This window comes from Myxocyprinus asiaticus, chromosome 44 (assembly GCF_019703515.2).
Source record: "Myxocyprinus asiaticus isolate MX2 ecotype Aquarium Trade chromosome 44, UBuf_Myxa_2, whole genome shotgun sequence".
NCBI lineage: Eukaryota > Metazoa > Chordata > Actinopteri > Cypriniformes > Catostomidae > Myxocyprinus > Myxocyprinus asiaticus.
This window is the reverse complement of record NC_059387.1, coordinates 24679475-24797652: the sequence shown is the minus strand read 5'-3', so window position 1 is coordinate 24797652 and position 118178 is coordinate 24679475. Positions and strand designations below refer to the sequence as shown.

Here is a 118178-nt window from a genome sequence, read left to right as displayed (position 1 = left end):
AAATTATTCTTCTGTTGTTTTTGTCACAGGAGCCTTCCAACCATTATGTTTTGGGTGGAGACGCAAAAGCCAGGCGTGAATGGTGTCAAAACCATCACTTTAGATTTTGTAGATCTTGTGGACTTTGCAAACACTGTTATTAGACTAAATAGCCTCCTTAAAGATCGGTCAGGCACATGACCTTTGCAGTGACCTCCAACACACCAGTTCTAACGGATTACTGAAGAGTGAAGGCCAGGAATCACATGGAATCATGTGATTATCAAGACAAATACCTGTGACATATCAGGTGAAAGATATCATTGGCCAAATGAGCTCTGAACATGCTGGTTGTTGAATCAGTCATGTTTCACTCAAGCTTTAAGTGCCATCTGTCTGAAACCAATGTGCTGCTAATATCACTGGAAATCTAAAGACAACAACAGAACAGGTGTCATCTATTTTTTTAAATCCGTTGGAGGAACAGTCACCGTAGTCTGCAGTTATGTGAGTGGAATTATTTATAGCTATTTATTATGTTTTAGTACATAGTGCCTGAAGAGGAGGTGTGCCGTGTCTTCCAGAAACAAAAGACAAGCAAAGCACAGGGCCCAGATGGTGTTTCACCCACTTGTCTAAAATCCTGTGCTGACCAGCTGGTCCCCATCTTCACACAGATCTTCAACAGATCACCGGAGCTGTGTGAAGTTCCCTGCTGCTACAAACAATCCACCATCATTCCTGTCCCAAAGAAACCCAAAATCACTGGACTAAATGACTACAGACCCGTCGCTCTGACATCTGTGGTCATGAAATCTGATGGACATCACTGGACCCTTTCTAGATTCCTTTCAATTTGCTTATCGGGCAAACATGTCTGTGGATGATGCAGTCAACATGGGATTGCATCATATTCTGCAACATCTGGACAGACCAGGGACATATGCAAGGATCCTTTTGGTGGACTTCAGTTTGGCTTTCAACACCATCATACCAGCTATTCTCTGGACTAACTTACACCAACTCTCTGTTCCCACGTCTATCGAAATGAACTTCCAGCACATGTACGATCAGGGATGTGTGTGCTCTCCCCACTACTCTTCTCCCTGTATACCAATGACTGCACTGCCAAGGACCCCTCTGTCATCGGCCTCATCCAAGATGATGATGAGTCTGTATATAGAAGGGAGGTTGAATGGCTGGCTCACTGGTGCAGTCAAAACAACCTAGAGGAGGAACACCCCAACATTGACCCCGCTCACCATTCTAAACAGCACTGTGGCAGCAGTGGTGTCATTCAGGTTCCTGGGCATTACTATCTCGCAGAACATGAAGTGGGCGACCCACATTGACTACATTGTGAAAAAGGCCCAGCAGAGGTTGTACTTCCTTCACCAGCTGAGGAACTTCAACTTGCCACAGGCACTGCTGATACAGTTCTACTAGGCAGTCATTGAGTCTGTCCTCTGCACTTCAATAACTGTCTGGTTTGGTTCAGCTACAAAATCGGACATCAAATGACCACAAAGGACAGTTCGGACTGCTGAGAGGATTATTGGTTGTCCACTGCCCTCCCTTCAAGAACCGTACACTTCTAGAGTGATGAAAAGGGCTGGAAAAATCACTCTGGACCCCACTCACCCAGCCCACTACCTTTTTGAACTGTTGCCTTCTGGCAGGTGCTACAGAGCACTGAGCACCAGAACCATCAGGCACAGGAACAGTTTTTTCCCTCAGGCTATCCATCTCATGAATAGTTAAAACTGCCCCATTGAGCAATAAATATGTGCAGTACACAGCTTAGTCTATTTATATTTATACAACATACCCTACCTCTTCTGCCATACATTCCCTTGCATCTGTATGTAACATATTTGTGTTTGTACATACATACAAATATATTATATATGCATGTATATTTCTATATATACTTTCTATTCACTTCTTATTTTTATTCTATTTTTTTTTTTTTATCTCTGTCTTGTTGAATTCCTTGTACGTGTAAGCATACTTGTAAATAAAGCTCATTCTGATTCTGATTGTGATTCTGATATTTTAATAAACATTCAAAGTGTTTTTTTATAAAATAGATTGTGATATTGTGATAATCATATAACCATGTTCTCAGCCCGAGAACAAACAGGATCACCAAGTGTTATTTTGCAGAGTTTCCATGGTTATAGAAAACATGGAAAATGTCAGGAAATTTTACAAATATTTTTTGAAGGCCTGTACGAGTCATGGAAAATAATCAAATATTAAATAATAGAGAAGTCATGGAAATAATTTCTATAATGAAATTCTAGTCTAGCTAGATTTTGCCCATGTGTACAGTAAAAACAAATATATCTTGCAGGCCAAAGTGATGTTCGATTTGTGAGTAAAAATATATTTTGAGTTGGTTCTTTTTGATTGATTGTTGAAATCAGTTTGCATATCAGTCTGAATGATTCATTAGTAAATTGGTCTAAAGATTGATGTTTAAAAATCATATTCCAGATCATGGAAAAGTCATGAAATTGTATTGGTAAGAAAGTGTGGGAACCCTTGTTGTGTCAATTGCCCTTTACTTTGGATGATCTCTGCACTTTGAGTTCTTTAACAATGGCTCATGTGACTACCTCATGTGACCCACAGTTTCTGGTCTTTCTTTGTGTTTTCCTCAGTGGAAGATGTGGGCCACAGTGATTGAGCCTCTTTTTTTTGACAGCCGGCACAATAAAACAATAAACAATTCCTCTGTTTTGTGTTGCCTCTATTTCCTACAAATTTTGGCTTGTATGACATGCCTTTGCTACTATGTACATTTTGAAAAGACAGAAATTGTCTGAATGATGGAATTGTTTATGCAGACCTCACTGTCTTTTAAAATAGAATATTGGAATAATATAACAATAGTATATTTTATTATCAGCTCATTTTATAGCTCAGTTCTGGAAAAAAATGGCCTTATCACTATTTACTTGTAGCGTACACAAAAAAATGTGGCAGTCAAGGGTCCTGCATAGTGCAAAAGGGTTTATTCACACCTGCAATTCCCAGTGACCATGTCCACATTCCAGTGACTGTTTTCTGTGGTCTCTGGGATGGGAAAGCCATCAGATAATGGTCAAAACCATGTGAAAGAATTTACACGGAGCATTTGAATCAAATGAAGGAATAACTGTGCACAAAGAATGGGGTATGTTGGAAGAGAAAAAGAAAGCACATTTAATCAGCACAGCTGCTCACCCTCTCAGTAAATCTCAGTGTTGTTGCCTCCACAGTTATCAAAAAAAGTTTTTCATGGTTTTATCTTCATAATGAGTTTCAAATCAGAAATGCAGTTCATCTCAGAATTAGTCAAGATTTGTCAAACAAAGATGTGACCTATAGAGTGAGACCTATAGCCCTAAATATAGTCTGCCAAAAAGGAGCTAAAAGGAGTCTTGTGACCAAACTTTATGATGCATGTTTGGTTAGAAGATGCAATGAGAACCAATGAGTTAAGATGTTATTGACGTAGTCGCCATATTTCAGAGTTAAAGGAATAGATCACCCAAAAATGAAAATTCTCTCATCATTTACTCACCCTTATGCCGTCTCAGATGTGTATGACTTTTAATCATCTGCTGAACTCAAATGAAGATTCTTAGAATAATATCTTAGCTCTTTTGGTCCATATAATGCAAGTGAATGGGTGCCAACATTTTGAAGCTCAAAATATCACATAAGTAAGCATAAACGTAATCCATAATACTCCAGTGGTTAAATCAATGTCTTCAGAAGCCTTTTTGGATGATATGTGTTGGTGAGAAACAAGTAACTTACACATTCTTCTTCATGTGTTTTTGGTGATTCACATTCGTCATGCATATCGCCCCCTACTGGGCAGGGAGAAGAATTTCTAGCAAAAAAATTACTTAAATATTGATCTGTTTCTCATCCACACCTATCATATCACTTCTGAAGATATGGATTTAACTTCTGGAGTCTTACGGATTACTTTTATGCTGCCTTAATGTGTATTTTGGAGATTAAAAATGTTGGAACCCATTCACTTGCATTGTATGGACATACAGAGCTGAAATATTCTTCTATAAATCATACTTTGTGTTCTGCAGAAGAAAGTCACTGGTTTTGAGTGACATATTGAGTGACATGAATAAATAATGACAGGATTAACATATCCTTTAAGGCATTTCGACAGTCAAATGGCCTTGCTTTTAAATTATACTGTTCTTTGTTCTTTCCATGAAAGTGGACAGCTAAGTTCACCAGTGGTTTTTTAAGGCCTTAGCAACAAAATTCCTTCTCTCCATCTTCTGTTTCACAGCCCTCATCTCTCCCTTTTTAACTCCCACTCTTTTATTCATTGTGCGTGCAGCCAACGGGATCCAGATCATGAAGGAAATTCAGGGGTTGTTTTTTCATGTCAGTAGCAATGCTGCAACTTAACAAAAGGGACACTAACTGCAGTGTAATTACACAACACCGTGGCCTTTTGGGCACAGGATGCTACAGTGGACATACGCCAATGTTTTCTCTTTCTCATTTAACACACTGAGCTTCTTCCTCTGTTTGAGGATCCTGCAGGGTTCTCCTGGACTCCAAGGAGAGCACAGGCTGTGTGGGTGGCACTGGCCTTATGTGAGTTGGCCAAAGGTCATCCAGCTCCCCATTCCCTCTGTTTGTCCAGCTCATCTGGGCTCAGTAAAGGATAATGATGCATTTCTGATGGAGTTCTTAGGCAAACAGTGACACTGTATAACGCTGGTGATCCCAGACTGCTAGGCAGTGTGCTAATCATGTATGTGTGATCCAAGTGGACTAGAATTGGCTTTAATCATGGTTCTTTTGTGTTAATATTAGAAAAATATCAGCATATTTCAAGATGCTGTTAGTTATTAATTGAAAAAGACAGCTGTCACATGTATAGTTCTAATTTTGAGGACCTTTGAAAATTTTGCCATTATTTACCCACCCTCATGTTCCAAACTGTAACGTTACAGAGCAGGCAGGACAGGCTGAACATAGGAATGGACGAGGATGATGATGGGAGAACCAAAGTGCAGTTTTATTTACAAAGTGCTGGTATCCAAACACATGAATTCAAAGAAAACAAAACAGAATATAAAAGACTTGATTCAATGTTACACCAAAAAAACAAAAGATACAAAACAAGAGACAAGACTTGACTATGACTATAAGAAAACAAAGAACAAGAATCAAGGACAACATTGTGTAATCCAGTAATCACAATACTCGACCAAGACAAAAGGCAAACATGAGGACTATAAATACTCTGACCTGCGTAACAAGTTAACAAGACCACCAATGAAAATACAAGACTGATAAAAAGATAAGACAATGAACCACATAAGAACAAAACACATGAAACATGGCAGGAACAGGAAATCACATGAGAGGAACAGGAAACATGGTAACTAAACTTTCAAAATAAAAGACATGAAATCAAAACATGACATATCCCCCCTCCCCCCACAAGGGGTGGCTCCCGATGCCCAAACATAAACAAAACTAACAATAAGGTTCAATAGGGAGCTGGGGGGGGGGTGTCCTTGAGACATGGCCTGGTGAGACAGTGTGTGGAGCAGGAGACCAGGGCGGAGCCGGTGGTGGGTTTGGTGACAGCTCCAGGAAGGGAGCGGGGTTTGGGGGGTGACCACAGGGCAGGGACAGGAGGCCTGGGAGGCAGCCATGGGGCAGAGGAGACAGAGTTCTGGGCTGCAGCCACTGGCCAGGGTTCAGGAAGGAGCAGCTTGGGGACAGAGCCATGGAAGTCTCAGGGATTGGCCGTGATAGGGGAACAGTCTTCTTGCCTGTGCTCACAGCCACTGGCAAGGTAACAGTCTCCTTGTTCGTGAGCACTGGCATTGATGGGGGAACAGCCTTTGTGGCTGTGAGAACAGGAAGGGACAGGGGAACGATCTCTGTGGTCATGGAAACAAGTAGTGACTGGGGAATGACCTCCATGGTCGTGAGCATGAGCAGTGACTGGGGAACAACCTCCGTGGTTGTGAAAAGGCTGTGGAAGGCTCAGGGGTCATGGAAACTTGGCATGATGGGATAGGCATGCTGACTTGACAAGGCAGGGCCGCTTGACTAAACATGGCAGGCGTGGCAACATGGCATGACGAGGCAGACATGGTGGCTGAAGCTTCAGGTGCTGGCCCTGGGGCAGACGAGGCTTCAAGAACTGGCTCGTTGACACAGATATGGCAGCCTTTTGTGGGAGTGCTGAGTCCCTCATCAGCCACAGTGAAAGACTAACCACTCAGCATCAGGGCATAGTCCATGAACTGAGCCAGAGTCCATTGAATTTTGCCTCCAGGCATCATGGAGCAGACTGGCTCATTTAAGCCCACACAAAAAAGGTCCTTGTGGGCAATATCATTAAAGTCCACAAAACTCAGCCACGTAGTCCTCAAGGGGACGATTCCCCTGGCATAACTGCAGAAGTGCAACTGCTGGGTTCATGTTGAGGTAGAGTATTCTATAACATTACAGAGCAGGCAGGACAGGCTGAACACAGGAACAGACAAGGACAATGATGTGAGAACCAAAGTGCAGTTTTATTTACAAAGTGCTGATATCCAAAGAAAACAAAACAGAATATAGAGACTTGACTCAACATCACACCAACAAAACAGAAGATACAAAACAAGAGGCAAGACTTGACAATAAGAACACAAAGAACAAGAATCAAGGACAACATTACAGAATTACACAATCACAATACTCAACCAAAACAAAGGCAAACATGAGGGCTATAAATACTCTGACCTGGGTAACAAGTTAACAAGACCACCAATGAAAATACAAGACTGATAACAAGATAACAAGACAATGAAACATGAACCAATAACAAGACTAATAAACAAAGGAACCAATAAGAACAAAACACATGAAACATGGCGGGAACCGGAAATCACATGAGAGAAACAGGAAACATGGCAACTAAACTTTCAAAATAAAAGACATGAAATCAAAACATGAAAAAAAAAAAAAAATGTAAACATGACACAAACAAATATACTTTATTTTGTGAACACTGTATTAGGCAGAATGTTAGGGACTGATTGCTTCAATTCATTTCATTGTATGGAGAAATATGCAATAAAAATAAATGGTGTCTGAGACTAAATATTCTGCCCAACATCTCCTTTTGTGTTCCACAGAAGAAAGTCATATAGGTCTGGAACAACATGAGGGTGTGTAAATTATGGCAGAAATTTCATATTTTGGTGAACTAAACCTTTAATTTTACATGGAGAGTTATTGAGGGGTTTGTTCCTGTTTACCAAAATAATTCAACTGCACAGGCCCTCTAATCAAGAACTGGATGCAGGGTGTGAACGGTGGGAATTATTCATCATTTCTATCTAGCAGTGAAGAGGATAAGCACATGGGAAAAATATTTTTTTGCCTGCCAAATTTTTTCTTATACATTTGAGGTTCGTAAACTGTTTTGCCAAAGCAGATTTATTCTAGGACAATTACATATCATGCATATTAGTGCATATCCAGTGTAGGCTATAAATACACATGATTTAACTAGCACCATATTAGCTCTTAAGTACTAAGCTATTTTTTTCTGAAAAAGGTCACTGTGGGGCAAATGTGCCGAATAGTCTTGGGAAATTTGAGCCAGTGGTTTTACTGAAACAAATTTGTTATAATAACTTACTGTTCTGTTTATAATGTTTGCAATTAAAAGAGGGCGTGAAGGTTTGATTTTTTTCCTGCCAATGATTTTAGTCCTACTGTAAGTTTGTGTCAAAACTTTTATTTTATACTGAAACTCATTTGTTCTAATATCTGTTCTCTTTGTCATTTTGGGAGTAAACAAGCACTTAAAATAGTGATTTTGTTTCCCCTTGCAAAGACTTTATGTAGTTATTATAGGCTGCTCTCAAAAATGTTAAGGTTTACACATTTCAATTTCACAACAAAATTCCATTAAAAAGGAACTGAGTAATCTTAAATATATATATATATATATATATATATATATATATATATATATATATATATATATATATATATATATATATATTACGTTTTATTCATTTAATCTGGTTAAACATTACACATTCCAATTGTTAAAGCAAATAAGGGGAAGGTGGGAGATCATAATAAATAAATTGATTAGAAATGATAGATACAACAAAATAAAATAATAATTTGTGGGAATTTATTCAGTTTCATTGAGAAAATTCAATTGGTCAGCGTACCCCCAACGGGCTCATCTTACTCACTGACCACGAGCAATTTACCCCCAACCTTGGGCAAGTTGAACCAACAAATCATATAGCCTATTTTAAAAGACCGTTTGTAGCTTTTTGCCCCAGTTTCATTTTATAATATCAAGTGATAGCAGACACCTCGAAATAAAGGTAGCTCTATTCATTTGACCTCCGTCTGATTTCTTCTTGTACACATTATATATAGCCTAAAATAAACAATTAGGTAGGCCTTTGTAGAACAATTTCAAAGTGTTTGGGGGGGTCTTTGAACAGATAACGATATTATTTATAGAAATGTCTAAAAATGTCTTTCATGATCATGGAGTGTTTGTGAGTCCTTTTAACGTCAGCTCATACTTTTAATGTAACTGGCTGCACTCCACGCGCCGCCGGCTCCAGTGCGCAGTCGTACAGTTCCAGTTGTTGTGCATTCCACAGCACAGCGCAGTCACCGCTGGCCAAGAGCGACAGGACAGCGCCTTTAATCACCAAAAGAGCCACGGGAGTTGTTTAATTTATTTTCATTTTCAGTAACTTTTTCGTTTGTTTTCATTTGCATCATTAACATTGGAAAGCGCACTGGATATTTGAAGAAGAGCGTTTAGCACCTTTAGTAGCCTAAGTGTTCTTGGAGCTTCGATTGAGGATGACAGACATCGTTTAGGCAATGGTGAGACTTTTCTAATATTTTACACCATTAAGCCTCAAAAAAGCATTAGTATTTAATGTAATATTTAATTTAATAAACGTTTATTTATAGATGTTTATAGACTTATTGCATATAAATGCACAGTGCCTATTCCTATTTGCCAATACCTGTTTGCTTATGCTTCACGACTAAACAAACTGGTAATAGGCTAAATTTTTTGATAATATGCATTAAAAAACACTCTTTTGGTCGCACTAATGTTACTTTTGGTTGAGTCTTGGCGCAAGTCTTGGCATGACACTGTATTGTGATTGTTAAATTAGTCATGCGCAGTTTTGTGCACTGAATCATGACTCTGATGATCTGGACTGTGAGATCTGTGCATCATAGAGTGGACATCAAGATAGCCCACCTTTGGAAATATCAGAAGTAAAACAGGTGAGAAATTTGAGAAAGGATTAAATCAACACACCATGTAGACACACACACACACACACAGAGAGAGAGAGAGAGAGAGCGAGAGAGAGAGAGAGAGAGAGACTAGATGCTAGAGAAAGAGAGATACTAGATGCTATATAAGTGAACCAGATGTCGGGGTTTGGTAAGGTGCAGATGTTCCCTGGTAGACAGCAAACACATGCTTAGTGATGTTTCTGTCAATCAGTGTAACTCCTACGGCAGGAAAACATCTGCATATGGTCTGTTTGCATTCAAAAACACCCCTAGAGTGAAGCAAATAGATAAAGTCATTTTTAAAAATCAGGATACAAAAAATGGCTTTGAATGTAAAAGCTTCACATTTGAATGGTAATTGTCCCTCCAAAAAAATCTGCGATTGAGAGATGAATACTGTCAAAATAATATTACGTAAGGTTTTACTGCTTAATTTGGATTTCCTTATGGTTCTTATTCCTGCAACCAAACACAGCTGTGATAACATTCACCATTTTTATTTGTTGCCTCTGGAATTTGGGGCTAATGCCATGAAAACGGGATATATTGAAAACGTACACCTTTTTTAAATAGCTAATAGGCTTTAGTGCATCACTACCATAACCATAATTTGATACTTGCAATTGGCCCTTCAGAGGCAGGTGATATTAAAGGGATAGTCAGTGGCCAGAGTCAGTGAAAGTCTAGAAGGGGAAGAAAATGAGAACAGAGTGTGGTTTGTCTTCCAAAAGATCTCGCATCATTGAGTGTGTCTAGGGGAAGCAAGGGGCTGCTTCAAACCCTCGTAAATGAGCTGCATCATCCAAGCACAATGAGATCATTGTCACATGTGACAGACTGGACTAAATAAGCAGCGCTGCTTCACCACCTTTGAGAGATCAGATGAGCTTTCAATGTTGATATTTTTTAAGAGGAGAGTGAGAGAACTTTATTCAAAAGATGTCCCTTCCAAGCAAGGTAAGCATGTCATGGCATAGCATCTCTTTAGCATGACACTATACAGTACTAATGAAGATGAATTCAAACCCTGCTCAAAGCCTGCATTCATGACGTTCCTTGTATCTAAGGCAATGTTCTCACAGACAGATCTCACTGTGAAATCGGCAATAATAAGTCGAAAGTTCTGCTGGTGAAATCGATCTGTGCTTACCGAAATTCGAAGCACAGCCCCCAGTGGTCGAAGTATTTTGTTGAATGTATGGGCATGTGGAGGGGAGCTCCATTTTCCTAGTGAAATTTCCACTTTGTAAACCATGCGACCTAACCCAAGCCCCAACCCTAAACATAACTGTCAGTAGATGAAAAATGTATCTTAGAGGAAAAATGCAACCTCTGTATCATGCTCATCACTGAATATGTTTCAAGGCTGCTCTTGCAACGAGGTATTAGTCACACCACAGGAAAAGACAACACGTTTGAATAGATGCAAAAATGTCTAATAGGTGATGACGATTGTCAGTGACTCGGCAGGTCGATTTCAGGGTACCAGAAAATTTGGTGGTAGCATGTCGATTTCCTGTGTGATCATACTATTCTTACTATTCCTGTATGTTTATTGTTAGTATTCATACAGTAAACAATATGTACACAGTATGCAAATGTTCTGCATAGAATACCTTTTCAAAATGGTTATCATGGAATAAAGCAGATTGGTCCACTTGTTATTTTTGAAGAAAAGTAGTACATACTCAGGGTTGGGAAGGTTACTTTTGAAATGTATTCCACTACAGATTACAGAATACATTATGTCAAATGTAATTTGTAATGTATTCCGTTAGATTACTCAAGATCAGTAAAGTATTCTAAATACTTTGGATTACTTCTTCAGCACTGGTAGGTTTTTTCACTTGTTTTGACAATAAAAACTCTGCCTTTTTAAGTCAAAATTTAAGACAAAATACACGTTAAAAATACATTCTCTGAAAAACCTAAATATCTTATGCAGTGTTGTTTCTAAAACAAGATAAATCAAATTGATCTTGTTTGAAGGATTTTGAGATATTTTTACAGGAAAACAATACAAAATGTATTATCAAGAATACAATTTTTGCTCTAATATCAAAGGTCTTACAAGAAAAAAAGAAATTATGAACCAACGTGAATTTTCTTGATAACAAAATATGATCATGTAACGTGCATGTAAAATGGCTAGAAATAGCATTTTAGCTTAGCGTAAAGCTGACCGTTTACACGAGGTTTATTTCTATTTCTTCTGCTTCAAACTTACTTCAGACTTACTTCTCTGTCTGCTTGTATGAATGTAACATCATAAGAAAGTGTTTCACTGCTGTTCAAATGCACTTTGGATCGCATCATTTGTATGACTATACATTCAATTAAACAAATGACAATAAATGCAAAGTAATCTCTTCAGTAATCAAAATACTTTTTGAATGTAACTGTATTCTAATTACCAAAGTTTTTAGTAAAAAGTAAGCTAGTATTCTATTCCAAACATAGCCCACAAGTAGGGTAGAAAGATTAACCCAGCCAAGATCACAACCAAAATCAGGCTACGTAAAACGCATTTGGAAATGACCTAGAAAAGGAGTGTGTTTGGGCCAGTGATTGTGTTGTACCTGATGAGGGAAAGGAATGAAAACAGGGTGAGGCTGACAGACAGTTTCCCTTTTGAAAGTCCCCCACCCGACCTCCAAAACACTAATCTTGTGTGGGGCTGTCATCACCCATCATGCAGCTCTGGGTGAGACTGTGTGATGTGTGATCTAAATGTGGTGACTCCATATACAACACTTTGATCGTCCCATCTGTATTACAGCTGAGCTGATGGAGTCTTCAGGAATGCCCTCCCACATCAAGTCTTGTGAAAAAGCCAAGGACTCAAAAAGCCCTTTGTCAAATTCTGGCCTTGCATACTCCTTCTGCTGCTTCATCTGAGACCTGACATCTCAATGTTCTCTTAAAGACCCCATGAAATGGCTTAATGAGCACAACCTTTTTTACTGTGTTGTATTCCATATTAAAACAGGAAGTTGGGGTGGGATATATTGAAAACGTACACCTTTTTTAAATAGCTAATAGGCTTTAGTGCATCACTACCATAACCATAATTTGATACTTGCAATTGGCACTTCAGAGGCAGGTGATATTAAAGGGATAGTTCACCCAAAAATGAAAAATGTCTCATCATATACTGATTTTTAAAAGAATATTTCAGCTCTGTTGGTCCTGACAATGCAAGTGAGTGGTGACCAAAACTTTGAAGGTCCAAAAGGCAGTATAAAACTAATCTATAAGACTCCAGTGGCTAAATCCATATCTTCCAAAGAAATACGATAGGTGTGGGTGAGAAACAGATCAAAATTTAAGTTGTTTTTAACTGTAAATCTACACTTTCACTTCCTCATTCTAGTGTGGAAGTGACTTTCACTTTCACATTCAGCCACCTACTGGTTGGGGCTGGTCAAATGTGGAGATTTAAAATTTTTTTTTAATGTATTAAGTCTTTAACTCTCCAAAAAAAAAAAAAAAAAAAAAACTCTCTCTCCCTCCCTTGTTTCATTGTTCCCTCTATCTCCTAATTTTCTTCCTTTCATCCTTTCTCACTGGCCAATAAAACAAATGCTGTTTACAAATTAACACCCTCTCCGTCTCCTTCCCCTACCACCAACTACTCAATCACTTGATTTCTCTCCTTCATGTAAATAACTCACAGCAGTCTTTATCAAAGATCTTCCCTCTTTGTTTGCTGTAGACATCTGAGCATGCCTGAACATTGCAGCTTTCACCTATATCGAGGTCTTGATGATAAAAGCCATAGTCAGGGTCATCTAACAAAGATCCACCAATGTGTAAACAGCAAACCTGTCCTTATCACCATATAGTTACCCACATCTATAATCCTGAGGGCTGATTGGATAGAGAGGTGCTGCTGAGGAGTGTAGCTGGTATTTTCATCCTGGGGTGACATAATTCTCAAAAGCATAACACTGGGACATTAGAAACACGCATGTCTACCTGAAAGGTCAAAGAAAGTGGAGGAAGGGATTTGTGGTTCATGTGCCGCGTTACTGAGCTATAAAGTAGGTCATCATTATAATGTCAAGTGCCCCCTTGAGAAGTGGCCAACCATGAACTTAAGGCCTTAAAGTTCTTAAAGGACTTAAATAAATTAAAGGTGACCCTTAAAATGAATTAACCTAAAGTTAAACCTCAATTTAAATTACTGAATTCACTACTGTTTGTTTTTCTTTTCACCTTAACCCAACTGAGTTTACAGTTTATATACCTTATCTGTTATTTATACTAGTGAAGTAAACTGTTTTATATCATAGTTAAGGTGCAATGGCTATGAATGCGCTCTGATTGTTACTGGGCGTGTGGATTGGTTATGAGGGTGTTTGAACAGCAGTGACCTCATTCAGGAAGTGAGTTTTGTATCTGTGGAAAAGGCACCACCTTGAGCCGATAATGATCAAATCTTCCTCTTAGGCTGAGCGGGAATGGCACATCAAGCTGAAAATGTGGAAAATGTACTGTAATGTCTGTTTTCCTACAGCTATTTTATATTATATATTAGTGTAACAAGTCCATACTTATTGTGATGAAGTACACCTGTGGTTACTCTATTAGGACACCTGTGTGAACTTGAGGGTCACTGACTTCATATTTCCACCAAAAATTACCTTGGCCGAGTTGGTTAAAAGTAATTGTAATAAGGTGGCCTGGGTAGCTCAGCAAGTAACAACGCTGACTACCACACCTGGAGTCACAATTTGAAATCCAGGGCATTCTGAGTGACTCCAGTCAGGCTTCCTAAGCAACCAATTGGCCCGGTTGCTAGGGTGGGTAGAGTCACATTGGGTTAACCTCCTCGTGGTCGCTATAATGTGGTTCTCACTCTCGGTGGGGCACGTGGTGAGTTGTGCATGGATGCTGCGGAGAACAGCGTGAAGCCTCCACATGCGCTAGGTCTCCGTGGTAACACGCTCAACAAGCCACGTGATTAGATGCACGGATTGACGTCTCAGACGCGGAGGCAACTGAGATTCATCCTCTCCCACCCGGATTGAGGCGAGTCATTACGCCACCACAAGGACTTAGAGCACATTGGGAACTGGGCATTCCAAATTGGGGAGAAAAGGGGAGGAAAAAAAAAGTCATTGTAATAATGGTTAAGAAAACATAGAGAAAAGGTCTAGCAGAATTTGTTTGCAGATGCCACTTGGTTTGATATTTTGTTTCTAATTATATAATTCTGTGATGATGTGGGCATGGCCAAGCAACGTCTGTGGAGAGCAAGGCCAGGATAGGAAGAACAGTAAGGATTGACACCTGTGGGAAATTATCTTTAACAGCTGTTCTGTGTAACAGTGAGAGCTGAAGAGGGATAAAAATGAGATCCAGACTGCCGGAGGGGAGAGAGAGAGCGACACACAAGAGGACTGTGTGCATGATCGTTTGAGCTGAAAATCCAGTAGTGTGTGTTACACTGAAAAGTGTGGGAAACAAAGACCCACATTAACTTGTTTATCCGGCTCCTGCTTCCTCCTTCAATGTCGCTCATGTCAAATCATTGACATTTCCGCTCGCTGGTGTTTAGCGAGCTTGGCCGCCGTTCGCATTCACCCAACAGTTCCATGACGTCTGTCAGAGGTGGCTGCTGGCAGAGGATTGCAACGCTGGAGCTGTCATAGACCTTGTGATACTGGAGCAGTTCATCGGCCACTTACCGAAACGGACAGCTGAGTGGGTCCAGTGCCACCACTCGGCATCGCTGACTGAGGCAATCCAGCTGACTGAGGACCATTGGGCCAGCGAGCCCTTTTCTCTCTCTCTCTCTCTCTCTCTCTCTCTCTCTCTCTCTCTCTCTCTCTCTCTCTCTCTCTCTCCTCCCTCCCCCTCTCCTTGTTCCTATTCCCTGCAAAACGGGGAATTCCAACCCCAAAACAGGTTCACCGGTCCTGTGGGCCATTCAACCCATCAGTTTTCCCTAACCCTCTCCGCTCCCACCACAGGTTGGTGAATCCGCTGCCACAGGTGTGGGTGTGAAGTCTGGGTTCATCTGCTGGAGCTGCGGGGAACCTGGGCATTTCCAGGACCAATGCCCTGCAATGGAGGTGGAGACATTGTTCCGGATGCCTGACATGCCACAGGCCGCTCCTGATTGAGTAGGATACCTGTGAGTATTAAGGGGGTTACATACCAAGACTTGGTGGATTCAGGTTGTAATCAAACCTCCATTCACCAAAGTTTGGTTCAATCCTAGGCTTTGGATATGAATGGGCGGTGAAGGAAAGGTTGTGACGGCGGGTCACTTAGGTCAGGAAAAGACACTGAACCATCTAATGGCCCGTTTATATTGGGGTGTGTGGCATGCCGTGAATTCCAGCTGGTGAATCCGCCGGCCACCCCAAGAGCACCATTGCGCCCCCTTCCATTAATCAAGGTCCTCTTCGAAAGAATTGGTGTGGACCTCGTTGGGCTATTAGAGCAGACAGCATGTGGACATCACTTTGTGTTGATTCTGGTGGACTCTGCAACGCAATATCCGGAAGCAGTCCCTCTGCGCAACATTCAGCACAAAGTATTGCGGAGGCACTCTTCAGAATAATCTCCTGATTTCCAAATGAAATCCTCACTGATCAGGGCACTACGTTCATGTCACGTACACTTCGCAAACTGTACGAATTATTGGATTAAAACGATTTGTACCAGCGTTTATCACCCCCAAATCGGACGGCTTGGTCGAACGATTTAATCAGACCCTAAAGAATGTGATTCATAAGTTTGTGCATGAAGACATTCAAAATTAGGACAAGTGGCTCGAGCCCCTATTATTTTCAGTACGAGAGGTCCCACAAGTCTCCATGGGGTTCTCCCCATTTGAATTATTGTACGAGCTTCGACGATGTGGCATGCTCAACATCCTGCGGGAAAATTGAGAGTAGGGACCTTCAAACAGCAAAAAACTAAATTCAATACATTTTTGATCTGAGAGCAAAACTACACACACTGGGGCAATTAACGCAGGAGAATTTGCTCCAGGCTCAAGAACGTCAAAGCTGACCGTATAATAGGGGTACTCTGCTATGGGAATTTACACCGGGAGATAAAGTCCTTGCATTGCTTCCCACATCAAGCTCTAAATTACTCGCCAAGTGGCAAGAAACCTTTGAGTTCACATGGCAAGTTGGGGAAATCAATTATGAGGTGAAACGAATGGATAGAGGTGGAGCACGTCAGATTTACCACCTCAACCTCCTAAAACCGTGGGAGTAACTTTGCCGATGGTGGTTCCGGAGAGGGAAGAGCTCGGACTGGAGGTGAACTTAAAAGTCACCGATCGAGTCACACTTGTGGAGACCACCTCTCACCATCCCAAATCATGGAGGTTGCCAGGTTGCAAGGAAAATTCTCCGACATGTTCTCGCCTGTTCCCGGTCATACAAATCTCATTGAGTACCATATCGAGATGACCCCAGGGGTAGTGGTCATCCCTACTGATTGCCCGAGTACAAAAAAAGTGGTTTGGGAAGAATTAAAGGCCATGCTGGATATGGGGGTGATAGAAGAATCCCACAGTGACTGGGCCAGCCTGATGGTTTCAGTTCCGAGGAGCGACGGTGCAGTCTGGTTCTGTGTGGATTATAGAAAAGTCAATGCGGTGTCTAAATTTGATGCATACCCGTTGCCTCAGATTGATGAGGTGCTCAATCAGTTAGGTGTGGCTCGCTTTTATTCGACACTGGATTTAATGAAGGGATATTGGCAGATCCCCTTAACTCCCATGTCCCGTGAAAAATGCAATTTTTCACTCCTTTCGGATTACACCAATTCGTGATGCTTCCATTTGGTTTGTTTGAGGCCCTGGCTACGTTTCAGCGGCTCATGGACCCAATCCTCAGACCTAAGACCAAAAAGGAGGTGAGACATTTCCTGGGGCTGGCTGGCTATTATCGCAGGTTTGTGCCTAATTATTCGACCATCACCAGCCCGCTGAGTGATCTGACTAAAAAGGGGGCACCAGATACGGTCCAGTGGACGGAGCCATGTCAGCAGGCATTCATGCCGGTGAAAGCTGCACTTTGCGGCAGGCCGTTATTGCACTCTCCTATTCTCCCATTTATCTTGCAGACAGACGCATCGGACAGAGGGTTGGAAGCGGTACTGTCCCAGATGGTGGAGTGGGTGGAGCGCCCCGTGCTGTACATTAGTCGCAAATTCTCACTGGGAGACTAAGTACAGCATGATAGAGAAGGAGTGTTTGGCCATCAAGTGGGCAGTACTCACCCTCCGGTACTATCTGTTGGGGCGTGCTTTCACCCTCTGTTTGGACCATGCCCTGCTCCAGTGGCTCCATCGCATGAAGGATGCCAACGCGCGGATCTCCCGTTGGTAACAAGCTCTCCAGCCTTTTAAGTTCGAGGTGGTCCACAAGCTGGGCATGCAGATGGTTGTGGCAGATTTCCTCTCTAGAAATGGGGTGAGGAGTAAGTCATAGGCCGGATGGCTCCCCGGCCTGAGTCGGGCGATGGGGGTATGTGGGCATGGCAGAGCGACGTCTGTGGAGAGCGAGGCCGGGAGAGGAAGAACGGTAAGGATTGACACCTGTGGGAAATTATCTCTAACAGCTGTTCTGTGTTACAGTGAGAGCTGGAGAGGGATAAAAAGGGAATCCAGACCACCAGAGGGGACTGTGTGCGTGATCATTTGGGCTGAAAAGCCAGTAGTGTGTGTTTCACAATGAAAAGTGTGGGAAATAAAGACTCACTTTAAATTGTTTATCTGGCTCCCGCTTCCTCTTTCAATGAGAGAACCTGTAACAAATCAATTTTATGCATGGCTTAAGTGTGGTTCAAGTGTACCTTACTTTTTCGTGCCACAGTATACTATATATAAGTGTATCTGGGCCCTCTCTATTAACTACAACTCTGGGGTGGGATGACTGGACCAAATCAAGGGCCATTTTTCACTACATCTCCACTGGCATGGTATGCCAAAACACTCCCAGTGACTCATGGGAAATAGTAGGCATGGAAAATTCCTGCCTTTTCCTCTTACTACTAGTTAAAAGTGGCCCAATGATGTCCAAGCTCCAAAAATGACAAAAAAGCACCATTGAAGTATTATAAAAGTCTTCTTTACGACTCATGTACTATATTCCAAATATCCTGAAACCATACCATAGCTTTGAGAGAGGAACAGCTTGAAATTTAAGTTATTATCCACTGAAAATTGTCCGAGCCACTGCAGTTCTCAAATCTCATCCACAATCGCCATATTCAAATATGGCACATGAAGACATGTCGCACCTGGTTTGATGCAGAGACAGAATAGGATGAGACGGATCACTGCGGTATACTTTTGAACAGGAGAAATTGTAACACTGAATATGGCGGCTATAGGAATGGAAGACCTACTTTACAGTTTAAAGAGCCCATCACCTTTTTGACAGAAACATTATCTATCCGTTTACTTCTTAACACTATAGCAGCCTGAAAAAAAGTGTGTTTTGTGTAATTCAAGATAAAGAAGCACAATGTATGACACCATTGTTCTGAGATTTTATTGCTGAGTTAGAATATATTATTTGATCGTAATCTCAACCATTTGTTTTGGAGATTTTTGTCTTTAACCATTTAAGTAAATAGGAGCTGTACTGTATCCCGCTTATATCCAATAGAAAGACAGAAAATAGCTGCCTGGAAGTGTTTTGGGATTTTTGGGTTTGATGTCAGTGAGGCCAAGTGCTGTTAGTTGTGCCATTGATTTATACTGAGTATGGACTTTTTATAGTACTTTTTTTGTCATTTTTAAAGTTTGGACAACCCCCGTCCCTATTCACTTTCCAGCATGAGCATTCTACTGAACTTCTTCTTAATTTTTTAAGTATGTCATAGTTCCTGTGGGGGTAATTAGTTCATAAAGGCATGTGATTATTACATTCAACATTGTACAAAACTTATGTGTATGTTAAAATATGTTTACACATGTGTTTTTTTAAATATGTTCGCTTTGCACTCCTTTGTGTGATTCAGGACACTGAGCCAAACTACCCTGCGAGTGCCCTTGAACCGGAGTCAGATCAGAGCCTTGATTCTCCAAAGGTTAGTGGACCACTTGTTTAGCTTTCCTTTGAGTTTTAGAAACTGTTAATCATCTTTAATGCTAAGAACCATCTGCTGTTTTAGAGCCCGCCCCTGGACTTGATTGACACAGGAAAAGTACTGAAAGTTCAAACAGCCTCCCCTCACCTGGTCAGCCTGGGCAGCGGAAGACTTAGTGTGGCCATAACTCTACTACCTCTGAAAGAAGGTCTCTCTCTCTCTATCTCTCTCTGTTTTACTTTATTTATCTTTTGATCTCCCTCCCTCACACACAAACTCAAATAATCATGAATAACGCCCTGCACAAAGAATAGAGCTGTAAATAAGACACTCTATCTTTGTAGCTCTATCTGTGTGTGCCTTCATGAAACAGTGTATGCATGTGGCTTCTATTGTTAGTGCTGACTGGGGCCACATGCCTGCTGGGGTTAAATACAGCACTGAGGTTATCATAGAGGAAGAGGGCAGAAGGATGAGGATTTTCTGTAAATATTCCCAAAATGGATTCCAGTGTGTCTTATTTAATCTTATTTCTTAAAGCAGGGGTCAGGAACCTATAGCTCGCGAGCTATAGCTGGCTCTTTGTTAAAAATCAAGCGGCTCACCAGGTGTCTCACCATTCACCAACACATGATCATTTAAAACTTTCTAGATATAATTTTCCTGAAGAAAGTGTGGGTGTGATTGCAAAGCTTGAAGTCATAGACACTGTTTTGATTTCCTTTCTCCCGAATTTGTCATACAGCCTACTCCTGGTGAACAAGGTTTGAAATTAACACCTGCCAAATGCAGATTTTTCATGCACAGTGGCAGGTAATTTTGCTGATGTACCAGCCACTGTGGAGGGTGACCTGTAAGACTTCTCGGAGTGATATACTGTATGACAAGGAATTAGACACAAAGACGTGCGTTTGACGAAATGTGTGAATATATTTTGAAGAACAAACAAGAGAAAAGCCGCCTATGTGCGTCTGATTTGATATGTGTGCGCAGTGAGCTCCGCTATTCACGAATGCATTGAAAGCGCTTCTCCAAGACACGCACATGCATAGAGTTCTGGGCTTCTTTTCCCAATAACTATTGATCTTAGCAGTTAAGAGGATTTTCCACGAGCGATTTTACGAACGTTCGCTATTTTTTTATGTGCGCCCAGGGTGTGAAATAGCACCCGCCACCCGCCAAATGCGACGAGGCTCAATCCAGTTCGCAAGCTCCTTGTCCAAATGCAGGTATTTCATGCGCAAGTAATTTTGCTCATCTACCCGCAACAGGCAGGTGACCTGTAAGATATCTCAGAGTGACACATGACAAGAAATGTTGTTAGTCACAAAGACACACGCTTGAAGAAACTTTATTATATTTTTATTATATAAAAACAGACAAAAGAAAAGCCGTCATTGCTCATGTCTGATTTGCTGTTTGTTCTGAGGAGTGCAGAACTCATAGAACACAAAAGAGTTATCACTCCTTTTTCTCTGTTTCTCTGTTTTTCTGAAAACTTTTTGTAAGAATAAAGTCCTTTATGAGAATGCTGCAAATGATCTCCGATCATCTCAGAAGCTGCTGTGAGTTTCGCTTTATTTCCACGGAGCAGTTCACTCTTAAGCATTGTGAATGCAAATCTGTTATATATAATATATAAATATATATATATATATATATATATATATATATATATATATATATATATATATATATATATATATATATATATTGTATTAAAGAAACAAAGACGGTAGTGATTAAATCATCAAATAATATATTACACCTTGAACCTAAAACTGAGTTCTATTTTCTTTTCTTTAGGCAGCATAAACTGTACTACCAAAACGCAATACAAAATACATTCGATAATAATACACATTTGGCAGCATTTTTTTGGGAACACACAGGAATTTATTAGGCTTATTTATTATGATTATTATTGTTATTATCTTTACATTTATAATTGTCTTTAGTTCTTAATTTGTAGGCTATTAGTAATTTTTCACCTGTTGTCCCTGACTGATACTTGCGTGATGGCAAATGGGGCCGTTGGAGATGGTAAATATTTGGATTTGGGGAGGTGGTTATATATATGATTTTTTTGATCACTTCATTATTTTAATTGCTTTTTCAATTCATTTAAAGTGCAATTTGAATTTAGAAATGTATTTTGTTTAAGTTTTTCATGTTTCAATAAATTAATTGAATTTTTAAAGCAAAATCAATACCCCTGGCAGGGGTGTTGACGATGTAATCGGATATCGCAATATTTTTTAAGGCAATTATCTTTCAAATATATATTTTTTTTACATATCTCCTTGCCCAAAAGGGAAGTGAACTTTTTCATGAACAGTTGTAAAATGAAGTCATTTTATGGAGACCTGCACAAACACTTGTACTCAATTCCATATTACATGTTACCTATTAATTGTTGCATATTTGTTTTCTTTTTGTGTTTTTGAATAGTCTATGGGCAATATAAACATTTTATTTGATTGAAAAATTTTGTTTTTTGAAAATAGTAAATTATTAGTTTGTGCTATGGCTCTTTCAAAAAAATGCATCAAGCAAAGATTTAAAAATTGGCTCCTCAGTAAAAAAAGGTTCCCGACCCCTGCCTTAAAGGAAAGATTCACCCACAGTTTACTCTCCCTCAAGTTATTCCAAATCCATTTTTTTCTTCTTCTCCGTGGAACACAAAAGGCACAAAACACTTCAGCTTTTCATACAATGACAGTTCATAGTGACCGTGTCTCTCAAGCTCCAAAATGGACAAAAAACACAAAAACAATTACCATTACATTTGTTCTAACAGCCCGTGCTGTTAAGTCTTCTGAAGTCATACAATAGCTTTGTGCAACGAACAGACACAAATGTATAGTAATGCTTTATTTATGTTATGTTTATTGTTTTAATCAATATTGTTCATCAATTTAAAAAAATTATATTAATTTCATTCTGTGTAAAATTTTAGCAATTAGCATAAAAATCACTGCAATGAGAACCAATTAATTTTATGTCAGTGAGCACATTCATATGCACACCAATATGCAGATAACAAAAATCAGCTAATTCAAAAAATCCAACAACAGAAGAAAACACATGAAAAAGTGTGGATTTACATGAGATTTGTAATCATCAGGTTATTCTCTGCTTTTCACATAAAAACGTAAAAAGGCATTCACACAGGATTGTGCATGTAAACATGCTCATTGACGTCCAACTCGCTCCATATTTAATTTAAGTGCTACGGTCGAGGGGAGGATTTTTAGTGAATAAAGGATAACATTTCAGTTTATTTTCATTTTTTGGTGAACTATTACTTTAACGATATGAAGGGTTCACCTGTCTCCGATTACACACAGGTGTCAGGCTAGTTCTAATGACACCACATCTGCACACACACACACTCCCCACACCCTTCCCTAGCCCTCTTATCACAGTCGTCATAGTAAACATTGGAATGCAAAGAAAGGTGCAGGAAATGAAGTGTGCAACCTATCAGAATAGAGACAGGATGAGGAGTCAAGCTGACTTCCTCCCAGTGGGACTTAGCAATAAAGTCACACAAGTATAACAGTTCGTCCACAGCGTTGGACACACACAGAAAACAATTTAAACCTGCCTTTTCAGGGGAGCCTAATTATGTTTTTATATAAAAAGAGCAAATATTTGACACTTACTAATAGACTGTGAGGTGTTACGCAGTGTAATGAGGCGATTTGCATCACTGGTCGAGTGTGTGAGCCTGCAGAGGTCAGAGCAGAGTGGAAATATAAAACAGAAGTGTTTAACCACACACATGATTCCTTGACACAGCATGTCTCCGTGTCAAGTGTTTCTCTTAACATTGCCTGTAAAACTCTGATGACTCAAATCCATGCTCAAAGTCCATGCTTTCATCAAAATTCATTTAAAAAAGCCTTCAGGTGGTAAAGCAAAGACGTAAAGCCCCACGGTTTGACAGGTCTCGTTGGCACTGAATGAACATGTCAACTGAACTAACAACTACACAATATATAGGTCTTACAGATAAACTGATTTAAACATAGATAAACACACTGCAGGCATATGTACAGTATTTACAGTCTCACATGGTAATTAAAATCAAACTTGAATCTACTGACAGACACATCAAAAACTTGCCATCAAAGTCTTGGCATCCAAAAAGCATACCTCATATTTAAAGGGGAAGTACAAGCAGTAACTTCAAGAAGTTAAAATACAGTCAATCTTTTCTTTTAAAAAAGTAGTTAACTGCACTACCAGCCACTAACAAAAAGTTGCTAAATACATTGAAGAAAATATTTTTAGAAATTTAACAATCGGATGATGCGCAAACGCACCCACAAAATCACTGCTGAACGCAATTTGCATGCGCAATTCTGATCTTGAGGTTATATTCTGAGCGCTATATAGTGGAGGATGCCGCAGACCACCACATTTGACACAACCTGCCAGGACTCTATAGCATCACTTTGATCCAGTCACATGGATCATCTCTTAAACATGCAGAACGTGTGCTTGATGACACCGCGCATCTGGATATATGCCAGGTTATAATGCTCTTCTCCATCATTTGATGAATATTTGATTAATTACTGCTGATATGATCGGTTGAAAATGTTCACAATCATCTTTTTTTAAATAAAATACATTTTACCACCTACTTTCATTTGGCAGTAATAGCTTGAATGAAGCGCAATCTACAATGAGCCTAATTTGCATAATGTAAAAAGGAGGTGTATTCACGCGGAATAACAATACTTAATTTAAATACTCAAGACGCAGCGCAATTTCAGTGCCGATTGTGACTGCTAAAGTAGATTGCGGGTGGTTAGTGAATAAGTGGCAAGTTTTTGCGCTGAATTACCATGTGCAAAAGTGGCGCAACTGTTTAGTGAATCTGCCCCTAAATATTTTGCTTAAAAAAAGAAGGCAAAGTCCCTTTAAGGCTGAACATGGCTCAAATGAATTAGTGAATCATTTTAGTGAACTGGTTCATTAACATGAACCATCTGCAAAATCCGACTCAACTCAAATGAATCAGAGTTCCCAATGCTAAATATAAGTAAATCGTTTATTTTTAGCAGTTCATTACATGAACTGTCCGAAAGAACCGATTCACTTAAATGGTTTTCCCAGCGCTAAGGTCGATGTAAGTGCATTTGGTTAATCCCTCGTCTCCACTGCTGCGTTAACAATAAAATAGCATTTTATGATGATACACTTAGTAAACTACTCTCCAACACTGCTCTTGCCATTGGTTATGCCAGTGTTGATGTGTTTGGCTGGTCAGGATTCTCAAACAAACAGAGCAATGTTTTGAAAATGCCATAGAGCCACAGAATTTACACTTTTCAGGGAAATGACCTCCAAATGTCTTTCTTATAATTGACAATGAATATTAAGCTGAAATAGGGGAAACTATTTGAAACATTAAAACAAGTTATGTGACCTTTAAAAACTTTTTATTGAAGGAGTGACATGCATAGGCCGTGATGATGCCCCTGTACCTCAGGACATAATTATCGAGGGACCCGGCATTGAAGCAGAACACTGCAAAATCAAGAACAGACGAGGGGTCATCACTCTGGACCCCTGCGGAAACCTGTGTTCACTCGATGGGGTCCCTGTCACCAGGCCCACACAACTCACACAAGGTAACCACAACACAATTTGATTGGTGTGTATCTTGGTTTTACTGATGTGTACTAGATTGGAACAGTCTGTGCATTCAGACCCCATGCTGTGTTTGTAGTGCTTGAGAGAAAAAGCATTTACGGTATAGGACTGCCATGCAGTTAAAGCTACAGTGTATAATTTAAGTGCCATTTGTGGCACCAAATGGGATTGCAAAAATTATTTAGAAATGATTTTCAAACAGGTTTTTTAAACACTACTGCCATTGCTCGGACAATCTAACACCTTTGGTTGAGACTGCTAAGCCACAACATTCATGCATTCTAAAAGAAATCAACCTATGAATGGCTTACTGATAGTTTTAATTGATTTTAACATTAAAAAAAAATACACGCACCAGCTTTAAATAAAAACACTGATGATTTGTTGAGCATGAGTGTTTTGATTTGTTTGCTTTGGAAAACAGTGTGCCGATCTAAGTAAGTAAAGGGGAAGAGGTTTATGACCTGAGAATGAGATGCGTTATGTATTGGAAATACATAATGTGTCTTTTCCAGCAGGGTCTTGAATTTAGACGTTACGCAGAGTGTAATTGCTCTGGTTTTGGATCGTTTTTTTATGCAACGCTGTGACTCAGAGCTTCCAGAGGCAATTATTACAGAGCTTAGATTAAGCTTGACTGATTTTCTTCCCCAAGGTTACATTTTCCCATAATTCCTGCATGCTTCAGCCTCACCTATTTCCTCAACAAACCATCCATCATTTGCTTTGCTTATTTTCAAGCTTTCTCCTTCTCAGTGAGAGCCATTTGGATAAACGTTCACCAGGCATATTTATTCCGGCACTCTTCAGTTGTGAAGTACAAATATTGACTGGATTTGTGTCTTAAACCTCTGTCTTTGTTTCTTTGGGTGGGACTTGCAGGATTAACAAAAGGCAATGCAAATGAAGACAACTCCCTTTCAGGTTTTGAATCTTTGTGAAATCCATTTTATTCAATGATTCAGAATTACAGAGAGACTGATTATGAAAGATCTCATATATCTGTACTGCGTAAAGAAGCCACATGCGAGCGAAGGGATGCAAACTGTGAAAGTGAAATGGAGACATTTTTGAGGCTATTCTTTCCAGACTCTTAATGCTTTGGGTCGAATAGCTTAAAGCTGAGAGCACAATCAATGTAGGGCTGGTAGTAATCAGGAGAACTGAGAAGTCTGTTCCAACTCCCCCTTTCTACTTGCTGTGATGCAACAAGACAGTTGCAAAACTTTACTGGCAAACTACTTGATTTATTTCAGACTCAATATCTATTATTAGACTGTTCCAGAGTATATGAGTCTGTTGGATAGTTATCTAATTCTGACTAAGGTGTCTGGTATGTAAACAGCAGAATACCTTTAAAATATATTAAAATTATATGTGTGTGTGTGTGTGTGTGTGCGTGTGTGTGTGGATATATATATGTGGCCAAGTGGAGAAATTTCACGTAATTTATCTCTAGTCATAAATTGGACGCGGCCCCTTTAAAACCCACTTTTTCCGGCACTCTCTTGTGTTACATACATGAACATACCTTGTGCAAGAGTGCTCCCAGTTTTGTTCATCATTTGAGAATTCTTTGAGGAAATATCAAATTTTACACAAAATGCTTATAAATTGCATTAAATATGTGTTCAGAAGAGTCATATGTTAAAATTGAGTGTTTGTTATGGATTATTTTTGAAGGATGCATATGGATTGCATGTGTGGAGTTTGACCATGTTTTTGCATACATGCATACATTCACAACCCACCGGCTACAAATATATATATATATATGTGTGTGTGTGTGTGTGTGTGTGTGTGTGTGTGTGTAAACTGTATACTGTATATTTCTAAACTAGGTCAATTTGTATATATCTTATTAAATTATATATTATACATGTTATAGTACAATACAGCATTTTTAAATTAGGGAGTCCCTGGGTCTGAAAAAGCTGACAACTCCTGGCCTACATCAGTAGTACACCATGCATCCTAAATGATCAAGGCTGTAAAGGTTTTTGCTTACATTCACATGATGATGGTGAGGGTCCAGATAACAGAACAGGATGATGCTCAGAGATACATTTTTGAAAAACTTTATAATTGATTTCAGTTTGAATCAGAGTTGCACAAAATATTGCACAACAGGAAAAGTCCTGCAGACAGCAGAAAAATAAGTTCAGGATAAACATTTTTAAATTATATTCTATAATGATCTCTATTTTATATGGAGTGTATTAGGCTTTCTCAGATATTTCCTTATCTCTGTGAAAAGGTTGACAAAGAAAAGGGGAGGGGGTGGGGATAAATCTGTCCTTGTTTTATGAAGGTAAATCAGTAGCAAAACTCAAGAGCTTGCATATTTGGATTTGAGAACTTACATTTTAAATTACAATAAATATTTGTACTCATAAGTTGAAACTTACACTTACAGCACCGATTTGAAAACTTGTAAAATAAAAATTTGAAGTTGAATGTTGCAATCTGCACTCACAGTCAATATTTAAAAGCTTGTGTTCTGAATTCTCAATTGCAGACTAGTAGTCACAAATGTATAAAATGAAATTCACATAAATACAACTACAGACACAAACTTGTATTACACATTAACTTTTGTACTTTAATTCATTTTCGCAGTACAACCACAAATCGGCACTTACAACTTCTCAAATCTGCCACTGCAACTTTAAATCTTCACGCCTTGACTTTTGCAACTACTTTTGCGAAAAACCTGTAGCAAAAGTCATTTAAAATCCTGTATTAGTAGACTTGTAAAATCCTGATGTGAGAGAGCAAGACCAATATTCGGCGGGGGAGGGTCAATGAAGTCGTTTTATTAGTTGATGCCTAGCCAATGAATGCCACCAGTGTGGATCGTGTTAATTGGGGATGTGTGCGTGCATGTGAATAATTTCACTTGTCTTTTCAGCAGATTTGTTCAATGTGAATTGCCAAGGAGCCAAAAGATGTTTTGCACATTACAAAAAATTGTTGGTAATATTATTAACCCGCTTTGTTTCCTTGATGTCTGTTCTAATGTATTTGACACAGTTTAAGAGCGATCAGCCTATAATGCTTTAATGTTGCAAATAAAATAATTCCACTTGCGATTTACTGCTCTGACAAGTGTAATCGCCAGTTCCCATTCAAACCAATGTGCACGTTAACATGGGAAACCAGATGTTACCATGTGAAGCTGTTAAAATCGCTCTTACACTGTGTCAAGTTCATTAGAACAGACATCAATGAAACAAAGCGGGTTAATAATGATACCAGCAGTTTTTTTATAATGTGCAAAACGTCTTTTCTTTGCTCCTTGGCAATTCACGTTGAACGAATCTGCTGAAAAGGCAAGTGAAATTATTCACTTGCACGCATGCACATCCCCAGTTAACACGATCCCCAGTTGATCCATAACATCGGCTCTGCTTTGCCCTAACAAAAAGGCATGGGCTGGCGCTGTGGCGTGACGTCATCGCGTACAAAAACGTCCCATTTCATTGGCTAGGCATTAGCCAATAAAATGACTTCATTGACCCTCCCCCTCCAAACACTGGCCTTGCTCTCTCACATCAGGATTTTACAAGTGCACAAGTGAGTTTTATAACAGGTTTTTCGCAAAAGTAGTTGCAAAAGTCAGTGCATGAAGATTTTAAGTTGCAGTGGCAGATTTGAGAGGTTGTAAGTGCCGATTTGTGGTTGTACTATGAAAATGAATTAAAGTACACAAGTTTGTGTCTGTAGTTGTATTTATGTGAATGTCATTTTACACATTTGTGACATGTCTGCAATTGTGAATTAAGAAAAAAACTTTGAATTATTATCTGTGAGTGTAGATTGCAACATTCAACTTACAATTTTTATTTTACAAGTTTTCACATCGGTGCTAAATTTCGGAGTGTAAATTTCAACTTATGAGTACACATATTTATTGTACAAGTTATCAAATCCAAATATGCAAGCTCTCGAGTTTTGACTACTGATTTGCCTACATATCTCTCTGTCTTTCCAGACTTTGCTTTTACAAATAGGCTAAATTTAAAGATTACTTGTGTTTACGGTCATGCATCACTGAACTTTAAAGCCGCACTGTGTAAGATTGGTTTAAAATGTGGTTAAAAATGAACAAATTTCCATTATTGATTAAGTACATAAACAATCAATGTTCAAAACAATGTCCTTACCTTACCCAGATTAATTTCGGTAAGCCTATAAAAATCATTTTTATTTTGAGCTGTTGGGTCAGATTTGGCGTGAAATTTTGCTTATGTTGTTCCTCTCTACGTCATGACATCATGTCCGTAACACAGGAAAGAAGTACGGCTGTCATGTGTTCCGGCTGAGGATGCTGTTCAGTTCAGTCAGTCACAATCACACAGTTCAGGATGGCATCTGCAGTCTGGATAGATGTTAATCTGTTATCCGTTTGGCGAAGTTGTTTGCCTGCTATAATGCTTGGAATTGGATACAGTATGTTGTCTGGTACAGGTAATGCTTTTATGAATCGAACATTATTCGTGTGTTTACCGATCATGATCCATTGTCAGAGGAAGTTACTGTGCATGTTTACTAATACGTATGACTTCTGAAATTGACTTCTTGTACATATTATTTTCATGCTTAATAAAGTATATTTTATCCCCATTATTGCTCGTTTTATGTTTTTAGTTTACAGTGTTATTAGGCCTACAGTTTCACTTGCTTTATCAATTGCCGTGTTCATTTTTTACAGTTTTTCGTTTTAGTCACAGATTTAGTCTTTTGACAAAAATGTCCTCTAAAAATAGTCAATATTTTGTCATGTTATATTCATTAATTTTAGTCAGTTTTACAAAAAAAATGACATAAAATTTAAATAAACGAAATAATATATTTTACTTGATGATGACGTGCAAAATGGATAAAGGTGTCAAACTTTAATCAAATATTCAAATATTTAGGTACTAATGTATGAACATTTTCTAATGAAAACATATCAAACATACAGTATAAATGTACATAAGCCTACTGTCCTTGTTGTGAAAAACCTGAGCTCCTGAAATAATAATGAATAGACTTAAGTATTAGCTACTTTTTAGAAATTAGCCTGTACTCTGAATTCTTCATGCTTTAGAGACTTATCATTTTCCTTGAAAGGATATTGCATTGCATGTAGCGTGTTTCTTAACAGTGTAACAGTGTATTCACAATGCAAGTTACGCAATGCAAATTACAATTATTCTGACTAGCGCATCATTTAATTAAAGTTCACATGTTCATTCGTTTCGTTGTGCAGATGTAAGTTGTTCCATAAATGTTGTGGATATATTGATGAATCTCATGTATAAATAGGATATGTTTGAATGAGGTATACCTCATTTTAAAGCAGTTAATTTTGCCGGTGTTAGCAAGTTCAACTCATGGAGCTCAAGTGGAGAAATGCCCAACACACTGGATTAATGGGTTAAATGAATCCATTTATAATATCTTCTATTTACAGATTATCAAGATGTTTCTTCTTCTGTTTATATCTTGCACTGTTAATATCTTGCAGTGTAATTTTATCGTCATATTTTTGTCAACAGTAGCCTATATGCTTTAATGGATTCATATATGATTATAAGTAGCTTTATCTTCTCTGATATTGGAAGAAATTCGTTCAGTGGCTCTAGGTGCCATGTACAGTTTGAGATCAAATTGATAACAATCCACTGATGTTCTGTTATGTCTAAATATGTTAATGTGTTTGTGCATACATTATAATCCAGCATACCCGAAATGTTTTTAGAGTATCATAACATTACAGTTGTTTTGTCTGAGTCAAGTTTTGGATGTCAGCACATGACCTGTGACCATGATTCCAGGGAAAAGGGGCAATTATGTTATTCCTTTTAATAATCAAATAATGTGTACCCAATATCCTTGTCAAGATTAAGAGGTTTAATTAGCTAGCCAGTTTTGATCTCAGATTTATAGCCTTGAACAGATATGTTAAATGTTTCATTGTACCAGAAGATTGATTCCTTGTGGTGCTGGGTTAATCGAATAATTTGAGCAGCGAACTGTGCATAAACTAACATGCACATTTCATTATGTGATCAAAGGGATCTTATTTTTAATCCAAGTCTGCTTTAGATTTTTTTTTTTTTTTTTTTTTTTTTAATGAAGCAGCTGTGTTGGTGATTCGTTTGTGGTGCAGGAAAAGACTTGCAATAAACAGCATTAACTCTTTTATGAAAGTCTGTTTGAGTCCTGGAAACATTTTATTAACCTTCGCAAATGTGTTCTGTGAATAATTAGTTACGTGCGAATACTTAGATGACAAAAAATTGCAATCGCATGCGGTCAAACACATTGGCAGGAACACCTTAGATTGGGGTGTTACACTTAGACATGTAAACCTCTGTTACTTTTAAAGTTTATATATTTAGCTTTTTAGCCTTTGGAGCACAGCTGTGTAGACTAAACACTTATCGCTGTTAGGCACTAGTGATGTCCAGTTTGTGAATGAATCATTCTTTTGAACCGGTTCTTTTTAGTGAATGAGTTGAACTAGTTCACCAAATCGGACAGAATCGTTTGAAACAGTTCTTGTCTCAAGTCAACACTGATCCACAAGTTACTCTATATTAACCTGTCTCTCAGATGTGCCTGACACTCCAAATCGAAATGAGCCGAAAACTGAGAGTAATATTATCCTAGAACTGGTGATATCTGCTTTTGCCAACTCTTCTTTGCAATTAACCATTCCAACTAGTTCACAAATCGGACTGAACACTTGGGTCACAACAGCTCTCGAGTCAACAGTACAATGAGTCGCGTGCAGCAGTTCTCGAGTCAACAGTACAATGAGTCACTCGTAACCATTCTCGAGTCAACAGTACACTGAACTGAGAATCGCCTCTTTCGGAGGTGTCCAACATCCTGAGAACCGATGAGTTGCTGACATTCAGCACGTGTGTGATTAAGGTGTGAAATGTATGTTTCACTTGTATTTTGCTGAACAGTGTGTAACAAAGAAAACATACTGGAAATATGTTTATGATTTGATTGTATTACCGTTTTATCATCGTATGAAAATGATCCAGTCTACAGCTCTTATGTTAGCAGTACATTGAGTCAATCACAGCAGTTCTCGAGTCAACAGTACATTGATCCGAGGACAGCAGCTCTTGAGTCAACAGTACATTGAGTTGATCACAGCAGATCTCGAGTCAACAGTACACTGATCCGAGGACAGCAGCTCTTGAGTCAACAGTACATTGAGTTGATCACAGCAGATCTCGAGTCAACAGTACATTGATCCGAGGACAGCAGCTCTTGAGTCAACAGTACAATGAGTCACTCGCAGCAGTTCTCGAGTCAACAGTACACTGATCCGAGGACAGCAGCTCTTGAGTCAACAGTACATTGAGTTGATCACAGCAGATCTCGAGTCAACAGTACACTGATCCGAGGACAGCAGTTCTCGAGTCAACAGTACACTGATCCGAGGACAGCAGTTCTCGAGTCAACAGTACACTGATCCGAGGACAGCAGTTCTCGAGTCAACAGTACACTGATCCGAGGACAGCAGCTCTCACGTCAGCAGTACATTGAGTCGATCACAGCAGTTTGCGAGTCACCAGTACACTGAACTGAGAATCGCCTCTTTCTGACATAATACTGAGAACTGCTGATCAGTGAGCAGCTGATGAGCATGCGTGAACTGAGGACTTGAATGAGGGGGCGAAACATTTCAGTCGAGAGATGTAAACAAATTTTACTATAGAGTATTGTGCATGCAGATTATATTTGAAGTTGTGATTAGCTGGATCATGGTTTCTGTAAAAAAGGATGAGTTGATTAAAACTAGTTTAATCACTTTTTATGCTTTAAACATGTGTAGAACATCCATGTTTGTATATCAGTGTCAGTATTGGGTGCTTTAGGTGAAAACATTAATGTAGGATGTATTGTAAGATCACTGAATGAAACACTGATGACAATAAACACCCTTATTATTATAACTTAATTAAATACAATGTTATAATCAGCAATATGCCCTTACATATGGCTTTATTGAATGTGTTTGTGCGTGTTTTCTAGGACACCGGCATATTAGCATTATATATAGTGACGTCATTACGTGATGACATACATGAACTGATGAATCGGTTTTTTGAACCAGTTCATTGAAACGAACCGCCCAAAAGAACCGGTTCACGGAAAAGAATCGAACTTCTCATCACTATTAGGCACGCATGTGCGCACACACACACGTGAATGCTTTTGTTTCAAGACTGCAGTGTGTTTCTCTGAAAGTGTTATTCCTGTTGTTATGAAATCAGTGCATCGTGTGGCTTAGACCATCTGTGTCCGTTGTGTACACATTTGGAACTTTATAAAGTAAAGTCCAGAGAAACCAGTCAAAACTGAATGTTCTGCCAGTGTACAAAACTCAGGAATGCGTGGACAGATTTAGGAGACTGAATGTGGTTTGGCATGTTAATGACACACAAGACTTAAGTCCACTCAACAGAGGTTACTGAAACGTGAAGGTGGGGCAGTCATGGGCGTTCAGGGAACTTTTCACCTTTTGTAGCATGTGGTTCCATCTTTGATTCAGACTAAATGGATTATGCATGGAAATAGACCTTTATACAACTGTGCTGGAAGCATATAGTATGTCTATTAAACGCCAATCAGTGTTGTTCCTTTGTAAAACCAATGAGCATGGCAAAAATCTAGCAAATTCACAGACAGTTTTGAATGGAGTTGTTTTCCTCAGACTGGCTTTTTCAACTTTTACACCCTCATTTCTCATATCCAGCAAAAAAAGACCACAGAGGCCAATATTTTGGGGTTTCACTGAGGAGGAAAAAAGAGGTCCCGTATATTTTCCACAAGCCATTATTCCGCTCTCTATGACCTTTTTCCAGGCTTGCATCCATTTGCCGGTCTGTGGTCTCTGATTTCAGATTAGTGGAAAAAGCAGACCCAAAACCTCATACCCAGTGCTTTCTTATAGACAATCAGGAAAATTTAATGTTAAAGCCACTTTCATAGTAAAATAAGCTTTGTTCTTTAATATGTGCAGCAACACTGAGTGACAACAGAAGTAAGTGGTATTATGAGGTTGAAAAATAGCATATTAAACTGAATTAAGAACAGACTTTTCTTTTCTTTTCTTTTCTTTTTTTTTTTAAGAGAAAACATCCTGTTAGCTTATTGAGCTCTAGAACTACATAACCAAAAACAGTCAGTACGTTTACATACTAAGTTATAATCGATCTACATCATGATTTTATTTTATTTTATTTTTATTTTTTTCTGTGTGTAGTGGAGCTACAGTCTTAAAAGTATAGTTCACCCAAAAATGAACATTATCTCATAATTTACTCAAGTCATACACATCTGGGATGGTAAATTTTTTAGAGAATTTACATTTTTGGGTGAACTATCCCTTTAATCTGTCTGTCCAAGTATACATGATACGATGTGTAATGGAATATTTGAAGGAAGGGCATCAACTGAGGAAGTGCCTATGTTGTGTGTCACGTCTGTCTTTTGGAGAATTTTCCTGGACAAAGGCAAGGTAAAATCGCATTATCTTATTCCAACTTTGCAAAACACGAACTGGTACGATTTCGGACTATAGCAGCTACATGAAATTTGAACATAAAAAGACAAATTATTGTTTTAATCTGACTGAAATATACATTTTAATTCTATTTTCAGTAAACATTCTGAGTGATTATGAGTAATAATGTCTCTATATCCCTCTCATGCCTTGAGAAACATAATCCCACATTTTTGTTGCAGCTATGGCTTTTTAATATATACTTTACCTAAAGACCTGCAGTACAACAGCTCAATATCTACCGTGAATGCTGGTTCCGGACACATGACCCGAATGCTTACTTGTCTTATTGGTCAGCTTTTGTTTGTTTGTTTGTTTGTTTGTTTGTTTTCACCCAGCAAAAATGTTGAACGCTAAAAATGGCTTACATATAGTTGTCTTTGCACAAGAAACTAGAATAAGAGAAAGCATTTTATCATCAAGAAAAGGTAATCTCTAAGTTTTGACCCTGGTGTCTTTACTCCATGGGATTTCAATGGTCAGTATGATTTAAAAAGAAAACCAACTAACACATAATGGTGTTTTTTGGCCTTTCTCAGGTTGATTAAGTCCATGTGCGTTTATATTCTTCTCTCTGCAGGTTACACACTCTGTCTGGGTAAATCCTGTACCTTTCGTTTTAACCATCCTGAGGAGGCAAACCGAATGAAGAGCATGTTGCCTCAGAAGAGTCCAGTTTCTCCTCTGGTGTACAGCACAGGTAGAGGTTACTTTCTCTCTTATTCCCTTTTTTACAAACTTAACCTACCATCACTGTCAACCTCCATTCATACTCTTCACCTCTTTTCTTTAAAGGTATAGTACTCCTAAAAATGAATCAAATTGATCATTTTTTTTACCCTCATATTGTTCCAAACCTATTTGACGAAAGAAAGAAAGTCATAAAGGTTTGGAATGACATGAGGGTGTGCAAATAATGACAGAATTTTCATTTGTGGGTAAACCATCACTTTATCTATCTTTAGCTCTCTGATGCCTCAAAATCCCTCAGAAACTGAAACCACTGATCTTTTCAACAAACACACACACACACACACACACACGGCCCAGATCCCATATCACAATAAGCCAGCTGAAACTCCGTGAAGGATCCTCATGTGTGTGTGTGTGTGTGTGTGTGTGTGTGTGTGTGTGTACCAGGGTTATTTTCATAAACTAAAACTGAAAATAAGATGAAAATTATTGATCAAAAAACATTTTCGTAAACTGAAATAAAATAAATATTTCAAAGTAAATTAAAAACTAACACTAAATGAAACTAACAACAGTTATTAAAACCCTAATTGAAATAAAATAATAATCATCAAAAATAAATAATCATTTTTGTAATAAACAAGCTCTCATCACATGGCAGAAACATCTGACCTGTGTGGCTGTTTAGGGGAATACCTGCAGATGGGATGCAGCCTAATGCACGTGAGGTTAGCTGAGCCTGCTAGTACTGATAGACTGACAGATGAAGATGACTCGGACATGAAGGATGGCTGCTAGGAAATGACTGTTGTGTGGGACTATTTCGAGTTTTCTTCTGTAACTGGAAAAAGCAAATGCATTGTCACATTCAATCATATGATTTGTGGTGTTGAAATTAAGGGGAAAAGCCCCACAAACCTGAAAGTACATTTGCAAACCAATCATCGCGAGGAGTACAAATCATTCATGGCGAAAGATTCGGAAACGAAGAGTACCATCAATAATAATGAAGTTGAAGCTACTAGATCTCCACTTGGGAAGCAGCAGACTCTGACCTTGTGTTTCCAAAGATCTGAGGTTAGGACGAAAATTTCAAATGGATATAAGAAAGGTGACACAGTTGTTGTTAATTGGGTGTGCGCACGTGGCTGACCGGTGTGTTGCATGAGGCAATTGCGATGCGGGAGTGTTCAGTGATGGGCTTTATAACGTGCACGGAAGTGGAGCCGGTGGACTTTTTGGTGCCCCCACAGGGTAAGACAGTGCCCCCTCTATGGGTTTGGTGCCCTACGCAGACTGTCATCAGCGGCGGTACTGGACTGGCATGTCCACCAGACTGTGTGATTCGGTAGAGTCAAAACTTTTAATGCTGCTCTTGACCGCAAGTTCATCACTCCCAGCGCCGCACGGATAAATTCACTGATTGCGCTAAAAATGCAAACCGCAACTCAACGTGTGAAAGAAATGCTGAGAGAGACGCACAAAGTGACTATATGTGTAGATGGATGGAGTAAAAAGGCTTGACTGCTTCATTTTTGTGTATTGTGTAAGTTTGCCAAGCTTAAATTCAAATGTCTTGCTTTGGTCAACACTCTGGAAGTGTTCTGTTAACTCTAATAAACTATAATTACTAAAACTAAAACTGAAACTAAAATATATAAAAATGAAATAGAAATTTGTTCACAACATAAAAATTAAACTAAAACTAACAAAATCATTAATGAAACTAACTAAAACTAAACTGAAAGGTATAGCAAATCTGAAAACAATATTAAATGCAAAACTATAATAACATTGGTGTGTATAGGTTTGGCTATACTTGTGAGTGGCAAATCTTTTGAGAATGTCCTCACTAATATAGTGAAACTGGTAGACAACCCACTAGTGAGGATATTTTAGGTGGTCCTCACTAGTAAAAAAGGCTCATAAATCAGTCAAATCATGTTTAGCTTTAAATCTACATATGCACAGGTTTCTGTGAGGGTTAGGTTTAGGGGAGGGTTAGGGTTAGGGGATAGAATATATCTTTAGCTTGCTATGAAATCAATGGAAATCTATGAGATGTGTACAGGTGCATCTCAATAAATTAGAATGTCATGGAGAAGTTCATTTATTTCAGTAATTCAACTCAAATTGTGAAACTCGTGTATTAAATAAATTCAATGCACACAGACTGAAGTAGTTTAAGTCTTTGGTTCTTTTAATTGTGATGATTTTGGCTCACATTTAACAAAAACCCACCAATTCACTATCTCAAAAAATTAGAATACATCATAAGACCAATAAAAAAAACATTTTTAGTGAATTGTTGGCCTTCTGGAAAGTATGTTCATTTACTGTATATGTACTCAATACTTGGTAGGGGCTCCTTTTGCTTTAATTACTGCCTCAATTCGGCGTGGCATGGAGGTGATCAGTTTGTGGCACTGCTGAGGTGGTATGGAAGCCCAGGTTTCTTTGACAGTGGCCTTCAGCTCATCTGCATTTTTTGGTCTCTTGTTTCTCATTTTCCTCTTGACAATACCCCATAGATTCTCTATGGGGTTCAGGTCTGGTGAGTTTGCTGGCCAGTCAAGCACACCAACACCATGGTCATTTAACCAACTTTTGGTGCTTTTGGCAGTGTGGGCAGGTGCCAAATCCTGCTGGAAAATGAAATCAGCATCTTTAAAAAGCTGGTCAGCAGAAGGAAGCATGAAGTGCTCCAAAATTTCTTGGTAAACGGGTGCAGTGACTTTGGTTTTCAAAAAAACACAATGGACCAACACCAGCAGATGACATTGCACCCCAAATCATCACAGACTGTGGAAACTTAACACTGGACTTCAAGCAACTTGGGCTATGAGCTTCTCCACCCTTCCTCCAGACTCTAGGACCTTGGTTTCCAAATGAAATACAAAACTTGCTCTCATCTGAAAAGAGGACTTTGGACCACTGGGCAACAGTCCAGTTCTTCTTCTCCTTAGCCCAGGTAAGACGCCTCTGACGTTGTCTGTGGTTCAGGAGTGGCTTAACAAGAGGAATACGACAACTGTAGCCAAATTCCTTGACATGTCTGTGTGTGGTGGCTCCTGATGCCTTGACCCCAGCCTCAGTCCATTCCTTGTGAAGTTCACCCAAATTCTTGAATCGATTTTGCTTGACAATCCTCATAAGGCTGCGGTTCTCTCGGTTGGTTGTGCATCTTTTTCTTCCACACTTTTTCCTTCCACTCAACTTTCTGTTAACATGCTTGGATACAGCACTCTGTGAACAGCCAGCTTCTTTGGCAATGAATGTTTGTGGCTTACCCTCCTTGTGAAGGGTGTCAATGGTTGTCTTCTGGACAACTGTCAGATCAGCAGTCTTCCCCTTGATTGTGTAGCCTAGTGAACCAAACTGAGAAACCATTTTGAAGGCTCAGGAAACCTTTGCAGGTGTTTTTGAGTTGATTAGCTGATTGGCATGTCACCATATTCTAATTTTTTGAGATAGTGAATTGGTGGGTTTTTGTTAAATGTGAGCCAAAATCATCACAATTAAAAGAACCAAAGACTTAAACTACTTCAGTCTGTGTGCATTGAATTTATTTAATACACGAGTTTCACAATTTGAGTTGAATTACTGAAATAAATGAAGTTTTCCACGTCATTCTAATTTATTGAGATGCACCTGTATGTGTAATATATGGTTTATGTGTCATTTCAACAGTTTTCTCTTGCAATGGGATCCTCTAAACCACTGATGTAGCAAAACCCCTTTTAAGGGTGCTAAATGTCTATTTTGCAGACATAGTCTTGCAAAGGTATACTCTTTAAGACAAGCAAACACACAGATACACAGGGAGCCAGCCAGTCTCGTGGAATGTGTGATCTATACACAGATGTGGTTTGAATTCTGCCTGCTAATTGATTGAAGGTTTTGAGAGAGGTGTAGGGAATGTGACATAAATCAATACAGTCTCCTCTCTGCCTTTCTGTCCGTGTCTCTCGCTCTCTCAATATGTTGCAAGACAGCAGGGAAGAGACTTCACATAAACAAACGTGAACCCACTCACACAGAGTGCATGGTATATAGCAAACCTGTGAAACACACACACATACTCTGAATGCCATGATGATATTATAAGGTAAAGTTTAACCCTTATGTTGCTGTCTAGATTTATAGGAGCGAGGTACAGCCTTCAAGGAATAGTTCACCCAAAAATGAAAGTTCTGTCATTATTCTCTCACCCTTATGTCATTCCATACACATGCGCACTGAAAATCCTAATTAGCTGACTTTACTCAATTTAATGAGTAAACATGTTCCCTCAGTTGAATTGTGTAATAGCATCTCCAAAATGTAATTAAGTTAACTTAACTTGGTATTCATATAGAATGAACTTAACTATTTAATTTAAGGTAACTAGATGCAAGTACACTTAATTCAGATTTGTTATTTAAATGTTGTTGTTTCTACTTAATAATTCTAATTGAATTGGCTGGAATTTAGACCATATAATAACACAGCTCAAATAAAGAAGATTATAACTGATTCTAGGTCGATCATTAAATAAACTTAATTCTCCACTGAAACACATATTCCTATGTACTTCAGTTGCACATGCACAAGGAGAACTAAGATAGAGTTAACAGGGTCAAACTTGACCAAAGGGGACACAGATCATCCTAATGGTGGCATCTCATGAAACAACTCTATGAATTCTTAATAACTAAAACTGTATAAGTGCCCCCATAAGTTTCCTTTGACCAAGGAAACATAATTTAAAAAATCAAGCACTAGGGATTTTTGGTATTCCCGATAGAGTTATAAGCCCAAAACTTGACATTTCAAGTAATGTTTTATTAAGACAACTTGATTTTCCCAGTAATGACAATGATAGTGTGCTATATATTTTCTATGGGAAAAAGGTAAAAATTTGTGAAGAATTCCTTCACAGCTCCACAGCTAATCCATTCAATGACATTTTAGAGTAACCACGACTGTCAAGCTCCAAGAAGGACAAAACACCATAAAAGTATTATAAAAAAGATGCTATATTCCAAGTCTTCTGAAGCCATACAATAGCTGTGTGTGTGAGGAACAGACTGAAACTTATGTTGTTATTCACTGATAATCTTTCTCTACGATCACAGTCAGACTTCTCAAATAACAAGAATAATGACTTACATTTTTAGCTTTTCCACATACAAAGCTATCATATGATATTAGAAGACTGGATAGTGTATAAATTATAAGCTATCAAATAATGTACTACTTTTACGATACTTATGAGAAGTTTGACAGTCATACTTGTATGTAAAGATCTGCATAAAGATTGCTCAAAAATTACTTCTTTTGTGTTCCATGGAAGAAAAACATCCATGAAAAAAAAAAAGCATATGGGTTTGGAACATCATAAAGGGTGAGTAAATACTGACAGAATTTTCATTTTTGGTGAACTATTCCTTTAACAATGTGAAATTTACACACAAAACACATCAGTTCATTTGGGTAGCTGTAAAATGTGAAGCTTATTGGATAGACAAAACCTCCCATGTATGGTCAAAGTGTGTGTGTGTGTGTGTGTGTGTGTGTGTGTGTGTGTGTGTGTGTGTGTGTGTGTGTGTGTGTGTGCGTGATCTTGCATGCCTTTCCTTCAACCGCATCATCTTTGTGATATATCTCTCTCTATGTTTCTGCTCTATTTCCTTCTGTACCTTCACATGAGAGATTCTTCTATGATTTAAGTTCAACTCCAGCCAAATGCACATACTCACTCGAACACCTTAAAGAGATAAAGGTATTTTTCTTGCCATGCACGGGTTTATGTGTTTTATTAGTGTTAATGTCAGTCATCTCAAGGGGAATTTCTTTGATCTGTGTTCTCGTGACACATGGAAGAGTGAAGCTTACCTGTCATCCATCCATATAATGGAGAGACAGAAAGCAGATGAAAAGTGTGTACGTGTGTGTGTTTGTATGTGTGTGTATAGTATAGCTAACTATTTATTCAAAATTGTTCACAAAAGTGGGCTAAAACAAATCAAAAATCTTCAATTGGAGAATTGATTAGAAAAACAAAAACTTTGGGGTTAATTTATGGTATGCCCCATTCAGAAAGCTAAGTAAACTTGATAAATGAAGAAAAATTAGGATGTTATGCAACTTTTATGTTCAGATTTGTGTTCAGGTTTGATTTAAGCTGTAGAGCCACGTAGAATATACCGAATGCAGGCAGACAACAGAGCATGATTTGTTGATCCCTGAGGGAAAGATCACAGCCTTTTTGTTTCAGGTTGTTGCAGGTCGGATGAGACTCAGGTATAGCAGCCAGAGCTCCCTGTACTCCTGCAAATAATTAAAGCAATTCCAGGAGTTAACAGGGGCCAAGTAGATGGTTATATAATTCCTCATTACCACTGTATCATGCTTTTAATAGTCTAACCTTTTTAAAGACAAAACTACTAGTATTAAACTCATTATTTTTCTGAAAATGGGTATTGTTTTTATTATTATTATTTTTAGATTATCTGAAGTTCAGCAGTGACTTTAGTCAATGTCTGGGTGGAACCAACTCTAGAGGCATGCGCTCTGTATCCGAACTGCGGGATTTGATGGACACTTTACAGAAAAAGAAACAGGCATTAGAGAACAGCTTGCGAGCCAATGGTGACTCTAGCCCCTCCTACTTTAGCATGACACAGTCTCCGCCCACCACACAGAGTCTGGTGTCACCCGTCACCTCCTCCTCCCCAACAACATCCTATCAAGAACAAGCCAGGCGATTGTACTGCTCAGAACGGCCTCCACTTTCGAACAAAGTTCCTGCCCATTTGTCCAACAGTATGCCTCCCTCACCGTGCCATTCTGACCCCCGCGAGCACGAAACATTGCTTCCTTACACGCGACCCATGTCTCGTAACCAATCTCAGGATAGTCTGCTCCTCTCTATTTCGGACAGTCGACATGCTGCATCTTCAGGCTCTTCTCTCTGGAACGGATCGTACACCAGTACAGCCGATTTCCTTGCCCAATCATCAGGGGGCAGTAGTGGGGCATCCAGCATGCCGTCAAGTCCCCGTCTGGCTCGGAGATACCACGCCCTAGACACAGGGCATAATGGTGTGCTCGAGCCCACTCCCCAACAAAGGAAGTACTCCGCTGAGTTGCTTACTGGCATGAGCTCACACAGTCGCTCCCTACCACGCCTCTATCAACCTGCTGACAACCAGTTCAAACTCCCACCAACCTATCGATCTCCCGATAGCCACCCTCCTCGCCCGACTGGCATCCTTGAGCCCAACCACCAAAATGAGCATTCCAAAGTGGTCTCCATTTCCCTTTCCACCAAACCTGGTACCAAGCACACTGTGACCCCTCCAGATGTAACCATGATCTCAGCAAAAGCCACCAGTCCTCGCCAGGCCAAGAAGGTGAGTCTGACCTCTACCAGCTCCTACTCTGAACTGGATGAGCAAGCACTACATGGTTCCTCCCAAGTTCTGGAGATCGGTCTTGGGGAGAGGAGGCAGTCATTTGGGAAGTCAGGGCTGGGTCCGCACAGTGGCTTCAGGGAGAGGAAGGGCAGCATCAGCTCTCTCAGCGGAAAAGAAGAGCTTCTAGACTACCATCAGAGACAGAGAGACGAAAGACTGAGGGAACAGGAGGTTGAGAGATTGGTAAGAGACTGTCACGTTAATCATTTGTGTTGATTTATTGTTTTAAAGTCAACATGAAATCAATCCTATTTATTTAATTCATATCCCTGGTCGTTTTGTACATGATTCCTTCATGCACGGTATTCCAAAGAGAGAAAAAAGTTTGTCTTTGTAATATATCAACTAGGGAAGTCAATTTAACGCATTAAGTGCGATTAATTATATATAATAAAAATAAAAAAAAACACCTTAAAAACGTTTACGCAATTAGAGATGTTCACTGACCCGTACTTAAATTCTGTATAAAAGTAAAAATATTCCTACCATTTGAGCAATTCAAGAAGGGGTGGATCTAGAAATTTTTTATGGGGTGGCAAAAGGGTGGCATGCAGACTATGAAGGGTGGTAACACCAAAGCAAGCGCCCACGCTTAGTTCTTATGGATTAAGGTACCAAGCTTCACTGCAACAAGTACTAGTTCATTAATTGTAGTCACTATCAAATTACAAATGTCCATGAATTTGTGATACAACTGCATTTCCACGGGAACCACCTAGTAACCATTTTGTTACTGATTTACCAACATTAATTTTTTTTTTACAAAAATTAAGTAACAAAATTTCTATCTCCAGAGCACCAAGACATTGTCTTTTAAACACGTCAACAAATTCTAAATGTTCCTTAGCTTGACATTTAGAACCAGCGATCTGGACCAAACTTCACTACCTTTGTTAAGTGTGCCCATGGATGGAAAATGCATGCATATACCATGTTAATCTGGTAATAAAGTTTTGATGGCCTATCACCTTTGTAACAGCTGGAATAATCCATTTGAAAGCGAAGATTAACACAAAGTTAGGTCTAAATAAAAATAAACTGTACAGAAAATCGTACTGTGGGGGGCAGTGCTTCAAAACTCATGAATATTATTATGTTATGCACAGTAAAATATTCTTTTTAATTACCTGTTTTGATCAACAGTCATTCTTAATGATTGATTCAAGCACCCAAATTAATATTTCACATAATATGGTAATTTCATTTCTACATCTGCCACTATCAGTCTTGGGATTTTGTTGGTCACTAGATGAATACATATATCAGCACTTTGATTAAAAACATGACTGATTGATTTAGTGGTAATTTTCTGCCTTTAGTTTTTAGAGGTTTTGGATTCTAATTCAACCAAATATAACTTTTAATTTTAATAAAACAAGTTTGCATCTGTACATCAGTGGATGGGTGTTTAAAAATAAAATGCAATAAAAGATGCGAGAGGGGAGACGAGAGTAGCGGAAACACAGACCAGGGTTCATACAAGGTGCTTGAAGTGCTTGAAGTACTTGAATTTGGCTTTTTCAAATTTAGTCCTGGAAAACCCTTGAAAATAGCCATTTTTACCAAGAGGTGCTTAAAAAAGTGCTTGAATTATAGAAAATCATAAAATACGTTGCATAAATCATTTAATAAATTAAATGTATTTATTAATTTTCTGAAAAACATGACGATAGACCACTAGACCACTGCTGAAGCAGGCAACGCATAGATGGCGCTGTCACGTGGCACCTGTTACTTTTAGCAGCACTGTTCAGAATGGGCCAATCACAATCAATTTACTGGAGGATTTTAAAAATATATATTTTATAGATACTGCTGTGGCAGATTTAACAAGTATGAATCCTTGCAACTATCAGTTTTAATAACAAATTACTCTCCAGAGTAAAAAAAATTTAATGAAATGTAAAACGTTCTGAGATTTGAATGCAGATCATTCTATAACCTAACCTCTAATGATATGAAATGACTTGACTCTGTTGTTTTTTTTTTTTATTTTATTTTTTTAGAAAATATATTTGAAATCAATTGCCTGAAAAAACTCCTTCTGCCCTTCATCTGGTACACCACTTCTATGACATTTAAAGTTATTTATGTATTTATTTTTAATACAAGCATTAGTGCAATGCCGAACAAGTGTGCAAAAAAGCGAAACAAAATTATTATTAATAATTTAAAAATAATATTTGTCCCTTAATTTCATGGCATTGGTGTTATCAGTGTTAAAAAAAAAAAAATTTTTTATGTTTTAACATTTTTTTTAAATACAAAAAGTTATGGAAAATAATTGTTAAGGTCAAAGTTCAGAGGCTGCTTAAATATGCATATAGTGATTTTTCCCAGCATGTTAAAAAGTTATTAATTCACATTTTAACTGTAATATTTTCACACACACACACACACACACAAACACACATGCAAAAATGGTGTTGTACCCCATTGAACCTTCAAAATTTGGTGTTGTAACCCATTTAACCCTTATTAGTATTATCTTAATGTTAACTTGCTTCGTTCATGAAACAAAATTAAATAATAAAAGAAAGAACAATAGCCAAGTTGTCCTTTATGAAGAAAAATAATGTCAACATGTTACAAAATGTTAACCCTCAGCGTTTATGGGCAAAAACTGAACTGAACAGGAAATTTCAATATTTTGTAAGTGGAAAGTCAACATTTTTTGAGAATGACCCATCTGTAATTTAGGTCAGTTCCTCACATAAATCTGTTGTGTGACTTTAGAAAACATGGAACACAGCACGTGAGTCATATGGACTACTGTTTACGGCCCCAGTTATTTAATTTTGTTGGAAAGCAAAATGCATTTTAAGGTAGCACACTACAATTGCACATCAATTTCATGAATGAACCAAGAATTGTTACTGAGAATAGGCCCTATGTAGTTAAAGATGCATATTGAGATATGTTGTACTTGTAATAAGTGGTGTTTTATAAAAAAAAAAAAATTAATTAACTGAATTAATAAAATATTTTTATTTAAAATGAACAAATAAAGAATTAGTTTTAATGACATCTCGAGCATAGTGCTTGAAAGCAAATAAAAATGTGCATGAAAAGTCCTTGAAAGTCCTTGAATCTAACTTTGAAGCATCTGTACGAACTCTGATAGATACATTTAATGACAGTTCTGTATATGAAAAAACAGCAAACTCCGAAATTCAGACAGCGACAACCACAAACGCTCTGCTCCAGCAGCAAGAACCCAGAATGCACCTGAGCGCCCATGAACGAGAAGACATAGCTCACGAACAGCCCTCTCCCATAGCACAACCCAGCCACGTTTCGAAGGCTGTGCACTAGGTAGGATGCGTCCTTTGAAGGCTGCAGTATACCAAGCGTACTTCTTTAAACAAGCCTCTTTTAAACGAGACTTCGTAGGACAAACGGAAACAGAACGTAACATGGATGCTATGACAGCAAGCCACTCTTTAACAAGTGCGAGCGCTTTGAGTGAGAATGGAACAAACCCCCTTTGGAAGGGAATGTATGATGAGGTACATTTTAGGAGAGGTATAATGATGTAGAGAGAAAAGAAAATAGATTTTACAGGTGTACTTTTAGTCTATAATACTTTATTTTAATCATATAATAATATAATTATACATATTATATACTCTGCACCCGTCTACTGAGGTACTTCAACTTGGGAATTAACATTACTTGCATTTGAACACATTCAAACCTTTGCACATTCAGTCATCTGTTTTCCTTTGAAAAAGAAATAAAAAATTAGAATGTAAGGGAAAAAAATCAAACACTTTTTTTCTTGGGTCTCACCCAATATAAAGAACAAAAGGCTCTGTTGATTGATTTACTTTTGAACATTTAGGATTCCTTTTCCAAGACCCTGTTTTCATTTCTCATTGTGAGAGATGTCAAGCTAAAAGTTGTTGATTTTTCAACTCAGTTGCATTATGGGCTCTTGTAAGAGTTTAGATAAAAAAAAAAAAAAAGGCCACCTGCAGCCTAATTAATATAGCATCCAAACTTGCTCTGTTGCATTACACTCAGCTTTAACAGACAGACCATGTGCAGCAAGGCCTCTCTCATTCTCTAGATTGGATGCGTGCAAGAAACAAGCAGAGATGTGGCTTCTTAATGTTCCTATTAATAGACAGCTCATAACCACATCCACTTTCATTGTACCCACCTGCCCAAACACACTCTCTCAGGGAGGCCGCCCACAGCTGCAGATGATCCTGGCAAATTGCCCAAGCTAACATGCTCCATTCTTGCTCTTCAGCTGCCCCCAGTGGGGTTCAAATGAAAGGCAACAGGGTTTTTGGAATGTGTGTTTAAGGGAGGCAAACCTGTATTGCCGCCCTGCTGGGCAGAGTCCAGACTGCTGGTGCAGGTGCCCACTCATTAGTTATTACCAGCCTGTGGTGGTAGACTTTACAAGGCCTGGCCAATTGAAAACAAGGCTGCTACAGGTGGAGAAGGATATCTGCACACAAACAGAGACTTGAAACATACTTTTTCATCTTAGCAAAACATACATTCTCTCAAGAATGCACAATTATAAGCAATGAGGTGGTACAAGGGACCATGCTACAGGGGCCCTAAAAAGTATTTGGACATGTTTGGACACTTGAGTCCTAAATAAATATGTAATTTAATTGGATTAGAAATAAATATCAAACCAAATTATGCTGGACCTTTTCTTGTTTCTAACTTTTCTGAGCAACTTTGCAATGACTTTTAACAACTGGTGTTGAGGTGATTTAAGTGGATGTATGAAGTTACAGTTGTCCTAGCAGAGCAACCACATAGTAATCACATTAACATGGACAAGTTGCACAAAGTTTGACAACCAGAAATGTCCAAATATTTTTGTCTTAATTTTGAACAGTAATTGGTATTGTTTTATAATTTGACGAACTTCTTTTTGTGAAATATTTTTCTTAAAATTGCTTTAATAGTATAATAGTGTTTGTGCTGTATTTCTTAAAAATATGCCACTTGGTTGGATATTTTGTTATATGATGCAAAGATATTCATAAATTTTTAATGTGGCTTTAGTGTCCAAATACTTTTTGGACCCACTTTATATTATGAATATGCATTTCCTGTTCACTCAAGATCATGCTTACCACCTAGTGTTTTGTGTTAGTGTCTAACATCTGCTCTCTGTTTACACTGCAAAGATGTTATTGGTTCAAACTTTTAAAACATGCCAGCTTCATGACGTGAAGGTGAGATAAAAAGAGAAGTTGACCTTGAATTGATACAGAGAGTTTATGTAAATTGTTTATGATTGTTTACATTATCCTTGTCCTTCATATCCATGTGGGGATCCAGTAAAGCTTTGCCCGTTCATGCATTGGGGTGGAGTGGTTGCCATCTCTACCATGAATGAAAGTGGTAGGATCAGATTAGGCTTGTCCATTACATTGTGTCATAACCAGGCTTGATGCAACAAGTCATTTGTATGTCCACAATAAAAGCAAAAGTGACGCAATTTACTGACAATCAATCAGAACATAGTAGTTTCTTAATATACAGTTATGTAGAGCAGGATTTTGGACCAATTAAATTTCACTATAGGCTACCAAGTGCAACGGCACATTAATTGAAACAAAGTGACTGACAAAATGCTTGTTGCTTTTTGCAGTTAGGGCCAATTATACAAAAAACACAGATTTACATAAAGGCTAAATGCTATCTCGTTTATTGTGCCATGCCTTGTTAGGACATGCTGTAAGACTATTCGTATAGGAGGCTTATCGGTTGTTTCATAGACCAGGTTCAGGTTTACAGGATATAACTTCTTTATTGATTTAGTAACTAATAAGATTTGAGGTATGGTGCAGGTCAGGTCATTAATTCACAGCTATATGAGATCATTTTTGTTGGCTTCGGAAATACACTCATAAATGTGCTGTTTGCATTAGCATATCAGTCAATAAATGCTGGGTTTTTTTTGCCAAGTACATTCCCTGTTGAGCTAGAACTGCCTTCCACACCAGGACTGTTTTTGGATGTATACCCTTGATTCTATTTGTCTTTTTCTGCATTCACTCTGGTCATTTTCTAAAGATAGTTTGGGGCTTTGCCACTTCTTTTTTACCATAAATGGACTGATTAGATTGAACTGAAGAAGTTTATATATTTGGCCTGCTTAAATGGTTGGGGAAATAGTTGTGATATTCTGCTTTGCATTACCCCTGGGCTGCTAGTTAAATCTATGTAACATGTAGACATGTTCAGAACTGCTTCAGGTAAATCTGTGTTTATCTTAAAGGTGAGAATGGTTTCCAAATGTATGATTGCTCCCAGATGTCCGATTGCATATATTTGTTCTGAGTTCTGATGCTGGATGTGTTTGCATATATAGTTTGTCATACTTTTTTGACTCTGCTCTTGAATCCATAGGAACGTCAGCGTTTGGAGACTATTTTGAATCTGTTCTCCAAGCTGGGCCGCACAGGGCAGGACAAAACTGGCTCGGCCGTCGCAGACTTGCAGAAGATCAACAAGGAACTGGAGAAATTACAGGTGTCAGATGATGAGCCTGTGTTTTCAGATTCTGCAAGTCTCTCAGCCAGCATTTCCGCAGAAAATGACTACGGGCCCAAAGCCCGGAAGTCCCAGGCCAGTGAGGAGAGGCAGGTACGGCAGTGCAGGAGCAGTAGACATAGAGAATTTAGGGTGGAGTCAGCGGCTGTCCTTGGCTCCGCCCCCATGCCTTCTCCTCGGCTGACAGGGACACACAAGGTAATTGTTACACACTGTTGCAAATTAAGGTCAACCGATATGGATTAATCAGTGCCGATTGCCAAGCAGGGCAGCCAGTGGTCAATATAAAGCAGATATGAGTTGTGTGTGGAGCACAAAATGAGATGTTAAACAATGTTAGTGACTGACAGTCTCAGTCACCATTTCCTTTCATTGCATCTTTTTCCATGCAATGTGAATGGTGACTGAGGCTGTCATTCTGCCTAACATCTCCTTTTGTTTTCCATTGAAGAAAGAAAGTCCTAGGGGTTTGGAACAACGTGAGGGTGAGTAAATGATGAAAGAGAATTTTCACTTTTGGGAAGACTTTTGTAATTAGGGTGGCTTCAGATTCAACTGACCCCAATTTGACTTGTTTCTTAGGAAGCATTTACTTAAAAAAGATGTGTTCAAATAATTTTATACGTAATACAGTATATATCTGTGTGGAGGGTAGGAGAGTACAAATTCTAAAATAAACATTTCTAAAGCAGTGCAGAGATATGCCCTCTGTAACATAAACTGTGAAGTGCAGATGTAAACATAGAATTTACTCAGAATGGCACCATTCTGTGTAAAGTCTAGAAACTGTTGTGCATGAAAATCCCAGGAGATCAGCAGTTACAGAAATACTCAAACCAGCCCATCTGGCACCAACAATCATGCCACAGTCCAAATCACTGAGATCACATTTTTTTCCCCATTCTGATGGTTGATGTGAACATTAACTGTAGCTCCTGACCCATATCTGCATGGTTTTATGCACTGCTGCCACACGATTGGCTGAATAGATAATCACATGGATGATTGTTGGTGCCAGATGGGCTGGTATGAGTATTTCTGTAACTCTGATCTCCTGGGATTTTCACGCACAACAGTCTCTAGAATTTACTTCGAATGGTGCCAAAAACAATAAACATCCAGTGAGCGGCAGTTCTGCACATGGAAACGCCTTGTTGATGAGAGAGGTCAACAGAGAATGGCCAGACTGGTTCCAACAGACAAAGTCTATGGTAACTCAGATAACTGCTTTATACAATTGTGGTGATGAGAAGAAAGGCATCTCAGAATGCTATTCTGAGATGTGGGTCGGCACTGTTTTGGCAGCACAAGGGGGACCTACACAATATTAGACAGGTGGTTTTAATGTTTTGGCTGATTGGTGTATAAGGTCATTAGTCTAGGTGCAACTATCAGAACAGAAGATTATTCATTTAATGGGATAGTTTACCAAAAAAAAAAAAAAAAAATATGTCATCATTTCACACCCTAATGTTGTTCCCAACCTGTATGGCTTTCTTTCCTTCATGGAACACAAAAAGATATGTTCGGCAGAATCAGGGCCACATTAATGCATGGGCTTATCTGGGCTTAAGCCCCAGGGCCCCCAGCTGCAGGGGGCCCCGAACTCCTCAGGGGTGGGGTCTTTTCTTCTAGGAAAATGTATCAAGATATTCATCATATTGCTTGTTGTGGCAAATTTTTTGTCCTATAAAATGCTTTCTACTGTGATCATCTATCAATAACATGTGTGCTAAACTAAATTCTATTGGCTTTTTTTAAAGTGGACATGCTATTTTATCTGTCCCATCCCAGCCTCTTGTTTCATTAGGATATATGTCAAAACTGGAAAGAAAACTGCTTGTCAAACCATTTCATGGGGTCTTTAAACAGCCACTATTTGCAGATTAGAAATCCTTAGTTTGGCAATGAAAGATGATACCTTAGTTGCTGTATTGCATTGTTTAAAGTAGTGTGGTTTCTCACATTATGAAATCATCAGCAGTCACCTGAAGAAGACGCACAGCTGAAGCTGGAAGTGAGAAGTATCGAGGAGGAAAGAATACAGGTCCTGAATAATATAGAAGAACTGGAGCTGAAGATCAAAGATCTGGACAACCAGATGGAGGAGTCCAACAGAGAGGTAGATGCATCAGCAGTTTAGAGAGGCGGGGTGAGATGCTGTATCAGGGATGGTGGGATTAGTGTAGGGAGCAGTGGAGATGCTACCATGTGTTTATGTGGGAGAATTGTGCGTGTGGTAATGTGATCAGGAGCTGTGATGTGAACCACAGCTTGAATAGGTGGTCTGACCTGCCAAGATCATATCTGTTTTGCTCTCTCTCACTACAACTCTTTCTTGTCTGTCTGTTCCTTTAAATTACACACTCCAGTCCTGATTTGATTTCAATATTGAAATACTCCTCCATCCCGTACTTCTCTTTAATTAACTTTCCTCCTGTTGTCCTCATTCCAATCTGTTCCTCTATCTCCATGAAGATGTTCCATGTTCCAGTGAGTGTTTGATGGCTCAGGCAAAAAAAAAAAACATTTCTTGCTACTGGTGGTATTGCCAGGGTCTTTCTGTCCCCAGTGAGTCATATTCATCCCACTGATAGGGGGTTGTACTAAGGGGTCAAGGTTTGACCAGTTAGAATTGGACCACTTAGCCCCTGCTGTTAGATGCAGTAACTACACTGTTCTGGGGACAAAAAGCATGTTTCTCCTTTGATAGTAGGATTGAGAACCGAAAACTGGTTGCATTTTTTCCCCCTTATTCCCAATCCCTATTTGACAGCAATTGAAAAAGTGTATTCTCACAAAATATTTTTTTTCAAGCAATATACAGTATAAGTAATATTTCATCTAGGGCAGGGTAAAATTACCGATTTTCAGATGTATTGCAGTTTTCACTTAAACAGTCTTTATATTAATTCTTAAATCCCAGATTGATCTTTAACTCTATGCAGCAACTCTTTACAATGCAGGAAAAATTACCAAATTTCACGCTATGAGACTAAAATACACTATATTGCCAAAAGTATTCGCTCATCTGCCTTTAGACGCATATGAACTTAAGTGACATCCCATTCTTAATCCATAGGGTTTAATATGACGTCGGCCCACCCTTTGCAGTTATAACAGCTTCAACTCTTCTGGGAAGGCTTTCCACAAGGTTTAGGAGTGTGTTTATGGGAATTTTTGACCATTCTTCCAGAAGCGCATTTGTGAGGTCAGACACTGATGTTGGACGAGAAGGCCTGGCTCGCAGTCTTCGCTCTAATTCATCCCAAAGGTGCTCTATCGGGTTGAGGTCAGGACTCTGTGCAGGCCAGTCAAGTTCTTCCACACCAAACTCGCTCATCCATGTCTTTATGGACCTTGCTTTGTGCACTGGTGTGCAGTCATGTTGGAACAGGAAGGGGCCATCCCCAAACTGTTCCCACAAAGTTGGGAGCATGGAATTGTCCAAAATCTCTTGGTATGCTGAAGCATTCAGAGTTCCTTTCACTGGAACTAAGGGGTCAAGCCCAGCTCCTGAAAAACAACCCCACACCATAATCCCCACTCCACCAAACTTCACAGTTGGCACAATGCAGTCAGACAAGTACCGTTCTCCTGTCAACCGCCAAACCCAGACTCGTCCATCAGATTGCCAGATGGAGAAGCGTGATTCGTCACTCCAGAGAACGCGTCTCCACTGCTCTAGAGTCCAGTGGCGGCGTGCTTTACACCACTGCATCCGACGCTTTGCATTGCACTTGGTGATGTATGGCTTGGATGCAGCTGCTCGGCCATGGAAACCCATTCCATGAAGCTCTCTATGCACTGTTCTTGAGCTAATCTGAAGGCCACATGAACTTTGGAGGTCTATAGTGATTGACTCTGCAGAAAGTTGGCGACCTCTGCGCACTATGCGCCTCAGCATCCGCTGACCCTGCTCTGTCATTTTTCGTGGCCTACCAATTTGTGGCTGAGTTGCTGTCATTCCCAATCGCTTCCACTTTGTTATAATACCACTGACAGTTGACTGTGGAATATTTAGTAGTGAGGAAATTTCATGACTGGACTTGTTGCACAGGTGGCATCCTATCACAGTACCATGCTGGAATTCACTGAGCTCCTGAGAGCGGCCCATTCTTTCACAAATGTTTGTAGAAGCAGTCTGCATGCCTAGGTGCTTCATTTTATACACCTGTGGCCATGGAAGTGATTGGAACACCTGAATTCAATTATTTGGATGGGTGAGCGAATACTTTTGGCAATATAGTGTATCTGTGATTAGCCACTGCTTATGCCAATGTTAAAATTTCACTCACACGTGATTGAATATTATAATGGCATTTAGCACCAAGATTCTTATATATGCAGTTTCAAGACATACTTTATTTATTAATGTAGTACATTGTTAAAAAGCTTAAATGTGACCAAAATTATGAAAATTAATGATAAATTAAAATGTGTAAAGTTAATATTTTCATAATGTACCTACTATAGTTAGATGGACCCCCTGTATAATTAACAGCATTAGCTGTGGGAGACTTTCTTTTATATGTAAGCAAAATGAACATTTTAACGAAAATATACCCAGATGAACCTGAATCGAATCAACAGCTTGTGAATCGGATTCAAATTGAATCAGCGAATCTGTATCAATACCCAGCCCTAATTTTATCATTGTAGATCTGTTGAGCTGCAGTTAAACATGATAGTCTCTCCAAAGTAGTGGAGAAAGAAATTATTATCTAACAGCCTCAAAAAATACCGACAAACATTTCAAACTTTCTAAAGTTGGCTGTTGGATTTAGAATGTTGGGAAACTGTCATTTTCACACTACCCAACAAAATCTGACAACTGTTGGTGTTTTTTTTTTTTTTTTTGGTGTTTGTTGGGGCAGTGTGTTAACTTTTAGATGCTGTCAAGGTGTTCATGAAGTCCAAGGTCGAGAGTAAAAGAGAATGCAATGGTGAATACTGTATAAGAGTACAGTATTATAATCACTTGATTAATGATACACAAGTAGATTGATCTTCTGCCTGCAGTGCCTCTTTACTGCTAAGTCAGCTGATCCATTAGAGCTCCATTCTACAAACCTAGTGTCTTAGCGCTCTCTGTTCTATGGTGTGTTTATGAGCTTGCACATTTATGAGTTTCATGAACACAGAATGTGGGCCTTTTTTATTTGTGTGAAATGAGGCACCTTCTAGGTGATCCAGAGCTCTTTAACATTACAGTTCAAACCGATGAATTGGGCGGCAGTCACTGACCATGACCTCAGTTTTTTTGTTCAGAAAACGAAATCTCTAAATTAGAACTTTACACAATTAAGTGTAAATTAAGTCAATTTATTGCTGTGTGTTTAGTTGGAAGTGGAGCGTGCTCTATTGAAGGGTGAGCAGGATTCAGAGACCGCTCAACTACAGCAGGAGAAAGACATTTTGGAGCAACTTAAAGACAAGATGGCTGACATAGAGAACAAGGCGCAGACTGAAAAATCTCAGGTATGTGGTTAAGATGATGAACAGTATCCCCCAAAAGTATTTGGACACATTTAAAGAATGTCATTAGATTAGATAACAAAATATCAAACCAAATGGCAATTATAAAAAAATAATAAAAAAACAAACACCCAAGCACATTTTTCAAGCAAAACATTTCACAAGATGAAGTTTACTATGTTTTAAACAATCTATATACTGTTCAGAATGATGATAAAACGTATTTGGACACTAAACATTTGTTGTACGATGTTAGTGCAATATGTCCTTAGATATTGGAATAGTTCACCCAAAAATGTAAATTCTCTCATGCCATCCAAGATGTGTATGATTTTCTTTCTTCTGCTGAACACAAATATTTTTAGAAGAATATCTCTGAATAACTCTGTTGGTCCTTACAATGCTACTGAATGGTGGCCAGAACTTTGAAGCTCCAAAAGCACATAGTGGCAGCATAGTGGTTAAATCCATGTCTTCAGAAGTGATATGATAGATGTGGGTGAGAAACAGATCAATATTTAGGTCTTTTTTTTTTTTTATTATAAATGTTCCTCCCTGCCCAGTAGGTGGTGATATGCACGAAGAAATCAAATTGGAAAGTTAAAGTGGAGATTCATAGTAAAAAAGGACTTAAATATTTATATGTATCTCACACACACACCTATCATATTGCTTCTGAAGGCATGGATTTAAACACTGGAGTCATATGGATTACTATTAGGATGTCTTTATGTGCTTTTTGGAGCTTAATTTTGGTACGTGTTCACTTACATTGTGAGGACCATCAGAGCTGAAATATTCTTCCAAAAAACTTTGTTTTCAGCAGAAGAAATTATACACATATGGGATGGCATGGGGGTGAGTAAATGATGAGAGAAGTTTCATTTTTAGGTAAACTATCCCTTTAATGTGATGAACTACACCAGTGGTTACTCCACTTGGACACCTGTGTGAAACTAATTTCATACATACAAATAAAATTTCCAAGACACCAGATGGTAAAAGAAATTGAAAAAATGGCACAGAAAAGCTAAGTTACTAAGGTCTAGCATCATTTATTTACAAATGCCATGTGGTTTGATATTTTGATAGCTAATGTAATAACATTCATAAATGTGGATGAGGTGTCCAAATACAATTTGGGGCCAGTGTATGTGTATGTGTCTGTGAAAACTTTAGAGCAAATTCCAAATGAAACCTCAAGGAACGAGCATAAAATGTTTGTATGCATCACCCAAACACTGGCAGCCTCTCAGTTGGTTATCCCAGGTCTGCTCTAAATACACCTCAGCTGAACTGTGTGACACCACACTGTGTTGATGTAAGCGATTGCTAAGCTTGGAGGTGGGGGAAACCCTGGCACCTGTCATCTACATGTTCAAGTTCAGGCTGACTTCCAGCTCATCTCATTTCAAGTCTACAGCCCTGCTTAAACTCAGATACAGATTCAGAAGTGCAACTTCAACTGCAGCTCTGCAGGGTCAGTACTCGCACAGAGCCTTCCTCATCCTCTTCCTCCTAACCGAGTCACTCTCCTCTTCTTCATCTGTAGTTCTTGCATCTGTCTCATCTCCATGAAAGATAGTCGGGCTGTCTTTCTCTGTTATATCACATGCACTGTTGGTATGTAATGGAATGCATTGCATGGTATTTTTTAATATACATAAAATACCACCATACCACCAGCATTCTTCTCAAGAAGAATGCATACTCTGACCATCCTGGCACTGGTGGGTGAATCTCACAAAGAAATATAGAGGTAATATTTCACAAATTCAGAAGAAAAAAATTATAACTTCTTTGCATGATAAAAATGAAGCCAATTTTTAAGCATTAAAATGTTGTTGCATAAAGCATATTAATTTTTTCATAAAAACCATGGCGGGGGGGGGTAAATTTTATGCTGCATAAATTAGCATAAATTAAATTCAGTAAAACAAATACTACCATGTTAACAATTGTAAAAATATATCATTATTTATTCTGTGTTAATGTAATGAGGGATTGTATTTTTTTTTTTTTTTCATTAAATTAATGAGAATTTGTCATTAATTTTGAATTTTAGGTTGTACATAATCATCACAATGCAAAATGCACAATGCTAAAATCTTAATGATCCTGAAAAAAGTACAATTATTTTTATTCATTCTTTCATTGATTTTGATTTTGGTGTGGAATTTGACCCAAAATGTTTCTTGATAGGTTTTGTGTGATTCACCCTTATTTGTTGCTTCACAGTTCCTGGTATTGAACACACGGGCTGCTAATTAAATTATAGGAAGGAACATGGTTAGTTAGAGCTGTTTCTGTAATGGAGTGGCTGTAGGCTTTCTTTATGTTGAGAGAAGGTCAGGTTATGTATGTGTTGATATGACTGATCTAAAGGTCAGTGGTCATGGGTGAAAGTAGTGGCACTTTCTCTGCTGACTGGCATGTGGTAGTCAAAGGCATGTTTATAGCTGTGACTGGCCCTGTTCCAGTGGGTGAAACCTTAACCTCTGTCTCCATTCCAGGGGAGGATGGGTGAGGAGAGGGGATTTGGTCTGAACTGGTGTGGGTTTAGGGGGAGTGTTGGTGTCATTGAAGCTGATTTGAGCATGGGAGAATGATGGCGTCAATTCCTTGGCTGTGAGAATGGTCTAATTAAAAAATTAAGCCTAAGTCCAGCCCATTTTCATATTTATTTATGTATCAGGATGCAGAGATGCTAGAGGTAGAGACCAAGAGTTTTGAAGATCTGGAGTTTCAGCAACTGGATGAGGAGAAAGAGACTCAGACTCAACAGATTCTCAGGGAAATCGCAGAATACCAGCGGAGCACTGTTACGCGAAAGGTCGGTTTCTTGTCTTTGAGTGCACAATATAGCAAAGACATGCATATACACCAATCAGCCACAACATTAAAACCACCTGCCTAATATTGTGTAGGTCCCCCTCATGCCAACAAAACCCGTATCTCAGAATAGCATTCTGAGATGCAATTTTTCTTACCACAATTGTAAAGAGCAGTTATCTGAGTTACCATAGAATTTGTCAGTTCCAAACGGGCTGGTTTGAGTATTTCTGTAACTGCTGATCTTCTGGGATTTTCACGCACACCAGTCTCTAGAATTTACTCAGGTGCCAAAAACAAAAAACATCCAGTGAGCAGCTGTTCTGTGGATGGAAATGCCTTGTGGATGAGAGAGGTCAACAGAGAATGGCCAGACTGGTTCGAACTGACAAAGTCTACGGTAACTCAGATAACCGCTCTGTATAATTGTGGTGAGAAGAATAGCATCTCAGAATGCTATTCTGAGATGCGGCTTGGCTCTGTTTTGGTGGCACGAGGGGGACCTACACAATATTAGACAGGTGGTTTTAATGTTGTGGCTGATCGGTGTATGTAGTCCATTAATCCACCTGAATGTCAATATGTGAACACTGGAATTCTCTGCAATGTCATTAGGAGAGACTCCAGGCCCTGAAGAAACAGTACACCCAGATTTCGCAGCAAGCTCAAAGGGACAAGGAGAGCTTTGTAAAGGAAAAGAATAATCTTCAGATGATGCTGCAGCGGGTATGAGCTTAGTCTTTGTAATATCACTGTGTAGTCATGTACAGTGCCAGTCAAAAGTTTGAACAGGTCATCAAAACTATCAAATAGCACAAATGGAAGTATGGGAATTATGTAGTGACCAAAAATGTTAAACAAATTTACAACTTTATGAGTTTTGAAGGAGCCAATGTTACTGTCTGGTCTACAAAACTAATTTCAAAATTGAAAGGTTTTAAGATAATAAGAAACATAAATTCAGTTAAGTGTGTCCAAACTTTTGACTGGTAGTGAAGCTGTTTCCTTTGGTCACAGAAACGTATTTTTGGTCTCCCTAATCCTTTCTTAGTCTAATACAAACCTGTTTTTTTCCAGGAAAAGGACAGTCTTGTCAACTTGGGGAAGAAATATTCTGAGCTCACTGGTGCGCTGGGTTTCCCTGTCAGTCCCATCAGTATGAAGGAGGTAAGCTTGACATGACAGAGGACAGTCATGAGTTTTGTCCTCTCAGGGTCTTTTAAGGTAAACCCTTTTTCATGGATTATGGTATTGTCCTCTCTTGGACTTCACATGTGTTGTTAGTCGAGACCAGATAATTCCTTATACAACCATGTGTGGCTGCCCCAAAAGATCACCATAACTCTGTTATGTGAACTACAGAGAACTATCCGTGATTGCTTTCCCCCATGCCCTTATCACGACCCTTGAAACCTGGAAACCTTTAGTGGCAGAGGGTGGTTTGTATTTTCTCAGACATTTCCTCACCAAGGAAACTGGGTCTTTTTCCCTGTATTCCAGGTCTGCTTCCAATTGGCCGACGTGTGTCTGCCATATAGTGAATTGTGCCATGCCCACAAAACCCCATCTCAACTTCCTGCTGACCTCCTGTTGTTTTCTTCTCTTCTCTCCTCTCTGTCTATCAAAAATGCAGAGGTAAAGCATTAGCAATTTGCATGAAAGAAATGCTCTAATTGCTTATATACTGCTTTGCAATTTATCTCCTAATACTGTATGTTATTCCTTGTGCTCTTGATGCTGAAATAACAACCTTATCATTTCATTGTTTACTATTTTATCAGTGCTTTATAGGCGTAGTGTGTAATTTCTGTGTTAAAAGCTGCACCAAATGTAATTTGCAAAAATAATGCAGTTTTCAAACAGGTTTCCTGAACACTTACATTGTTGACCAAACAGATAGTCACACCCCAAACTCACAACATGAGTTAGTGTTGCTGTTTTGGGCTGGTCTGAATGCTCAAACAAACTATGTTTTGCAGCAGTTTTTTACGATTGACGAGAAATTAGCCAACGAATGGCTTGTTTATAATTGTCTATCCATATTAAGCTGGGATAGGGGGAGTATTTTAACATAAAAACTACATGTCACCAATTTAAGCTTTTTTTTTTTTTATCCATTAAACATTAACTGAATTATTTTAATATTCATCATGAAACCTGATTAATTTGCTCATTATTAATCATTTTTAACCTACTTGAATGTATTTCTATTCCTTTTCACCCTCTTACCTCTCCCCTGTTTCCCGAATGGTTTGTTCCACAGGGCTATGTTACAGTCATTGAGATCAATGAACTGTACTCTGACCTGGGGGTAGACCCCACCCCAGCCCCCCTCCCCACCCAAGCCCAGCACTCCTCTGATGCCCCTGCCACAGGGACTGATCCTGACCTTGACCCCACACCTGCGGAGAGCAATGCCCCACCAGAGAGGGTGAGGTGTGTGGTCAGGATAGTTTATTTGTGTTAGGATTTATGCATGTCCAAGCTTTAGTTTGCACAAGCCATTGTATTATAAGGTCACATTAAATTATTACGTGGTTGTTTTTCCATGATTTTAGCATTTATGTGTGATTTATGAGGGTTTGAGTTCTTGCTTTGATCTGTAGTTTTAAAGGAGTCATATCATAATTTTTTAGCATTTTATTTTTTCCCACTGTTTAAGACTACTGTCTGTAAAAAGTGGCTAAAATGGACCTCTTCACATTTGAAATGAGTTACTTACAGGTTGCAAAGTTGTTGCTCCCATCAAAAAAGTATCCATTTCAGAACAAGGCATTCTTGATACTTAGTTTAAATAAATATGGTCTTTTTGGACTGGGGAAGAAGTTATGAGTTCTGAAAGTTACAGTATATTTACAAAGTACTTTGAACTCAATTTCAAAATATCAAGTAAAATGTTACTTTTCATGATATGATCCCTTTTAACCAATTAGCCTTTCAGCCACCCTTCTACAATCCTTATTTTCTGATTTGCTCTTCCTCTTTTTGTCAAAGCTCTTTCCGTCTTCTTCTTCTCTGTCCTTGTCCTCCTCCATTCCTCCTTCCTCTTTCACCGCATGCTTTCATCCCAACCCCAAACCTCCCTCTGTGCACTGGCCTGAGGACATGGTCACCTTCCTCAACCCCTCTCCTCCTCCACATCTGCCTGCCAAAAAAAAAGCCGCTTTAGGCAGGTAAACCTTGTGGAGGCCACATGTGAGTGTTTGTGTACATATAAGAGAATTATTAGTGAGATTCTTACCTTTAACCTTCTGTTCCTCAGCATTTCCGCACCCTGGAGGAAAGGAAGCGGTACGGTAAAGAGGGCGCAGCTCATTTGAGTGACACTCTTCCTCGGAAGAAGACCCAGCCCACCGTAACCCCACAGTTCAACTGTGCCACCCTGGGACGTAATATACCCTCAAATGTAAGAATACACAAATATACACACATAAGCATGTGTAGTAGGGCTGGGTGATATACAGTATAGAATATAGTACATTGTTGGCAAAATTAAATTAGCAAACATTGTCTATATTACAGCGATTTTCTTCTTTTGTTTGGCTGTAAAGTTCCAGAAAGACCAGTGTCGGTAGGCCAGTTTTGCCCCATTCCTAATATAACAACTTGTGAGTAGGAGAGCATTAAAACAGAGATATTTTAAAAGAGTCTCCCATTTAAACTTCAGTAGCTACAATGCTAATGGAGTTGGAAAGTTCGATCGAACTGTCCATTTCCATCAAATCATTCAAAATTAAATGGTTTATTAATTTGTATGCTTCATCATATAGCAATGTTCACAGAAATCCCCGCTTGGCATCTTAAGCTCTGGGTACACTTCGTTTTTGTATGTTCCAGATTGGATTGCACCTGGTCGACCGTGTTGCCTTTCAAAGTATACTCTTCTTACAGCGAACGAAAACAAACGCATTCGACACATGCGCACTACGATTGCTTTACAATACTCTTTTAGTACAGTCAATGGCAGGCGCATGCACTGACGATGCACACAGAGGAAGATTGTCCACATGTCAAGAAAATCTGGGCAGCGCACAAACTAAATAAATGTTTTTATTAAAAATATATGTCGGTAAATTTTGCTGTTTATTATTGTGCATTGTTATATTGGTGCATATAAATAACATTTACTAAATATTGTTCTTCATGGTGTTCATTTACTCTTGATTATTTTTAACTACTGTAGATCTTTACTGTATTTTGCTTCTTGCTTTGAACATCATGAAGTTACTTGGCAACAATAACTGTTTGGTCAGAATGTTTTGTTCCTCCAGTTGGAGAAGAGCAAATTCATCAATATCAAAATGTATATTGAATACCATCTAAAGGTTAAAACATATAGAGAGATAATTTTTTAGGCTATATCGTTAAGAACTTGTGTAGTAAAAGGCCACTCTGACACCATTCTTCTATCTGTAGTCTCATCCACCTTTAGCTCAAAGCTCCAGCTGCGGGAGCGTGTTGAATCGAGCCCTCGCCATCTCCCCTAAAGGCACACACATGAAAACACACCGCCTGCACAAGGGTAAGACTCTCTGTCACAGACATCTCAGTTTAAAATATACAGTGTTATTATGTAACATTACATCATACACATCAAAAGTTGTGCTTTAGATTTCAACGTTCTTTAGCCAGACTTTACGTAATCTTGGATTACTTTCTCCTTCCTGCAGGCAGATCTAAGAAAGGGTGGGGCACTCTGTGAGATGTTTCTGCCTACAGTAGTTTAGATGTGCCTGTTACATAATTTCCAATGAAATGATGTCAAAGTCTCTTAATGTGTCCTCTCTGGTGAAGAATGTTCTCCTTCGGGTGACATGTATTACCTCATTGGCTGTGCACCTCACAACTGATGTCATCTCCACTCTCATAAATAGGAAAACCTGTAGTGTTGTTTCACTTTAAAGGGATACATTTTCATTTCGACGAACAATGAAAATGTATTCACCCTCATTACAAACTCGGATGACTTTTAATCTTCTGTGGAGTACAAAAGGCGAATTTCAAATAGTTGACTCTGAGACCTACAATGGATCATATGGGTTTGGAACATGAAAGTAAATGAGGAGAGAATGTTTATTTTTGGGCAAAGTATTCCTTTAATAGTTTTGCTCACTGAGGCTGTAGGCACATACAAGAATGTATCTTGTATGAAATAAAGCTGTTGTATTATTCATTTATAAGAAAGCTTTTAAATAACTTCATTCAATATTCAAATTCATACAATGATATGATGTCATGCTATTAATTCAGTTCTGCATGATTAGTGGTGTCTGTAGGATCTTCCACTTTTTCCACTATGTTCTATTAAATGTTATGTAATTCTGTTTTTATTCTAATTTTTAGTTTTAGACTCTTTTTATTTTACTTTGCTATTTCTGCTCTAGAGAGCTGATGGTGAGTGTTTATGTTGTTTTCAGGGAATAAGGTGCAAAATGTTCATATATGGACTTTTCACACTTGAAATTGTTAAAGGTGCTGCTAGTGTTCTGAAGCTTTCACGTGGCTTAGCCGTTGAATTAGCCACACCCCCTCATTCCTTAATCCCACCCTCCAAAGATGATTTTGAGACCAAAACTGAGCAAAAAACCAGCATTGTTTGTTCCTTTGGCTGTTTATAGGGATGGGCGGATCGATCCTAAAGTATTGATACTTCCGATACTAATGTTGTATCAAAAATATCGTTCCTCACACAAAAATATCGATTCTAAAAAAAAATGTATACTAGGGATATTATAATTTGGTTGCCATGAACATGAACAATAATCATAAGCTTCAAAGTAAAATAAAAAGGATTAGGCTATATTAGCAAATACTTGTGCAGGATGGGAACTGTTTCTTCTTCCGCTCATCTTATCATGCATGCTGAAAGACACAAGCAGACAAGCGCTTGCGCCGTTACAAGGCTCGTTTAAACAAGAGGGATCTATGGTATTGAGGTAATGATAGAAAATCAGAGAAACTGGAGTAAATTCATGCTAAAATAACAACATATTTAAAGGTGGCATTTCTTATAATGAGTTTGTGGATAGTTGTTGTTAATAAATAAATGAAATAGTTAACCATGGTTTTGCTAAAGTAATAACCATGTTTTTTGGGGGGCTGAAACCACTGATCTATAATATAGATTTTATATATATATATATATATATATATATATATATATATATATATAGATAGATAGATAGATAGATAGATAGATAGATAGATAGATAGTAGATAGATAGATAGATAGATAGATAGATAGATAGATAGATAGATAGATTAGTGGCTGAAACCATGGTTTTACTACAGTAATATTGTAGTAGTAACCATGGTTAATTGTGTGGTAATACTATGGTTAAACTATAGATACTGTAGTGAAACCATGGTTAATTTTTGTAAGGGTAAACAAAACAGAAGTCTAATAATTTTCTGTTTAGGCTAACAAATGTAAAAAAATATCTAATAATAATGACTTATATTATGACTAAAAATAATATTTTAAATTACCTATTAAATCCCAAGAAATCACACACACACAAAAAATTTTTAAAAAGTTTTTATAGAAGTATCGTATTGTTATCGGTATCGACAATATTGGACTTGAAATTATGGTATCAGATTGAAAAGAAAATAAGTGGCATTGCCCATCCCTAGCTGTCAAATTCAACAGTGTCACGATAGCGCCCTCAACTGACAAACATTATGTATCATAGCCTCAATGAGCCGCTTCAAAGACAACATGGTGAGCAGGTTTGGGAGGGTTGCTTTTGAAATGTATTCCACTACAGATTACAGAATACATGCTGTAAAATGTCATTTGTAACATATTCCTTTAGATTACTCAAGATCAGTAACGTATTCTAAATACTTTGGATTACTTCTTCAGCACTAGTAGATTTTTTTCACATGTTCTGTCTATAAAAACTCTGCCAGTACAGTAAGACAAAATGCACATGTTAAAAATACATTCTCTGAAAAACCTAAATATCTTATGCAGTGTTGTTTCTAAAACGAGATAAATCAGATTGACCTTGTTTTAAGGATTTTTAGATATTTTTACAGGAAAACAATACAAAATATTATTATCAAGAATAAGATTTTTGCCCTAATATCAAAGGTCTTACTAGAAAAAAAGAAATTATGATCCAACATTAATTTTCTTGATAAAAAAATATGATCGTGCCTGGTAGCATGTGCATGTAAAATGGCTAGAAATAGCATTTTAGCTTAGCGTAAAGCTGACAATTTACACAAGGTTTATTTCTATTTCTTCTGCGCCAAACTTATTTCAAACTTGCTTATCTGTCTGCTCGTCGTATGAATGTAACACATCATAAGTCCTTTGGATGAGACGTTAAACCGAAGTTCTGACTCTCTGTGGTCATTAAAAATCCTAGAGCACTTCTCGTAAAGAGTAGGGGTGTAACCCCAGTGTCCTGGCTAAATTCCTCCCATTGGTCTTTCTCAATCATGGCCTCCTAATAATCCCTGTCCACTAATTTGCTCTATAATTCTACTCTTTCCTCTCCACCAATAGCTGGTGTGTGGTGAGCGTACTGGCGCACTATGGCTGCCGTCACATCATCCAGGTGGATGCTGCACACTGGTGGTGGTTGAGGAGAGTCCCCTGTTCACTGTGTAAAGCGCTTTGAGTGTAGTATAAATGTAACGTTCATTCATTCTTAAGAACATGTTTCACCGCTGTTCAAATGCATTTTGGATCACATAATTTATATGTATAAATGTTTTCCATCTGAAAGGACAAAATATTAAATGAAACAAATGACACAAAGTAATCTCTTCGGTAATCAAAATACTTTTTGAATGTATCTGTATTCTAAATACCAATTATTTAAATTGTAACTGTAGTGGAGTACAGTTACTTATATTTTGTATTTTAAATACGTAATCCCGTTACATGTATTCCGTTACTCCCCAAACCTGACGGTGGGAACGAGCAAAATGATTGACGGGTGAAAAGCGTCAATGTCCACGGACACATTTTTGTTTGCTGTTTACAAAGTCTTCAGCTGTCACAGAGACAGGTGAGATATTTCAGGACACTTATTTCATTAATATCTTTAAGGGAGTTGGAACACTTTTTGCATACTTTTCCATTAAAAAATAGCTTACAGCACATTTAAGCCATTGTCAGTTTTAACAGTTTTAGGTTAATGTAATAATTAGCACATTAATATTTAATTTAATAATAAACTCATTGTTTCTCTCTGTATACCTTTGAAGTGGCTGCTTCAAATCAGGTCTTCATAACTAAGGGTTAAAGCTGAAGTGTGTCATTTCTGCATCACCGAACAGAATTGCAAAAATAAATGTTTGTTTTCAAATAGATTTCTGAACATGCCCCCACTCTGCTGTTGATCGAACAAACAGATAGTCCCGCCCCAAACTCATGCCATTGGTTGAGTCTACATTATTGTGTCGGTATGGATGCTCAAAGCAAACTGAAATTTGTATAGCACTTCAGGGACACAGTGTTAGGGTTTTTGAGAAAATGAACATACAAATGGCTTAATTACAGTTGTCTTTGCATATTAAGCTGGGATAAAAGAAAGTATTTTAACACAGAAAAAATCTGTACACTTTACCTTTAAAAGCACTGCTCATCATGTTCTCGCCCTTTCAAAATTACACATGTGAAACTTGCTTAACCTGAAGTTTAAAGTGGCCTGAACCTAGGGTTAAATAAAGACAATAACCCATTAACTGAAGTGTGAAAACTTGGTTACCCTTGCTACATTGAGAGATTTGAGGTTCTCTGCACCAGCAAAACAAGCAAATCAAGCCCAATTAAACTGAAATTGCCTTTTAAGGTACTGGTGCTGTTGTCCAGTAGGAGTTATTTATTGCAACTGGGTGGAAACTTTATGGGTTTATTTATCTGTTTTGCGAAGATAGTGGACATTTTTTTTTTTTTTTTTTTTTTTTTTAGATGAAGGACAGGAAAGGCTTCCATTCTGTTTCCAACAGGGTTGGAACGTTCCTCTTAACCTGACGAGTTAAATGGTGAACTTTTTTTTATTACTTTGCTTGATGTTTTGAATTCACCAAAGATTTATGAATATATGAACTTTTACACTTTACTAATGTAGATGAAAATTGAGTCAATGTTCTTGTGTGTTGTCTGATGGTTTATCTGGAGGTCCCCTGGGTGAGCGCATCAGAGAGGCGGATCTCCGCTCATACTCAGACTGGTTGATGTTATCAGTGCTGCGTTGGAGTCTCGCATATGCTGGGCTAATTCTTGCAGCACTGTAGCCATCCTAGATATGAGTTACTTTTCCCATCTCCATAAGAAAGCAACCTAAATAGACAACAAGCTCAGATATATCCATCCATGTATTTATTATAGACTTATAGCTGGAGACCAGGTACTTAGGGGTTTGGGATCTCAGAGTTGGGCCTTCTTTCACGTACGCTGTAGAGATATTATTGCACGGTGGCTGGTCTTTGTGAGCAGAGTAAAGGGCCTCAGGGTGCCCTAGGCTGTGACCGGCCAGTGGACACTGAGCTGGGCGGCAGAAATGGAGAACCAGCCCATGTGTGTGATGCTGGTCTCTCAGGTAAAGCTCAATTAATCCTGAGGCCTGAGGTATTGGGTTGAGGCAAGCTTGATTTTAGAAGATGGTTTACCTTATTTTGTTGGTGGTATGTTTCTCAGGGCACAGTCAGCAGCACATCGGTGAGGAGCACCAAACAAGGTTGAGTGATCTTAGTGGCCGGGCATCGTCGCAGACCAATGTCTATCTCGACTCCTACGGTTATCAAGATAACGGACATCCCTTCGACACACTAAGTGTGGACAGCTCGGACAGTATAGAGACCAGCATCTCCGCCTGCTCACCTGACAATGTCTCCAGGTGAGTGTATTTCCATTAGTCTTTTTTGGGCAAATTCTAAACTATATTTTTGCGCCCTTTCAAGGCACTGCCTGATGGGTACATTACTCAAAGTGTTATTCCAAAGAAAGTGAAAAAAATTATATTTTCCCAGAGGTCACTTTCACAAGACTGTTTACGAAGGATACGTTCATACAGTAATGCCTTAATCCCTTCAGATTTCCCAAGTAAAGTGCTCTGCCCGTCGGAGTGAGTAGGGCATAGGTATGCTCACTTTCGATTGGAATTCACCATTTGTCGTTGATTGAATTTGTGTATGTGTATACGGTTGTGTTTACTTGGCTATAGTTTGGTAACTAAATTAAATCTAACAAAACCTCCCTCGTTTTATATATATATATATATAGGGTTGGGAGGGTTACTTTTGAAATGTATTCCACTACAGATTACAGAATACATGCTGTAAAATGTCATTTGCACCGTATTTCGTTAGATTACTCAAGGTCAGTAACATATTCTAAATACTTTGGATTACTTCTTCAGCTCTAGTAGATTTTTTTCACATGTTCTGTCTATAAAAACTCTGCCAGTACAGTAAGACAAAATACACATGTTAAAATTACATTCTCTGAAAAACCTAAATATCTTATGCAGTGTTGTTTCTAAAACAAGATCAATCTAATTGATCTTGTTTTAAGGATTTTTAGATATTTTCACAGGAAAAAAAATACAAAAATGATTATCAAGAATACGATTTTTGCCCTAATATCAAAGGTCTTACTAGAAAAAAAGAAATTATGATCCACCATTAATTTTCTTGATAAAAAAATATGATCGTGCCTGGTAACGTGCATGTAAAATAGCTTGAAATAGCATTTTAGCTTAGCATAATGCTGACAATTTACACAATGTTTATTTCTATTTCTTGTGCTCCAAACTTACTTCAAACTTACTTCTCTGTCTGCTCGTATGAATGTAACACATCATAAGAAAGTGTTTCACCACTGTTCAAATGCACTTTGGATCGCATCATGTATATGTATAAATGTTTTCCATCTGAAAGGACTAAATATTAAATGAAACAAATGACAATAAAATGCAAAGTAATCTCTTCAATCAAAATACTTTTTTAATGTAACTTTATTCTAAATGCCAATTATTTAAATTGTAACTGTAGTGGAATACAGTTACTTATATTTTGTATTTTAAATACGTAATCCCGTTACATGTACTCAGTTACTCCCCAACACTGTGTGTATGTATATATATATATATATATATATATATATATATATATATATATATATATATATATATATATATATACACTGTATAATTTTTAGATATTAATTTATTAAAATCATTTTGATAAGATCATGTAAGCATTATATTTTGATAGTTTTATACATTTTACATTGAAAAAAATTATATATATATATATATTACATTTGTTTTTCATTTAATTCAGCATTAGTATTTCTATTAATCTCATGAACCCACTGTATTTCCATCACGAACCCCTAGGGGTGTGCAAACCAACAGCATGTAGTCATTATAATTAGCTTTAAATGATTATACATGCGTTAATTTCCTCTCGCCTTGATTATTGCAATTCTCTTTTTACTCGTCTTAATAATGCATCCTTGAAACGATTACAAGTGGTTTAAAATGCTGCTGCCAAACTTTTAACTAAGTCATCAAAGAGATCACATGTAACACCAATTTTAATTTCTTTACATTGCTCCCAGTAAAATTTAGAATTCAATTTAAAGTTCTTGTGATGGTGTTTAGACCATTGCATGGTCATGCGCCTGCTTATATAAAAGAGTTGTTGCAACCTTATAACTTCAGCAGGAATCTGAGATCTTCGGAACAGGTCTTGTTAGCTGTTGCTCGCTCTAGACTAAAGACTAAAGGTGACTGTGCCTTTGAGGTTGTTGCTAAGAAATTGTGAAATGCTCTCCCTTTGGATTTAAGATCTGTGGACTCTGTGGTCATTTTTAAAAAGCAGCTAAAAACCCACTTGTTTAAAATTGCTTTTGTCTAATTTGTCTGTTTTGTCTTTGTTTTTCTGTTTTGTTTTTTTTTTGTTGTTTTTTTTTATGCTTCCTTGTTTTTATATTGTGGATGTTAAGCACTTTCTGATGTCTGTTCTAGAAAGGTGCTATAGAAATAAAAATTACTTTATATAAAAACAATAGAAGTTTATGGTATGTCCCCATTTAGATGGCTAAGTAAATGTGTTTGTTTCCAGACCTGTAGCCTACAGATGGATCATATCAGCTCACCATGACATATACCAGTTTAGTATCTTCCATAATCCAAAACATCTCCACTGATCCTTTTGTAGATCAAGCCAAGAGTTCAGCCTGGAACAAATGGTTCCGTCGTGTACAACGAGTGAAATGTTGAGGAAGAGGGCAACTTAAAAGGAAAAAAAAGAGTAAAGAATAGAGAGAAAGAGGTACTGAAATCCAGGATTCATATTCAAAAGCATTGCTTTGGCCATCTTTGGAGTGATTAACTGAAAATATTAGCAAAGACAATGTAACAGATAAAACCACATGAGATCATTTATCATTTCTCAAGGCAATGACGTGTGTTTATGCTTTGTGTGTGTGTGTGTGCTGGAGGCAATGGACCGGTGCTTGTTTACTTTGAGCAGTTTGCTTGAATAATGTACTGAGGGGCCCATGAAGAACCATATGAACCCCCTGTTCAGCTCCAGGGATGGGTCCACTCAGGTTACAGCAGGAACAGTTAGAGGAAACAGATTTAGGAGGGTTTTTTTTCTGCAGTTTGAATGTAATCATCTGCAGAGCACGGTTTCAACCTGGGCTCGGGTCTTTGTGTGGTATATTTCAGTTTTTGCTGGTTGATCTTCAGGTTCTAGAGCAAGAACGATGTCTGTTCACCTCCAGCATCACTGGTAAGATATGATAAAGATGAAAGAACTGTAACTGTGATCACCGAAAATCACAAAGTGTGATGTGAAAGAAAACAAGGTGACCAGAAAGATGTACTGTCGATAAGGTTGGAAGAGCAGAGGTGAAGGAATGGAGTGAATCTAGGAGGAAAGAAGAAACAAGAACATGACAATTTATTGTATTTATTTTGTTATTTGTTATGAATTTGCAATAGCTGTGGTTTGCATGATAGTTCAGATGTTAGCACAATGGGTCTGCCCAGTGGATTCCCTGGACATACATGATTTATCTGATGAAGTGAATTTCTTGACAGATTTGTAGAAGATTGGATGATCTTTAAATGTGAATTAACCAACAAGGCGACTTGAGAACTTTTAAATATGCAGAAATTGCCTTTTTTCTGTACTTTGTACCTAGAAGAACCAGAAATTAGTATACCGCCATGCATGAAGTGACATGTCATTAATTATTGACAGCTGGCAGCTGTGAAAAATCTAATTGCAGTGCTTCCAATGCAGGCACTGTATTTAGAATCTAACCGACAGCGATGACATCATTGTAATATTTGCTTACTGAATTACGATTTGTTTCCTTTCTTCGGTTTATTTGCACACCTCATTGTGATTGGTCTTTTCTTTATTTCATCTGTTTAATCAACTATAGCTGCCTTTACACTGCAAATATTGTCATGTTATGTGTTGATTCTCTAAAGATGTGTTCAGACGACAGAAAACGAGATATGCACTGAGTATTGGGACAAAAGGTTTTAAGGCTGCTCTGATGTGCCATTTCATTCTGATGCACCTTGTCTAAAACTAAAGCTTCCCTAAAAATTTGCACTATTATTTTGTTGCCTTGGAAGCACTGATATTTTATGCAAATCTATTTAGAAACAATTAAGAAGGCATGTGTTGCTGAAAAGCTTCTTATTATTGTAAAGTATGTATTGTTTCATTGACAGCTGTGGTTTAGGGAATGTCTATAAAGACAAATGGGGCGGGTATGGGTCTGACATGAAGGGTATGATTCATATGTATTCTTTACAGGGGAGGTTTTAGGGGGAAATTGAAGTTTTACAGAAGGGAGGGGCTGGTCAGATATATTCCACGTGTTCTTTTTGAAGTTTAAATGGAAAGCATCAGACTCAGAGACTCTCAGGCTCTCTCTGCCTGGACTGCTAATGCTTTCCAGCAATGACCAGCTTCACTGATTCCTTCTGTGTTCTCCAACTGGACCATGTATATGTAAATGCCGTTGCACTTACGTTGCACTAAGTTTGCAGTGCATGCATTTGTCTCAGGCATAGTTTAGTGCCCAGCTGGGACATATTGCTGAGTTTTGTGGGTGTTAGATTGTGGGAGGTCTTGTGTGGAGGAGTGAAATGTAATGCATTATCTCATTTACTTTTGGCAGCGCCAGCACCTCCAATGTTTTGAAGATCGAGGAGATGGAACGTCTTCTCCGGGAAGCTCAGATGGAGAAGCACCAGCTCCTGGAATACAGGGTAATAAAACAGCTATACAAACCTGACACATCCTGCTAAACCTGAAATCAGATAGACTGCGTTCAGCAAAACTGTATTTAGCACTCCAAACAGGACTGACAACGCATTCTGCTGGTGTGTGAATGTAGCCATAGTTTCACAGTCCAGTCTAACTGTAGACCATAAGCTCAATTGATGAATGAGCTCCGTTTGGTAACAATCTTCACGGATCTTCAACTCCAAGCTTGTTTACTGTGTTAGAAGTTTACCAATCAGCCATGAACAGAAACAAATTCAGCTTTAAATGCATGAACATTGTGGGAAACAAGTCATTCTTTACATTTCTGATGTTTTGCCATGGGATTCTGCAATGGAACAGAGAGTACGGCTTTAAAAAGCAGCTTATTTCAGTGTGTCTGTACCAAACAGTGTAATTTGTTTGTGCCTGTCAGGAAAGAGAGATGGAGAGCAAGAGCAGAGCTCTTGAAGAGGAGAGGAGAAGACGAGAAGAGCTGGAAAAGCGATTGCAAGAAGAAACCAGCAGGAGACAGAAACTCATCGAGAGAGAGGTGAAACTTCGTGAGAAACAGCGAGCACAGGTGAGCACTGTGAACATATGGAGAGCATCACTATTACTATTGCTCATACATAAGGCCCCTGCACACTTCCCCTGTTTTTTAGTTTGATTCTGTGGTTCGTAGCAACTCGCCAGGGCAGAAAAAACTTCTGGTGTGACCTGGAGCTCCACCTACTTTGAAGCCGACAGTGAATTCCCATTTAGTTAGTTAAGTTCAGTCAACATAAACACACTGCCGTGCAGAGTTATTAGTGAGCTGCTGCAAACTTACCTAACATCTGTACGATCGTTAACGTAGAGTTCTTGGAAAATGTCATGTCATGCGATTTCTTTGTTTAATTAGTCTACAAAAGGAATAAAATCTATTCAAATACTCTTAAGTGCTGTTTCAATCATGTGCCATCTGCAGCCGAAAGCCATTTACACATCTGACCAAAGATATTCGTTATTTTGTCTGTATTTTACCCATTAACACTCTTTTATACACCCATCTTTGCAGTAGTATCAGTGTCATCATAAATTACTGTAACAGAGTGTAATCGGCGCATAATTATGGGCATATATAGTGTGTTAGTGCATTGACGGATGTTTGCGAAAGGTAAACATTAGAAGGGGTAATTATAATAAAATCATTATAAATAATAAAACACCTGAAATGGTGCAAAATCCCATAGACTTACATTTGAAGGAGGGACCAGAGCCATATCTAGGGACCACAATATAACAGAGGCTTGCCAGTGGGCTCTTTTGACTTGGGCCAGTAAACAAACATCTTGCAACTGCATAACAGTGCCCCACCACCCTAGCATCATGGCTGTAAATTTTGCTTGCACAGACACCACACATTTTTTTGGGAAAATGTTAAAATCTCATTTTAGATGTGTTTGTTATGTACAAACACACTGAATACAAATTTATGTTAATCTGTAATGCCTTGTATACTGACCATACATGTGACATTTGACCTTGTCTCAGTCTCGTCCCCTGACACGCTACCTACCTGTAAGAAAGGATGACTTTGACCTTCGAGGCCATATCGAGTCGGCCGGACACAACACCGAAATCTGTTACCATGTTTCCATCACAGAGAAAACCTGCAAGGGCTTCCTCATAAAGATGGGCGGCAAAATTAAAACCTGGAAGAAGCGCTGGTTTGTCTTCGACCGGAACCGCAGGACGTTGTCCTACTATGCAGGTCAGAAGAATATCTTTGGTGATGCATAAAGTTGGTCAATACAGATTACATTGTCATTGATTTTGTGTGTGTGTGTGTGTGTGTGTGTGTGTGTGTGTGTGTGTGTGTGTGTGTGGTTTCAGACAAACATGAGGCCAAACTGAAAGGAGCGGTTTATTTCCAGGCCATAGAGGAAGTGTATTATGACCACTTAAAGAGTGCCCACAAGGTACCAAAGTGCTTTTCCATTTTGGCTAATAATTATCAAAGATTATGAATAAGCAAAGTAAATGTATGAATACTTGAAAAGACAACATGAAATGGAATTCACAAGACATTTAACATCCATTATTTGATTTAACTTGGAAATAACAAAGGAGGGGACAGAATTTTTTTCAATTCGATTTGACTGTTTAGTGACAATGGGCTATGAAATTATGGAATAATGCTATTTTTCCTCACCTACATAGCCTTGGTTGTGTCGGCAAGTATTTTATTTAGAAAACTTTTATTTAGAATAAAATGCACTGCTAAATTGTGCACGAAAGTAAAACAGCATCAAGTTTGATTTCTTCTGTTGCCTAGTTACAAGAGAGATTTTATATCATGTGTTCCAGTGCTGCCCTCTAGAGGCCAAACTGTGAAATCCCCATCTCTTTCATCCTCCACAGAGTCCGAACCCTTCCTTAACGTTCAGTGTGAAGACTCATGATCGGGTGTACTACATGGTGGCGCCCTCTCCAGAGGCAATGAGAATCTGGATGGATGTTATCGTTACAGGGGCGGAGGGATACACTCAATTCATGATTTAGATGATGTCCACCAGCTAGGAAGGAGGAATGTGTTTGGAATGAAAACCACCGGACTTGCTCTGCACTCTTCCACACGCTGGTTTTAATACTGCCCCCCAGCGCTAGTTTTATTTTCTTATAATAAACATTTATGAACTGCTTTTGATCCAGTCTCAATCCACAATATTGAAGCTTTACCTTTTGCTGCCTTTGTACCTTTTTATAAAACATGAACGTTTACTCGGCAGCCCAGAGAATGGAATGGAGCACATATCCCATAATTGCAAATGTTAGATGCGTGCATGTGTTTGTGCCTGTGTCTTTTGGTATTTCTTTGGTATGTGTGTGAAAAGAGTTGGACGTGTTAAATGATATTCAGTGCCATTGTGCCACGTTGTGTGTGGTCTGTTTGCTACTTTGTGTACAGGACCTCAGGGACACACATTATATTCATAAACAGCTGTCAGCTGTTTCTGCCAAAGATATGAACACACTGTAAAGTTTTTGTATAGGTGTGTGTGTGTGGTTTATGAGGAAGTTTTTTTAGGTTACAAACTGATAATTACAAGGGTATTATTCTATAAATGTGGTTTATGAGGACATTTCTAGTGTCCCCATAATTCAAATTGCTTAAAAAAACATACTAAACGATGTTTTTATGAAAATGTAAAAATGCAGAAAGTTTTTTGTGAGGTTAGGTTTAGTGGTAGGGTTAGGGGATAGAATCTATAGTTCATATAGTATAAAAATCATTATGTCTATGGAGAGTCCTTGTGTGTGTGTGTGTGTGTGTGTGTGTGTGTGTGTGTGTGTGTGTGTGTTTGTTACAGTGCCTTCAGTTATACTGATATGCCTTCATAACTCAATATTTACATACTAATCAAAAGTGCTAAGAGACAAACTTGCGTTTTTATCTCTTTAAATTGTTATTGAAACTTTTCTAACGCTAGTTACACATTTTAACTATTTTTAACCTGCTTGCAATTCAGGTATTATGCAGACTCCAAAGGATAAATGCAACTTCTGGTTGTTCACGTTGAATTATGGCACACATAATGATATATTTCTGATATATTTTATCATTCTTAATATGTAAAATGTGCATTTTACAGTACATGGACTGTATTCAATGCTTTTTGGCCCATTTTCTGGCTATGATTACGCAAATACAGTCTGTAGAATTGGCATGCAGTGCCACACATGACAGAAGCCATCAGAAAACCAAAAACACCTTCTGGTTAACTGATGATTCTTCTGATTTAAAAGGAGAGTTCATCCCCTAAAATGTCATCATTAACTCAACCTCATGTTGTTCAAACCCATTTGAATTTTTTCTGTGGAGCATAAAATTAGATGTTATGCAGGAAGACAGCCACAGTCACCATCCACTTTCATTGTATGGAAAAAAAATATGCAATGCATGTCAATGGCGACAGAGACTAACATACTGCTTAACATCTTTTGTGATTTACAGAAGAGTGGATGTCATATGGGTTGGAACAACATGAGGGTGAGAAAATGATGACAGAATTTTAATTTTGGGGTGAACTGTCCCTTTAACTTCTAGTGAAGCCACTATTACCACATGTCCTTAATGTCTTTTATAGATTGTATATATATATATATATATATATATATATATATATATATATATATATATATATATATATATATATATTTTTTTTTTTTTTAAGTACAAGTTCAATCCGACTGAATTCTAAAACAGTTTCAATACCACCAGTAGGGGGAGATAGCCGTCTGATATATTTGTATTAACTGTTAGTCATAGGCTTGCATCTGTGAATTAGCCTGCAGTCTGTTTTTGCTGAGCTGATTTGAATTTCCTGTTAATACTCTTTGTGACAAATATATATACTTTTGTTTACCATGCATGCACCTTTATTTTTGCATACAGCAAAATAAAGCAAATGAATACTGTTATTGTGATCTATTTATTCTTAATCATTAAACAGAAGATGTTATTACAGCTCCAGTCAACCTCAACTGTGGTTCCCTTACGACTCAGTACACTTGACATTGCATTTATTAACTGGACTTGATTTGAGTTATAACAGGGATAAGAGTAGATTTGTCTGGTTGTTTAAAAGATTACAGCAGAGATTGGATGTTTTGCCAAGTCTGATTACTTTAAACTCTCTTCTCTCACATTAAACATTTGATTAATGGCAGATGGAATATTTACACATGCATTATCATTTAAACTTCCCACAAACACACAATTTGCATGCATGTGTATGTGCTTCCAGGCATGCTCTAATTTTTGCATGCATGGCCTGGTTAGTATGAAAATATTGGCCTTATGTTGTCTCATATCATGCATTCTGTGATGTTCTGTATACGGTTTTTATTTGTGGGAACACTGTCCTTTACTTGTCCTTCCTTTGTGGGAAGAATGTGTGCAAAGGATGCTTTGGTGAGGTGAACACCAAACACCACTCCTCCTATCACCATATTTCCACTGTCCGTCAGTTTCAATAACTTCCCTCTTTCATTTTGCTCAGTTTTTCTTCTGTTGTCACTTTCGAAGCAAGTGTCACAATTTGAGACCTAGTACTTTATATATATTTATATATATATATATATATATATATATATATATATATATATATATATATATATATATATATATATATATATATAAATATATAATATGTACTAGGTCTACACACACACACACTACCGTTCAAAAGTTTAGGGTCATTTACCCATTCTTTCTTTTTTTTCACATTTTAGAATAATAGTAAAGTCATCACAACTATGGAATAATAGAATAACAAACATTTAAGCATATGCCTTCAGATCAAAAGATTTTTGAGATCATGAGAAACTTTTCAGGCAAGTGACCCCAAACTTTTGAATGGTATATATATAAATATATATATATATATATATATATATATTAAACAAATTTACAGTATGTCATATGTTTTGAACAGTGACAGACAATGGAATAGATTTTTAATTTTGTAAAGTGCATTTGATAAATTATTTTATGATTCATGCCACGACAAATCAAGCAAGCATGCGATTATGATGAATGTCAAGTTGCATTAACATAAATGGCAGGTTAAACGCATGAATTACAAAACTAGATGCTTATCCAATTTATTTGGCCCAGATAGTAATTTAAAATGTCAGATTTAATGTGATTCTTGAAGTCCACACTATAATTCACAAAACACATTCAATTGTAACTTTTGTTTCTTGAGATCATGTGACCTTGAGCCTTTGTTTTTGGCAAAATGTCTTTCATAATGCATCCTTCAACAACTAGCTAGTAAACTTCATGTTTTTAAAGTGTCTGGCAAAGATACACAGTACTTACATTCATTATATAACATTAAATCAGCCCTGTTATTATATGATGAATTAGAAAACAAATAAAGTAATAATGACTCACATGCAGAGGGTCCCTTGTTGAAGCAATGGCTGTGTCTCGTTTGGAAGGCTACAATCCTCCGGAGGTCGCATATGTCGGCCGCATACATCATCGAGGATGTCTCGTTTCAGAAAATCGAGTAGGACACTCCGAATGCATTCTCTGAATGCGACCTTCTTTCACTGGAATTCGGAGGATGTATGAGGTGTATCCTTCGCGGGCACTCACAACCCACAATTCTTTACTTCAACGGAAATGTAAAAAAAAATAACGCCAATTTGCCCATAAATATGATGTTCAAACGCAAGGAATGTTAATTCCCAAGTTGAAGTACCTCAGTAGATGGGTGCAGAGTATATAATATGTATTATTATATTAATATATAATTAAATTAAAGTATTAGTCTAAAAGTACACCTGTAAAATCTATGTTTAAAGGAGGATGCTCGGTATAACCATCATGACTCAAGTGTTCTCTGTGTTTGATGATGTTGCAGGGTATTCCAAATGAACAAAGTAAAGTGAACTTCATCAGATATTCCATGCTCAGTGATTAGAGAGCAGTGAACACTGCTTAGGGACCCTGTGAATTGAAACGCAGCTTAGTTTTCTAGCCTTACTGTGGCGGTAACAAATCTCAGTACACAAGGGGACAATAGAGTTATCTTCAAAAGGATGTGCCATTTAATTGGATGTGTTATTATTTAGGTACATTTCAATCTACATATTGATCAGTGGCGGGCCGTGCATTAAAAGTCTAGGCCTTCAGTGTGATTCATGCCATTAAGAAAACACAGCATCATACATTATGTCGCAGCTAACTAATAATACCAATTGACATTTATAAACACGTCCACGCACGAAAGCCAGAACTTGAAACGATATGCTCAAGCAAGTCTAATGTTAACTGCAGAATGACTGTTTTATTAAATAAACGTCTCCCAAACAGACATTCAAAAATCATAATTTTTCATATGTATCTACCAAGGAGGTCTATAATACCTGGAAAAATCTATCTAATAATATTTGCGATTTAAGTGTTGTTTGCAATAAATTTCATTTCATCAGTACATGGTTATGCTGCGTTCCATTCAAGTTGGATGAGGTATATTCCTACTTGATATCTCCGACCATAAATGCATTCCATTCCCCGATATTCGGAAGATGACATTTAAGGAAACAAAACTGCAATGCTCCCGTTAGCTTAGCAGGGGTTTGACTCTCATTAGAGATGTCTCCTAGCAACCCAACTGATAAACAATGCTGCAGCGCTAGCATTTGTGCTTCAGGTGTACGATTATCAAAAGAGATTATAATGTTTTATACATCTGTTTCTGCAGGCATTTGTTAAACAAGCTTTAATATCATTTAATGTGGAAACGAACTCATTTATCGATATTACTTAATAAAGTGAATGTTTATCACTTACTTTGTATATCTCCCTGAGTGTGGACATGTTTGTGTGACATCATGCCCCTGCATCTCGGCGAAATCGGAGATGAGAATTTCTGCACGAGCCTACAAGTTGTAATTCTGACTTCAAGATGCATTCCATTGCACTTTTCCTAGTAGGAAGTTGTAAAATCCGACTTTCCGAGTTGAATGGAACGCAGCACAACTTTTCAAAACTTGATCCGAAACTGAATGCTCAAGCAGCCTAATTTACACCTAGAGAACTCCTGATGTTGCTATAACAATGCAAAAAGAACTTACTAATTTGCTTGAAGTGAAAATCAGTCCTCCTTTCCTGATTAATAAATTAAGCAATTTTTAAATCCATAAGGATCTCTTTCTCAATGGCGATAGCGGCAGTAATGACAGTCAACTCATCGGCAAGATCTCGCACTCTTCCCTTTCAAATTACGTCATTTAAAGCGTGATTGCGTCACTCAAGGCCAACTAGAAGGCCGCGACTGGGACATATCCTAAAGATCACACCCACCAAGATCAAATAAATCAACCTGATTGGCTGATGAATCTGACAATCTGACTTTACAGTAGTTGCCCATTAATTTGGACTGTTGGGAGATTCTGTGAAAATTCTGAAGGCCTGACAGTGTGGAGCTCAAACTCACGCGCTGCTTCGGACATGCGATTTGTGAAACACTTGTCATGCTTTGCTTGTAAGCATCAAGGAATAAATTCTGACTGGATAAACTTTTAGTTTTTCTCAAATTATTTGTAGATTAATTAAGAGTGGAAAGCGATTAAAAAAACATGTGATTGAGAATGAAAGGATGAAAAATATTTATTTATTTATTTGGCTATTTATATGTTAGGCCAGCAGAGAAGGCTTTGCTGGCCCTGAGAATTTGCCACTGATATTGACTAACTTGCTTGCTCATAAATATTATTTTCAAACTGTTGCTTCGCTATGACATAAGTTGGCATGAAAGAGAAAACTCACTGTAGAAGCAGACAGTTCACACTAATTACTACTTTAGCGCCCCTTGTGGCAAAGTTGATAATGCAACCTGTATGAATTGCAGTCTGACACATTTTGGAACACAACAACACGAAATCTTGCTTGCATAGCAGTAGCGTCTTCATTCACAAACTTGCGTTGAATATGTTTCGGCCTTTGAAGACATTCTTTCGTGAATCACTACACTGGCCGCAATATTTGTCTGTTTTGCAAACAAATATTGCTAGCAGCCACTGAAGACAACACAAAAGAAAGATGTTTTGTCTATTTATTCTCTTCGTATTATCTTGCAGTACCCAGTCATTTTGTTTAATCACATTTGATTCCGACTGCCAACCATGGGCGGCTCCAGGGCTTGGCTACCAAACTTAAGCCACGAATGTTTTCCATAAAGCTCTAAATGTTTTGATAATCTTTTTGTAGTGACGTCATAAGTACCAGTTCATAGGTATCAAATTGATTTGAAAACATATTACATTTTATTATCTTAACATTACATTTTAAATTTAGGGTAATATACTGTATATAAATGAATGATTCCTGTCTTTCTATGGTATTGACAACACCAAATACAGACTCAATTCAGTACCCACACGCTGTCTTGTCGGCAGCTGCTTTCCAGCTCTCATGTGGCCTTTGTGTGCACATGCAAGAAGAGAGTTTGAGGCATGGGATTGCGGCTGTGTCTTGGAAACTGTGTTGAGTTGGTCCATCCAGATGCAGTAAGTACCAAATATTTAGATGTATAACCCTAAAAACAAGGAGTAATATATACAGATGTATTCGAGGAATTTGCTAACTTTAAAGTCAAGAGCCAGGACATTTGCTTGTTTAGCAAAATTCCTTATTAAGACACGATGCAATAAACATAGCAAACTTAAGGCGATCTAGCTCTCATTTTTCATCTCTAGTACCAATTTAGCTTGTTCACAACCTGCTTTCTTGTCAATTAACTTAAAGGTGCTATATGTAATATTTTTACTGTACTAAATCATAAGATGACCATAATATGTCATTAGAGAATTAGGAAATATGCTAAGTTGAATTTCTGTTTATGTTTTGGCCTATGTGATCCCGCCCACTGCCCACTCACCAATAGTATTTCGATACCGCTGGGTTGCCAGATTTGAACAAGTTTGCAGGCAAACAACAATGCGTGCTGCAGCCATGGAAGCCAGCAAACGAACTGGATCAGAGATAACAGATTCCACCTGACCTAAAAAGCCTCACCATCTGTCTAAAAACCACCATGACCAGAGGCGTAGTATAAAAAGGATAAATATTGGAGATGCCTTTGGAAGATGGAGACAGCTAAAAGCCCAGAAATCCTTTAAAACGGATGCTGTGTTGGCTAATATTTTCCTTAACAGGTAAGTATTGAGCGTCACCTAAAATTAGCTATCTAATTTATCTCTGCTTTTTTGAATTTTGAGTAAATTTAGCATTTGAGTACTTGCATTCATACTCTATGTTTCATGTGCAGCCTGTTTTCAAGGCAGCGAGACACAGCAGGTGAAGTGATCCCGACTAATGCGGTGAAGCGGACAGGCCATGGCTGTTTATTACCTTGGCAACAACCAGTGTGACAGAAAAATACAACAGAAACCACAAGCTTGACTCAAAATTGACTCAATTTACGAATGCGATTACTCTATACGTTTAATGAATACTGACGTCCAAATCAAGTAACGTTACTCGTGCCCATCCCATGCAACTTGCTACAGTTTTTATCTATCTAATCTAATGTAAACCTTACGTCTGTTTTAGAAGAGTTTACAATTTTCTGTGTACATTGGTTGATTATGGCATATTCTTTTTAGCTATGATGGTCCAAGCACCTCCACCCCTAGCAAGAGTTGTCCTCATTCTGGCAACCTGCATGAGTTTCGAGTCTGGGGCAGGGCAGACAACTCTCCATTATTTTGAATTTGGACTGCAGTACCCATTTCAAATGCTTGTTGTCAATCTTACATATAGTACCTTTAAGCACCCAACGAATCAATGAAAACTGTATACAGCCATATATAGTTTATATTTTTTAGTTTACTATATAAATGAGACCTCATGGCTGTATGTGTGTTAAACTAAGGAAAGCCGAAAGGGACCAAATAGTGTTTTTTAATCACGTTTTAAAATATAGATATTAAAAGCATGCCATTTCTGATCTTCAAGCATATCTGAGACAAAAGTTAGTGAGAATTTTTTAGTTTACTATATAAATGACACCTTATAGATGCATTCAGGTTTTTATTATAAAGTGTATTATATTCTGATATTTCATCAAAGGATGGCCTCATATCCACAGAGGTCTGGGCTTAGCCCCGAATGTCCACTGACCCTAGTACCGCCCCTTCTGCCAGCTCATAACTCAGGTAAAATAAAATGTCTTTTGCTTTGGTGTTGTGAATCAAGAATGGCAGGAAGCATTTATTGGATTTATGGGCCCCTTGGTAACTTTAGTTTCTTATGATCATGTGACCTTGAGGCTGTCAACGGTAGTGTTATGAAACACAATGGTGACCAATCATGAGTGAATTACTGTTCTATGCTTCATTTATATTCATTGAACCATGACAGGGATCCATCACTGATACCACTGAGGGTTCTGTTGTCAGAAGAACATCAAATGAATGTCTGCTATAGTGTTTGTAAAGTGATGGTTCAGCACAATCAGGTTAGAGATGAACTGTTTGCCCTCCTCATCATTTTCTGCTCTCCCTTTCTCTTTGTATCTCTCTAGAACAAGGAGCTAACAATGTTAAGTTGGCAAGGCAAATGAGTCTAAATGATGGCATATTGATCAGATGCATTTTTAAAATGTATCTTCCTCAGGAGGCTTTTCCATTCAACTTCATACTTGAATTCAGACCGTGGTTGAGTGACTATGGTGAATTAGCGACTCGCACCACAGACATGTGTAACGGTGGCCAACTGATAGATAGCTGTGCAATGTGTATAAACCTCACTCTCCTGACCTCAAGAGGTGCACTAGCGACTGACGCTAGAGGCTGTAGCCTTTATCCTCCTTGTTAGCGCACCCACCACCCATGCCGGAGACGCCAGTTCGAGTCCCGTACAGAGCGGGTATAACAGGAGCATCACAATGGTGCCGTGACCCCGATGAGAGTGAGGTTTAAGGGGGTGAGTGTAATGGTGGCCAGCTGATAGATAGCTGTGCAATGTGTATAAACCTCACTCTCCTGACATCAAGAGATGCACTAGCGACTGATGCTAGAGGCTGTAGCTTTTAGCCTCCTTGTTAGAGCACCCGCCTCCCATGCCGGAGACGCCAGTTTGAGTCCCGTATGGAGTGGGTAGAACAGGAGCGTCACACATGGCATATAATTCATAAGACACTGATAAACCAACATGGCTGAGTTTTTAAGGGGGTAGTTCACCCAAAAATTTTAATCCTGTCATCATTTACACACCCTCATGTAGTTCCAAACCTGGATGACTTTCTGTATTCTGTTGAACACTAAAGGAAAATGTTTGAAGAATAAAAATTTAGCTCTTTTCAATACAGTATTGATCAATGCAATAAAACAGCAGCAACCCTTGTTGTCAAGCTCCAAAAGGAAAAAAAAGCACTATAAAAATATCATACATGCAGTCTATATGATTAATGCACTATATTCTAAGTCTTCTGAAGGCATACAATAGCTTTGTGTGAGGAGCACACTGAAATTTAAGTCTTTATTGTTGAAAATCTTCCCATCTGCCAGAGCTCTCAAATCTCATTCAATGCATGCTGCATGGCTTCAGAAGACTTGGAAAATGTAGTGCATGATTAATGTGGACTACTTTTATCATGCTTTTTTGCAGATTGATGGGATACATCTGCAAAAACTAACTTCAAAATGTCTACTTTTGTGTTCCGTTAATGAAGTTATACAGGTTTGGAATGACATGGGGGAGAGTAAACGATTCCAGAATTTTCAGTTTTGGGTTTACTATTCTTTTAAGACTCTTTTTCACATGCCAACTCACTGAACAATGTTACTTTGTTTGTCCTGTTTTAGAGATGGAGAACCTTGTTTCCACCACACAGATGGAATGAATTATACATGTTAAGTTTGTCATGCAGATTTATTATTGATGTTGTTGGAACTGCAATACTGAAACAAGCTTGTGAAGAAACAACAGCCTTAAGGAAAGGAAATGACATCATTCTTTGGGGAAAGATTTTGGAGTTGTTATAAAATAAAATAAAAATAAAAAAAAATAAACAAAATAAAAATATCTATCTATCTATCTATCTATCTATCTATCTATCTATATATATATATATATACACACACACACACACATTGAAGAAAACAGTGAAGCAGAAAGTATTGTTTCCAAAGCATGAACTAAAGGGTGTGTTATACACATGAGGTTGCAGCAAATGAGAGTGCTAGTGTGCGATTTTAGATTTGAGACTTCCAAGTGTGTGTGCATGTGTGTGGATTTGCTCAAACTCACACTGCACCATTCTCACTCCAATCAGTGTCCTCAAAACTCTCCGTCAGACGCACACACACCCCACCCCCAGCCCCACCTCTCATTGGATGACCTACTGAGGTTGCCATGGAGATTTGTGTAGTAGGGCAAGCATGTGAAACGAAGGGTGCAGATTTTGAATGGCCAAACCCCCGTGACATACTTTCATATGCATGTGTACACAAACACAGGTTTACGATCACGCGATTCCTAGTTTGGCCAGAGATGCATCCAAACCAGCATACATTACTCCTGGTTTCTTCTCTTGTCCATTCCTGGTGGAATTTCCTCTGTGTGATGGACTTTTAAAGAGGAAATAGACAGGAAAAGGGGAGAAAGAGAGGAAGCAGATGGCACAAAAGATATTAGAGGTCTATGTTTTCCATGTATCAGGTTATCTGTCAACTAGAAGCCGTTGAACAGGAAAACAGGGAATGAGTTTCACCCAAGCACTTCAAGTACAAGACAAAAGTTCAGCTTTGGATAAGAGGCAAACCCTTGTGAAGTTTTAAGCAACTGCTTTCAGTTTCCCCCGGAGATGAAGGAAAGAGTGTTACTAAGAGGAGAAGAAAAGAGCGGAGTGAGGCTATCTGTGGACTTTTAAAGCTGAAGTGTATATACGTTTTTTTCGATAATTTCTCATATTCCAGCTTAAAGGGATAGTTCATTCAAAAATGAAAATTCTGTCATTGTTTACTCACCTTAATATTGTTGAAAGCCTGTACACATGTCTTTCTTCAGTGGAAAACAAGAGGAAATGTTAGGCAGAAAGATGGCCTCAGTCACAGTATAAAGATGCAATTCAAGTGAATGATGACTGTGGCTGTCTGTCCTGAACATACTGTATACTATATTTTTGTGTGTTGTGTTCAACAGAAGAAAGTCAAATGGGTTTGGAACAACATGATGGTGATTGAATGATTATTGAATTTAAATTTTTGGCTGAACTATCCCTTTAATATGCAGTGACAACTATAAGTAACCCATTTTTTTTATTTATTTTTTTAGGTTAATTTAGTCAAAAAGTGTTTTACACTTTTAACAGAGTGTGTCTCTGTGGCTCCATCAAACAATTCAGCATCTTGACCAGCCAAACACAGCAACATTGGCTTAATTAATGGCATGTGTTTAGGGCGGGGTTATCTGTTTGTTCAACTAATGGAATTGTGGAATTGTGAGTGTTCGAGGAAACCTGTTTGAATCATTATTTTTGCAATTCCGCTTGGTGACACTAGTGGCTCAGAAAATTTTCTTTTTTCAATGTCTTTCAAGAGCTGTTGGAGGAATGCTGTCCCATCCTGTATTTCTACATTGTGTTTATCTGAATAGCTTTTAGGATGTAAGCATGTGCTCATGCAGCAGCCCACACAAGTAGTTTGTGACATTGATTTTTTCACCTCTCAGAACCATTTGACATTTGGGGTTTACATCATACAAACCCCCACTCAGTGCTGAAATAGAGCACTCTTTCTCCATCTCTCTCTTTCAGTTGTTTGTGTAAATATACTCTTATGTATCTCCTCTCTGTTTTCTGTAATCAAATTCAATGATTCCACCCAAGCAGAGCCCCTCCTGAAAAGACTCCCCTGCTTACACTCACTCCATAATTCACTCTTTGTGTCCCCACTTCCTCTCTCTCACACACTAGCATACTCTTTGAAAAAAAAGCCACAGGATACAGGATACCTTCTCAAGCACAGAGGCAGACCCTTCAACAGAGTGCTGGAGCCAATGCCCGTGCATTTCCACTAAAGAAAAGCTGGTTCTGAGGTTTTTTGAAAATTGTCTGGCCCCTTAAAAGGATCAAATTCTCAACCTCTTGTCATTCCAACCCCACATGATGTTCTTTCATCCATGGAACACAAAAGGAGATGTAAGGAAGGATGTTAGGGTCTGACAGCCTCAGTCACCATTCATTTTCATTGCCTCTTTTCCCACATAGTAAAAGTGAATGGTGACTGAGGCTGCAACATTCTGCCTAACATATTTTGTGTTCCATGGAAAAGTTAATGATGACACTTTTCATTTTGGGAGTACTATCTCTTCAAACCTGCTGTTCTCAAACCAGGATCCAGTAACGTCAGAGGCCGTTGGCAGGATAATGTCCTCACCAAGTACAGTTTTCAAAATAGGTACTGTTCAAAGTGCAAAACAAAATGGCAAAAAAAAAAATAAATAAAAAAATAGATTTATCATCACCAAACCGGTCTACACTGGAAGTGCTCTGCATATTTGACGCTTTATTGCCACTTTGTCATTTTTGTCTCACTTTATTTTCCCGTCCATCATAAATGAAATGTTAATTACAAGTGATTGTATTTAATTAAATAAGAGTGATTTGACTGCTATGAATTGCATTCATTATATATTTATATACATAATTTGAATTACTCAGTTTAATGTCTTTTTTATATTTTTCTAGGGCTTTACAGTCCAAAATGTCATTTGATGTAACCATCCGGAGACAGTAAAAAAAAAGATGTGAAAAAAAAAAAAAAAAAGATATGTTGGCATGAGTAGTGCAGAATAATCCTTTATGATTATTTCTTAAGAAATAAATAAGCAGTGAAACTGATAAAAAAAAAAAATAATAACAAAAAGATTTAATAGAGCTGTTCAGGTTGTAGCCCAGAAACACAGAACAGAATTAGCATTTTCAAACTATGGTTCCCTCTGTATTTTCCTATGGGTTTTTATAGTGGCTGTTTTGGATTTATGAGTAAAATAAGGCCTGTGGAAAGCATTACATGAAAAGACTTAGATGTATTGTTCTATAACTTACACTGGTGGCCAAAAGTTTGGAATAATGTACAGATTTTGCTGTTTCGGAAGAAAGCTGGTACTTTAATTCACCAAAAGTGGCATTTAACTGATCACAAATATAGTCAGAACATTACTGATGTAAAAAACAGCACCATCATTTAAAAAAAGTAATTTTTGATCAAATCTAGACAGGCCCCATTTCCAGCAGCCATTACTCCAACATCTTATCCTTGAGTAATCATGCTAAATTGCTAATTTGGTACTAGAAAATCGCTTGCCATTATATCAAAAACAAGCTATTTGGTTCATTAAATGAAGCTTAACATTGTCTTTCTGTTTGTTTTTGAGTTGCCACAGTATGCAATAGACTGGCAAGGTCAATATCAGGTCAAAAATGGCAAAAAAAGAAACAGTTTTCTCTCTAAACTTTCTCTTGAAAGAGTATCTGGACAAATGGACAGCTGGAATGCCAAGGATCTGCAAAGCTGTCATTGCTGCACATGGAGGATTTTTTGACAAGGACTCTTTGAAGTATTTTAATAATAATTTTTCATGTTATTATTGTCTTGACTATACATTGTTATCAGTTAATTGCCACTTTGGTGAATAAAAGTACCAGTTTCTTTCCATAAGAGCAAAATCAGTACATTATTCCAAACTTTTGGCTGCCAGTGTAAATTACACACAGGCATACATCAAAAGTTAATTTTGAAGTCGCTGTGTTTAAAAAAAAAAAAAGAAAGAAAAAAAAGAAAAAAAAGTATGTTGCTAACAAGTTTAGATAAGGACCACATCAGTTTCACATTTCGTCAGACACGTAAACTCACTTGTGGTAGTCCTTATTTAGCAACTTGTTAGCAACATACATTTTTTAAAAACATGTATGCATGTTTCAGTCACAGCATAATTGAAACAGAAATCTTCTTGACACACCGTTTTACCAAATGTACATACTAGTATAGACCGTATTCACGCTAGCGCCAGCTTTGATTTTTAATGGGAATGACAACGAGGCAGTGAGGGATAGACTTACCATCTCTTCAATGGAACGAACGGTATAAAGTTGATCCATATATTGGAATATTTATACCATGATCCATGGAAACATGTAAATTATTCACACTGTAACCCCCCAGTGTTCAAGCCCTTGTCAGTATATATTCTAGACATGCTGTATAAGTCAAGCATCAACACATACAATGTTAACAATGTGCAATGTATGCGAGGATGTAATATCTCTCTTTTTTTATTTTTTATACTTAAATAAAAACCTAAGCTACTACAACGTTTTTTGAACATGGTACCTCTTTGAAGTACCTTAGAATACCATGTAAATACCATGGTAAATTAAGATGGTAATCACTCAGAACCATTATAAAGTATATACAGTATATTGTTTTCTTGCAGCTTAAGTTTCTGTGTATGGTGCTAGCAATGTAAATGATCTGTGTTCGATTCCCAGGGAGCACATACTGAAAAAAAATAAAAATAAATTAAAAAACTGTATGAATGTACACGAACAAAACTGCCTTCTAAATAAAATAAAATAAAATAACGCCACAGTGGGGTTATTTCTGTAAATAAACAATGATTTTTTTTCTCATTCTCTCCCTGCGACCTTGTTTCTGTCTCTGATTCACAGAATCAGGTCTTTGAAAACTAGGGCAGCAACCATTAGTCACACATGAAAACTCTGTTTATGCATATATCAGTAATGCCTAATTTTCTGCTGCCATACACTCAGGGAGTTAAAACACATTTTAAAGGGTAATACCAGATACGGCTGACCCAATACAACACAGTCATGGCTAATGCAAAACTAAAACTTTAAAAAACTGCCCCCAAATAAACACAGACACAACCAGTTTTGTCATGTGTAGGGCTGATATTAGAGGGTTATGGTGTTTCGTAAGGCTTTACATAAGAAGCCACATGGCAGCAAGAGAGCTTTTTCGCTGCACCATTACTGTGGAGACAACACCAAATCCCCTCTTCATTCACACACACGCACGCATGCACGCACACACCACACCACACACATCTTTATCCACTTGGCCTTAATGAACAAACACTAAAACAATCTCTTTTTTTACTGTATGAACTCCACCCAGACTTCCTTCTTCCATTTTTTTTCCTCCAAAACCACATCAATAACGGATCCATGACAATAGAAGCCAATAATTCTCCCCCATAACCCACAGTAAACACTTCCTTTTGTCAACCAGATTCGGCCTCACGCTGACAACTGAACCCGACCAGCAGGATTTAAATCTGTGGCTGGCTGAAAAAGGACAACCATGATGCTCTTTACATCTCTGTGATTTAAAAAAAGCTAACATCTGAGCCCAGGCAAGCTGCCAACATGGCCCTGTTGTTGGTTGTTTGAAAAATGATGCACTCAATCACAGTTGGGTAGATGTACACTTCCTGGATGTACACAGAGCGTGGTTTTATTAATTAAATAAGAAAAGGAGCACTTCATTTCATATAAGAGAGATAAGGCATTTCATGTACCTTCTGAAGACAAAATGTCTTAGAACTTACAAATAAAATGTCTCAGTGTTGAAAACAAAAGATTAGAAAATATGTTATTGACAATTGTGGATAAACCCCAAATGCTCTAATGACAAAATCTCTCTACACTGCAAAAACTTATTGTCTTGATCTTTTGTCCTATTTTTCAGTAAAAAAAAAAAAAAATATCTAGGCCTAAATATCCTTCAAACAAGATACATTTACTTGAGATGTATTTAGAGAATATATATTAAGTTTATTTGTCTTACTCCAATGGCAATTTTTTTTTTTTTTTCTTGTTTCAGAAAAAAAAAAAATCACTATATTTTGTTACATTTATTCTTAAAACAAGAAAAAAAAAATATTTGCCAATGAGGTAAGAACAAAAAACTTAATTCAAAATACATTCTCTGAAAACAAGTCACAGTATCTAATGCAAATTTGCTGGAAAAACTGGCAAGAAAAGTAATTTTTGCAGTGCATGTGGAAGCTTAGTCCAAATCTAATAGCTGCTGGGAAACGACATCTCCTGGAGAACACTTGGCGGAAGACAGTTATTTCGTGATGCATATGGGCTTCTCTGTATCTCTCTCTCTCTCTCATTGAGCAGGAAAATAAAACAGACCTTTGTATAGAGTTATGACATGCTACATTCAGAAATATCCAGCTCAGTATGTCCAGGTTAGTTAGAGTAGTAAAAATCACTGAGAGAAGGGTAATACTTATGATCCAAAGTATATTTTTGCAAGTTGTGTTTCAAAAAAGACAAAACAAGCAGTCCACAAATATCCACAGTGAGGTCATAGGGAGGTCCTTGTCCTATATAAAAAAGTAAGAAATGTGAAGATTCAGTAAAAAGAAAGAATTTTATATCAACAGGAAGTCACATTGTGTGAGACAAAAGAGTGTCTCAATCAAAAGGCTGTGTTCCCTGATCCACCTTGAGTGTACAAGACCCCATGTAGCTTAGCTTGGAGTGTTAGAAGTGCTTGGCCTGGCTTCATCTAAAAAAGTAATCATAATTGGTCATATTTTGAACAATCCTGGAGATATGAAGATTGCAGCAGCGTTTTACACAGTGCTAAGGGCTTATGTGATGAATAACCCAGAAATTCCCACAGTTGCTGATTTGATTGGAAGGACATACTCAAATGATAAGCTTTTGTTGATTAAACATTCTTCAAAAGATCAGCATTCTCACCATAATATCCCGCTTCCAAAGGCTGGTAAACTATGTAAAGAACTCAACATTACATTATTATGAAAGTCATGTGTTACATATTGTAGGGCATTCTACAAATGTCTTAATAAAACTGTGTGTAATATGCAATACTTCACAAAATATGTAGTTTTGATGATAAGACAACTCAGCAAAGATGTAGTCCTCAGCAGACGGGTGAAATCAATATAGTGGATGATTGCTTGATATTACATTAAAAACATTTGTTTTGGCCTAAAGCTCTTGGTGATTTATTTTTCTCTAGTGTCAAAAACATCTGATGGGCCTCTGAGTTCTCTACTTCCTGCTTTGTGTGGTGGGGGAACTCTTGTTGCCAGAACGACGGACAGGAAGCTTAGAGACAGGGATCCTAGTGCGTAGTGGGGCATCAGTCTTTTTAGAGGGGCTTTTTGAAGTGGGGCTAAGATTGGAGGACAGTGCTCCCTGACTGGAAGAGTGGGATGGTGGTGTTTGTCTCACACTAATAGGTATCTTGGAATCTCGAGGTAGGCTGGTGCTGCCTTTCATGGAACGGAAGGAGGAAGTGGAGAAAGATGAGCATTTCTTGGAAGGCAAGCTCATTTTTAGATCACCTGCAGATTTTGTTGGTGAGCTTACATCATCATCTGATCCAGCAGTACTAGGGCTGTCAGGATCATAGAGGTCATACAGCGCATCGCCAGAGCAGCTGTCCCTCAGTAGGCCATCCTGACGATGGAAGCCACTGTCCTCATCATCTGGGCCAGGTGTGGGGGAATCCCAGTAACCTTCATCACTAGGTGGGGCGTCCTGAAGTTCTTTATCAACAGGTGGCAGGGAAGAACGTGTGGGTTCCTGCTTCCCCATTTTGCTACTTCCACTAACAGGGATCTTACTGAGACCCTGAAGTCCCTTCAGTGGTGGTGGCTTCTTCTCAAGCCTGGTCTGCACATGATGAAGTACAGGCTCTGCACAAAGTGGAGCTGGGGAGTCTTCACCCTTCTGGGGCAACATGTGCCACAGTCCCTGCATGTCTGCATCATCTACACTCTCAGGACTAGCCATCTCCTCCCCTCCACCCATGTAGGCAACAACCCCACTACCCTGTGGCTTTTTAGGAGCTGGACGTGCTCTTTGGTGGGCTGGCATGTAGCAAGGAGCTTGGATGGATGCAAGACTACTAACCTGAGGAGGAAGTGGAGGCTTAGCAGGGGAACATCTCTCAGAGTTTGTCCCGGCTCCACTTAGCCTGCGACCCATACAGCCCCCACTACTGCAACCCATTCCACTACTTGTGGCACTTCCCCCATTCCCAGAATCCTCTTCTGGGTCAGCGATGATATCACCACAGCCTGTTAGGGAATCAAAGCTTTTTAGAGAAGTAACATCAGTGAACAAGGAGCATAGGCGATCCACAGATTGTTCAGATGGTGGGTCAGCTGTGCTGTGCTCCATTGGAGGGGTCAATGCACAGGTTGGAATGGAAGACAGGTGTGCTGAATCGCTGTGCTTATCATGTTGGAGCCCACCTGTCTGGACTCGGAGTGGAGGAGCTGGTAACTCCTCAGTGACTATATGTTGTGTTGAAAGAGGTACAACACACCTGCCACACTCCACTTCATTAGTACCTTGTAATTCCTGCATAGACATTCCCTTCAATTTCCCTGCATCCCCTGGGAGAGGACTGTCCTCAAAAATTTGCGGTAGGGGCTCAAGAGTTAAAGTAATGTATTCCTTCTCTGTTTTCATGCTGTCAGGTGAAAGTATTGGATCTCCTTCCTTCACCTCCTTGGCCACCTCTTGCACCTCACCTGAGTCCTCATGAGCCTGGGTCTTTCGTCGCCAACGCATGCTGTTGAACAGCCCCTTGAGTCCACGTCCCCGCCGTCCAACCGTAGAGACTCCATCTCCTGCACGGCTGCTGCTTCTGCGCAGCAAAGAGAAGAAGCTGAAAGACTTGGTGATGGAGCTGCGAAGGGGGGCGGAGGACACACCATCTGGCGTGCCAGCCTGGAGTTGGTCAGCACTGGCAGACTCTTCTTTTCTGTGGCCGTCAAGCTCAGAGGGAGTGTCCGTTATTAAGCCATCATGGGTTTTGCTCCTAACGAGCTCCTGCGGCTTGCTGGTGGCTTTACTGGTGGCTTCACCTTTGTTCCTGACTGAGAAGATGCTCGGCATGCTGCTGCCGGACTTGCGCCTACCGAACAGCTTGAATGCAGCTTTGTTGAGCTTTCCCGTTGGCTGGGGGTCACATGGAGGTGGTTCACTGCATTCGGTTTGAACCTCCATCTCTACCAAAATGTCTAATACCCCTATATCCCTCTGTTTTGTCTCTTCCTCTCCTCCCTTATATTTTAACCTGTCTCCAACTGCTGACTTCTCTCCTTCCCGCTCTCCCAATACACTTCTCTCTGCTGCCTGTGCTTGTTGGTGTTTACCCTCCCTCTCTCTTTCTCTCTCTTACTGGTGGCTGTGCCTGACAGTCTCTATGGTAACTGGGAGGGTTAAACAGCTTTCGTCAGCGCTGGAGGCAAGCCACTACTTTTCACTCCACCCCCACAGCTCGCCCCCTCCAAACACACCACACACACTGCAAACATCACAGATCCCTCTCCTCTTTCTTTTTTCAATTATTCTGTCTGTCTGACTGAAGAGGCGTGTGATATGCATCTATGTGCGGGCTGTAAAGAATGTTTTTATTGAGCTTTGTCATTGTGATTGTAATCCTGTATGAGTACATGCGTGTCTTTTTACCAGATAGAGACTGTTTGGAAGTATTTGCATTCTTTTGCATTCATGTTTTGACCCCTATAATACAATTAGTGTTGCGGTTACATTGTGGATTTGTTTAGAAATTCAATTACATGTGGATTATTTCCAGAAATGTTATACTGAGAGCAATCAGAAGTATTAAAGAGATAGTTCTTGCTTTTGTGAGATGATCATAACATAAAGGGACATATTAGGCAGAATGACACATTTCAGTCATAGTTCACTTTATTGGAGAGAAAAAGATGCACTGAAGGTGAATTGAGTCTAACTAACTGCCTAACATCTCATTTTGGGTTCCAAAGAATAAAGAAAGTCATACAGGTTTGAAACAACATGATGGTGAGTAAATGATATCAATTTTTGAGTGAACCATACATATAAGGGGTAAAAATTATACTAGTAAAAGCCCCTTTGTGTAATGAAAATAAATCACTGAAAATCCCACTCAGATTAAAGGCTCAGGAAAAAACATGGACTTGGGTCATTACTGTAGTGTCTGTACTTAGGATTTAGGTAAAAGCTGCTGACTGGAGATCTTACAAGTATGAAGACATTAGGCGGATTTAGCAAATTATTTTATTCTTATAGTGAACACAGAAGCACAACCCAAACTTGAAATGGTTCAAAGAAATGGCTGATGACATTTAAATTAGATTAGCTCACGCTGGTGGTCCTCACCTGTTCCGGTCCATCTGGAGTGGCTGATCATGTTTAATGTACCCCTCAATAACCCACAGTCCATCTGCCTCAAGCATATGGCCTCAGGGGGCTCCTGTTACCACACTCCTCTACTGTTAAACAACAGAGATTAGTTCTACTGTATTCCAATTGTGTGTAACAGTAGCTAAGCAACTGAAAGCTTTTAAATTATATTTTTTTAGTGGTTAAAAAATACACATCAGGATAGGAGACATTTGGTGAGAAACCTAATATGTTATAAATGTGAAAACAGCTTCCTTGGTGGAACATAGGTAATAGACAGAGATCTTTTGACTAATGAATTTCCATGACTTCTCCATGACTTGCAGTTGTTCATGATTAATAAATAAGGGGGAAAAAAGCACACACTTTATAGAGATTGCACTCACAAAGAACAATTTCTAGCTGATTAAATATTTTAGAGCTGAGTATACAATATCTTAGAGCTAAGCAACTAGAAAATTTGTATTAAAATCACAATTTCACAATCCCGATATTTCGAGGTTTTCCATGACTGTGGGATCCCTGAATAGAATGCAAACAATTTTGAACTGTCTGTAACTAAGGAATCAGGGCTAATGAATGAGATGTACCATACTCATATATTTTTTTAAAGAATACTTTAAGACAGCCTGAAAAAATCCTTATGAGATAGATGTTCCCATCCGCCCACCCCATCTGGATACAGGCCTTCTCTTCCACCTCACTGGTACAACCCCAATTCCGAAAAAGTTGGGACAGAATGAGAAATGCTAATAAAAACAAAAAGGAGTGATTTGTAAATTATATTCATCCTTTCCAGCACCCGCATCTCTGCTTACACAGCCATGCACTTGTAATCCGGGCATTATTATTTGGTTTGAAGTTGTCCTGCTGGAAAATGCAGGGACGTCCCTGGAAAAGAAGTGCTGGATGGCAGTATATGTTGCTCCAATATTTGTACATATGTGTCTGCATTAAAGGTGCCCTCACAGTTACCCAGGCCATGGGCACTGACACACACCCCTGGCGCATACAGACACTGACTTTTGGACCTGACGCTGATAATAGCTTGGATGGTCCTTTTCCTCTTTGGACCGGAGAACATGACGGCTGTGTTTTTCAAAAACTATTTGAAATGTGGACTTGTCAGACCAAAAAACACGATTCCACTGATCTAATTTCCATCTAAAGCCCTATTCGGACGGCAATTATTTTACATGGGGACGTAGGGTACTTCCAGCATTTACAGGGGGTAGTCAATAGTCAATGATTTTATTGCCATCCGAATCCAAAATGTCTGTTTTTCTCCCACCTTCCGCAAGAAGATTCATGGCCAAATTACCTAATTTAATTACAGTCCGAATCCAAAAGTCATCCTTTTTGACCACTGCTAAGTGCCGTATGTATGCGCTGCGCGTGGTAACAGCTCTGGCGGTAATGGACAGTTGTGAAAGTTGAAGGATTGTGTAACAGAAATTTTTTAAATAATTCACAATAATAAAATTATATTGCCACTCCACCACAGTGAGTGGGAACTCTTAAATAGAAGGGAAAGTAAAACGAGAGCCCGATCACGTAAACTTTTGAAATTGTCAATAATTATGGCAACAATGTAATACAATTTTAATACATTACATTTTAATGTAAAAACATTTACTAAATACATTTACACATAGGGCTTGCATGACTACTCGTTTATACGGGTCGAGCAGTCCCAGAAAAGTTTCCGGGTTAATGTATATCTTATTTAAAAGGTTTAATTTCCACCTCCACTTTTTAAACACTTCAAGATAATTCCAAATTATGTCTGTCATTTTGATAGATAAAACATAAGAAAACCATTTTTACCATAGCTCCTCCGTGATATGTGCAGCTTTTATATCTCTTTGCGTGTGCTTAGGAGAGAGCGTGCAAACGGTGCAACTGAGGTGATGCGGGTGTCGAAACATGCGTACCCCCATGGACAGATTTATTTGGCTTGTGTTGATAAACAGTCTTGTCCCTACAGTTTCTTGATTTCTTTAATTGCTCTTCGCAAGAATTTTGGCTTGCTCAGTATGTGAAAATGTACACCTTAAATGTCTGCAGCGCTTTACAGCACGGTTCCCTCGTGCTTTAAACATTTTTTCACTTTAGCGTAATTCCAAACATATTTAAATGCAAATACAGAGGACACAGTTTGTGGATTGATGAATTCATATAACAAGCACAACTGCAATCATGTGACCGATAAAAAGTCTTGCTCGTTCCCCTTGATTTAATTGTCATCCGAATGCATGAGTTTTATCACAGTGGAGCCATGAAAATTAACTTTTATAGACGTCACCCTGAGAAACAACTGCCGTCCGAATAGGGCTTAAGATGAGACGGAGCCCAGAGAAGTCGGCAGCGCTTCCGGACAGTGTTGATGTAGGGCATCTGCTTTGCATAGGCTAGTAAAGTCTTAACTTGCATCTGTGGATGCAGCGGCGAGTGTTGTTGACTAGCAAAGGTTTATTGAAGTAATGTCGTGATATCCATTACAGATGAATGACATTTTTTAAGACAGTGACGTCTGAGGGATCGGAGATCACACACATTCAGAAGTGGTTTTCGATTCCTTGAATCTTTTAAATATACTGTGCACTGTAGAGGATGAAATGCCCAAAATCCTTCAAATTTGTCTTTGGGGAACATTGTTCTCAAAGTGCTGGATTATTTGCTGAAGCATCTGTTGGAAAATTGACAAGTCTTGAATGATTCTTGCTCTTGAAGGACTAGGCAGTTTATGGAGGCTCCTTATATACTATGACATGATTGTTTCACCTGTTTAACATCTCCTGTTTCACGTTGCCTATTTATTACAACTCGTCAAATTGTTATTAGTCTTAAATTGCCCATCTCAACTTTTTTGGAGCGTGTTGCAATCATCTGATTTGAAATTATTGTACTTTTTCTAAAAAAATACAATGGAATTCACAAAACATATGTGTAGTTGTAGTGCTTTCAATATAGCAAAGGGTGAATATAATTTACAAATCACTCCTTTTTCTTTTATTAGCATTTTTCATACTGTCCCAACTTTTTTGGAATTGGGGTTGTATGAAACAATGTCTACATTTACACAATGTGCAGGGGGCTTTTGCCTGAGCACATTTCAGTATATGTGCATGCATGCATGCAAGAGTGAGTGAGTGAGTGAGTGTAGGTAAGCTACCATGCACACATTTCAGCGAGGTCAAGTCCACCTGGTCTCTGAATCAGTTTTGGTTCCAGGTTTACTGTACCGGACCAAAACTCACCATCTGTGTTTGCCATTTCTGTCAGCAGCCTGTGAGGCATAGCAGGTGGAATGCGAGATGCAATCTCACATACTTATTATTCTTCCGTACACTTTTTTTGGCACCTAACTCGTCCCGCACCTTTTGCTGTAGACCCACAAATGAGGTGTCAAAACAACTGGCCTATTGAGGACACCTGTGCAATGACTTTTCTAAGGGATGGGGGGTACGATGCACCCCTGGGGGAAAAAAACCATCTCAAAAAGTCCCATAGGGTACTATGGGAAGGGATTTTATTTTCCTACTATGACAAGTCAATGCAAGAAATTTGTCAGATCATATCTCCCAATCAGAATGTTGTAGAGACATGGGGGCAGGCTCATTTCACTCAGGCTACCAATCAGTCATTTATCAGTCTTGGAAATGGTGTAGCCACACCCTAGCAACCATTTACGGTCCCCTAGCAACTGCCCCATAGACTTCCATTCAAAATAACTCAGAAGGGTATCTTCAGAACATAATGTCGTAGACACTTGGGGATTGGCTCTTTTGAGTCAGGTTAGTAAGCAGCCAATAAGAATCACTCTGGTCACTGGCTAGCCACGCCCTAGCAACCATTTAGACCACCCTAGCAACCTTCCCCAACCCGGAAGTCTCTACGATGTTCTGGTGCAGAGATATGTGTTTTGCTAATTGGTTGCTAGGGTAACCCCATCTGGTTGCTAGGCAGTTACCAGGGTGATACTCAAAAGGTTCCTTGCTAGCTTGAGTCAAATGTGCCAACCCAGACAGACAGACAGACAGACAGAGAGGGAGGAAAAAGGACAAATAGAAAGAAACAGAGATAGATTGAAATATTGTATTGATATGGCAATATTGTAAAAACAGTAAAGCTTGATTGAATTTGATAGAAATAAAGATTTGATAGAGTGGCCCAAAGCATAGGGCATTGCTAGGCGGTTGCCAGGGTGTTCTGGGTGGTTACTAGGGCATTGCTAGGGTGTTCTGGTTGGTCGCAAGATGGTTGCTAGGCAGTTGCTAGGGTGTTCTGAGTAGTTGCTAGGGTGTTCCGGGTGGTTGCTAGGGCGTTGCTAAGCGGTTGCTAGAGTGTTCTGGGTGGTTGCTAGGGTGTTCCAGATGGTCGCTAAGGCGTTGCTAGGCTGTTCTGGGTGGTCACTAGGGCATTGCTAGGCTGTTCTGGGTGGTCACTAGGGCATTGCTAGGGTGTTCTGGGTGAAGATAGATAGACAGATAGACAGACAGACAGACAGAGCAGCTAAGAGACAGAAAGAAAGATATATTAGATAAAGCAGCTAAAGTCATATTAGAAGCCTTATGTGCATCCGTTTACTTTAGAATTTTTGACAGTTGGAGTTTGAATAATCTTGGCTCATCTGAACATTCCGTCAACGTAAGTGAATGGGATTTTTCCAGTTTTTGATCATCTGCTGTGGGAAAACCATAAGTCCGATCATTTAGAAAAGATATAGCACACTATTCGAGATCAGAATGTCTGTGCTGAGTTTGGTGCATGTAGATTGAAAGCTTGGAATGTTTGAGTCACTGTTATAAAAAGCAACAGCTTTGGCAATATTGTTTGTACTACGGTCATGCCAATAAAGCTCACTGAACTGAATTTAATTGAAAATACAGACCTAGCTGTGGACGCATTTCATTATACATACACAGAAGCTGGGAAAACCAAAACAAACTCAGATCATGCGCCACTGCTTTACACCCTGATCTATTGTTACCACCCATCGAACATGCTCTCAGATTTACGTGCAGGCTACAGTGATTACCTAGGCTGAGTTCCACTTCACTTTAAACTAGGGATGTGCAAGACTAGTTGACTAAACGGTTCTGATGCTGCTAGTCGACACTGGAATTACTAGTCGGTTAATTTCCCCCCCCCATTAAACTGATAATTTTTACACATTTACGTTTGGCTTTATATTTTTACAGAGGCTACACTTAAATTACTGTCATATTAATGTTACATATTTTAAATAGAATTAATAATACAAATATAAAAAAAAAAAAAAAAAAAAAAAAAAAAGAGGATTTCTGGAGCAGATACAGAGTTTAATTTCACCTCAGGCTGCACGTGCTTCTTCCCTCTCTCACTTGCTGCACGCGCAGGAAGATGTCCTCTCGCTAGGCAAGCAAACTCAGCAAAGTAGTTATGAAATTACTTTGGTGGTGCGGGAATTGGCTTTCCAAATGTTTGAAAGTCCCTAAGGATGTTTTCACAGTTGAGTTGTCTTTACATCTGTGCATGCTTGGATGTTATTTTTCCGCTGTTCAGACTTTTTCAAGCGCAAGATAGCCGCCTCACGTGAGTCAAGTCCCGTCTTTCACCGGACCATGTCGACGTGTTCATTTTACTCATCCAAAAATTTATGCCTTTGAGTTAGTAGCCTAAAAAATAACTGTTTTAGACTAGGTATGTCATTTTTTTTAATCTGCTGATTAAGAAGGCTATTTTCAACGAGATGCCGACTGCTTAACATGTTAAACTACATGTTCTGTGTGCACGTCATGTTTAGAATACATTAGGTTTATTGTAGGCTACATCACAGGCATATTTTTTCTATCCTATATATCCTTTTTTTTTACATCGTAACTGTTATTGGTTGACATTCTTTACCGAACAGCTGTCCTATTAGATCAGTGGCTAATGCACGACTGCACGTTGTGAAATTCACGCAAATTTTCAGCGCATTTTCTTCTCTCATAGATTTGGCTTAGTCTGCCTGTTAATTATTTTCAACAGTGTCCTGACTGTTTTAATATGTTAAGTAACTTTTACTTGGTGATTTACATTTAGAACAGGCTTTTAGGGTTGTTCCATTGATCCTGCACTATCCATTCAATTGTTTCCAAAAAATATGTCTGTTAAATATTCGCTAATGTTGATTCAGTGAATGCATGTCATGTTCTGTATTTAATGTACAATGATCATAATTCAAGGGGAGCACGTCACAGATAAATGCCCCTTTTCAGTGGAATTTAGCGTCGGATTTGGAATAGATTAAGTATTTTAAATGGGTCGCATAAACACACTTTTTTTTTTTTTTTTTTTACTGTTTTCTGAAGGTTGGTTTCTCTTTAGGCTAGTCGACTAGTCGGTTACAAAACTTCTGTTTAAATGACAGTCAAATTAATCGTAGCACACATCCCTACTTTAAACATCCACTTGCTAACTCCCCTAAGCACTTCCCCTCAGGGGAATCCCCACTGCCATTTTGGAAATCTGTTCCACTTCCTTAAGTGAGCGAAGGAAGTTTCTGTTGACAGACATTCAACCCCTCAGTTTTGACCAAGGGAGTGAGCCTACTCCGATATACTCTTCAGGCAGCTCCATATCCCACAATGCAACTCAACTGTGATGTGACAGCAGATTGCACTTCATAAACCCCACCCCCACACAACTCTAATGTAAAATGGAAGTGAAGTTATGTAAATTAAGCAGTTTAGAAAAGTAATAATGAGATTTAACAGCATAATACTTGTAGCTACCTTAAACTGTTTATTACACAGTTATAGCATATGTGTTCATTGTTATGTTAACATTTTTGTTTAATTTGATTAATTATTTCTAACAATTCATTCTAATGAAAAAAATAAGCCTCTGAAATCAATCTCCGAAAACATTGTTTTCACAGGTGCAAAAATCACTAAATAATTCCACAAATTGACATCAGCCTTCAACATGCTCCAAGTGATCAAGGGTTTAGGGTGTTCCAATTAAACCCACTGCACGTCTTCCGCCAGTAGTGGACACTCACACAACGTAAGCAGTGACGTACATCAGAGTCCATGAGATGGAGCGAAGTTTGCGAGGGAAGGGGATACAAATTTGAAATGGAACGCAGCCCTAATAGTCAAGAAGGCTTCAGGGACTTTAAAATTTAAACAATTCTGCAGACAGGAAGTTTGAAACGTTTGTTTTCCTTATCCCGATACTTAATAATTGTTGTACAGTATTTTTGCTTGGAAACTATGGTACATTTTTGTAATGTCTACTTCTTTAAAACCATAATACATTATTTATGCCATCTTTTTAAACTAAGAGTATTTTTGCTTGGGTGAAAAAAAAAAAAAAAACTAAAACAAAAAAACACTTTAGTTACTATGGCCAAATGGAGACTTAATGTTGACTGTGTATTTCCATATTAAAGCTTTTACCTTATAAGAAAAATGTATGTTTGATGTTGCCATAAGTGATGGAAATTAAAGGAGTGGCAGAATTGACAAGTACCAGCAAGTACGTAATGGAACCACTAAACACACTGAAGGGGGCATGTTCTATATACTAGTTGATTTTTACCAATCCATGTTTAATACGAATATATGAAATACCCATTAAAAAAAACAAAAAAAAAACTCACTTTTCATGTATACATCTCGCTTATTCCACACACATCAGAAATGCTTGGCGCATTATGCTGTTTTGACCTCATTATTACTTGGATATATTAATTAATTATTGCTTATAGATGTAAGACAGAAGAACTGAGCCTAAACAAAGGCCCTTTCACACAAAACACTGGCATGTAAATTTTCATGGCATATCAACAGGCTTTTGCCTAGGGTCACATTTGCAGGGATTAGCCCTAATTCCCATTTCTCACAATGATCCTCTTCCAGTCAGTAATACAGGTCTCGAGGGTTTGGACCCAATAATCACTCAGGCTTACAAAAACAAGATAGATGACAACAAGTAACCTACTTCAAACTGTCAGTGTGATAAGAGACAGACAGACTCAGAGCACTATGACATAGCTAGTTCTCTGCAGAAAGAATCAATCGGACCCAAAAGAATAGTAATCGACCTGATTCTCATCCTGCATCCAATATCTGCATACTATCCGTCCTAAATAGTATGCGAGATTAGAATTTGTGTGTCAAAAAGTCTTTCAGTCATTTTAGCAAAGGATTTTCAAAGAGTGCATCCATTTAAGCTATTTTGTCTCATAGGCCTACAACCCCTTGCACAAATGTTTGTGGTTTTCTTTACATTTTTTCAAATTGATAAAAAGTGGCGATGAACACGAGCCCAAAGCTGCCACAGCAGTTTTTACATTTGATGAAATTTCGCTAGATGATAACGCTTACATGCCACCACCTAGACAAACATCCCCAATAAGGTCCAGAGTTTAGAAATGTATTTGATTATGTTTTAGGCTGCAGGCATTTGCTATAGTTCTCCATTGTTCTTTATGCAGTTGGTGATTTTGTATGTGACAATGACAGATTGCTGTAGACTCTTCAGTTAGATTAATTGATAGCTCATATATTCACCTAGGAGTAAAAATTACCCTTGACCTCCTCTATGACATCACATTAACCTCTAAGTTCCTAACTAACCCCTCTTATCGACCAGACTGCACATGGGACACTTGTGTGTGGGGCATCTCTGCTGTCATCCTTCATCCAGTACATCATTAATCTTGTCACCTTTCTCCCTCCAAAATAAAAGTGACATGGAAGGAATGGAGATGAGTCGCCCCAAAACAGTGTTCTCAGTGGAACAAAGATTTTGAGTCACAAGTCCATCAGCTCTTTGTTTAATCTTTTCATTTCAATGCTATTGACTTCCTTTTAAAAAAAATAGCAAAAAAACAAAACAAAACAAACGCTTTTTTAAATGTAGATAACACATAACATTTGAGTCGATAGATATAATAATGAATTTACATTAAAGAAACCATCTCTAAATTTGCCCTTCCATTTATCTCTTTTTCTATCGTACATATGGAGGTCACGGCAAGTGCAGTGCCATCACTAGAGTAAACAAATGCGCGTACCTATATAAACGCACACACGCGAGCAATCATACTTCATCTCTCACACAACATAACATACAAATCTTGCATGTTTCCAGTCCTCTTAGATTCCTTAATTCTTTAAATCAAGTTTTCAATAGTATCCTTAACAGGTCATTCTGGCCACTCCAAACTCCAAGGTGACTACAGTAGGCTCACTTTTGGAACCAAAGGGTCCACGGAGCTCTTTGTAGCCATTTTCTGTGGCACTGCTGCCCTCTACAGTCCGTTCCCCACCAGCACTAGCTGGAGCATCCTCCATGGCCTCCTCTCCAAATACCTCTTCTTCCTCCTGCTGTACGTCCTTCCGGCTGAGAAGAGGAGCCCCCAGGATAAGCGACTGGGATTGGGGAGGGAGACTTTGCTCCCTGGTAGGTGTCTGAGGCTTCAGTGGAGATGTGGTCACCCCAAACTTCTGCAACTTCTATGTAATAATACAGGAAGCAGGAGAGCACGTGTCATTTCAGATGAACAAATTAAAGAAATGGAGATCAGATCACATCATCAAAACGGGCACAAATTCTGCATAGACCTTAAAGGCCCCGGCACACTCACGGCAAAGTGCTTCTTCGCTCAGAGCCAAAAAGATGTTTGAAAGAGCTGAGCAACAACATACTGTTTGCAAACATTCAGACACCGGCCACACTGCTGTGGGGAGGCGTTTAGAGATATATTTAAATATGAGGATGCTCAAGACTACATGTAAAACATCAACTAGCCTAATATGACATTAAAATATGTTACTATTGACTTCATGCCTCATTCTATGAGTAGAATCTACATGAGATAAATAAATGAAGCTGTTTTAACTACTCAATAATGATTTTAAGTAATATACAGGTGCATCTCAAATTAGAATGTTGTGGAAAAGTTCATTTATTTCAGTAATTCAACTCAAATTGTGAAACTCGTGTATTAAATAAATTCAATGCACACAGACTGAAGTAGTTTAAGTCTTTGGTTCTTTTAATTGTGATGATTTTGGCTCACATTTAACAAAAACCCACCAATTCACTATCTCAAAAAATTAGAATACATCATAAGACCAATAAAAAAAAAAACATTTTTAGTGAATTGTTGGCCTTCTGGAAAGTATGTTCATTTACTGTATATGTACTCAATACTTGGTAGGGGCTCCTTTTGCTTTAATTACTGCCTCAATTCGGCGTGGCATGGAGGTGATCAGTTTGTGGCACTGCTGAGGTGGTATGGAAGCCCAGGTTTCTTTGACAGTGGCCTTCAGCTCATCTGCATTTTTTGGTCTCTTGTTTCTCATTTTCCTCTTGACAATACCCCATAGATTCTCTATGGGGTTCAGGTCTGGTGAGTTTGCTGGCCATTCAAGCACACCAACACCATGGTCATTTAACCAACTTTTGGTGCTTTTGGCAGTGTGGGCAGGTGCCAAATCCTGCTGGAAAATGAAATCAGCATCTTTAAAAAGCTGGTCAGCAGAAGGAAGCCTGAAGTGCTCCAAAATTTCTTGGTAAACGGGTGCAGTGACTTTGGTTTTCAAAAAACACAATGGACCAACACCAGCAGATGACATTGCACCCCAAATCATCACAGACTGTGGAAACTTAACACTGGACTTCAAGCAACTTGGGCTATGAGCTTCTCCACCCTTCCTCCAGACTCTAGGACCTTGGTTTCTAAATGAAATACAAAACTGCTCTCATCTGAAAAGAGGACTTTGGAACACTGGGCAACAGTCCAGTTCTTCTTCTCCTTAGCCCAGGTAAGACGCCTCTGACGTTGTCTGTGGTTCAGGAGTGGCTTAACAAGAGGAATACAACAACTGTAGCCAAATTCCTTGACATGTCTGTGTGTGGTGGCTCTTGATGCCTTGACCCCAGCCTCAGTCCATTCCTTGTGAAGTTCACCCAAATTCTTGAATCGATTTTGCTTGACAATCATAAGGCTGTGGTTCTCTCGGTTGGTTGTGCATCTTTTTCTTCCACACTTTTTCCTTCCACTCAACTTTCTGTTAACATGCTTGGATACAGCACTCTGTGAACAGCCAGCTTCTTTGGCAATGAATGTTTGTGGCTTACCCTTCTTGTGAAGAGTGTCAATGATTGTCTTCTGGACAACTGTCAGATCAGCAGTCTTCCCCATGATTGTGTAGCCTAGTGAACCAAACTGAGAGACCATTTTGAAGGCTCAGGAAACCTTTGCAGGTGTTTTGAGTTGATTAGCTGATTGGCATGTCACCATATTCTAATTTTTTGAGAGAGTGAATTGGTGGGTTTTTGTTAAATGTGAGCCAAAATCATCACAATTAAAAGAACCAAAGACTTAAACTACTTCAGTCTGTGTGCACTGAAGTTATTTAATACACGAGTTTCACAATTTGAGTTGAATTACTGAAATAAATGAACTTTTCCACGACATTCTAATTTATTGAGATGCACCTGTATATGCAGTAGAAAATATGTGATTTGTAATGTTTACCTTTTGCAATCATGGTGCTAATGTGCTATATACGTGGCCATAATATGCGCAGATTACAATTTGTTATTTTATTTTATGATGACACTGATACTACTGCAAAGATGTGCATAAAAGAGTGTTAATGGGTAGAATACAGATAAATGATGATAAGAGAGGAATATCTTACTTTGGGCAGATGTGTAAATGGCTTTCAGCTGCAGATGGCACATGAGTGAATGGGCACTTAAGAGTATTTGAGTAGATTGGAATCCTTTTTTAGACTAATTAAAATTTTTTTAAAAAAATGCATGACTTGTTCTTGGAAAATGTCTCTACGCGAACCATCGTACAGATGTAGGTAAGTTTGCACCTGCTCGCTAATATCTCTGTTCGCTGATGTGACCATGTTGACTGATCTTAACTGACTGAAAGGCAAATTGCTGTAGGCCTCAAAGTAGGTGGAGCTTCAGGTCACACCTACTGATGACATGGACCAATGGCAGTAAGAAGGTGTTTTCCTGAAAGTTCGCTCTGGCGAACTGTTACAAACCACCGAAACAAACTCAAAAACAAATTTTTGGTCAGATTTTTTCTAAATGACATCACACCCAGATGTTCTTTGATTTTGTTGGAAGTGTGCAGGGACCTTAAAGCCTGTTTATACCAAAAGCGAAACGAAAAAGCCAGACGAATCGCAGACAAATGGTGTGCGATGGAATGTTCGAAGACACCAGCTTTAACAGTCCCTCCTTTGGAGTTTAATGTCAGTTGCACCACCAAATGCACTGGGTGTGTATGCTTACAGGGACACGACAATAGTCACAAGTTTGTAATCACAAGACAAAGGGGATAAAAAAAATGTACACACTGACCGAAGGAAAACTTTGTTCTGTCATTAAACAAATTTTCGTCCCATGTGAATAGCTCCATAGGAACACATTGTTTCTAAGCAAATTCTTGTTTGAATATTTACACTTGATGTGATTAGGCCTTTTGTCAGACTGTAGTAGACGAAAATAAGTACAGTCTGTTTTCCAATGAGGTAAAGTTCCGCCAGTGACATGTTATAAAATAAGTCTTTCCAAAAAAAAAAAAAAATCAATGGACAAAATTCTACAAAACCTAGGACAATACAACACACTGAATGGACCATATTTCTAACTCTCACAGACTTGTTTTCGTCTGTGTCAAATTACATGTGCTGTCTGTTCTGACCAAGATCTTTTGATCCCTGAGGGAAACTAAGTAGAACATGCTATGTTAATTGGTTTCCCCTCACCCAATAATGCGTGACTAATCATTTTTCATGGTAGGTTAGCGTTCAGAACCCAAGGCATAATTTTCAACCAATAAACTCACCATCTTCAGGGCTTGCACTGTGCCTTCTAGCTCTCGATTGCTCTCTTTCAAGGTTAGGATGTGTTTGAGAATGGACTGTCGAGGGTGCATGGAACGGTCGTATTGATGGTACATGTTTCTCCAAAACCTGCAACACAAACCAGTACTGATTAAAATCTGTCAGTCTAAAGAACAAGTGTTTCATAAGCAAAGTTGGTTAAGGATACTTGAAATGGTAGGCTTGGGTGGATGGCTCCAAAACCGGGTGTGATTCTGCAAAGCTCGAACTATACACAGGGTTCAAGTAGTTCTGCTTTTCACTCAGCAGGTGAGCCCACAGAGAATATGTCCTGTCCTTTAACCTGTAATTATATACATGAAGTAAGTCCTTTGAGATGATGGGAGGGTAGCGAATGTGTGTTTGTTATTCAGATACTCACTGAAGGTCTTCTCTCTGACGTTGACTGTTGCCCAGGAAGTTGCCGAACTGGCAGGAGTGCACGTGCTCATGGATCTGAATGAGGAACCACTCGCTGAATTCGAAGGCCTGAGGAAACTGCTCAGTCAGCTGCCATACACACTCCAGGAACTGAGTGAATATGGGCGATACCTCTTTAGGGTCACCATTCAACTGATCACACCTGCAGGGAAACACACCATTATTTCATTGAGACAGCAACTAGAATCATGAATCAATCAGTGTACACCTGTGATAAAATGCCAACCTGTCGGCAAACTTGTGTCCAAAAGAGATCCAGTCTTTCTCAACAAGTACCTGAGAACAAGGGGAAAATACATTAGAAGGTAGAAAGCAATAAGTAACAAAGTCAGGTTGATATAAAATTGTGCAGTTTCCTACAAATCTAATTTGGCACATGCAGTACTGTTTATTTTGGGGGAAAACAGTAAGAGAAGATAATGAGAATATCAGGAGGTATTTGGAATGCTCCAATCAGAGATCGCCAATATGATAGCCAATCAAACTCAAGCAGTCAGCTTAACCTATATGTATGAGGTCAGGCAGACTCCTACCATGAAGCCTTTAATGGTGCGGTAGTAAGGGTCCATCAACAGAGAGCCCAGAGCGCAGACCTGAGCTGTCCGGTCCCATCCATCTGAACAGTGCACTAAAACACTGGCGCCCTCAACGGTCACAGCCTGGTAGTACAAAAACATTTATGATATAAAATCTGTACTTACATTACATAGTGACACTATCCTAACCAAATGTGCCAGTTATGCTCCACATAACTGTATATTGAACATCAAATACATTCTGATTGGCTGTGATTGTGTTGAATTGTGCAACATTTCATTTTCAGTGTGGAGAGACAAATTATTGTACTCATCACTGGACACATCACATTACGCCTTGTTAGAACACATAGTTAATAATGAGATTAAGAGTTTCACCTTGGCAAGAAATCTAGCCGCATCCATGATGGCTTTGATATGACGCAACCATCCGCTGTTTTCCAGTCCAACCAGGTAATCGGTCATGCTGAGGGAGCGCGTTCTTACAACTATGAGAGACAGAGACATTAACAATCAACCAGAATTAAACTAGTGACCAAATTCCAACTTGTTAGTGCCTCGGACCTTCCAGAAGCTTCTGCAAACTTCCCCTCATCACATGGATGTTCTCAATGCCCACAAACTGAAAGTGGATATTAGAGTAGTTGTCCTCATTCTCGTAGCCTTTGCCTGCCGCACGATTTGCCAATGCATTCAACTACCAAAAAACAAACAAACAAGGAAAACATAATTTAACCCTCATGTTGCAACTTTCTTTCTTCCACGGAACACAAAAGGATTAGTCAGGCAGAATTATGGTTTCTAGTCACTACTAACTTTCATTGAACGGGAAAAAAAATGCAATGAAAGGGAATTGTGACAGAGGCAGTCAGTCCCAAGCATTCTGCCCATCATTTCCTTTTGTGTTCCACAGAAGAAAGTAAGTCATACGGGTATGGGACAGCTTGAGGTTGAGTAAATGATGACAGAATTTTCATTTTTAGGTGAACTATTCCTTTAAGAAACTTGTTCTGGTCATTCTACTAAACAGAGGAACATAAAAACACCACGATGGGCTACCTTGGGCCGTGTGTCCATCACATAGACATATCGGCTGTTATGATTGGACTTGCTGATGGCCTGAAGCATGTGCTCATCTTCCAAACACCGAGCACTGAATCCAGAAAGAGGCTGACTGCACCGACACACTGCTGCCTGGGGACATGACACAAATAACACAAATGATCCCCACCCTGAGGTACAATAGACTAATTTCTGCATATGAAAGCAGAGTAGATGAGGACAGAGAGTGTTAAAGGGATAGTTCATATTGACCTTATGTGCCAGAGAAACTAGCGCACAGCCATCTTGAAAACTGTGTCTTTGAACTTCAAGTATCAAAGTTTTATTAGCTAGAGAAGTAGATTTACAGGTTCAAGAGTTGACAAAAGTTATCATGAGTATTTTAAAGTGTTCAGGGGATGTTATAAAACTAGAAGCAAAGCGGGGAGATTTTAAAACAAGAGAACTTCATTCATAAAACACACAAGATCTTATCTTCACACTGTGGATGGATTTTATGAGTGTTAAACCAAGACGGAGAAAGGGTGCCATTATATTCATATACAGACACAGTGTGTGTGTGTGTGTGTGTGTGTGTGTATATATATATATATATATATATATATATATATATATATATATATATATATAAAATGTACATGCAAAAGTGTACGTTTTATTTTATATTCCGTTTACAACAATTTTAACCACATTAAAACCTTTTAAAAACGTGGGGTGACAAGTACATTTTATGAACTTGTAAAACAATACACATTGTATTATTGTGTCACAGTTTGAAATTTCAATTCAACTACACATTTTAACACAAATTACTAATGAGTTTATACCTAAAAAAGCATAATTAAAAGTATAACAATTAAACTCTTGTATTATGTAAAATTGCAATGTGTCATAGCTGTCTGAATGTGATCTGTCAGGTCCAATGTACTTCCGTGTTTGTCTGAATTTTTTTTTCTTCCAATGACAGAAAAAACACCTCACAAGCATTTTCACGTAGTAAAGGGGAGCTGTAGACTCTAGAGAAAAATAGCGCTCTGACATGTAATCCATTTTGATCGACTCTTCTCAGGAGCTTAAATACAAACAGGAAGTTAAGGGACAAAACATGGAAGCGCTGAAAAGGGGCGGGGCTGAATAAGGTCAACAGAATTATCTCTTTAACAAGCCCAATTCAAATTAATCCTGCTCTGGAAATATCATAACTGTGTACATGCATGAGAGTGTGTAGCATGATCCCCATCTGTTTGCTGACAAGCCATTATCTGTTTACTTAGTCTGTTAAACCAATACTTGGTCTCTCTTGGGAGGATCGGACACCTCACACAGAGATTCTTGCTAAAACTAACTCCCTCTGTGTGGAAACAATGCTGACCAAGCATCATCTTCATTGGCTTGGGCATGTCATCTGCATGCCACAGCACTGCTTACCACGGCAAGTCCTCTATGATCAAATCCCTGCAGCAAAGCGCGCTGCTGGTGGGCAGAAGAGGCTCTTTAAGGACCGTACCAAAATCATTCTAAACCACTGTGGTATTGACCCCACTCATGTTGAGACCCTAGTTTGCGACAGGCCAGCCTGGCGTGCCTCCTGTGCCAAAGGGATTGAAGAACTGCATCACAACATTCAGCAGTTGCGGAATGAAGAACGCAATCAGTGTCACCGGAGGGCAGCAGGCATTGCTTCAGCATCAGGGCTCTCCTGCCCCATTTGCAATAAAGTGTGTGGCTCTAGGATCGACCTCCACAGCCACATAAAATAGCACCAGTGTCAACCTAGCTGACTACTTTACCCAAATCCCTTCCTACACCTTTGAAGCATTAAGGTAGACATTACATCATTGTCCTTCTTTTTTCACTAGCAGAGAGAGATCAAGCCATTCTTACCTTCTTCTCCTGGTAGAAATACGTTAGGACCGGGAAGCGGCCTTTGCTTCTGAACTTGGAGCTTCCGACAATGATGGGTTTACTGGCCGTAATGGGTACGTATAAGTCTCTTGGATATGTCTCACACACCTAAGAACAGATAATGTCAGAACCAATATGACATTATGAAAACAAATATGACATAATGTATGATACTGTACCTGCCAACCCAGTTCAATATTAATAATTTGGATTATGTACCATATGTACACAATATAAGTATCAACCTTTTCTAATTAAAGGAATTGTTCCCCCCAAAAAAAAAAATTTTAAGATCTGAGAGCAACGGCAGAGAGGAAGATTTTCAGTGAATAACGGCTAAAATTTTGGTCTGTTCATCACACAAAGCAATCATATGGCTTCAGAAGACTTGGGATTAGAGGTTGACCGATAGTGGATTTCCAGATACCGATAACTAAGGTGGTTGAATAGGCCAATAACCAATGAATTTAGCAATAGTTTAAAAAAAACATTCTCAGTCTTTCTATACTGTGATGGGTATAGACATAGAGGCTACAAGAGTCCAAAATAAATAAAATCCCAGATGCACTTTATTAGTCAAACCAAATCCCAATAATAATTGCATATCACAAGACTTTTAACTATAAACAAGCCCGAAGTACACTGAGGACTCTTATTTTGCAATGATGTGGTTTATTTCACCTCTAGAGGCCGCTATTTTACTGTAGAACCAAGCTGTTCTTACTGTAGAATCATCCAGCTCTGGCTATAGAGGATACATCAGGACAGATTTCTGCTGATAACCGATAGTTCCAAAAAGCAACTATCGGCACCAATTAATCTGTAAAATGATATATTGGTCTACCTCAACTTGGAATATAGTGCACAGGTCTTACTGACTACATTTATGGTGCTTTTTTGTAGTTTTGGAAGCTTGAGAGTCCCTGGTCACTAAACATTTTATTTGTATGGAAAAGGGCAGCATAAACATTCAAAACATCTCCTTTTGTGTCCCACAAGTCATATGGGTTTGGAACATCATGAGGGTGAGTAAATGATAGAATTTTCATTTTTGGGAGAACTATCCCTTTACTATTGTAGTGCAATGTAGCACAGAAGGTACTTGCATCTAAAATAAAGTTTTGTTGGAGCTGGAAATATTTGCATGGGACTCAGTGTTGTTTACCTGATTATCACTCAAACCGGATAATGATTGAACCTGGTTTAGTGCCAACTACATTATACTAACAGTTGTCTTTTGTCTTGAGGGTCATTATATTCTACTTTAGGTTGCCTGAAAACCTCATGAAACCATATACAAGAACAGATACTTCCTGAATTAGACTTAGCAATGGTGTTAAATGGAAAGTTCACCCAAACATGAAAATTCATCATATATTCACCCTGTAAAAACTTTCTTTCTTCAGTGGATCACAAAAGGAGATGTTTGGCAGAATGTTACCCCCAGTCACCTTTCACTTTCATTGCATTTTTTCCATGTAACGAAAGGTTGTCTAGGATGAGGGTGAGTAAATGATGTCAAGAGTTTTTATTTTTGTTGAACTATTCCTTTTATATATATATATATATATATATATTAAAAAAAAAAAAAAAAAAAAAAAAAAAAAAAGAGCAAAGATGAACTTGACCATGCTCCCCAGTCTACCTTGTATTCCCTGTTAACGTCTGTCAGTTGCCACTGGTCACATGGTACACCCATTCGCTCATATTCAGCTCCAAGGTCTATGAGTTGCCACCCCTCCTCTCTCTGTTGGTCGTTCTGCTTTGGATTGTAGGAGAATGCATACAACTCACCATAAGACACTGCCAAACAGAAACAAAATGTATAAATGAAAAAACTTTACAAAGGTGAAAGGAAAGTCAAAGTATTCAGATGACCATCTGGAGTTCAGACTAATACACACATGTCCCTGACCTAAAGAAAACAAGGCATGACCACAATATCAGTCACAGCCAAGTCCTAATTGTCTCCTCAGTGACGTTCAGGAAACTTCAGCAATTTAATTATGTTTTTTAGGGAAGAGCGTCAAGCTTAGTATGCCAAAGTCATGGGTTCTATTCCCAGGAAACACATCCTGATGAAAAGCACCTGCAAATGTAACAGTGCAGTAATGAAGGTGAACACATGGATTTTACCCACCTGGTCTCAGCAGCCCGAGCAGAGAGCTGTAGATGTCGTGGCAGTCGCGTTCTCGCAGAATGACAAAGTGGACAACCTGGAAATTCCGGCACTGAATGAGGAGTGGACAGCCACTAGTTGTGAGAGAGAGCTTTTCCACAGAGGCGATGTGATGATGCAGTATCTAAAAACACACACACATGATGATTAGCATTTACACAATAACTTGGATTACAATTCTTATGGAGGACATATGATAGACTTCTATAGTTTTTATATGAAGATAATTCAATTACTACATGCATTACCTCTAAATATTTAGCATTTTTATAATTAAAATATCTAGGGCTGGGTATTGATACAGATTTCCCGATTCGATTCAGATTCACACAAGCACTTGATTTGAATCGATTCAGATTCATTTGGGTATATTTCAGTATAATGTCCATTTTGCTTACAGTTGAAGTCAGTATTACAATGCAGTATTAATACATTACAGTATATTTTAATATACAAGTATGATAAGTACTAGTACAGTTGAAGTCAGAAGTTTACATACACTTAGGTTGAAGTCATCAAAAAAATTTTTAACCACTCCACAGATTTCATATTGGCAAACTATAGTTTTGGCAAGTTGTTTAGGACATCTACTTTGTGCATGACAGGAGTAAATTGTTCCAACAATTGTTTACTTTTAATTGACTATAATCACAATTCCAGTGGGTGAGAAGTTTACATACACTAAGATAACTGTGCCTTTAAGTAGCTTGGAAAATTCCAGAAAATGATGTCAAGCCTTTAGGCAATTAGCTTCTGATAGGCTAATTGGAGTCAATTGGAGGTGTACCTGTGGATGCTCCAGATATCCTCTTTTTTTAAATAATATTTGTATTATTAATTCAATTTAAAATATGTAACATTAATATGACAGTAATTTAAGTGCAGCCTCTGTAAAAATATAAAGCCAAACTTAAATGTATAAAAATTATTATCAGTTTAATGGGGGGAAATATTAACTGACTAGTAATTCCAGTGTCGACTAGCAGCATCCGAACCGTTTAGTCGACTAGTCTCGCACATCCCTACCCAGAACAACAGCAAAGGACCTTGTGAAGATGCTGGAGGAAACAGGTAGACAAGTATCTATATCCACAGTAAAATGTGTCCTATGCCAACATAACCTGAAAGCCTGCTCAGCAAGGAAGGAGCCACTGCTCCAAAACTGCCATAAAAAAGCCAGACTGCAGTTTGCAAGTGCACATGGGGACAAAGATCTTACTTTTTAGAGAAATTTCCTCTGGTCTGATGAAAAAAAAAAATTGAACTGTTTGGCCATAATGACCATTGTTATGTTTGGAGGAAAAAAGGTGAGGCTTGTAAGCCGAAGAACACCATCCCAACCGTATGGGGGATGCAGCATCATGTTGTGGGGGTGCTTTGCTGCAAGAGGGACTGAATAGATGGCATCATGAGGAAGGAAAATTATGTGGATATATAGAAGCAACATCTCAAGGCATCAGCCAGGAAGTTAAAGCTTGTTCGCAAATGGGTCTTCCAAATGGACAATGACCCTAAGCATACCTCCAAAGTTGTGGCAAAATGGCTTAAGGATAACAAAGTCAAGGCATTGGGAGTGGACATCACAAAGCCCTGACCTCAATCCAATAGAAAATTAATGTCAGGAATTGTGAAAAACTGAGTTTAAAAGTATTTGGCTATGGTGTATGTAAACTTCTGACTTCAACTGTACATATGAAATTCTCTCACAGCTAATGTTGTTATTTATACAGGGGACCTTCTTACTTGGTACATTACGAAAATATTGATTTTAAAAAATGTTATCATTAGTTTTTCATCTTTTGCGTCAAATTTTAGCTTTTTTAAAAAATATACAAATTTCATGTATTCCATCAATAAATATGATGTCTTGAAATTGCATGTATTATATTGCGTTGATATATTTTGTTACATGTTTATTGTTTACATGCATAATTTGTTCTATTTACAAGTATTTACCTTGATATTTAGAACAAGTGCTAAAACTGTACTGTCTTTTTAAGAATAGCGGCAGTTCAGCGAGCCTGTCAAAAGTGTTTTGGTTGAGCACACATTAACGAGAGCTTCTTTCCTGCATCTGTACCATGTGTGATTAAAATGAAATGTTTCTAGTTTTGAAACTGACTATAAAGAACATAAAGAATATTAAAAGAGGCATTATTCAATAACAAAATGATTGCCTGGATCTCGCCTTTGGACACATTACATGGAACGAGTCAAAAACTTTTACTCTCAACACGCAGTGAAAGGAACTTGGTGCCAAACTTCTTCGCCAACCGTACTACTTAATCATGGTAAGTGAAATCTGAAAATGTACCAGTCAATGGCTAATCACAGAAATATGTAGTTGCCTATAGTTTGCAATTGCTCGTTTTGCAAATTTGGTTGCATATGCAAGTGATTTACTTGCATCAATCTTGGGATTTAAGAATCAATATCGGGATTGTTCAAATTAAGATCACGATGCATCTGAAAATTGACTTTTTTTACCCATCCCTAAAAAAAACAACATTCATTTACTTTTCCCAACGAGGACATCACTAAATGTCTCCCCTAAAGGGAGACTTCAGAGGACAGATTTTGCACCAAAATATAGCAAAGTATGTGCAGTACAAAAACACACAATTCAAGATAAATAACTCACACTCCCATTATACTGCCACATGCAATAGTCTCAGATTATCAGACTGCACTTCAAACAACATTTGACAATTAAAGAGTCTAAAGACATGTCGTCTGCAAGTCTACTTTTCTTTTCTGCTTCCTCTTCTCAGCTTTTGTTCCCCTATCTGAGATGAGCACATGAATGTGATTTGCAAAACCATGGCAAGGGAAATTCAGTAAGCACATGATTACCATTTTCAATTAGTAACTACACAGCACTTTTTGGAAGGTAAAAATCTGGGAAGCGTTTAAAATTTACATTTATCTGCATTTTCCATCGGCATCATGACTCAGGCTCCTGTTGTCACTGATCACTAAAGTGTGGACATAATACATAATGCATAGGGAACAGAAAGCACTACAGCATGCAGAAAGAGAATAATTCTGAGTGAGGATTGAGAGTAAAGATGCAGATTCATTCTGTTTGGGTTACAGACTGTTATGTGAAACTCTGTCACAAAAAAACAACCAATCATCCAGTTAGTTTTTATAAGGTGGTGGACATCCTAATGTGGTCCTATGGTCAGATCTCATCTGCTCTTCAACTGAAATAGGATCTGTGCCTACATGGTGAAATATACTCCAACATTCCATGAAAATGCCCTTCTTGGTGAGGTATTAAAGTAAACACAGTCATTTATGTCTAAATTAAACAAACGGCTGGCAAGAAAAGCTTAGTTTTATTGAAACATTGGACTTGCAACATAAATGCAGCTTAATAGATCTGCCACTGTCTAGCATATCGTTAATATTAATCAAACAATAACAATAAAATTAGAAAACCACTCACTACACTTGGCTGGATAACATTAGTAGCTTTAAAAAGTATTAGTATTTTGATATAGCAAAGACTAGTAATTTAACTACTTTTATGTTACATTTCATTACATTTTTACATTTCTGAATGTTTACTTGAACAATTGATACTTTTTCCATTGTTATAAATTCCATACATTTGTGTCTTTGTTCTATTGTTTTTACTTGTTCTATTGCTTAATTTATTACTGACTGTTTACTCATCTTGAATAATTACTTGATAACTTTAAAAACACATTTACTCAAAATTGGATTAGAATCATGAAAATTATTTCACATGTTAGCAAAATTGACATTTTAACTGAAATATACCCAAATTAATAGGAATCAAATTAAAGATGTGCACGAGTAATCGATTAATCAAGTACTTGCTCGGCACCAGCAAGTCAACTATTAAAAACATACTTAAAAACATTACTTTCTGATGCACTATGGCTGCCGTCGCATCATTAGTGTGGATGCTGCACACTGGTGATGGTTGAGGAAATTCCCTCAATACTAGTGCCTAGAAAAGTCCAATATAAATGTAAGGAATTATTATTATTATTACTAGAATGATCAAATGTTTCACAAATGATAAAAATGAATAGCCTTTATGTAGACTCCTAAGGCAGTCACATTGATTTCTATGCAAGCTCTGGGTGAGTGCAAATGTTTTTTACTATTATTATTTTTCATTTTTATTAATGTAAATAGTTTATTATTTTGTTTAATGCATTTTTTGTTTTTTCAAAAACATAGTTTGTTGAAGTTAGCTTATTTTGATACCGTTCTTAGTAACTTCTCTGAACATTTTAATTTACAAGTAATTGTCTCGAGTACTCTGTTTTTGGTGGGTTAAAATACTCTATACTACAAAATTACTCAATAATGTCCATCCTAAATCAAATCTAATCAAGAGCTTGTGAAACAAAATCAAATCGAATAGGGAAATCTGTCTCGATACCCAGCCCTACAATAAACTCCCAAATATGTACTGT

At 38.4% G+C, this 118178-nt stretch overlaps 3 protein-coding genes across 7 annotated transcripts in view; 1 reads left to right on the top strand and 2 right to left on the bottom strand.

Moving 5' to 3' along the window:
• The first annotated feature begins 8496 nt into the window (after positions 1 to 8496).
• LOC127434341 (pleckstrin homology-like domain family B member 2) lies at positions 8497 to 76980 on the top strand. Of its 4 annotated transcripts, none has more exons than XM_051687000.1 (22): positions 8497 to 8898; positions 19332 to 19400; positions 19485 to 19608; positions 24866 to 25048; positions 35234 to 35353; positions 41836 to 42989; positions 49197 to 49538; positions 51325 to 51462; positions 54684 to 54821; positions 57514 to 57651; positions 58266 to 58376; positions 58728 to 58817; positions 59151 to 59285; positions 59914 to 60081; positions 60913 to 61056; positions 62067 to 62172; positions 67312 to 67510; positions 71830 to 71920; positions 72352 to 72498; positions 73452 to 73671; positions 73794 to 73879; positions 74322 to 76980. In XM_051687000.1, exons 1-22 carry the CDS (start codon positions 8896 to 8898, stop codon positions 74460 to 74462), a joined length of 4047 nt encoding a protein of 1348 aa, XP_051542960.1. In that variant the 5' UTR covers positions 8497 to 8895; the 3' UTR covers positions 74463 to 76980. The 4 variants fall into 4 exon arrangements, with proteins under 4 accessions (XP_051542960.1, XP_051542959.1, XP_051542961.1 ...); XM_051686999.1 differs by having other exon boundaries at positions 8498 to 8898; positions 51322 to 51462; positions 74322 to 76979; XM_051687001.1 differs by lacking the exon at positions 59151 to 59285 and having other exon boundaries at positions 8498 to 8898; positions 51322 to 51462; positions 74322 to 76979.
• Positions 76981 to 89927: 12947 nt separating this feature from the next.
• On the bottom strand, positions 89928 to 93649 carry LOC127434344 (APC membrane recruitment protein 2-like). Its single transcript, XM_051687007.1, has one exon. The coding sequence runs from the start codon at positions 93512 to 93514 to the stop codon at positions 91544 to 91546; it is 1971 nt and encodes a 656-aa protein (XP_051542967.1). The 5' UTR covers positions 93515 to 93649; the 3' UTR covers positions 89928 to 91543.
• Positions 93650 to 102018: 8369 nt separating this feature from the next.
• The window catches only part of LOC127434347 (myotubularin-related protein 6-like), a 19421-nt gene continuing 3261 nt past the window's right edge, over positions 102019 to 118178 (bottom strand). For both annotated transcript variants that reach the window (XM_051687011.1, XM_051687012.1), the window contains 12 exons: positions 113683 to 113845; positions 113188 to 113345; positions 111522 to 111650; positions 109635 to 109769; positions 109140 to 109272; positions 108954 to 109063; positions 108573 to 108698; positions 108266 to 108315; positions 107981 to 108181; positions 107768 to 107902; positions 107562 to 107688; positions 102019 to 104193 (listed from right to left, as the gene is read on the bottom strand). In XM_051687011.1, the coding sequence (XP_051542971.1) occupies positions 103876 to 104193; positions 107562 to 107688; positions 107768 to 107902; positions 107981 to 108181; positions 108266 to 108315; positions 108573 to 108698; positions 108954 to 109063; positions 109140 to 109272; positions 109635 to 109769; positions 111522 to 111650; positions 113188 to 113345; positions 113683 to 113845 (1785 nt within the window). In that variant the 3' untranslated portion in view covers positions 102019 to 103875. The remainder of the gene's footprint in view (positions 104194 to 107561; positions 107689 to 107767; positions 107903 to 107980; positions 108182 to 108265; positions 108316 to 108572; positions 108699 to 108953; positions 109064 to 109139; positions 109273 to 109634; positions 109770 to 111521; positions 111651 to 113187; positions 113346 to 113682; positions 113846 to 118178) is intronic.

Excerpts from the sequence above, each read along its gene's own strand:
- LOC127434341 (XM_051686999.1), top strand. Across the intron at positions 58,377-58,727 it reads TTCAGATGATGCTGCAGCGG|GAAAAGGACAGTCTTGTCAA; the intron begins GTATGAGCTTAG and ends GTTTTTTTCCAG. Across the intron at positions 72,499-73,451 it reads GTGAGAAACAGCGAGCACAG|TCTCGTCCCCTGACACGCTA; the intron begins GTGAGCACTGTG and ends ACCTTGTCTCAG.
- LOC127434344 (XM_051687007.1), bottom strand. The coding sequence starts at position 93,514 with ATGGAGGTTCAAACCGAATGCAGTGAACCACCTCCATGTGACCCCCAG.